We start from the raw sequence: 113,165 nt of genomic DNA on the forward strand, positions 1-113,165 counted from the left end.
ACTATTTTGCTTCGCCTTCAAAGGTCTATAGTTATAATACATAACTATATAACAATATTTATAGAAATTTATATCTACTTTATCTATTACTCTAACACTATGTCTTATCCATGTCTATAGGGTTGATGTATGGGTGGCAGCAGCTGATCTCCTGCGTAATATAGTTATTATTTCCCCCTGTGGAAGTGGTATACCCTTAATGAGTTATTTCTCTGTTGTCAATATCTGCAAAGGTCATGTCCATATTTTGGTATTTTACAAAGTGGTCCGTTAGTGACAGAATAACTATTACAAATACACCAACTAATCTAGATATGGACTTGTTTAATTAAAATAGGATGCGGACAAATCCCTGATTTGAAAGAAGGTTATTAATGATTTAGATGAAATATCTAACTTGGACTAACATTTCTCCGTAGAAGATACTTTGGACGACAGTTGTCCAGACAAGTGAGGCAAAGACGAGTAAACGAAGGAGAAATAATAGATTTTGTTGTCATTTATAATATATTACACTATGTTTTGTCGTAGAAAACACCAATATCATCCGTTATGATATTTCAAAATATCATAAATGATAACACAGGAAAAGCATAACCGATATTTTTTTGTAGCAGGTGGTTCTAAATTTTATACCTTGACATCAATATACGTTGAAATATCCGCTCATTTATTACTCTTTCCGGTCCGAAAGGCCATCCTACCTGATCAAACATTAACGTATAACTTATCGACCTTCTCAAGTCGGTACGGTATTGCTCGTTATAGTCATTAAACCCTGTTAACAGAAAATATATTTACACATGACCCTGTTATTTGCACAGTTAATGGGTTTCACAGCAGTAGGTTATCATCATTTTTAATGTTATGTTCTAGTGATTAGTTCAACAGTATGTTTGATTCTCACTTAAATATGAATCATTACACAATGCGATGCGTAAAAAAGCATTGTCTTTTAATCGATGGACACAAAATCGGTTGCATTTGGTCAGTCGTTACAATCTATGTTTGATTCACGTATTGGTATATCTACAATACTTGTACTTCCAATAAACAAGAATTCCACGGAAGAGCATGTGTCGCCTGCGAAGCAATCTAGGAGATGAATTTAAAAAAAAAATAAAACACTTGGATATTCATTATATTTATTCCAAGTGTAATTTGTATGATTTGCCGGATGGATTCCCATGCAATGAATGAATGAACGAATGATACAGTACATTACTCTTTATATCATGTTGTATTTGTCAGACAGAAACATGCTAATAACATGTGACATTAAGAGAAACAGGGTTTTCTCACTAAGTCTAGTGCATTGCCATCACTATAACTAAAAGTAAGCTATTCAATGTACAAATATGAAGATGTTTCAATCTCCGCAAATCAAAAGAAGTTTCATGCAAAATTTAAGTGGTTTTCATGCAAAAACCAGTAAGCACTATATGAAGTTTTAGGTTGATTGGCCCAAAGGGAACTGGGTAGATTTTCTATTTATTTACATTGACCTTGACCTTCGAACTTAATAGTAACAGTGACATCGACCTTTGACCTTTGCACATCGAACCTGAAAGCATTAATCGCATGCAAGCACTTCCTGTAAGAAAACAATGCATCAAGATTGCATTTGATTGGCCCAAGGGATCTCAGGTTATAGCAAGCAACCCTATTTTCTATTTATTGTAGCAATGACCTATGACCTTCGAACATGAAAAGCAATCTAAGCAAGCGCTTTTGATAAGGAAGCACTGTATGAAGTTGGAGCCTGATTGGCTAAGGAAAACTCGAGTTATCACATGGAAACAAATTTTCTATTTATAGTAAGAGTGACATTGACCTTTGACCTTTAAACCTGAAAAGCAATCCCAAGGAACCAGTTTTAGATAAGGAAGCATTATACAAAGACTTTGACTGGCACAAGGGAACTCGAGTTATTGCATGGAAACCAATTTTCTATAAATAGAAATAGTAACAGTGACCTTGACCTTTGAACATGAAAAGCAATCCCAAGCAAGCACTTTCGGTAGGAAGCACTGTATGAAGTTTCTTTGACTGGCCCATGGGGAAATCAATTTATCGCACGGAAACCATTGTGCGGACGCCGCCGCCCACGCCGACATAGTGATACTGTTGTGAATATATGTGACGAGCCGACAGGACACAGTAAGTTGGCTCATGTCAATTCGCCCCGAAAGAGATGTACAGCGGTGCGTCATGGCACTCGCCAGTCTACAACGCCAAGCTGTTATATACAGAAAATTAGTAGTCTATCTTATAAGCAAAGTTTTTTCAACGGGAAATATCGGGTTAAATATCCCGACTTGCATGTGTTATCAGATTGCAAATGGATCACATGTTATATCATACATTTAATTTACACAGCTCAAACAGACTATATTACATCCTTACATTCCAATCAAGTCCCATTTAATACCCTGTATATATGTGATCTCGAACATATACCTTGTGGCATTAAGACTGTAAATTTCAAATAACAGATTTTACATACTGGGTTAGGCTTCGATAAATCATATCTATAATAAATCATAATGGGATAGCACACACCTCGTGTATAAACAGAGACACTTTCACATCATGAACGAGTAACATAACCTCTTGTCTACGCCGGGACACTGTCACATCATGTACGGGTAACATAACATCGTGTCTACACCGGGAAACTTTCACATCATGTACGGGTAACATAACATCATGTCTACACCGGGAAACTTTCACATCATGTACGGGTAACATAACCTCTTGTCTACACCGGGAAACTTTCACATCATGTACGGGTAACATAACCTCGTGTCTACACCGGGAAACTTTCACATCATGTACGGGTAACATAACCCCGTATGTACACCGAGACACTCTCACATCACGAACGGGTAACATAACCTCATGTCTACACCGGGAAACTTTCACATCACGAACGGGTAACATAACCTCGTGTGTACACCGGGAAACTTTCACATCACGAACGGGTAACATAACCTCGTGTGTACACCGGGAAACTTTCACATCATGAACGGGTAACATAACCTCGTGTGTACACCGGGAAACTTTTACATCATGAACGGGTAACATAACCTCGTGTCTACACCAGGAAACTTTCACATCATGAACGGGTAACATAACCTCATGTCTACACCGAGACACTCTGACATCATGACATCGTGTCTACAACGGGATACATACTCTCACATAATGAACAGGTAACATAACTTCATGTCTACACCGGGACACTGTGATATCAAGAATCTTCAGAATCGCAACTTACTGAAAGACTTTTTGCAAACAGTAGAATATGAGCAACTGCAATGATCAGAAAGCATACTCCTCCCAGAATATAATGACAACAGGACCACGCATTTAATCTGCAGAGTTTCTTCCTCACACCTATCAGCCCGCTGTGTTTTACGGCTGTTTTCCCTTCATCTTCTTCGTCATCGTTAATAGGACATACTGGTGTACGGTTCGCCATGATAATAGCGTCTATGATTACCAAAGCGGAACTGGCCATTATCATCATGAAATACAACCCTGAAACATACATTGAATTGGAAGGTCTGTGTAAGTAACATGTTTAATATTAAATATTAAGCTTCCTAAATAGAGAATACCAACGGATTCGTAATTTTAACGAGTTAGTTAAACGCATCGGTTTTTACTTTGACTTTCTTCCTTGCCGCATGTTTATCAACATTTGAAGTTTATGTCGAAATAAAGCAAATACCAATACGATATGTTAATACCAATATAATATCATAATACCAAAATAATATCATAATACTAATATAATACCATAATTAATCAATTCAGGTTATACAATGTTTTTGAAGTTTTGGTGGAATAGATAAAAAAAAAATCGGAAACAGAGTAGATGCGATAATCTGTATCAATCAATGCTTCAAAATTATGAAACTATATAGGTTAAGAAAAATGCTGTTTACGTTTTATTCTTTTGCAATCATATACAACACTTAAACCTTTGCGATCGTGTGGTCAATAGTTTACTCCTGTTGTGACAGGTTTGTGGTTGAGTTTAGCATACCTTTACATGCCACGCTTAAATTCTGATGTCCTTGGAGGGTTTCGGAATAACCAGATGACACTTAATAGATTGACTCATTCGGAAACGAGACGCCTTTTTGTTTATTCCTGGATTTTTTTCGACCGGTTTTTATTTTCCAAACATATAAGTATTTCCAGACTTGGTCCTCTATGGGGCCATTGACGAGTCTTATCATTCGATATCATTTGTTATTTAACTGTTTTTAGGGGCTAAGAACCATTGAAGTGTTTTACCTACACTCTAGTACCTCAACAACGATTACTGATCAATATAAAACACTTTATATGGACTTCAAGGAGGTCTCTCACATTGAATAAAGTACATTTCGAAACAAAACGGATTATACAAACAGAAACAAAAATATGGAAATAAACGGTACAATCACTGGACCATGGAATGGTACATGAGGTAATTTCCCATAAAAAAAAGTGTTGTGGTGTTAGCAACAACGCTAAATTCAAATAAAACGTACATATTGAGCCTTACCTATAGTGTTCCGTTAGGGCCAAATTCCAATATCGCCTCTTCGCTCCTTCGACCTAAACGCGAAGGAGCGAAGGAGCGAAAACACGATGGCGAAGGAGCGAAGAAGCAAAGGAACGAAAATACGATGGCAAAGGAGCAAAGACACGATGGCGAAGGAGTGATATTGGAAATTTGGCCCTAAAGAAACACCAAACTTACCGATGATTGGCATGGTTTCTGAGTTTCCCGGTAGATGTGCTGCCATCTCACTTAGAAATACAGTAAATGCTAGTAGAATCGTCATCCCGCATCCGATTCTCTCCCCTTCCTCCACCGGGATATAGTATACAGCCAGAGTTACACAAGATAGAAGGATCGAAGGAAACACTATGATGACTAGATAGTAGTTAGGTTTCCGTCGCATTACAATTTCAAAATAAAAAACCGTATCAGCATTACTATCCGGAATTTTCAAGGATGTGGATAGCACACTCCATATTTTACTTTCATGAGTTACATAAGTTTTATCGTGGTAACTAGAGATTTCTAACTTGATGTAATTATCTGAGATTTCACCGTAGTTCATTTGCAGAGTACAAGACTGACAATCGTAGGGGAAGTTTTTAGGATCCATCTGACATACAGCAGATATGACACCAGACGGCGACACAGTCATCGCCCCATCTGAGGAAACCTGATAGACGTAATTCAAAAGATTGTCCAGGAAATGAGGCCCAATCCTATAAATGAAAAATAATTGTATAATATATATATAAATCTTTTTTTTTAAACTTGGAAAATGGTTATATATATATATTGCCTCGAAAATTTAACAAACCTTATTGTTTACACTGTTTGAATTACTTCTTTGTGTGTGTGTGTGTGTGTGTGTGTGTGTGTGTGTGTGTGTGTGTGTGTGTGTGTGTGACTAAATCCAATCAGATGTTTCATAATATTTTATTATGTATAAAGAAAAAAAGAGATGATGGTGCACAACATACGATGAAACATGAGAAGATATAGAGGATATTGAATGCTTGTTTAATATAACATATATTTCAGGAGTATGACAGAATATCGATATTTTCACGAGTGCGAAGCACGTGTGAAAAATATCGAAATATTCTGTCATACGAGTGAAATATATGTTATATTTAACGGGAAACCATTCAATTTTCTTTTTATTGCATTTCATAAACTTAAAAACAAAATTAAAAACATCAAAAATTAATAGTGTCAAAAAGTGCGGGAATCAGTAATGACGTCATCTCTTTGTGGCGTTACTCCACGTTAACTTGACGGCGCCATTTTGAAAGGACTAATCAACGCAATTTAAGCGTTTTCTGCTGCTATAGGAGAATCTGTGCATGAATAGCTAACGTCAAGTGAGTATTTTGTCTAAAACTAGTCTGAAAATTTCATAAATACAGCAAAATAACCAATTTATCTATCTCGGCTTCGATTGGAAAAACTGGCAAGTTTCAACGAGGTGATACAAAGGTCCGCTCTGATTGGTCAAAAACGGAAAACTTATATTTTCACTGCAAAATCTTATATTTACACTGCTCATCGCTGCAGTGAAAATATAAGTTTTATTAGTTTGATAAATTTCTATATTTCACTGGCAAAAATGCAATAAAAAGTAATATTATCAGGTGGATACATGCCAAAGTCTTTGAAAAGTTATATATTTCTTAAAGCTGATTGGGTTGTTTTGGAATTATATACGATGTGTCAGTATTCAGAAATCGTTTTTGAGATATCCTCCCTATGATTACAGAACGTTCTGGTCATCGTATCTAAGGAAATATTTTAGTCTGTGCTCAGGTTGGTTACGCATACCCGGATTCGATCCCTATATAAAGGCCCATGAGTTGTCAAACAAGTATTACTCCTTAAATATATAAGCAAAGCAACACATCACAGGTCCGTTCTCAATCCACCACCCTCCATTCATGTTAGTTTTATAATATATCAATAGCAGAATCAGAAAATTGTTGCAATCGATAACAAATAATTACAATCTAGAATACCTTCAAATTTGAAATGACCAATTGCGAAAAAACAAATCTGAAAATCAAATCAATGTCTCAGTAGTATGTACTTATAAGCACGAATGTTTACAATAGTAATATTGATGTCCAGTCTCATTGTTTATCCATTAGGAAACGAAAACTAGTCAAATATGGCAAAATTTGCACTTTGCACGTTTTATTACCAGGTAAGCGAAAAACGATGCAGATTACGAGGGATAATTGATATGTTGTGGGCCTCGAATTGAAGGAGGAACTCAGGGATGTTCTTTTTAAGTCCTACTATTCTTTGACTATATAATGCCGTGTACCCGAGGACAGGTCTCATTTGGTTAGTTTATATCGACGAGGTAGCACTCTAAAGTAAACAAGACAAGCGGCTTTTGCAAAATGGACAAAATCCGTGAAAGAGCAGTGATCCAATATTTTCATAAAAATGTTTAATACCTAAGGATATCCATAATGATATGGTAGCAACACTAGGGAAAGATGCCCATTCACATGCTACAGTTTAAGGTGGGTGGCCAAATTTAAGCGCGGCCGACAGAGCCTTGAGGATGACACCCCGTCCAGAAAGGCCTGGCAATATTGCAACCCCAGAAATGGTCTATAAAGTTCATGATATTGTTAAGACTGACAGACGAGTCACAGAAAGATATATAGCCAAAATGGATTGGCATTTCATAGGAAAGAGTACATTCCATTCTGACTGAGGATCTTGAAATGAAAAAGCTTTCGGCCCGATGGATACCAAGATTTCTGACAGTTGATCAGAAGCACACCAGGCGCACATTATCGCCTACTAATCTTAACTTTTTTTAGGAAGATCCTGCCAACTTTCTTCAGAGGTTTGTCACTATGGATGGAACATGGGTCCATCATTTTTCCCCAGAGGCCAAACAACAATCGAAACAACGGAAGCACCCTGGCTCTCCACCGCCAAAGAAGGCAAAGCCTGTTCTATCAGCTGAGAAGGTTATGGCCTCGGGTTTCTGGGATACAAATGGTATTCTGCTGATAGATTATCCCCAAAAGGAACAAACAATCAACGGCACATACTATTCTTCATTTCTGAGGCAGTTTCGATAAAATTTTAAACTTAACGCCGCGGAAAGCTCATTAAAGGTGTGTTATTCTAACAGGACAAGGGTACTGTTCACAAGTCTGTCGTTGCCATGGCTGCCATTCACGACTGTGGCTTTAAATTGATTGAGCATCCGCCTTATTCACATGATCTCGCTCCATCAGTCTTTTATCTATTTCCAAAACTGAAAACAATTACTTAAGGTACCCACTTTCATTCTGACGATGACGTCATACATGCAGTGGATGACTTTCTGAACAGCCAAGGAAGGGAATTTCATAGGAGTGACATTGAGGCACTTAAACACCGATGGCAAAAGTGTATAGATACTGAAGGGGATTAAATGTTGAAAAATAATACAATATGTCCAGCAAAACTGAAATCCTTTAATATGAGGCTCACAACATATCAATCAGCCCTCGTATAACAAGCACTCATATTTTATACCACATGGGCTAACAACGATATATATGGGATACGAACAAAAATGATACCAACAAATACGTTAGAGCTCGTAACATAACACGATATATTTTGTGTTCTTACATATTTTTTTTTTTTTTTTCATTCTTGTAACATCCTATATGTATCCTTAGTAAACAGTCATCTCGAGTAAATACAACGACATACGATAGTGACGTCCACTTTGGTTATACTAAATTATTAAAGAGCTTCATGACAACGCGTAGCCACGATGTGCACATACGTGGAAAATTTTGGATCCATACATTATTTGTCACTTATCATATGAGTGCAAATTTTATTTTGAGAGGAATTTGAAGGAGAGCCGAGGTACTGACGATCTTCACTGACACCTCAGGTAAGTACGATATTATTCACGTGATCGATCAGTTCACACACAGTATAATTTTGGTTTAGGATTGATCTGTTACTGAAAGAATGAAAGTTAAGGTTATTATTCATCAGTGCATAATTCAGTATTTACATATTTATCACCGGTCCGTGCTGTTGTGGCTGTGTCAAGACTCTTTACCCTAACTATTATGTATGGCATGCGACGGGTCGACACGTATGTTGTTCAGTGAGGTAGTCACCGACTACTACAAGGGAACCCCGCCTCAAAATTAGCCCGCTTGTTCACGGGGCATTAAACCTAACAAACAAGCAATCATCATGAAAATCTTTCGCCCTTCAATGGGTTTCCTCTGTCGCCTACTGAGAATCAGACATTTCGGGTTTTGGTATTACTGATGAGTCTTAAAACGATGAAATAGTTTATGATTATGGTTAATTCATTTTAGTTCTTTTGTATCGAACTCGCAATCTATATTGATTGTATAATCATTTCCTCGTGTCCTTGCTGTACAGTTACAATCTAAAACAATACACTGGCCCCTCTATAGTGTGTAACGTTTGACCTATCCTCATTTCAAAGTGTTTTTTAGTCAAACACACAAGCGTTGTCCCCATTGTACACTCTTCTGTTATTGGATATGCCGATATTTTATACACGTAAAGATGAAGTGGTTTTATGTCAATTATACAGCTAATGCGATCGACTTCCATAAGTGCGCCAACAATAAGTTACCGATCGCTATAATATATCATTATTCTTTTGATTGATTTGCTTTGTAGAACACTCCATGTGTACACAGTTATATGTCAGTGATAAACGGATCATTAACACATAATACCAGGGCAGCTGTATTCCTTAACCTAAGGAAAAAACTTCTCTTTTGTCCACAGGAGAGTAGAGTGAGTATTATTACAGAATTTCAGGAAATCACATTTAATAAGATTTTCCTTGAAATCCAGTAATGCATTCCTCTGAAAACTTTTTAAGCTAAGGAATTTCCTTGAGTTAAAGAACGTTGACGATGTTGTACAAGATCTTTTCATGATGAAAAACATGACATTACAAGTCTACGTATTACGTAGAGCCTTCATTAACTCTTTTGTATAGATATAAATCAACCTTTGTGAACAATGGATTTTTTTTCTGATATCAATAACTAAAATGAGGGTCATCGGAACACCAATTCGTGTGCGTGTGTGTGTGTGTGTGTGTGTGTGTGTGTGTGTGTGTGTGTGTGTGTGTGTGTGTGTGTGAAGGGCGGGGGGGGGGGGGGGGGGGGGGGACTAACTGATAAATAAACATGTGCAGGTAACATATGAACTAGTATTGCATGTATATTTTTATATAATTACATGTACATACGTATTCGAACCCATCAGTTTCGGCGTCCAGATATGATAGCCCGTTACGTAGGTTTGTTTAAGTCCGCCATAATCATCGGGATTCCAGGTCAAATACTCATCGGTCCAGCTCTAAAAACAATATACACATCTGTCTATCAACAATATACACATCTGTCTATCAACAATATACATTATAGTCATTAAACTGGCTTTTTTTATATGGAATCAGTTTGGGCGTATAAAGGTAAGATATCTAATAGATATTGAAGTAAAACAATACTTGAACGGAAGGAAAACAAGGTGTACAACACACCTGTTCTATGTTATACAAACTGACGAGGTGTTCAACACACCTATTCTATGTTATACAAACTGATGAGGTGTTCAACACACCTGTTCTATGTTATACAAACTGACGAGGTGTTCAACACACCTATTCTATGTTATACAAACTGATGAGGTGTTCAACACACCTGTTCTATGTTATACAAACTGACGAGGTGTTCAACGCACCTGTTCTATGTTATACAAAATGACGAGGTGTTCAACGTACCTGTTCTCTGTTATACAACCTGACGAGGTGTACAACACACCTGTTCTGTGTTATACAAACTGACGAGGTGTTCAGCACACCTGTTCTGTTATACAAACTGACGAGGTGTCCAACACACCTGTTCTGGGTTATACAAACTGACGAGGTGTACAACACACCTGTTCTGTGTTATACAAACTGACGAGGTGTACAACACATCTGTTCTGTGTTATACAAACTGACGAGGTGTACAACACACCTGTTCTATGTTATATAAACTGACGAGGTGTTCAACACACTTGTTATGTGTTATACAAACTGACGAGGTGTACAACACACCTGTTCTATTGCTAAATAACATACGGTATTGCGGTATCTGAGGATTGTACAAAAGCCATACAAGTGAATAGAACCTACTTGGGCTCATCGTTATGGACCATGTGTGAAAATCCAGAGAGGAATTTAGGGTAATCAAAATGTAACGAAAGGTACATAAACCCCATTACTTTAATCAAACTGGTTATTTAGGGAGTTATTATATCGGTTAAATCAGTCGTCGACCTTTTATAAGCTAGGTGATTCTGGGCCTCCTTGATTTTGTTTCTCTTATCGGGTAATTTCATAACTTCTGCTCGATACCACTGTCCATGACATCTAAACCTGACATACAAAGGAACGACAATCAGAACTTACATCTCAATAGCCTCGATAGATCGTACAAATAACACACGTGTTAACGGCACAGTTAACAACTAACTAACTTATAGAAATATTATACCTGCTTTAAATGTCGAGTTCCTCAGATTTATTCATTTCTTTATATGAATTATGCTCCTTATTAAATATAGAATATTCAGCAAAAGATACGAATGTATGGGTTTGGATATATTATGTATACATGTACTTACAATTGTCGCCGAAGCTGCATGAGACAACGTAGAGTCCTTTTCCAACTTTTGTACATTTATGGAAGAAACAAACATTAAATGATCTCCTTTGATTGACTTGTATGTTCTTGGGGGTTACTTTTATTACCTAGACAGTCAAAACTGAATTCAAGATATAGCAAGTTACCTTCAAATTGTCAATTTATATTATCGTCATAATTTTAAGAACCTTTATTAAAGCAGATGGTGTGAATTTTATTTGATAAGTACGTAGATATAAAAGAAACACTAGTTCATCTCTTGAGGTCTTCATATCAGATGGTCAAAGGATTGTACTAAAGACAAGATATTAGCACCCATACGTCCCTGGTTAGAAACAGTGAAGCAACAATTGATCAAACTGCAACATACAGCTGTTTTTCCTTCTAGGACTCATCCGAAACGCGAAACAGAAATACCAAAATCTGGACTGGGAGGTGCAAATGATCCATGATTTTATCAATTTCATAATTGGACTGCAAAAGAACGTAAATTGCATGGCCTATTCTGTACTGTGTTACTATTCAAATTGTACGTGACAACGATAAACCTTGGGTACTGAACAGTCACTGTGGAACAGTTCACCAGCAGTATCTACCACCTGTAATCTCAAGTGATTGTAAAAAACACATACTACATATGAGTATCTTTCTAACATATCTAAGCGCATGATCATTGTCGAAGAGGACAACGTGTGTTCAATCCGACAAGAAATATCTTTAAAAAAGATAAACGGCATAGTTTTAATGCTTGTGGTTATAATGTAAAACTGATGGTGAAATAAATTAACGAACAAAAGCGTTTAGCACGAATAACAAAATCATTTTTGGTAATAATAAGACTGCATTTGAATCAGGAATATGAGTTTATTAATGTGTCATTTAAAAAGATAATCTACTTATTAAGCATGCATTCAATCTTATCTTTGTTTCGTTTTTAACTGCATATCTGTATTTTACATTTACCGCTATATTGACCAATCACATACTTCATCTTGACCAGTAACGCCACCTGTCGCGTCATATCCGGGGCCAAAAGAAAATTATACGGCTATGCCGAAAAATTGTGCCTAAGTCATCTTGCTTACTGATATAATACCAATAGCCTACTATACCGTACAGAGATGACTGACCACATTTATCAGAGTGATGAACTGCCAGGCGATGGAGATGACCAGTGCCTCCGAGTGGTTTCGTTTCGGACGTACTAGAGGGTTGTACCGAGTGGGCGACAATAGATAGTCCTTCAGTCTGTATTCATTATCCAGCGAGGTATCTGGTAATTAAACCAAAATGCTGACATCAAATATAGTATTGATACAAGGTATATGTTTAAAAGTTAATTGCATTCAGTTTGTCCTCTAAAACTTATCATATAACCGGTCCGTTCTGTCACGTCATAAGGCCAAGTGATAACATATTACATGACACAATTGTGATACCACAATAAATATGTGACGTCATAGTGACGTGGATAGACTTAAATGTCCCATCCGACCCGGCTTTCTTCTGTCTTATATAGAAACAAAAATGAAAGTGTTCTGTTTATATTCTCACAGATAGTAGTTATGTAATAAATAGAATCTTAGACTCGTGGCTATGTCATTAGAAATCAAGCTCATTCAATAATTTCCCTATGTCATAGCCACTCATGTAAGATACTCTATATAATACATATAGATATTTTTGAATTCCATATAGAGCCCTCCTCTCCTACAACAGAACTAACAAACATATAATAAATACTAACACAGCTCATTAACGGGAGGCTGTATGTCCTCTGTTGTTCTTTACTTACTGTTCACGGCACTGCTCCTCGTTGTTTGGCTCACCAAAATATAAATTAAACATATAGAAACATAGTTTCCATATTTTCTCATGATTGCAGTATCAATCCCACAATATTTACTCCTGTTAGTGAATTAAAGGTCCTACTAGTGGATGTTCACCTGCCTTTGTCAGCTACAGTATTCTGTCCGATACTGGCTCTTTTATACAAAATTCTATTGGTGTTTGCTGTCCTTCTTTTGTAGATGTTGATAATTAAACAGATCCCGTGCATAATAATGCATCCCGTGGGATATAATCCCACAGATATCTCTTCATAGTCTAGAGCCTTTTGTCGTCATATGACGTACCTGTTGATAGAAACTGGCAATTCAGATATGGAGGAAATATGATTCTATGGCTGACTGGACAAACCATTAGTAATTACAACAGCTCAAATGTATTGAATTGAGTAAATATCCACTATCTTGTAATCACATCATTACCACATGCAATGTTTAGGATAGGCTCCTGATCGCGTAGGAAACTAATTAATTTTCCAAGTATGTCTGTTGATAATTGTGATATTTCTTATTGAGATGTGATCTTCTGTGTCGATTCGTGATTGATAGTCAACAATGATAATGTGCTGTTAGAATATAATTTATATATGTACTTTAATTTGAACTCTTTACACAAGCTTGGAGACTGCATTAAATAATAAATGATATGACACAAATTAAGTCTGTCCGTATTGATTTTCGTGATGCTACAATTGACGTTGGACTTTTTTTTAGCCTTTTAGCACGTTAGATGCTATTAACACTGGTTACATTGCAATGTACTTTTAATATGGCAGTATTATTTAAATCCATTACTGCCAAGCAATGTTTTAATTACAAGCAAGATTCCTATTTTCGGCATACTGATTTTAAATTCCCGCCACCAGAGTACAAGGTCGTCACTTTGTAACATAGGTTTAGTAATTGTACAGGTGTCTACGTCAGAGAATCAGCCACCAGCTAGCTACCCTCGTCGTCAACACAACAAAAAAATATAGTTCCTTTTGATTATTTGAGTTGATACAGCAAAATATGGCATTTTCACAATAAATTCTTATTTACCACAAATATGCATTTCATTCTCATTATGAAAACTTACTCATATCCCAATAAATATGAATTAAGTGCGTAGTGCTAATGGATATAGCGAATGTGTGGTTATGTTATGAGACAGGGGCTCCGTTAAAACACAGGGGCTCGGTTAAAACACAGGGGCTCGGTTAAAAAAAAGAGTAATAATATCAATCATCAGCGGATAACCTCAAAACGAAAGCATCCAGTATTTATACACATTCCTGAAACTATTTAAAACTTGATGTAATAAGGTTTTAGAATGTGTATTAATGTTGGATTTTAGTTTAATGGTTGTTCACAGATGTCCTTGTATACTAAAAACTAGCAAAGGCCTGAAAGGCCGGTTGGTCGGATAGACTAAAATGACATCAGCTATTAATATAACTTCATAAAACTTCCGAACAACTATGACGAGGTTTGTGTTATGGTTTGTTGTTTCTTTGTTGTAATGATACCTGTAAATAATGGTAATGGAGACAGCCTGGTAAGTTTGATGTGGTCTTTATTGTGGTCGCAGCTTCAGGTCATTAATGTACATGTACAAACAATATTACATAGACATTCTTGTTATTGATATACAATATCAATCGCGAATTAAACCACACATTGGATTTAATTACAATACAATGAAAATCTAATGTGGAGACAAATATAATAATTTTATATATAGGAACTTCTTGTTATTGATATACAATATCAATCACGAATTAAACCACACATTGGATTTAATTACAATACAATGAAAATCCTAGAAAAAGGATAAACAAAATTGGGGGAAATTCGCTAAGTTAAAACTGGGGAGAATTAACTGAGTAGAGCTACTCTTGCTTGGCAGTGAGGGGTCGATGACTTAGGAATTACTCGTGCAGCAAGGACACAGCATAAACATGACCGAATATGTTAAGTTTTTCTAAGCATAAAACGTAATTTACCAAAACACATTTTAACAATTAACCGAGCATGACAACATACAAATATAACAAATAAATTTAATCTGACTGAGGTAGGAAGGCTTTTTACATGAATTTGATATAATACTGTTCTGGTGCAAGATAAAAATAAGATATTAAAAACAGTTTCAATCTAGACTAGCTACAAAGAAAAGAGGGAAGATAATACGTGTATTTGTTTAAATGGGAAACGCCCACTTTTTGTTAACATCAACAACTTCCGGTTTTGGAGTGAACTTCCGGTTTATGGAAATTATGTAAATGAAAGTTCCTAGAGGGTCACTTATGAAAGTTTTATCCATTATTTCAACAAAAGTGTCTACTTTTAGATTATGATGAGCATGACAAATTAGAAGTTATTTGAAAGTATAAGATAAATACATTTTGGTCATATAAATATGTTAACAGAATTTCCCGCACAATTCTAAACCGCGGTATTGGAACAATAAGTGATCAGTTATTTACGAGTGTAATAATGTAACATTATACTAATTAGATGCGTAGCATTTACTAACTCTTGATGCAGTATTGCGAGACAGATGAATAGACATTTCAAGATCATGATGGTCTGTTTGGTAAAAAGTCACACAAACATGTGCTTGTTGTCTTTGCGAGGCGGATGTTATGAATTGATAAGGGGGCGCAACTCTATTCTAGTACTTTTAATAATTTGGTCCGAACAAGTGCGGTAACAATACCGAAATTTTTGAAAATTATAAATTTAATGTAGTTAAATAGTTAACTAGTTGTTTTTCGGCATAGCCGTATAATATTCTTTTGGCCCCGGATATGACGCGACAGGTGGCGTTACTGGTCAAGATGAAGTATGTGATTGGTCAATGTAGCGGTAAATGCAAAATGCAGACATGCAGATTAAAACGAAACAAATTGAATGCAAGCTCAATAAGTGGATGTATCTTTTCAAATGACACATTAATATGATTATATTCCAGATTCAAATGAGAGACTATATATGTCTCTGTTCAAATGCAGTCTTATTATCACCAAAAATTATTCAAACTGTGTTATCCGTGCTGAAACGTTAATTTATTTCACTAGCAGTTGATTCAATCTACTAGCCCGGAATGTTATTCGGGGATAGTGTTCCTAATTGAAATCAATGTCTTTTCAATGTGATAAAGCAGATTCACGCACCCTAACAAACCAACAGTGTTAAACTAGCTAGCCTAGTACGTATCGAATCGACCCGCGATGCTTTTCTGTTAAACCTTTAAGTTATATTATTCATTCATTCATTCATTTACTTTTAGCATCTGTACACCACCAAAGATGTTTCCTTATTAATCATTTAAAACGAATTAAGCGAATTAAGTATCGGCCGAGGGGGATCATTTTTACAACATTACGATATTTTTTGTTGTTTATACCTACTATATTTGTGTAACTGTTCCATGTTCTATGTCTATATGTGATCGTATGTAATTTACCTGTGTCTTGATAAAGGGGCAGATTGCCTCGAAAATTCGACAATTTACTTGTCTGTACTGTCGTTATTACTACTTGACATATATGTGTATACAATCAGAGATATATGTCTCTGATACAGTGTTACAGTTAAGTACATGATAATCTCGCTTCAGACCCATGACATGATTACCAACTCTTAAAACCAATAAACCTTATTAAAAGAATTATCTAATTTTAACTCTACCACAGATCATGTATGACCAATATTATCAACGTCCTACCAAACGCAAAAGTACATGCATAATATACAGAGAGAATAAGACAATTTGTAGCAGACGACACACACTGCTTTATCACATTGTAAGTACAACAAACAAACAATTGCTAATTTACTTAGACTTCAATGTTTCGTGTGACAAGCAAGTATCAAAATTTCGAATATCATTTTACATGGACTATTCTTTAGATCGTAAGTTTTGACAAAGAGTAGTAACCCCTCCAACGGAAACACTGAAACCACGTGACCCTGTCTGCACGACAGCTCACTCGGAACACCTCGGCCGATTCTCTACGGTCATCTAACCAATCGGAACACCTCGCCTCCGTCTGCGAACGTAGGCTCGGAGCAATCGGAACACCTCGCCTCCGTCTGCGAAGAAAATGACGAGGGGTTCCGATTGGTCCGAGTCTAGTTTCGGAGAAAATGACGAGGGTTCCGATTGGGAGGCGAGGTGTTCTGAGTGGGACAAACAGCACGACACCTAGTGTGTTAGTTACGTGACTCCGCCTATTGATTGCTTTCGTCACCTGTCACCGTCTTCCATTGAACACAAGTAGGCGGAGACGCGGGTTAGTGGACAGCTAGACAGGCGCCAAAGTTATATAAACTAATCCAATTAGACTATACACCGCAGGTGGGCGGAGTCACCGATACATGAATTTTCATGTCGGAGATTATTAATGCATTTATTGATCACTTAAAATTGTATGTATGCATTCAAGGTCATGATGAAATGATAAGTTTTACAGAGACCTATATACTAGGGATTCGCAACAACCGCTTTTCTCGCAGAGTCACGACCTCACCTATTGTTCTCATAACCGGAGGTATATTTAGCACGAGATCTAGCGAGACCAAGCGCTGCGGCTGCGCAATAGGTGGATATCGGAGTTGTTTATATTAGTGGCATGTGCCGTGCCAAGAGATGGCGACGACTGTCTGTGCACATGTGTCACCGCGTTTGGCCGAGATAACTTCACACTGGCGATAGTTATACCTATGCACTGTAATGTATATCGGCAGATGTGAGCAACGATATTTAAGTAGTGTCTAACCGAAAAAAAGCACCATTTTCCGTTAAAGATTCATATAGAAACATATGGAAAATGTCGTCCGATTTTCTGCCATTAGACGATGATCTAAATCTAGATGTATAGAGAAATATACTGACGACGATTCTTATATTTTCGATAGTGATACTGACAGTGATACTGACTTCAGTCAGTGCTTCCCTAATTATACCGGACTCTTACAAGGGGAAATATAATCACCTGTGTTATTTTCTTTGTATTTAAATACACTTTATTAATGACAACTGTCCAAGTATTGAATTACAGATGCTTGATCTTTTCTTGCTAATGTATACCGACGACATGGCTTTATTTGTTAACTGCCCAGAAGATTTACAAATTATGTTGGATTCTTTATATGCATATACCATAAAATGGAATCTGGAGGTCAATGTTGATATAACTAAAATCATGGTGTTTAGAAATTGTGGACAAATAAGAAATAATGAGCCATGGAAATATAATAATGAATAATAATGACAATATATAAATTGTTGACAGTTTTAAATACTTGGGTATGCTGTTCAACTACAATGGGAAGTTTTACAAAACACAAAAACATTTTGCAGAACAATGCAGAAAAGCTTTATTTTCTCTGACAACTTCTCTTAGAAATTATTGCTTGAATGTAGAAACTTATTGTTCTATTTTTGATTCGTATGTAAATAGTAGTTTACGTTATGCATCGGAAATATGGGGATATCATAAAGCACCGGATGTCGAAAGCGTACATTAGAAATTCTGTAAAAAAAAAACTTAACTTAATAAGGTGCCTAAATCAACTTGCAATGACTTCGTTTACTGTGAATTGGGTAGATTACCATTAACTATTATGAGAAAATTAAGAGTGTTCAAATATTGGTGAAACAGTCGGATAATCTGGTATTGAAAACATGTCTTGATGAAATGGTAAATGAGAATGACGTGTGGATATGCGACATTAAGAACGAATTAGCCGCTTTAGGTATTGAGTACATGTTTTATTCTAATTCACCAGTAGACTATGATTTTAAAAGCATTGAGCAGAGATTGACCGATGTTACAAAACAAAACATGTTAACAGATATCTAGTTCGTCGAAAGGTAGATTATAAATCGATATCTGATAGATAGCCACTGTGTACAGTTTTAAACCTATAGAAACTAAATATAAATGTATGTGGAGCATCCTCACACAAATTAAATATAGAAATAGGTAGACATAATAATATTACCCAAAGAAATAGAACCTGTAACAATTGTGATTTGGGTGACATCGAGGATGAGTTTCATTTTATTTTGATATGTCCATTATATACAGGTCTGAGGGTAAAATGTATAAAACAATATTACTACAAAAGACATTCTGTTTTTAAATTAATCCAACTATTATCTGTTAATAATGTTAGAGAGTTGTCAAATTTAGGTTAATATTTATACTTGGCTTGCAAAAGTGTAGATAATTTTATATTGAACAGTTTTCATGTACATGTATGTAACACTCTCCTGTACACATCTGTAGTTGTTTAATGTTATATACATGTATCTTATAGGCCTTAGAGCTCATCTGCACCCACCACTAGACCAGTGATTCATTGATTTATTTCACCAGCAGTTTTACAGTATAAAAACCAGCATTAAAACTATGCCTTTTATCTTTTTTTAGAGATATTTCTTGTTTATTAGACAAATGCTATAGCAAAAGTCTTAAGTAAAATGAAAAAAAAAAAAAAAACACTGTCATGTTTGATGATTGATAATATTTTATTATTTAGTATTGAAAACTTTGATAGTGCTTATGTCATGTACCAATGGTAGATCTTTTCTTCTTTGGCTTTCTGAAAAAAAAAATCAAGTTTAATAAGTATTGATACATTATGGTATAGAATAGGCAGAGAAGCCTCTATAAGATTTAAATTTGAAACATTCAAATTTCAAATACCCTGCAGTAAATTCATATACCCCAAATGTTGATTAAACAGATTCGTAAATTCAAAATTAACCTAAAAACATATATATCTAAATATGAATGGACCCATTTAAGTTTAATTAGGGAATGGGGACACACCTGAGGGATTTTTGTCTTCCAGAGTACAGGTAAATATTTAGATTGTATACTGCACAGCATGCCTTTAGTGAACTCTAGTATTTTGGGGAGATGGACATGGCCAGCCTCAGGACAGGTGTTGACAATGAGACACACCTGTTGATTCATGTATATCTCAAAGGTAATAAAGGTGTGGTCAATGTCCCTATGGTTTGGATGGAGTGGGGGTGCCCAGGTGATCACCATGACAATATTTTTTTCTGTAGACCCAGAAGTACAGGTACATACAGGTATATACTCTACATATATTCTGAATGGACCCCCCTTTGAGTTTATTAGGAGATGCCCCATGACCAGGTGTTAATGTTTTTATCAAAGGTGAGGTGTGATCAATGCCCCAAAGGTTGGGGGGGGGGGGGGGGGGGGGGGGGTGGTATATATCTGTCATAATGGGGAAAAAAATATATAACCTTTTGATTTTATTAATTTCCCACACAATACAATAAAATATATACCGCAGTATTTAATGTTTTGCTATGTGCAAAAGATATCATAGCTATTATATTCCAACACACTCATTCCTCGATCAATCCCTGCAATTCTGTATCAAATATCTGTTTTGAAACACTAAATAATTTACAAAAAGTACAATATTTAATTTAATTTACACTGATTTATGCTTTTTTCAATTAGTTTCAATTAATGCATTTCTTTCAATAATGGCTTTATTATTCATGAGATCAATGTTAACAGAAGTCATGATTATACTATATAAAATTCTACAGATTATAGCTATCAAATTACTAATCTAATTATAAATATGATATTAAAGTTGAATTGAATATAATTAATGGATAGTTTAAATTATATACACCTTCCAGTTAAAAACAAAATAGACGATAGTATACCAGCCATCTTTTTCTCTTGTTTTGTTTACTAATTTTCACCGGGCAATAACTAAATATTCACAATGAATTACACAACAAATTTGACTAAACGCGATACAGTAACTATCGAGCAACAATTATTTGAAAACCATTTTGAAATTGGTCAATAAATAAAAAAAGGAGTTAATTATATACTGAAACCATGTAGCACTGTCCTTAACACCAGCCATTCATAGTATAACCATAATTTGTTTTGTTTACTTATTTTCACTGGGCAATAACTAAATATTCACAATGAATTACACAACAAATTTCGACTAATCGCGATACAGTAACTATCGAGCAACAATTATTTGAAAACCATTTTGAAATTGGTCAATAAATAAAAAAAAGGAGTTTAATAAGTAAACTAAAACCATGTAGCATCGTCTTTAACACCAGACATAAGCTAACCAGCGTGGTAATCGCCGTGAAAAGAACGGTCACATGTGCAGTCTTCCGAACATAAAGTACGACGGAATACGTTTGAAACACCAGTTTACATAAAAATAATTACACTTACGTTTGATTCCCGTGATTTGTTATCGGACAATAGTCTTCTATGAGCTGTCATAAAGCTGACCGTGTTTCAGGCGTACCTTCAATATGGCGTCTAAACAGTAGGAGCAGCAATGCACTATGGGATAAATTACCCGAACTTCCGCTCGGCGGTGACATTTGGTAAGCCAAAGAGCTTGTTGCGAATCCCTAGTATATAGGTATATAGGTCTCTGGTTTTTATAAGTATTTCAGGTTTCAGATTTGAAATTCCACAATTAACATATTAGATACGTGTACATAGGAAACAGTCCGAAACACATATAATGTCTTTATTCTTCTCTATCTCAAATGGGATAGATCTAAATTTTCTTTGTGACATCATGCCAGAAAGTGTAGGGGAAGTCCGTAATATTTTAGATTTCAATCATCTGAGATAACCTAACTTTCAGTTAGAAAATATGCGTAATTCCTCCTTTCTGTCGTCCATTAAACTGTGGAATGATTCAGATATTACTATAAAGGATTCGTCTACTTAGAAGTTCATTAAAAGAAATATACAGTACCAATAATATATGTATGGTAATCGTTGAAAGCCTCCTATCATTTCCCCTGCGTATGACCCTTATAGACCCTTATTTGTTTTCTATTTGTCATGTATAATGGTTCAGTTATAAACAAGTACTACTTGTGCATAGTACCATTCGTATGATTCACATGCAAGCTTGATTATATTATATCATCAATGTATATGTCAAACGTTTGATTGATCTTGATTAAACAGAACTACTTGAGAGCCGCCATGCGTTAGAGTTGGTAATACATAACATGGTGTCAGAATCGGAAAGAATCCGCCCAACTACAAGACATCGGTCTTGAGAAACACTGAACAAAGGTTCAAGAAGTAATATTGCATCCAACATGGAAGCTTTAGTGGGCTCAACACCGATGATGGACTGGCAAAGCCAGGATTTGGAATTTGCATGGAAAACTTTCAAGCAACATGTGACATGTATGTTCTCGGGACCGCTGCTGGGGAAAACAGAACCAGAAAAATGTGCCTACCTGATGATCTGGGCAGGAGAAAAGGGAAGAAACATGTTCACAACATGGAACCTCACAGAGGATCAACAGAAAGAACTTAAGTATTATTATGAACATTTTGAACAATATGTCAAGCCACGGTCAAATGTAATATACAACAGATATAAGTTTCACAGTAAAACACAAGGTGAAAATGAAACATTTGAACAGTTCACAACACAATTACAGATTTCAGTAAGAGATTGTAATTATGAAAACTCTGATGAAATGGTCCGGGATCGGATAGTTATTGGTGTGAGAAATTCGAAAATCAGAGAAAAGCTGATCAATATTGGAAATGAACTTACACTGAACAAAGCTTTAGACATAGCCAGGACACATGAACTGTCGCATGCACAAGCAAAATCTATGTCTGGTGAAGATGCAAGAGTTCATTCAATCACCAAAGCCAAGTCAACTAGCAACTATAAATCCAAACGTGCACCCACAGTAGCTAAAGTAAAGGAAAACACGTGTACAAGATGTGGATATAGTTACACCGGAAGTAGTAGGCATGAAAATTGTCCAGCTTTTGGAAAGACATGTTTGAAGTGTCAAGGAAAAAATCACTTCGCAAAACTATGCAAAACAAAGAACTTCAAAATCAAAAAGAAAATAGTTCATGCATTAGACCAAGAAAGTTCGGAGGACGAGTTCTACGTCGGATACCTGGAGACAGAAATAAACTCTCTTCAAATGGAATGGATTGAAAACATCACAGTAGAAGACAAATCGCTACTGTTCCAGTTAGACACAGGAGCTATGTGCAACGTTATCAGTCTTCAGACGTTAACAGAGATCAACGCTCTCCACAAGCTGACATCACAATCGGTGATACCACTCCGTTCATATTCAGGACACGTAATCAAACCTGAAGGGAAGGCAACATTGAAGTGTAAATACAAGGAACATGTCAAGAACTTAACATTTCATGTTGTTAATAGAGATGTTAAACCTATCCTAGGAGCTCAGTCATGCAAGGAAATGGAGCTGGTACAGCGTGTAAACAACCTGAGTAAGTCTGTCTTACCTGCTGATCTTGAACAATTTGTTGATGTATTTGAGGGTTTAGGGTGTCTACCAGGAATACACAAAATACAAGTTAATCATACTGTACAACCAGTCGTTCATGCCCCCAGGAAAATTCCCATAGCCATTAAAGACAAAGTAAAGGCAGAGCTAGATCGTATGGAGAAAGAAGGGGTAATTGTAAAACAGTCTGAACCAACACTTTGGGTAAACTCCATGGTAACGGTAAGCAAACCCAACGGAAAAATACGCGTCTGTGTGGACCCACGGGATCTCAACAAAGCAATTTTGAGGGAACATTACCCAATGAAGACGGTAGAAGATATAATTCTGGAAATCCCAGAGGCAAAGATATTCTCAAAATTGGACGCAACTTCCGGATTTTGGCAAGTTTGCCTGGACGAGGAGAGTTCCAAATTATGTACATTTAACAGCCCATTTGGGAGATATCGATTCACCCGACTCCCATTTGGAATCAAATCAGCACCTGAGGTGTATCAGAGAATCATTTCTGAAATGGTACAGGATATCGAGGGCAGTGACGCAATAGTGGACGATATACTTGTCTGGGGAGCCAACATGAAGGAGCACGACGAGAGGCTGAAACGAGTTCTCGGACGCGTGCGAGAGTACAACCTTACACTGAGCAAGGATAAATGTCAGTTCAGGAAGGACCGCGTAACTTACGTTGGACATGAACTCTCAGATAAAGGTGTAAAACCTGACCCAGAGAAAGTACGAGCAGTCCAGGAAATGGACCCACCGAGAAATAAAGAAGAACTCATGACTTTCCTCGGATTTCTGCAGTACTTGGGAAAGTTTCTTCCCAGTATGTCGGAAAAATCTGCACCTCTACGCCAACTACTGCAAAAGGACATAGCATGGCACTGGGAAGAGGAACACATGAAGTGTTTTGAAACACTGAAGGATCTTGTTATCAAAGCGCCAGTTCTGCGTTACTATGATAAAAATAAAGAACTTGTACTGACAGTAGACGCTAGCTCAAAGGGACTTGGTGCAGCATTAGTCCAGGAAGGACAACCCATAGCATTTGCCTCGAGGGCATTAACCACATGTCAGCAGAACTATGCGCAAATTGAGAAGGAGACATTGGCTATCGCCTTTGGTTGCACAAAATTTCATCAGTACGTGTTTGGCAGACATGTCCTAGTAGAGAGTGACCACAAACCATTGCAGTCAATATTCACGAAGCCACTCTTCCAGGCCCCGCCTCGTCTTCAAAGGATACTGCTGACGTTGCAGAAATATGACCTGAAAGTGTCTTATAAACCAGGAAAGGAAATGTTCCTAGCGGATACATTAAGCCGTGCATTTCTGAAGGAGTCCAACGAGGACTTAGTTCCGGATATTGCGGTGAATGAGGTACACCTATTATTGTACTTGCCTGTGTCACCAGAGAAGTTACAGGAATTCCGCAAAGCTACAGCTGAAGATGTAGAGTTACAACAACTTCAGAAAGTTGTTTTGGACGGTTGGCCGGACAGGAGGGATCAAATATCATTAAATATTAGACAATATTGGGATAGTCAGGATGAGATATCTTGTGTGGACGGCTTACTGTTTAAAGGACACAAACTTGTAGTTCCCAGAACCCTACGTCCGGAGATGTTGAAAATCATTCACAGCTCGCATCTTGGAATTGTCAAATGTAAGTCACGAGCAAGGGATACATTATTCTGGCCAGGCATGTCTTCAGAAGTAGAAGATGTCGTCTCAAAATGTTCAGTTTGTGCACAGCACATCAACCGGAACCCGAAAGAACCCCTGGTGGAAACAGAAATTCCTAATAGGCCCTGGTCAATAGTGTCAGCAGACATATTCGAGTACAAGGGACAAAACTACCTGTTATCCGTTGACCATTACTCGAAATGGCCGGAAGTAGCAAAACTTGACAACATGAGTAGTAACAATACCATTCAGTATATCAAGAGTCAGTGTTCCAGATATGGAATAATGGACAAATTAATTACGGACAATGGCCCGCAATTTGCAAGTGCAGAATTCAACGAGTTCACAAAACAGTATGGAATTCAACATGAAACCTCCAGCCCTCACTATGCACAGTCTAATGGACAGGCTGAACGTTGTGTACAAACCGTGAAGAATCTTCTTCGTAAAGCTGACAATGGTGATCCATACAAAGCCTTGTTAGTATACAGAAACACAGCTATTGAGGACATAAAACTTTCTCCTGCGCAAATGTTTCTGGGCAGACGCTTAAAGTCTTACTTACCAACGACTGCACCTCTTTTAAGTCCAGGTGTGATACAGCCAAATGACTTGAAATCGCATATGAAGGCAAGACGAGTAAAACAGAAGTTTTACTATGACCGACATAGTGGTCCAGCTCTTAAACCACTAAACCCAGGTGACAATGTTATCATGCAGAAAACACAACACAAGCAATGGATTCCAGCAACAGTTTCACAAAAACACCACAACCCAAGATCCTATATTGTGGAAACAAGCACCGGAAGTAAATACCGGAGAAACCGGAAATACCTTCGACTTACAAAGGCGGAGTTCCCCAATATGAATTGCGATGATGAGCCATTTATTCCAACAGTGAATCCGCCACAACAAGGAACAGTTGTAAAGCCTGATAATCAACAACCAAGCACCAGTGACAATAATCAGGAAAACGCGAATCCACCTATGTCACAATTTGGACAATCAACCCCACAGAAAACCAGATCGGGACGAATTGTTGTGCCAAACAGAAAATATCGTGATTATGTGACATAACGCGTCGCGAATAAACTTTCGAACTATTGTGCTAGGAAAAGAACTAAAATGCACAGCGAAAGATTATGATTTGAATGATTTTGTGTTTATTTTTCATTTACACTGTGCCAACTAGATAAAACGACAAAACGCGTTCGATATATCCTATCGCGCCAGTGATTTATTACAAAAGTAGTGTTATTTGACTGTTAAAGTTTATTTTAAATTGCTCATAAAGTACTCAAGAAATGCAGAACAGTTAAGGTTATAAATTGTGTTTTGGACACTTGAAAATAATTGGACTTGGAGAAAGTAAGAATTTTCTGTTATTATATCTGTGCTTATTACAAGTTTACTAGATATAATTTCTCTTGTATGTATATTGGTAAATAATAATTCCATATTTTTCTTAAGGAGAGGGATGTCATGTATAATGGTTCAGTTATAAACAAGTACTACTTGTGCATAGTACCATTCGTATGATTCACATGCAAGCTTGATTATATTATATCATCAATGTATATGTCAAACGTTTGATTGATCTTGATTAAACAGAACTACTTGAGAGCCGCCATGCGTTAGAGTTGGTAATACATAACACTATTTACAATAAACATTGTTATAACCTTTACGCAAAAATCAAACCTCTGACTTTCTCCTATTTGGCGAACCAGAATACAGCAATGCAGATATTACAATTTAAGTATGTATTTCAATTGTTACACAAGTCCGTAGCCGATTTCGCTAGATTTTTAACAGATTTAGCAACGACGTTATTACGTAAGAATCAATTCTGTGATAATGCTTTTTATTCTATTTGATTTGCAGGGGATTAATAATTAATTGATATATTCATAATATTTTAAGTCGTTAATATTGTAGGTCTCTGATTTTACCTTATCTAACGAGTGTCCAGCTAAGGGCTTCCCTGGTCACTCATCAAAACTATTTATCTTGGAATATATATAATTTTCGTATTCATTTTAGAATACAGATTTTCCGATATTACCTCACGTTCTTATTACTGGGTAACTGAAGAAATAATCGTAATTGATAAAATAATATGTTTTTTCATTTGTATTTTATTTCGGGTTTCAATGTGTTACAATTGTGGGAAGGGACGCGAGTTAATGATCAATTAATAGGGACATGCCAAATTGTTATCTAAACCAATACAATTACCGGTCACACCGCAGGTGGGCGGTGCTACGATCTCAGGGATGGTAGACGTGCCAACAGCAGCTGGAATACAGGGCAACTTCATCGTAACTTCGTAAGATTTGAATGGTAAACTTTAGTAGATTTATGTACTCGTCCGATCGAAGTGAAATTTTGCATGGTGTTAGATAGGTCTCTGGATAAAGGTATATGTATGTTACAGAAAAAATAATTTAAAAATATAAATTAACGACTTCATGGGCGTGTAAAATACGCCCTGTACACTCAAATGCACGCTGCACTGCAACTTCAGTGGTGCATTTTCGTATTATAAAATCATTTGATCGAAGTGAAACTTTGCATGGTGTTGGATAATGATGTCATTAATATGTTACAGAAAAAAATATCAAAAAATCTTCAGTAACGAATTCCTGGGCGTGCAAAATGTCCCTGGACACTCCCTGGTCACTCATTAGGTACACCGACACAGCAAACCAACACTGGTAAAACGCGAACACAATACTGCAGTATTCATCTCAAACCTGTTTCTCCACCATGTGATGATCAAGTAAATGTGATAATAAATTATTATCAGATAAATGTTGTAGATCGAACACATCTGTATTTCGCCATTTTTTCATTGTTTGTTTTTTTTATTTTGGTAATGTATTCCTGACTTGTATACAAACTAATAAAATAAATTCCTGATTTAAGAGTTACTTCCCTTTAACTATAAATGATAAACAACATGCACATGTTCTCCATGCCTAGTATTAATACATAACCACGACATCACCCAGCTGGTTCTCACTAGAGTGATATGTTTGGTGCTTCTATCCTGGTTCTCACTAGAGTGATATGTGTGGTGTTTCTATCCTGGTTCTCATTCGAGTGATATGTGTGGTGTTTCTATCCTGGTTCTCACTAGAGTGATATGTGTGGTGTTTCTATCCTGGTTCTCACTAGAGTGATATGTGTGGTGTTTCTATGGTGTTTCTATCCTGGTTCTCACTAGAGTGATATGTGTGGTGTTTCTACCCTGGTTCTCACTAGAGTGATATGTGTGGTGTTTCTACCCTGGTTCTCATTAGAGTGACATGTGTGGTGTTTCTATGGTGTTTCTACCCTGGTTCTCACTAGAGTGATATGTGTGGTGTTTCTACCCTGGTTCTCACTAGAGTGATATGTGTGGTGTTTCTATCCTGGTTCTCACTAGAGTGATATGTGTGGTGTTTCTACCCTGGTTCTCATTAGAGTGACATGTGTGGTGTTTCTATCCTGGTTCTCACTAGAGTGATATGTGTGGTGTTTCTACCCTGGTTCTCACTAGAGTGATATGTGTGGTGTTTCTATCCTGGTTCTCACTAGAGTGATATGTGTAGTGTTTCTACCCTGGTTCTCACTAGAGTGATATGTGTGGTGTTTCTATCCTGGTTCTCACTAGAGTGATATTTGTGGTGTTTCTACCCTGGTTCTCACTAGAGTGATATGTGTGGTGTTTCTATCCTGGTTCTCACTAGAGTGATATGTGTGGTGTTTCTACCCTGGTTCTCACTAGAGTGATATGTGTGGTGTTTCTACCCTGGTTCTCACTAGAGTGACATGTGTGGTGTTTCTACTGGTGTTCGTTGATATGCCTATGGTTTCCAAGCTGGTTCTCTACGATCGATACGCCTCATGTTTCCTCCCTGGTTCTTACTCGGTTGGTGTAGCTCAGTTTTCATTGACCCAAACCAACTTGATTCACATGACGGGTGTCGTCGATGAAGACGAATGACCTGGGCTATCGGGGTTTGTATTTTATCGACTGATAATTCCGTTTATATTTCATGTCTGTGTTTTGGGTATTAACGGGAGTGCAGTGATCGTTATGAATTTATTCTGCAGTTTGGAATTTTTTTAATCCATGTTTTTAATTTGATAGCCATATTTCTTTACGTATTTCATCATTTATATGACAGTGTTTAGAAGCAAGCACACCTATGTTAGTTTTAAGGGGTTTAATGTGCTCGCAGGGTACATTAAATGTGCTTAAACCTAAATATACATGTAAAGTCATAGTTTATCATTTCCAAGTTGGTTATCCTATTTCACTAATCTATAACTCGATGGTAACTAATTAGATACCCCGTGATTTTATAGGCTGGGGCCAAAACATAGAAAATAATATTACAATGCCATTAATCAGCCGCATTTTGAACGAGTGACCTTCCTTGTTATTAGCAGCACGACATCCAGCATCCAATAATCTCACCAACGAACCTGTAAATTGAACAAATCCTTTAGGGTTTAGATTATCTTTTTGAGTGTTGGTATTTTTATATTTTTGTATCATGTTCACTTTATTGACAACTTGATGGCTTGTATTACCTTTATCGTATTCATTTTGTTTCGTGAGTTTTTTATTTATAACTTGCAAATTTGATACGATTTTTTGGGGGATTGAATGCTGAACATTAGTTTTTGACAGCGCCTAGCAACTCGTGGTAGCTTTGTAAATTTTGTACGGGTCCAACGTGATGATTCCCCGACAGTTTTGTTCTTTGGCATAGAAGTGTGTAGCTCATTCTAGTCTATATACTAGTATACAAAGATGATAACTATACTGACAATCGGGACACATTTGTTCTTGGAATAATAAAAGTTAAGAATCCAAGCCACGAAAAGTACATCTACCTGTATCTTGTATAATAAGTTAAAATCTAAATGTTTTTATCATCTGGTAAAGTTTGGGTACCGGTATCAAAAACGCCGTTCTTGGCCCTATCTTCTGCTACTCAGATTAGATCACAAGAGGTCCAGTTTCATAACGCTCAACATTTATAACAGGCATTTATCAGCGTTTCATTTGAAGAGAGTATAATCCTAGATATGCATTATAATCATTGAATGTCTCCTACAGCTATGGACGAGACCTTAGCTAGACATAAAGGGTAGGAAAGCTTCGTGTCCATACCTGTCTATTCAGTACAAATACTGTACCACTTCTGCAACCAGTCGTCTTACGTTACAAACGTGCATGAAATAATTCTGCCTTACGTGTGCATGTTCTGTACCGCCATCAGTATAGTAAAGTGGAGATAATCATTCTGAAGACTAAAAACTTTATAAGCTGTTTTTCATTAAAAAAAATAGCCATATCTGTACCAAATTTTAGCCACTAGACTTCCAATTTTAAAAAACAAGTCATTTTTTTTTAAATAATGTGCATAATATTACTTTTTGGATATAATTCGTCTATGAAAGCTAATACAATTTGAGTTTTGTTAACTTAACAAATGAACAACAAATTCATGAACAATTCTAAGATTGAAACAATTTTATATCAATTGTTGGCATTTTTTAAAACAAATTTTCGAAAGAAAACGAGAAATGCTGTCATATTCATTTAAGTTATGCGTCAATAAGTGAAGTTAAGCTAAAATATCCTTAAGACTTGAAACCTGGATGCTTTATGTTTCATGTAGTATAAATGACCGAATGGTTTGGGGCATTTCGCTTTGATTGCCAAGAGAAAAGAAAATCACAACCTTGGCAACGTGACTTAACATTGAGATTCAATTGATTTATGTAAATCACGCCAACCACAATTGAAATATATGTTCATACATGTATAAAATAATTTATCACGAAATATTAAAAACTCGAAAACAAAAATTTGAAATAATTTGAGGAAAAATATCCCAAACCATTAATAAGTTTGTTAATTGTATCAAAGGCAATAACGAAACACAATAACCATTAAGTGAAGCTGTTTTTAATTTGTCGTAAAATCAAAGACATATGTCATCAGAACATGTGCGTAAATGTACATTAACAAAGTGCTTTGTAACATGTAAACAGACAACAAATGGTTATAAAATTATCTCCCGCCAAAACATAACCATTAAAATTATGAAAAAACAAGTTGACTACCATTAAATACCGATCTCCCTGCCATTAATTTAGGCCTCATTGACCTCACTGCCAAAATTATAAACAAATGGTTGAAAAATAAGCTACTTTCTTATTTGCAAAATAGTATCAAAGCAAAGGAAATTTTAATCAAATCTATGGATTTCATAGTTTTAAAAATGCGTAATCTTTTCAAACTTATTTTGGAACATTTTCATAAATTACAATTTAACCCCAAAACATTTTATTTTTTCGTTAAGTCTCAATTTCGTTTAACCGCAATGCCTTTTTTTTCTTCATATTTCTAGGTTTCGGGAGATACTTAGTAAATTCAAGGACAATATAGTTTACTACAGTAGAAATGACTTAAATTCCAGCGAATTTTGCCATAAATATAAATATCTGTTTTATGTTTTTAGATAAAGTACAAGCATCGATTCAGGGAATAGGAACAATACATGTAACATAATGCAGAACTAAATAAGACAGACATGATTGATTAAGAAATTTTTATGAATATATCCAGCACTAAACGTTTGGCAGTATATATTGATTGTGAAAAGCACTATCTAAAGGAACAAATATACTAGTAATATGAATGCTTGAATTACACTACAATAATATTTGATCACATTTCACAATGTCAAGCTACAATCATACTTATATTTACAGAGCATCTTTAATTGAATTTGAAGCTGTATGCAAAATTTATAGGAAAATATCTCAAAAATATATTCAATATCACAACAGATAACATAGATTCATAAAACATCATGATTATGAAAACAGTTTCGTAAATGTATATAAAAATATAGTTCATGTAAAGATTACAGAAAATAGCATTCGGATGATAAAAAGTTACCACACATGTTGATAACTATATACAGACACAATTAGTAAAACATAGTTTACAAAACATTAAATGACAGGTTCTGTCATGGTACCGACATTCACTTCTCTGTAGCAGCCTATATGAATATCAAATTATTACTAAGAATTTTCAGAATGTATTTATAATGTTATATACACAATACAGGAAAAGAATGTCCGCATTATGTTTGTGGTCAATAGTGGTGTTGCTGACAAATCGGTACCAATTACAAGATAAAATGACATTTCTGTTACTTTTTAGGAAAGGGATTTACAGAAAATCTTCCCATGTTGGTTGGTTCGGGTCCGCTGAGAAAATGACTCGGGCGTCTGTCCATTGGACCCTCTGGTTCGGACTCGTCATCGGAATAATCTACTTCGGGTTCCTTAGGAGGAGAAATCAGTGGTGATTTCGGGTCTTCACTTGGTTTCGCAGAAGACTTACTTGGTTTAGGAGCTGATGGAGCTTCTGAGCTACCGAAAAAGCCCGCTGGGAATGCCGATGTGTTCGCAACCATCGGTTTAGATGTTGGTGAATTCACGCTAGATTTAGGGGCTGCTTCAGTTTTTGCAGTAGCTTCACTTTTCGGTGCTGCTTCACTTTTGGGCGTTACTTCATTTTTTGCGGCGGCTTGAGTTTTTGGGGCTGCTCCAGTTTTTGGTTTAGGCGCTTCCTTTTTACTTGAGTTACTGACATTACTAACAGATTTATTATAAGTTGGTTTTGGAGCATTTGCTTTCGGATTGCGATTAACAGGTAGCTTGGGTTTCTTAGAAAATAAAGTTGATATAGCTGGCGCGTTCTTATCATCATCCAGGAATTTCTGTTGTTGCATAACTAGCAATGGATTATCAGGAAGACTCTTAAATGGATCATTTTCTGCACTCATCATAAATTCACCAGGAGGCCCTCTTACAAATGGTGTTGGAGTCTCTATGCCATCATCCGGGAAGGACATAAGATCGGGTGTTTCTGGGATAGGCGGTGGGCTGCCTGGAGAAGCCATACTTTCCAGTAGATCCTCTGGTAGAATTTTCGGATCTGGTGTTTTTGCTGTTGAGCTTGGACGACTAGTAGTAGGTGTTTTACTACTTCTGTTGGTTCTATCGGGACGAATTGCTGAGGATTTCTTTGGTGGCTTTGGTAAAATGAAAGAACTTGTTTGCGTCCCAGAAGAGCTTGCAACAGTAATGGAGGAGCCACGTCTCCCATCGGATGATGGAGTCGGAGAGAAACTGTTTCGAGGATCTGGATGGAATAGGTCGCTAAGTCCTGATGGCTGTCTACCATCATAGTCTAACTGACCAAACTGTTCTCCAAACATGATGGACGAAGCAGACGCTGCAGTTGAAATGGAGGTCATGGACTGTTGTCGACTGAAACGTCGTTCAGTGTGTGCGGGTGCCCGGCCAGGAAAGAAGTTCGCGGTACTGGAAATGCCTCCTATTCCTATGTAATCTGACGTACTGTCAAATCCTTCATTTTCACAATCTTCCTCCGAATCTTTTACAGACTTCTTCTTTTTCTTCTTGATACAGCATATCAGTATAATTATAAAGAGGATTAGACAAAATCCGCCAGCTCCTGCAATGATGATGATCATCATACCAGCAGCATCCTCTACAGTAGTTTCCTCTTCCGTGCAGTAATCAAAGTAGCCTTCCAGATCACACTCGGTGATATCAAACGTTCCCTGGCAATAAAAGATCAGGTTGTACAAAATGGTTTCATTCGTTGTTAAATTACCTAGTCTGTCATATTCATTGATACAAACTTCTATCAAGAAGTCCTTCAGGTTATCAACTCCAGAGCAATGTTTTGATATAAGAGGATCAGATAACGCTGAAATACAGCTGTCCAATGTGTCGTTTGCTTGTATGTTCGACTGAATGTCCACGGCGGGATAAAAACTAGGGATTGGAGCAGATGACGGCATCCATACTGTACTTGAGCCGCCCGATATGGATCCAGAAACAACGGTTGATGTCCCTGTAGAAGGATAATACGACATAGCCGTGTTGGTTCCAGTACCTTCATCAAACTGTGCAAGAACCAACAAACCATTCATATCCAGGTCGGAGCTCTGGTACTTCTCCATGTCGAATATTAGTTCTTGAATTGTTTTGACCCTATTCCACATTTTCAGATTCTCGACGTCTACAAACGTTAAAGAATTTCCGATGATGGATACGCTGTTCATGTTCACACTATTTCCCAACTGAACGTTACTGAATGCTTTATATTCCAAGGCACTGTTGCAAATTGAGTACACCAAGAGACTTCCGTCTGAGGATTGCCAGACCAAAGCAACATATGTCCATGTGTTTACGGTTAATGTGATGGAGTCGGCGATGGATGTATTCTGCCATATCACCCGTAGATTACCATTCAATAGAACTATTTCAAGGTCATGAGTTCCAGTACCACAAACTATCACGCTATGGCTGCTGGATGAATGTGATTCTACACGAATCCAGAAGCTAATTGTAAGTGTTGTAATATCTGCTATTGTGTGAACTGAAGTAAACGCTATTGTCTGATCAGTGACATGGATTACATATCCTGCTGTTGTGATGTTAGGCTCATACGCTGAATCCTGAACGGTCGGAGAGAATGTGGTTTCCCCTGCTTTTGTTTGAAATACTGTTCCAACATATGTTTTGGTCATGAGGTATTCCGCTTCAGTGATGTTTGTTATAGAACTGTCAGTGCCGGATAGGAAATCTTTCCACCACGAACCATCACTGTTGCCCAACAATCCTGTATTTGTAGTTGCGTCTGACGCACTAACTTTGAACCTACTTATAAGACCCATGCTGCTATAGGAGACAACAGCACTACTGCTTCCGACAGATATTCTGATGTAAGGCTCCTTAACCCATTTCAGTGTAACGCTTCCTTGATCGGTTGTTACAGGGAATGCTTTCAAAACTCCTCCTACCATTGGTGACATTGTACCATTGCTGCTAATCGTGATGCTCACCGAGCTTCCAAATGCTATCTCTGTAACTTTTCTACACGTGATGTCTCCTGGACAGGGAGTAAACAGAATCTGCACGTCTACTCCGGACAATGTCAGTGCCTTGTAAACCCCTACTGAATTGATGTGGTACGACGCCCCGTCCAGTGTAGTTACATATGGTCCATAGATAAATCCAATGCGGTTCGAAGCAGTTGCACTGGCGGCTTCTATAGCTAGTGTACACTCTTTACCTGCCCATCCACTGGAACATTGTGAGCAAGATGATGAGGTGCCTGACACTGGAGTATTGCTATTTTGTCCGTCCCAGAAAGCGGATGTCCTGACAGTGCTACCGAGGAAGCGGTAAGTGCATGTACAGCTTCCGCTTGAACCACAAGTACCCTGCCCATTGCAAGCTCCAGAATTCCCAAGAGGACATGTATTAGCGCAGCTGGTGCCATAATGGCTTGCGTCACATACACATGATCCGCTGCTGGTGGATCCAAAGATACATTGTGAGGAACATCCAGCTCCGTATGACAACAAGTAGTTGGTATTACTGCTGAATGAAGAACATAGTGTTTCCAGAGGAGATGTAGTCAAATTGTTCGTTGCCTGACATAACTCGGCTGTATTAAGAGCAACTGTTTCAGCAGCAGTCTGGTCTCCAGTTGCCGTTACAAGTGCTTGGCACTGATCAAGGGCAGACGTTAGTAAATCGGCGAGTCCTGTGCATGCGTTTGTCATTTCCGTACTTTGTAATAGCGTATTACAGATAGTCGTTGATACAGGTGTCTGCGGTGAAGTTGTTGTGTAATCAGGGAGCAGAATAGCAGGATCCTCGGTTAAGTCCAGATCTGACTCAACCCAAACTGGTGGGTTTGCAATATCTAGAGCATATATGTGTTGGTTCTGTTTCAGTTCAGATGCTTTAATACCTGTTCCGTCATTGAATGACCATGCATGCGAGAGGTCTGGTGATTTTGTTGAAACTGTCAGTTTAGGGTTATTGGCTACCACCGTAGGATTGTGAACTCGTTCCCATATCCTCACTTCGTCAATGTATCCAGTAAATGACCCAGTGAGTGTAGTAGACATTCCAGTGCCTAACTGGCCAAATGTCAGTGTTCCTCCGGATGCCAGAACAGCTGAGTCAACAGGCACAGCTTTCACATTGGAAACACCTGCATTGTCAATCACGTAGACTTCCAAAAGTCCTACATTTGACCTGTACGCCAGACTGATTTGGTTCCAGACATTTAGTTCCAAATTCAGGGTCGTGGTATACAATGTACTCTGAACTTGAATCTTCAGTCCAGCACTGGTGTCTGCCAAGAGGAATGTGTTTCCGTTGACTCCATAGGCAAGTATGATACCACCAACTGTTGTAGGCTTTACATACAATTCCAGTGTCATGTACGTTGTTGGTAATAAAAGACCCTCTACACTGTTACCGCTTCCACTGTAAAGTAGACAATTAGAGTCGGTGGGAATAGAAGTACTGCTCATTATACTGACTATATTGGTGTCATTGGTAGTAAACGTCTTGGCAAATGTGGATAAAGCTGCCATGGTGAGCGAAGAGGCACATCCAGAGGCTGATGTAAAACCGGCAGTGCCACTGCATATCTGTGATCTGGTTACCCCGCACGCATTCAATATGATAGACTCTGTGGTATTGCATGATGACAAAAGTCCACTCAGGTCGTTAGAATGCATTATCCAAGTATGTTGCTCAACAGATATTGTTGCCAAAAGGCGGCCGCTCACAAGGGACACTTTCACACTGAATTCAAGATCTGTGAATTCGATTTCAACTCGTGTAGAAGTAATAAATGTTATAGTCATCGTGCCGATTTTCTGGGATGTGTACACGTTGATCGGTAGACTATTAGTGTACACAACCAGTTGGGTGGTCTGGAAACTGTCCGTCTTGATACCATAATATACTGAAGCATGTTCAATAACCATTCCATTCATACAAAGATAACCATCGCCAGAAACTGACGAATCACACTGTGCGAAATAACCGTAAAATGCTTTTCCAACTGCAGCATCAGTGAGAAGATTGTAGATTCCCATGCTGGTGATATCAAATGCTGTCCCATCTAATGTGACAACCTGGCCAACAGTAGTTCCTTGCGCTACTAGCGTTGCCTGGCTGGTGGTCTGTCCAGTAGACAGTAGGATACATTCTTCTCCATTCCATCCTGCTGCACAACTATCGCAAGTTGCTCCAGTAAAATGCCCTCCACACTGACATGTTCCGCTAGTGTCACAAGAACCATAACCGCTACATGGATTGATAAAACCATTGGGACACGTGTTGTCACACTGGGATCCATAGAAACCGTAGTTACAATTGCACGTCCCATTAGTATAGACGCCAAAGTAGCATGTCCGATACTCGTTTGTTATCCATCTTGGAATATTTACGTTCGTTAATGAGTCAATGACACTGTACAGGTTGGTAGCAGATCCACCAGTTGCGGTGCATGTAGCTATGCAACTTGTCATAGGGACGATACCTAAACTGAAGTTTCCAGTATTGGTAACGATTTCAATACACTTCTGTTTGAACCACCATAGACTCTGTGAAGACATCCCAGCGCAGTTGGAGGTGACTGTACCAGATCCAAAGAACTGAGCACAGAAAGGCTCTGCAGTTGCTAGTGTAGTTGATGCAGTCTTTGTATCCTCTGATGTTATAGTTCTTAGGTAAAGATCGGAAATGGTCCAAGCGGGAGACTGCCATGGCGATCTCGGCAAATCAATGGTGTTACCATGTATGCTATCGTATACATTATAACCAACTCCTGCCGAGAACATGTATAAAGATGACACTTTACCGGCAAAACCAGACACTTTAATGTTCAAACTCTGAGCTTGGAAGATGAGTTCGGTAGGAATGACATCTTCCCAGATTGATACTTCGTCTATATATCCAATATATGAGGCGTTCACTGTATGTTTAACATCGTCGACAGAAGGAGTCCAGGCGCCCAGAGAGATTGTTCCATTAGCGGAAAAGACGTTTGAGCAGCTGAAGGACAGCGTTTCGTAGATGATGCTTGTACTGGTACTGTAGTGGTATAGATTTACTGTGCTGGATATTGTGTCAAACGATAACACAAGTTGGTTCCATGAACCAAAGGTAGACGATGCTGAACTTTCAACAATAGTCGCACCACACTGAAGGGACACTGGGTTTGTATTGAGTACAGCAAATGTTGTATTTCTGCCATAAGACATGATGACACCGCCCTCTGCATTTGGTTTGTAGTATGCACTGACACTAAAATTTCTGCCACTCAAAGAGTAACTGGAACCATATTGAAGCTCAGAGGTTGTGGCTGCTGTTCTGTTGAAGCCAAGAGAAAATCCTGCATCTCCAATTATACCAGACCCCAGTGTGTTGACAATAGGCCCCGAGGTTGCTCTGTAATTGTTGTTAATATACGTCTCGATGTCGGTCTTGTTCATACTGGTGTACACACTTGCAGCCCCACAAGCTTCAATGACCCCAGTGCTACCCGTGCAGAGAGAAGACACTGTTTTAATAGTCATATCAATGGAATAGTCCTGCATCAGAAGTGTTATTGTAGTTGTTTCTGGTGTCTTTACTGTCAGCTCTACGGTCCTTAGAGACTTCAACTCCACTTTGAAAGTGGCACTCAGATCTGTTGAAAGCGTTGTAAGTGTTACAAGTGTACTGTTGTCATAAACCAGAGGCATGGAATCAGCCCCTCCGGATACGATAACAACTTCATCATCAGATGTTGAAATGCCAATTGCCGCAATACATGAACCAACGTGGCAGCTGACCTTGTATACTTGAATGTCGATCTTTCCAGCTTTAGTAAAGGCTGCGAAAAGGCCGTTGAAATCTGCCAGAGATATCTGTTTACCATTGAATCCCATGAACGCTCCTGATCCACTGACATACGCTACGGGACTGCCACCTGAAGTAAGGGCTGAAGTGACCAGCACCTGACAGTCAAGGCCATCCATTCCGGTACTACAGGAGGTGCAGGAGGTTGTACCGCCCCAGTTCCATTCGCACGTACACGTTCCGAGAGAGTCACATACTCCCTTGCTATTACATGGGTTAGACGAACTTACAGGGCACTGATTTGAGCATGTAGATCCATAATAACCAGATGTGCAGATGCAAGATCCATTCAGAAGAGGAGTTCCAAATGAGCAGGACTGACTTGTATCACAGAGAGTGTTTATCTTAGAGTTGTGGTCCAACTGGCTACAGATTGCTGTTTTAGCGGTTGTTATGTTAAGTGACTGGTCACAAATTTCAGCAAAGGATACGACGACGTCATATGCAGGTATGCTATCTCTACTTCCGGTAAGTGCATGAAGACATTGTAGATAAAACACTTGTTTTGTGGATTCCGTCATAGCGCTACACAATCCTCCAAGTTGAGATGAAGAATTGGTAATTTCTGTACAGATCTCTTCTCCCAGCAATATCTGAGCGTTACTTGTATAAAACACATCAGTAATGCTCGGGTATGACAGCCTTACATAAACCAAGTCAGAGGGCACCCACTTCGGTATTGACCAGGTGCACTGAAGGCAAACTGAATGCCTTACCCTGTAATCCATCATATGATGTAGAGCCGTAACCTTCATCAAACGTCCACATAAGAAGCAGCAGATGACTGACATCAAGTGGGTGCATCCTCCAAACGTCTACAATTACATTAGGTTCGATCTTGATTCTCCATACAAGGAAATCATCCAATTCGCCTGAAAGACTCTCTGGTTGTGTTTGCAGTGTTGTCAGTTTTGCAGGAATCCATTGTCCCAAAGACAGAGTACCAGCATTTGTAAATACTCCAAGTGGAAGTATGTCTGTATATCTATAAACAAATCCTGTGCTGTTGAATTGGTAGATATCAAATTGTCCACTGGCTCCTTGATACACAACCACCATCTTAATCCATACATCTTTTTCAAGAGTTAGGTTAGAGGTGTAGGTTGTACTGTCATAAATTATTTCAACTGTATCTCTGCTCTGAACAACAAGTGACTTTTCATTGACAAAGGAGAACAAAACTCCGCCGTAAGTACTTGTTGAATCCAGTTTGACCACAAACTCAAATGTTATGTCTGATCCGGCAAGGGCATTAAAGTCAATAACCTCTGCTACGGCAATTGATGTATCATATTTCAGACTGAATCCACCATTTTTCTGTGCTTCATACGAAGAATCGGGATAGTAGATGATCTTATCACATGTCTGGACTTCGTACCTGCTAATGTCTGTGAAGGTGTTAGAAGAAGCCGTTCGATTGATAGATACACTAGACCAAGTGATGGATCCTCCTATCAGTGTAGTTGAGTAGGCCTGTGTACTGGCCACAGAGTTACATACACCTAGCTGTGTACTTTGGGACTGTTGTAGGTGCTGTAACTTGTCACTGCTCATGGTAGATCCAGAACCACTCAACAACCCTTGTGTGATGGGAAGCAGGCTGGAAGGCATGGTAACTTGAAGGGTCAAGAACCGACTTTGAACTCGTACCAACAAAACAACGTCATTGTTTATTGTGAACTGTATACTATTGACAGTTACTCTCTCCATGGAAAAACCTTGGTAATAGATGGGAATATCCAATGAATAGAGGGCATTGTTCAAGTAAACAGTTGGGTTAGTAAACGGCTTGGTTGGAGTTTGAATGGTAGCTACCATGTAACCATTGGAGTTGTCACCGATCCTGAAGGAAATGAAGGTGGTACAGGTGAAGTTATGGTAACAACTCACCATCTTAGCTTCTACAAGAACATTGTCACTGATCATCAGTAAAACATACTCTCCAATGGTTCTGACAAGGAAACCAAGTCCATCTAAGTTGTACATGTAACCAAGTTGATTTGACGAGGCAAGTCGGGTATTTGTTATCATGGCAAGGTTTTCAGAAATTTCACAATCAGATCCGATCCATCCAGATGAACATAACGAGCAGTCTGAAGCTCCCTGCCAGTTCACAGGACAAGTGCAAAGACCGCTCACACTATCACAGGTGCCATGTCCCGAGCAAGGATTAGAGGACCCACCAGGGCATTCAGTGTCACATGTTGTGTTCCAGTAGCCATAGAGACAAACACAATCTGTGCCAGACTTGGTACCGAAGAAGCACTCTGGATTACAGTAGCCTCCAAACATGGTGTTGAAGTCCGTGTCGTTACAAAGTGTGTAGCCAGGCCAGGTGCTCAGAGACAGGATGTTCTCACAGTAGGTAGAGTAATCCAGTATAACATCTTCCAGCTCATCATCATCATTGGAACTGGAACATTGGCTCTTATAGTAGGTCTGAACAGAGGTTCCAGCAGGGGCACAGAGACTGAAGAAAAATGAAAACAAGGACAATATTAATGGACTGTTCTCAGAAATTATAACAGTATTGCAAATATGGAAATAACTTAATGACTAAACTAATGCCACACCTGACTGATGCTTAATTTAATCCATGACCTTTGATCCACCTAACTTGTCTAATGACTTATGACCCACCTGGCTGTTGTCTAATTTTCCTAATGACTTAAGACCCATCTGATTGGTGCCTAATTAATCCATGACCTATGACCCACCTGACCGATGACTAACTTGCCTAATCACTTATGACCCACCTGACTGGTGTCTAACTTGTCTAATGACTTAAGACCCACCTGACTGGTGACTAACTTGTCTAATGACTTGAGACCCACCTGACTGGTGCCTAACTTGTCTAATGACTTGAGACCTACCTGACTGGTGCCTAACTTGTCTAATGACTTGAGACCCACCTGACTGGTGCCTAAGTTGTCTAATGACTTGAAACCCACCTGACTGGTGCCTAACTTGTCTAATGACTTAAGACCTACCTGACTGGTGACTAACTTGTCTAATGACTTGAGACCCACCTGACTGGTGTCTAAGTTGTCTAATGACTTGAGACCCACCTGACTGGTGCCTAAGTTGTCTAATGACTTAAAACCCACCTGACTGGTGCCTAACTTGTCTAATGACTTAAGACCCACCTGACCGATGACTAACTTGTCTAATGACTTAAGACCCACCTGACTGGTGTCTAAGTTGTCTTATGACTTGAGACCCACCTGACTGGTGTCTAAGTTGTCTAATGACTTAAGACCCACCTGACTAGTGTCTAAGTTGTCTAATGACTTATGACCCACCTGACTGGTGACTAACTTGTCTAATGACTTAAGACCCACCTGACTGGTGTCTAACTTGTCTTATGACTTAAGACCCACCTGACTGGTGACTAACTTGTCTAATGACATAAGACCCACCTGACCGATGACTAACTTGCCTAATCACTTATGACCAACCTGACTGGTGCCTAACTTACAATGTATCAAATGAATCAGTAACTTATACAATGATTCTATCAACTAATAACTGATATAATAAATAACTTACCTGAAGACTCATCTTACAATCCAAAGGACCATATTTTCTGCCAACTAAACCCATTACTCCTCTAGTGACTTTGGTAATTAATGTTTCACTTAAAGACTCATTTTCCTAATTCATCCAAATTGTAATGTATTTAAAAAATCACTAAGTGACCCATTGACATATCTAGATACATATGTATTGATCATCCTAATGTGATCTAGACATCAAAATTCAGTATAGTATTTTCTACCACAATACCCTGTGCTATTCCACTCTCAAGCCATTGTATAAATGTGCCAACTGTTTGATATACAGTGGAACTTCGTTAACTCGAAGTCGACGGGACCACGAAAAAACTTCGAGTTATCCGAGTGTTCGAATTAAGCGAGTTATCGTTTTTGGTGAAAAGTTTGGTCAATATTTGTCAACATTATATAATCATTATAACTTCGCTCTATCGCTCATCAGTTTAGTGTGAAGACTGGTCAATACATGTAAATATATATGTAATGTTTCGTTATGTCACTTGTAATTTGGTGTAGTTTTGCCGATATACAGTCACGATAAAGTTTCTTTCACTTAGTCACTTCAATAACGATCTGATGTGCAAGTCATGTTTGCAAAAGGTAAACGATAAAACGGAATTCGATAAAATGACAAGTTATTAATGTCAAAACAAATAACCCGTTTAAGTTTAACACAGATTGCATACAAAACGTAACAGAACCATTACCTTTTATTGGACATATATAAAATACTGTTTGATCGGCCTACTTACTTTTTATTGATAACCACGCCATTTCCATGTGTATTAGCACCGGAAGTTGGGCTGTGCATGTGCGTATAAAATGTTACTGTAACTGAGTTGGCGTTTTATCCGATTTAATAGACAGCACTGACTGTTACAGTTGTACTCTGAACACCTCGGCAGTAATTACGCTATTGTTTCAGCAGTTTAAAGATTTAATAGGCGCCAGTGACTGTGTCATTTCTACACCTGTAAAAACATCAGCCGGGTAGATCTACCGGTGTGTCAGAGATTAGTTCCGCTTGAGCGAACGGGTAGATGAGTTGTTGGCTATCGTGTGTACTGATATCGGCGACCGCCTTGGGAAATTACCTGATGTAAGTAAAGCAGTACTTTTTATCACCAAGACTTGTTGTTATAAGATTCAACCGACAATTTCTTTTATGAATTTATGAAACACTTATAATAGCATGTAGGTTAGTAGTGCCGATATGTTCAGTATTACAAACGGAATTTAGCTCTTAAAAAATGTCGGCATTTGCCACCGATCGACGAAAATTATACTTGAGTTATTCAAACATTTCAAGTAGGATTTTTATTGTTTGGACCAAATTTTTACTTCGTATTATCCAAGTTTTTCGAGTTATCCGAATTCGAATTTTCCGAGTTTTTTTTAATAAGATAAAGAGAGAATTCGGCCGGGACGGACGAGGTACTTCGAGTTAAGCGGGGTATTCGAGTTATCCGAGTTCGAGTTAACGAAGTTCCACTGTATATATATATATATATATATATGTTATATTCCACTAGTGGAATATGACCTTCCGGTCTTTTGATTGGTCAAGAATGCAAACTTCGACCCGAGCTGCAATTGTTATTGACGTCATCAATAATTGAATGACATAACATCACCGGGTCCCGGCTGTCACCTGTTCACCTTATTTGTATGCGGAAATAAGACTTGGCCGCGTGTTCCTTTGATTCAAGCCAATAATATTTTGGTCGAAACAGGTCACACAACTCGTAATTTTTGGATATGGAATTTATTTCACACTTGGAAGTTATTTGTATCCTTATATACGTTATCATTGTATGAATTCTTTGGTGAATCTTTCATCTTTTCATTAGAAAACTCATTTAACGTATCAATTCATTAAGTAACTATAACTACTGTTTTGGGAAAGTAAATAATACAGATTTGAGTTGAAGATTTTGATGAATTTTCAATTTGATCCTCTAACTTAAACCTGTTATAGCTTTATGGAGCGTTACCTGGAGAATGCAGTGGTGGTGAAAACACGGTCACAGAATGTGTTGTAATTGACAGACACAGCTCGTCGCCTCCTTCGGCGGCGCTGAGTTCCAACAACATCATAGGAGGACTCATAGAATGGTATTGGGGCTGTTGACTCTGAAAGAACCCCTCCCTGGAACGGGTTAGGTAAGGTTTCAAAATAGTAGGTGTCACTCTCATCATAGGTCTTCAGCTCTGTAGGAAGAAAATTGTTTTAATATTAAAAGAATGATAATAAAAAAAACTGGAAGTTCTTTTTCTTCTCAAAGTTAGTATGACATAGTGATGTATTCCCTCTCTTTATAATAACCATAGTCCATATAAGTGAACTCTCAGGGCATACATAATTTACTTTTACATTTTACACTTGAACAATAGAGCAGCATTGCCCTGAAATGCACTGCTTAGAAAATATACCAATACAACTAAACATGTGTCTTTGATATACCAATACAACTAAACACATGTCTTTGGTATACCAATACCACTAAACATACCACTAAACACATGTCTTTGATATACCAATACCACTAAACATACAACTAAACATGTGTCTTTGGTATACCAATACAACTAAACACATGTCTTTGGTATACCAATACCACTAAACATACCACTAACACATATCTTTGGTATACCAATACCACTAAACATACCACTATGATGTTGTACAATGTAGTTGAATATGATTTTTTTAGCTGGAAAAGGTCATTTCTTTCTTAAATTATATTTACTTAAAAACACTTTATAAAATGGATATCTTAATATATAAAGCATTTATAAAGAATTTTCCCTATTTTTAAAAGCAGATACAAATTTCAAATCAGCAAGAGAAATCTTGGTGCCCACCAATGAATGATCTTTATTTGTTCTATGTATGATATTTTCCCTACTTTAATGATCTGATAAAAACAAACCGCTAATATGAAATCAAGACACATCTTTGAGAAAAAATTTCTGTGAATTAGAAATAGCAATGCTATACTTGAAATGTCACCAATTTTGCTTTCCAGGCACAAAATCAAATGGGCACAACTAGAGAACATGGGAAACCTACATATGAGGCTTGAAATTAGGAAACCTATATATAAAATCTAAGAGCTATGTAAGAAGAACTTTTTTGTGAATTAGAAATGGTAAAACAAAACTTTAACTGTCAGCCATTTTGTTTTCTGGATCAAACTATAATCAAAGCTAGAGCACTAATAGGTCGGCAAGGGTCACATCATGCGGCAAGTCATTAAAACATGCTTGTACACATCTACCTCTGTATTTGTTGGGATTACAGAAATGGAACTACCTGTACAAAACTCTTTTGTTTCAATTTCATCCTAAATATGCTGTATACCAAAAACCAGGGTCATATTCAGAGATCCATATCATCCCTGACCTTTTCAAACAAATATCCTTTACCTCTAACCAAGTGACCTTGATCTATGGACTGTTGATTCCTTGTTTCATTCCAACCAACTTTGCTTCATAAGATCTTAATAAAATGTTCATTAGTAAAAAGATACAAAATTTGACCTAGAAAATTGACACCATTGACCTTGACCTTTAGTCAGTTGACTCCTTGTCCAATTCTGAACAATTTTGCTTAATAAAATATTCATCTGTGAAAAGATACCAAATTTTACCTTGACCTTTGACACCATGACCCTGACCTGCAGCAAGCTGACTCCTGGTTCAAGTCTGCACAATTTTGCTTCATCATGTCTTTAGAAAATGTTAATCAGTGAAAAGATACAAAATTTGACCTTGACCTTGACCTTTGGTAAGCTGACTCCTTGTTTCATTCTGAACAACTAAGCTTGATATTGTGATTTTCAAGAAATATCAAAGACAGTTTTCAATTCTCAAAATCCAACATGGCTGCCTTCTGGCCATTTTGTTTCCAGATCAGACTCAACATCAAATGAGCACAACTACGGACAATAGGGGAACCTGCCAGTGAAGTTTGATAAAAATCCCCCAAGTACTTCTAAAGAAAAAGTAATAACAAATTTCAATTATCAAAATCCTAGATGGCCGCCTGGTGTCCATTTTGTTTTTTGGATGAGACTCAAAATCAAATAGGCAAAACTACGAGCCAGAGGAACCCTACCTTTGAAGTTTGAGAGAAATTCTCCCTATACTTCTAAAGAAATAGTGATAAGAAACTTAAACTGTCAAAATTAAAGATGGCCTCCTTGTGGCCATTCTGTTTTCTGGAATCAAAATCGAATTGGCACAACTAAGGACCAAGGGGAACCCACATGAAGTTTGAGAAAAATAATTCCAGTTCTTCTCAAGAAACAGCGATAACAAGAAATGTTTATGGATGAAATGACTGACTAACACTACAGACCATGGATGCAGGGTGACTTGAATAACCCAATATCTGATGATGGTGGGCTAAAAAGGTCTAACAATTCAAATATATCTTTTTATCATGATACTGTATTTATGTATGTTTTGAACTCTTATTATCAATAATTCTGAACAATTAGTATAGATATATGTAAATAGCAACAAATTAATGTAAATAAATGTCGGAACAAAGTACAGATACAGGTAGTAAAAGAACAAAGAACAGATGTATATAAATAGTAACAAAGTAAAGATGTGTCTAATAGAAAACAAAGAACAGAATTATATCAATACAAAAAAGTACAGATGTATGTAATAGGAACAAAGTACAGAATTTGATGTTTGTAATAGGAACAAAGTACAGAATTTGATGTTTGTAATAGGAACAAAGTACAGATGTTTGTAATAGGAACAAAGTACAGAATTTGATGTTTGTAATAGGAACAAAGTACAGATGTTTGTAATAGGAACAAAGTACAGATGTTTGTAATAGGAACAAAGTACAGATGTTTGTAATAGGAACAAAGTACAGATGTATGTAATAGGAACAAAGTACAGATGTATGTAATAGGAACAAAGTCAGAGGTTAATTTAGACCATTTTTACTACCGAAATTGGGTAGTATTCCCCACTGATGGTGTTTTCCCCTTTGAATAAAAACAAATTCCCCATCAAGAAAAAATGCCATAAAACAGGGGAAAATTCTCCAAAACACAGGAAATCACCCTAATTTTGATGAAATATGTAAAATTTGTAGCAAATAATAGCTGTCAAATGTTAAAATATAAAGAATAATTCAAGACACTGCCGTCCCTTCATTTCCCCTAAATTTCATAATGGGTAGTATTCCCCAAATCCTAGATTAGCCCCTGAAAGTACAGATGTATGTAATAGGAACAAAGTACAGATGTATGTAATAGGAACAAAGTACAGAATCTGATGTATATAGATAGAACAATGGGCACACATACATGTAAGTATTACGGTTTATATTTATATTACTGACTAGTCTCTAAAGAAACAATATTATTTTAATACATACATATCAAAATTACTATTTCAAAAAGCTGATTGTCATTACTTAAGCAAACTGTTAAAGCCATAACTTATCTGTAATGAAATAAAAAAAAAAAAAGCTGCAAACATCAGTCCTCCAAAAAATAAAAGTGCATTTTGCATGTTGTTATGATACAGTAAAAAAAGGTCCAGCTATTCAGAGAATGCAACAATTTCAATTATTTTCTAAATTACAATTTCAAAAGAATTGAATACATGACACATGAACCTGTAGATCCTACCCAATATTTATAATCTAAAAAAAGACAGTAAGATTACAGATCTGAACAATGATTTGATCAACAGGACCTTGTTGTGAGTTAATACAAGCTTTTGTATTCATCGGACCACGTACGTTTTATCTAGAAATGATATCATGTTGGTAATATAGCAGCTACATATTTCAATCACTCAGCAAGACCCATACCCTAATGTGGGTTTATATACAACATAAAGTTACATGTAGGAGTCAGATCCTAATGTAGATTTATGTAGTTATAGAATTACAATGTAAGTCAAAACCAGAGATACAATCCACAAGTAGAAGATTTATATAGAAATAGGTCTTATACAGGATTCAGATCTTCATGTAATTATAGAAATATGTCACATGTATGAGATGTAGGTCTCAGAAGAATTAGGTTACATTTACTTCTACAAATGGATATACCAGGTAATGTAATCTTTTTTGTAACAAGCATTTTCATTGGCTTAAAAAATGATGTTATCATTCCATAATGTTAAAAAAATGATGTTGTCGTTTATAATGTCGCTTTTGATTGGTGAATGGAGCAGCGTAATGATTTGTAAGAGAAAAGAGTCCATGCATCAATAAAGTGAATTTCGCAGGGTATAGATTAAACTATAATCCAGGAATACTTGAATATATTCTTATGTTATATTGGAGTTAAAACACAAAAAAATGGTGTGTACTTCGCAATTTATGATGAGAGTACGATATACACTCCAGTTTAATAACTCCACAACATAGAAAACATATTCAAGTTAATCCTTAAAAAGATGAGGAAATACATTGTTGGTCACATGTAGAAGTAAGATCATTTTGTGGATAGTTATACACAGTTAAAGAATTATAAAATCACATGTTAGATCCTATGTGGATTTTGATTTAGGAAAGGTGATATATACAGGTCAGTCAGATCTGTCAAAAGTATGCGATGTAAGTCACATGAGATATTTATACACATTTAAGAATTAGGTTACATGTTTGATCCTATATAGATTCAGATTTATAGATAAGATAGAATAAGATATAAGATAGAATTATGTCAAAAATGTATGAGATGTACCGGTAGGTCTCATGAGATTTAGGTCAAATATACATATAGGAGTCACCTGTAGGTCTGGAGGAATATCCTCTATGGATTTATGCTGTTAAAGACTAAGGTCCAATGTTAGATCATATGTGTATTTGATTTATGAAAGGTCACATAAAGGAGACAGATCCTTATGAGAATGTGTTAGATATATAGGCTGAGATCGTATTTAGTGGTTAGTAAAGCTCATAGCAAGCTTATATATAAAACATACTTTGTCCTGCAGCTGAAATGAACAAGATGATTGTTTTAAATCACAAGAACAAAAATATGGTTACAACTTTCAACAAAAATGATATTGACTTGTGATGGTAGGAATGAAGATTGTGAAGCATTCTGTGCAAATACGTGGCAATGCAGATACTTTTTTTAATGTCATTCTGGTGATTTTACAACTACTACAAACTGTAACATTTACTGTTACAATACTTTTGTATAAAACACAACATAGAAATATTCATTTCTGATATCATATTGACTGGATGGTAATTTTACTGTTAACATAATTATATGTCCTTACTGTATATTGTGAAGTTGCATCATAGAAATGTTTAATGCAGGAATATTTTTTCTATAAGCCATCATCTTACATCCTGAACTTATACATTGAAAGCTGACAAACTTTAAACACACTAAATACTTCACAGATTTTTTTTCTTCCACCCCCTACTTTCAAAATGTTAAAAACGAGAATAAACAGAAGCAAGGACATTGTGGATACTCTGCACCCAGCCTATGAGAAAAAAATACCAAAAGAGCTTCAATTGTTATCACTTCAAAATTATAACGCCAAGGTAAAAGACAAAACAGACATAAATTCATTCATTCATACAGATATAACAACAAAAGTTTGGGCAAGACATGGACAACATCTATTCATATTATATTCATGCAACGTTTTAAAAATGTCAGTGTCAACAAAACAGTGTTTATAAACCAAAGGTGACAATTAGGGGACTTAAGAAAAAAGTGAATTATAAAAAACAAGAGTTCCCTTAAAAAGTATCAAATAATTTGAAGACGGGTTTATATGGAATTTACCTGCTTCATTGTCAAATCGCCAGAGAACTTGAAGACTGTTCTCGGTGAGTGGGTCATAAGCTCTGTTCCAGTGAGTTAAGATGCTTAGGGTAGAGAAATACCTGTTGAGCAGGAATAAGAAAACATCAATTGTTTCAATAGCATCAAGATATTTATGATCATACAGTAAAAAAGAATATTGAACAAAATACACATTTATACAAAGTTTTAAATTTGTTTTTTTTCTCTAAGAATATTCAAGTGGGTGAGATACTTCTAGATTCCTTCATAATTGATTTTGTTGTTATTCTAATTTAAACAACCCTAGTATTATGTGGCTATATAGACTTGACTAAGTGTAATCTGTCAATTGTTTAAACAGAAAATAAAGATTACTTACGAATTCCAGATTCTCATTTCATCTATACACCCAACAAAGTGTTCTCCGAATGGCTGCTCACTTCCTCCTTCTGAAGACGGCTGCCAGCGTCCGAGTACCATCGTACCATCATTGATAAGGGGAGTAACTCCTCTGTAAATCATCCTGTCATACTTGATCATGCCAGCCGAGTTAAAGACATAGATAAACAACCTCTTCCATATCTTCCTATTGTCTATAACCAGAGAAATCTGGTTCCATTCATCATTCTCCAGTTCGAGCCCCGTATCGTAAACATTGCTGCCGTATCCCAGGACTATAGTGCCAAGGTGTTTTATTGTAAATGTTTCGTATTTGGTGAAAGACACAATTGTCCCGTAGCACTCTGGAGAAGCACATGTCTTGACCAGGAACTCAAGAGTGATAAAACTTGTATTGAACACATCCAAGCCTTTGGAAATAACTGAGGAATCGTTGAAACAAACCGTATTTCCTCCACCTTGATTTTCTCCCTTGGAACATGTAGCTGCATCAGAAACTTCAAACACACAGTCGGTGGCAGTACCCGAGGAGCTACTTATTGGATTGGCAGTAGTAGTGGTGGTGGATGCCAACACTGCGGTTGTATTGCCTATACCACAGGTTGTTGATTCCTTACAACCATTACAGTCCCCACAAATACCTCGCTCTATGGCATTACAGCAGTAGTCCTCCTCAAACTTAATTGTTGTGAGAATATTATTTTTGCGTGGCTGTACAATCATTTTGAAGCCAATGTCATTCATTTTAAGTACATATTTTCGATTTCTTGGATTTGTTATCTTTAGTTTGCAGTTTCCGTTGTTGACAAATATGTTCTTTTTATTTTTTTTTGATATGTTTGCTTTTTCTTGATTGATGTATACAGTATTCCAAAGTTTCTTGTTAGTTTCCGTGACAACTGCTGTCGTGTTAATGAGAAATACTACTGTTGTGTTATGCACTTCCAAGGCAACTTTCTCTGTCCTAATTCGCATTTTTCCTCTGGGATTTCTAAACACTGAATAGTAGGCCTGAAAAAAAGGTATGGTCATCATCAGAAGATTTTTTATATACAGAATGACAAGCAATCCTATATATTGATTAAACACTATAATTTGAATCATGAAAAAGTCATATACTATGAAAATTAGCAGCTTAATTAGTCTCTAAGAACCCTACAAACTATTTGATGCTGAAATATAATTGTTTGTTTTCACCAATGTAATTAATCTATGTAAAATATTGAAAATTAGAAAAGCATGTTTACCTAGGGTATATACTTACAGTAATTCTTAAGTTGTCCATCACATATATGTCCCTGTATCCCTGTCTGGGAAACCTTGTTACTGTAACCAGTAAAATTGAGGTAAGATCCAGCTCCTCGGAGGGTGCACAAAGGATCCCCAGGAGGTACTGAAGGAACAAACGAGTCACAGTTTTCTCCAGTGAGCCCTGCAGTACAGGAAGAACAATCACTACTACCACTCCAGTTTTCTTCACAGACACAACTTCCTGTCGTCTTGTCACAGATGCCATGTTTGTTACAGGGTGTTGAAAATCCACCAGTGCATTCCTTGTCGCAGGCATCCCCGTAGGCACCTGGAGAGCACACGCACAGGTCAGTAGTATCATTGACATAGCCAAACTTACACATTGTCGTACAAGATTGGCCCTTGCCTAGAGGGAATTCTGCATCTGTATTGGAATAGACACTACACAATTGTTGTGCAGGAGCTGTTGGGAGATTTTCCTTTGTCTGGCACAATTCTGACATGTCCAGCGTGCTATCAAGTGTAGCGGTAATGTCAGCAGACAAATGGTAATCATCTACACATGACAGGAAATGTGACTGTAAACTATTAGTCATAGATGAACATTCCTGGGCCATGGAACTTGACAGTATTAGATCTTTACACATATCTACGATCTCATCCGGCACATTTGATGTACTCGCTACCTCCAGAGTTTTAGGAACAGAAGTAGCCAATGTTATATTTGAGTCAACCCAATTGGCTCCTGTATGACTGAATTCAATGCCAGCACCTTGGACGAAGTCAATAGAACTTTTTCCAGATCCTTCAGGGAACTCAAATCCAAGAACAAGTCCTTCTTTGGATCTGTCGACTGGTGTCTGGAAGTCGATATACACTTCTGTTGGTGTTAGTTCTTCATCAAACAAATACAAACTATCAATAACTCCTGAAAACATTCCAGTTGGTAGAGTTCCAGCATCGCCCATTGTTGGCATCCAAGCACCAACTGCTAGGGAACCTTCTTTTGTGAAAACCCCTGGTGGTATGTCCAGGAAAACTTGCTTTGAAACACTCTCTTTTCTCTCTTTGGGTGGATCAATATACACATAGTTAAATAAAAGTTTGCCTGTTGCATTATTGTAAACCACTGCCACTTGACTTGAGACATCTTCCTGAACTCTAATAGAAGTGTTGAATGATAGTTTGCCATACCGAATAATGAAAAAGCCTTGGACTATGGTAATAGCAAAGGTTTCATCTTCTCCATAAGATATCAGAGTGCCATTACTCCCAGTCATGTCAACGTTTGAGAGAGTTGTTTGAATCTCCATGCTGACATGATTTGATGTTTCACTCTTTGTCCAGAAGTCATTAGCAAGAGGTGCTGTAGCTAGAAAGCCGTTGTTGCTAATCTCCACACCAAAGCCAGTGCTTGCCATCTTGTCAGCAAATAGAGAATCAGCAGAGTCCAGTTTAAACTGTTCGAAATATTTAATAATTGCTTCAGATTTCAAATCTGTCACAGTTTTACTTGCTTTTGCTATGCCGATGTCCTTTACAATACAGTAATGGTCTGTAGGTGAACAGGCATGGTTCTTGGTCTGACAGAATCCTACATAGCCAACACTGGACTGGCAATTAGAGGTTTCTACTTCCAAATCCATGTTGATGTAACCGTTGTTTGTTGTCACGCCAAGGTTAAAGTCCCCAGATGCTGATCGGATTTTGACTTTGTTTCTGGCATCTCTCACAAGTGTGTAACCTGTGGAACCAATCGGTTGAGATGTCACAACCTCTAATGCGTTACCATTGAGAGTTATGTTGTTGATCTCTATTGGATTTATTTCTACAACATCAGAACCGATTTTGATTGCAGTTTTACCGACACAGGTTGAGAAATCCTTGCAAGGTCCTGTGAGAGTTTGGACATTAATGGTGGAATCTTTGTAAAACGTGTGGGGACCACCCATGTGGAATGGAACACTAGCTCCATCTAGTGCTATTAAATGTCCATTTCCTGAAAAACTAGCATAATTCTTGGAACCCGAAAAGGTAGTGTCTTGAACATTGACTGCACAACTGTCACCATAAAACCCAGCTTTACAACTGGTACATCCGGTTCCGTCCCAGTTGAATTGACAGGTACAGGCTCCGGTTGTCTGATTACACACTCCTCTGTTGTTACATGCACTACTGATTCCTCCTGGACATATTTTGTCACAGCTAGCTCCATAGTAACCTTTTCTACAGATACAATCTCCATTGCTATCAACACCAGTCGCACTCTTACACATGACATCACAATTTGGTCCATACCACCTCGGGAAACCTTCTCCTGGGTAATCATTACACAAAGATTTTGCTGGCCAGGAACCAACAGTCGTCTCACAGATGTCTGCCATGTATATTACAGTGTCCAGTATTGTGGTATTCTTACCTGTTGAGGCCATGTCACTTCTACAGATAAAGTAGGCATAATCCAAAAAGCCTGGGAGGGCATTTTCACAGGCAGTGAATGCTGAAACATACACAGCACCATGACAAGCTAAGTCTATTTCAGCCTGAATTGTACTGTTGGAATTGATATGGGTTGACTTGACAGCAATACCTGGCAGTACTAGACTTGATATCTTTCTCACAGGAGCATCTGTTATTATAGCAGAATCTACCAAGAAGAAGTCTGTGTTTCCAATGTTGTCATTTATGTATTTCCCTTCTACCTCATTGAAGTCTACATGGGTTACCAAAGTAGGAGCAGGGTCAGGCACGCGAGACAGTCCAGTAGCCAAGATCTCATTATAAGACAGTGGTTTGTTGTTAATCTTCAGCTCATCAAGTTCTCCAGAATAATGTTCGTTCTCACTGTGTGACATTGTCAAATCTACCGACGTAGCTTGACCTAAGCTTATGTAACCACCTGGCTCAAAGACATCCTCGTTTGTATTGAAGAATGATTTTTGTTCCACATTTGTATCTGTAGCTTTATAAAAGTCAACCTTTCTGGATGATGCTTCAAATGCAATAGAAATACTTTGCCATTCATCAATGGAAACAGGAATACCAGTATCATATACGTCGTTACCCATCCGTACTTTGTACATCTCATTATCCAAGAACACAGAAACTGGAGCCTTGTTTTCCATCACAATCACAGTTCCATTACCATCATTAGGACGAATTGATACTCCAACTGTAAAATCCTTTTTACGATCAATGACATCTTGCAAAAATCTGCTTCTTATCACAGAGTTGTTGAAATACAAGCTGTTTCCTGCTGTGGGTGTTGTCTGTTGGTATACCGAGGAGTTAGAAGAGGATGAAGAGATACTGGTGGGCAAGACATCAAAAGCACTCTCTGATGCATTAACAGCCCAAGCTGCACTGTAAGTTTGGGTTATGTGTCCAGTAGAGATTCCTCCTGCCATATAAGTCTGAGTGTCACAAAGTGTATCGTCCATGGTAACAATCACACTTAGAGTTTGATCAACTTGTCTCACATGAATGCTGGTGTAATTTCCACTGGTGCTCTCAATTACAAACTCATTGTGAGATACTTCGGTGATGCTGACATCTGTTTGTACACTAGTATCATTCAAATCAAATGAATGCTCCTGTCCGTCAATCCATACTTTGATTTTATCTGTGGATGTAGTTCCAGCTTGTAACACTACTTCAGTGTTGGCAAATTTTGAAGAAACAGCATCAACACATACCGCCTCCTCTTGACAATAAACTGTGCGAACAGCAATATCAGGAGTATCTGTGTTTACACCCTTTGTAATGTAGGTTTCCCCTATTTTATCAAAATTATACTTGATGTTTTGGAATGTTTTTACATGACACTGATCAGATATTCCAAATGTGGACCTTGAAGGAGTGTTTGTAGGTAGCTGGGTGGTAGCTCCAGGTACAGTAGTTGTCAGGGTACCTGGAGTAGTGGTTGGAGCAGGGGGATTCACCATGATGTCACAATTTGTGCCTGTCCATTCAGGTAGACAAGTGGCACAGTCAGTGGCACTGTCACGACTAGGATTACATGTACAGGTACCAGTCAGTCTCTCACAGTTACCGTTGTTAGAACATGGGGTCTCTACTCCTCCAGGACAAACATTTTCACAATATTCGCCCCAGGATCCTTCACATACACATTCTCTGGTCAGTGGGTTGAAGTATCCAATCTTACACTGGTACAAACACAGATGCAAGTAGTGGTCTGAGGTCTTGTCCTCACAAATTTCTTCCAAAGACGACTTCACAGGATTCAACGCATTGTCACAATAATCTGCATATGCTTGTACTACTGATATGTAACCTTCAGAATCTCCACTTTCAAGTATGTCATTTACACAAATGGAATAATAATGATCTTGCATTTGTGTACCTAGGTTGGCACAGGTCTTTGCTATTGAGGTTGTCATATTTGCACAGGTTTCTTCTGCAGTTACCTTGAATGTTGTTGGAAGGTCAGGCGAGGAATTGTCGTCATCCTTGTCATTATTGGGGAAATACACTGTGTTACCAAGGAGGAATATTTTATGTCCATGTATGCTATCAATAGCTAAATTTCCATCTCCTTCTGCCATTGTAAATTTAGAGCTTAAGCTTTTAAAACTGCTGTCCAGGTCATGACTTATAGAGTAAAGTGTCTCATTAATCCTGAGTGATGTGTTAAACGTCTTCAAATCATCCATTTCCCCAATAAATGGCTCTCTCTCCATAGAGGTTGGAGGATTGTCACTCCAGCTCCCAATCCTTACTAATCCATCATTACTAAATACGTTGGCTGTGCAGTTCTGGACAGTTTCAGTATAATCCAATTTACCTCCTGTTATTATATCCGTACGAAGTGAATCAGTGTCATCATCATATGACAATGAGATGTCATATGACTGATTAATATTAACACTGTAGTTCGTGTCAATGATTTTGTCACCCCAACGTACAATGACCATGGAACTGTTAAGGTTTACAGACATTGAAGATGAAGTTCCTTTGTAACCTAATACCATGCCTTTGTCAGTTTCCGTCTTGAATCTTAATTGTACACAACCACTACCATCGCTGCTGAAAGTGTCAGTCATGGGGAGTGTAATTGCACCAGATCCATTTACCAGCAACCCAAAACCTTTAGGTGAGGTGGGTAAAGTGAAATCCCCATAATGGTCAGAAAAGGCTGTGTCAGATGTAGATGATATGGTATTAATAGCCCGGAATTCATCCAATCCTTCTTGGGTAATATCAGTAAGACTTACAATGCCACTTGATGTTACAAAATCATTGCCAGTGCTGCCATCAAAGTTACCACACAACCCTGATGTCTGAGAGGCATAGGAGGACTTCTTCAAAGATACAGTAGTAGAAATGAAATCAGCATCTTCTCTGAGATAGATTGTTCCATCAGAGACATCCAATCGGAAAGTGTTTTTGTCATGCTTAACTATCTTTATAGATCCAGTCAAGTCATACTCCTGGTCAAATCTGATTTTTGTTCCGTTGTGGTAGAGGTTGAAGGTACCTCCATCCTCCAGAGGAGACTGCATTGTAAAGTTCTCATTCTGTGACTCAATCCAGGTCTGTTTTACACAGTATACGTTATTGCCTCCACACAAAGCGAGCTTTATGTACACATTAAAACTGGCAGTCAGCATAAATTTCAGCATTCCAGCTTCTTTCAGTGTGTATGATTGTCCATCAAACATGATGAAGTTTGCCCTTCCAAAAGCACTACATACTCCTTCGGTGTTGCCCCCTGATATAGTGGCAGACATTACAGAACAGTCTGCGCCCTCAAAGCCAGAAACGCATCTCTGACAGTTGTGAGCTGGATCCAGGAATGGTGGACATGTACACACTCCATTGGTAACATTACATGTACCCCCTCCACATGTCTTTTGTAAGAAGGAAGGACATACACCATCACAATGTTCTCCCCAGAACCCATCCTTACACTGGCAGGTGTTCATCACACTGTCCCAAGTTCCTGATTCACACTGCATGCTACATGATGAGCCTCTCCATATGGGGAACTTATCAATAGGAAAGGAGTTACAAAGTGTCCTTCCAGGCCAGCTGACATCATTTACTGGTGTGTCACATAGAGTGCTCAGTGACTCCAGATGTCTTAGTGGAGCTTCATTGTCTGACAATGAAGTGAACAAGCAATTTTCTAGAAGACTTTCATAAGCAGCATTTCCAATTTTGCTTTCACACACAGACACAAATTTGCTGGTAATTTCTTGACAGAGGCTGGTAAGAACTGGATCTACTGTGTTGGTTTCAAGTCGTTCATACACTTCTTCATTAACAGTTGTACATGAGGACATTGTGTAATTAACAAGGACCCACTGAGGTGGATCAAATGGATTAAAATGCATGTACATGTTACCAATCTCATCAACAGCTTCCATCCCCTGGCCTTCGTCAAATGTCCATCGGTTTGATAACATGGTTACTGTGGAACACTCAAGTACAGTGAAAGCAGTACTCCTGATTTCTATGGAAGACAGTTGCTTTTTATAGAGCCGGATGTCATCTATCTTTCCTCGCATAGCCCATCCCGCATATTCAACATCTGACTGAGTAAATCCTAAAGACAGTGTGCCACCAGGTTCCATCGGGGTCGGATATGACTGGTCATATACAGTGAAGTCTGTAGTTTGACTCAAATCTTCCTTTGTCAGATAAAGACTCAGTCGTTTGGATGCATGGTTCCACACTAAAGTCAAATGGTACCATGTATTGGCCTCCACGATAAGAGATGGGAAGGTACGGAAATCTGTATTGTGATATGTGTACAGATGGATGACATCATCTTTTACAAGTGTACAGAAAACGTTGATACCATCATAAGACCTGTATGAGAAAATTGTCTGGTAAGAACTGGTCACATCATTTAGAGTGAATTTCATTTCCAGGGATACGTCTTCCGCAAAAGAGTTCAAGGACTCAATTTCAACATTTCTGCCATTAATTTCAAGACCGTTTCCTCCCCGGCTGGGAATAGGGGCCACGTCAGCTATATCCGAGCTGCTTGATTGAACCTTGTATGAATATGCAAACTCCTCCTCTAAGGCAGTCTGGGTTACTGCTGCTCCTGTTAAGGATACTCCAGATGCAGTTTTGAAATCATTGGTGGAGTTTCCGTCACATTGACCAGAGAGACCTTTGTTGTTACTACAGGTACTGGGATCAAGTTCCACTATCACAACAGGCAGCGAAGACGGAGAAATATCAATTGTGATGTTGACCTCTGTATTATCAGAACAGCCAATCTTGGTAGTGGAGCTTCTTACACAAGTAACTGAGCCCATAGGCAATCCTGATCCGATGCTCGTCTCCTTGCCATTGAAGTAAGTTTTGGTATCATCAACGTTTCCATCACCTGCGACGACCACTAGTGTGTCTGTTCCCACGGATACACTTGCCATCAATGTGGATGTTATATCTAATGTGCCAGGTGATGTTACAACGTGTAACTTCGAGATTTTCGCCTGTCCCAGTTAATGTTCCTTGAGCTAGTATATACTCTCCAGGAGATTGTACTGTTATAAGGGATCCATCAAAAGTCTTTACACCACCGCTTTCATAAAATATGCTGATATTCGATGAAGTTGTTGATCCTGCAAAGACAGCGATGCTGCAATCATCCCCTGTCCAGCCCGTGTGACACACAGAGCAGTTGGTACTAGCCTGGGCTCCTATCACACAGGTACACTCTCCAGTTGTTGCATTACACTGCCCTTTACCAAAGCAACTGTAGGATCCTCCACCTGGACATTCATACTCACAGGAAGGTCCCCAATAGCCCTCAACACATTTACAGTATCCAGTGGTATCGGTAAATATCGGCTGAAAAAAGAATATTCAGAACTTAGTTTCCAAGTAAAAATCATTTATAACAGAAATTAAAATACATCAAGTCCCAGAGCTTCTTGGTTACCGAGAAGAAGTTGTTCAAATATTTCCACCTATTTGACCTCTGTGACCTTGAATGTAGGTCAAGGTCATTCATTTGAACAAATATTGTAGCCCTTTACCCCAGCATGCTACAGACCTACTATCAAGTTTCTTGGCCTCTTTGTTACTGAGAAAAGGTCTTTTAAAGCTTTTAGCCTACTTGACCCCTGTGACCTTGAACAATCTGGGTAGCCTTTATCACAGCATGCTACTGACCCAAATATTAGGTCTCTATGCCTGCTTGGTTATTGAGATAAATTTGTTTAAATGGAAAAGTTGACGCCAGACGGATGACATTGGAATCATTTATCTAATTTTTGCCTAAGCTGAATAACATCCACACCAAGTGATAATAGTATACAAATTGCTGTGGTTGATATAGTACCTGTGAAGGTGTAAAAGGACACACTGCTGCTGCCGAGAGAGGAACATTCAAACTAGCACCAGTATTTGCCTGGGTTGTCCTTAAGTTCCAAGTGAGAACATCAGAGGCATTGAATGGTCTGTTGGAAGAAAGCAACGTTTTAGCATCAATAAATGTGGCATTTGAATACAAACTAAAACTCATGGTAGAGCTTGAAATATTTCTCATTTAAATGTTGTTACTAAAAAGATAATCAGATCAATGTGAACCTTTTGATCTTGCACTTTGAATTGGAAATATTTAAGGATTTTTTTTCCTTTTTATTCTTTTGTATCTAATCAGTCCACCATTGTTAGTTTTATCAATTAAATAATACATTGAAAAAGGCAGGAAAAACAAATAACAAATTACCCTTCAGAATAGATATAATCTGCAACAGTATTGGCTTTGAACATCGTCAGTGGTTGGTATTTGGTCATGTCTGATTTCATTAGGTAGTTTTCAGTGTCAGATGTGATGTACACATTGTGCATATTAGGGTTAATGTAGCCAAACCAGGCTGTCTTCTGTCCGTTATTCTCCAATGTGTAACAGTTAAAGACTGGCTGAACTCCAGTTGTGATATTGGTGCCGTCATACTTGTCAGCGTAGACACCCTGGCCTGTGACACATGTTATACTGCAGTGGCCAGGCCCCACGTAGTCTGTAAGAAAACAGGAGACACATTCACTCTGTACTGTAATGTATCTAGTCACAAGAATTCTGTAGGATTATGTCTCTCTTTAATTCTTCTTACTTAAATCCCCATAAAATAAAACTGAATCTACACAGTGTTCAACATTGTCTAATATCATACATATTCTGAAAAAAATATCTTTATCAAACCTGTTCTGTATAATGAAAAAATAAAATACATTGTTTCATCAAATTTATGAGTACAAGTTAGAAGTCAATGGAAAAATCATTAAAGAAGTAATCATCAATTTTCAAATCCACTGTTTTTCACTAAAAAAAAAAAAGTATTGTTGCATACTACAATACCTGGTAAATATAACTCTGCCGAATGTAATACCTATCTTAATAATACATAAAGGTCGTCATAAACTCATCTAAATGCAATTTTGTGTGGATGCTGATGATAAAAATAAGATGATTAAAACACTTTAATTTCTCATTAGCTCCTCTGTTGCTGCAAAACAATACCTAATATATAATTAGATTTTCCATACTAATTTGTTATACAAATATGATAGGACACCTATCGGTTTACATAGCTAGGACACTCACTGAGAGAACAACTGGTACAGGAGGGAAGGGCCCAGCCATCCTGACAGACATCACAGGCTTGACCAGTCCAATGACCATTCACATCATCATCATAGCATTGGCACACATCTCCGCCTAAAAGGTCAAAACAATTGATATGATCAAATGTTACAAGATTATAGCCTAAAGGAGATATCCCCAAATTAACTATTCAATACTGCTATAAAAATACACATATATTTCAATATACACATAGTACTAAACTGTGCATTGCATAATTTTTAGGGAAACTTGTTTTATCAAAAAGCTTATGTAGTGACTGTTTAGTGGAACTTAGTAATGTTATTCATTATTATATACAAGTGCAATAAATGATAAACTATTTATGCTGAGCCCATAAGTGGGATCTCAGCATGTGGTCAATTCTGCAGATTTACAAATACACAAGATCTATAAACAAGTGCAATCAATGATTGCGAAAACTCACAGGCGGCAGCAATCACACTATGCATTCATTTTTTATGTAGGTATAAGCATGTCATTTTGAAATTGTATACCACATAATATCGCTCCTAGACCTCTAATGGATGTATAAACCAAATAAGAAGGGTGTGGACTTACAAGCTTTTCAAAACTAACCCCCAAAATCTTTAAAGTGAGTTTTTGTGTCAAAAAAAGTAAGTCCACTAAATGGTAAAATGCCAATTTTTTTCTGCATGATTTTCACAGCATCACTCCTGGATCTCTAATGAATGTATAAACCAAATTAGAAGGGTGATAGGTGTATACTTTTGGACTCACCCCCAAAACTTTAAAGTGAATTTTGGTTCCAAAAAAGTCAAGTCCACAAAATGGTAAAATGCGAAAAAAACACAATTTTTTTCTGCATGATTTTGCCATAACATCGCTAATAGACCTCTAATGAATGTATAAACCAAATTAGAAGGGCATGAGGTGTATACTTTTGGACTTACAAGCTTTCCAAAAACTTACACCAAAAACTTTAAAGTGGGTTTTGGTGCCAAAAAAGTTAAGTCCACAAAATGGTAAAATGCAAAAAAAAAACACAATTTTTTTCTGCATGATTTTGCCATAACATCACTCCTAGACCTCTAATGAATGTATAAACCAATTTAGAAGGGCACGAGGTGTATACATTTGGACTTATAAGCTTTCCAAAAACTTACCCCAAAAACTTAAAAGTTTTGGGGTGGTACGCCGACGCCGGGGTGACAGCATTAGCTCTCGGTTACTCGTAACCGGTGAGCTAATAATAACTACATCATCAAAACAGAAAGAAAAATAATATGACACCTTTTCAGTTGACCAAAGTTCTCATTTTGTCCCCACTATTTTCACTGTATCATGATGTTCAGTTTAAGTTTTTGGGATGAAAACTGAATATTAATCAGCATTCTTGATATGATGCAAGGTTTTGAATCAATTTGAAATAACTTAAAAAAAGAATAACTTTATCACATAACTGGCCTTGTTACAGCCATGTCATGAAGACACATGACTGTGTAATAACACTATTATTAAATCTCAAATACTTTATGAAGTCATAATAACTCTATGACGTAATGTTACATGATTGTCTCTGCAGAGTAAAACATACTGTCCTGAGTCAAAAATCGCTTGTCTTACATATAGAAATAAGTATGAAAGTTTTTATTTATGTTCTCATCAATACAAGTTATGTGATCAACAGAATCCTTACACTTACGGCTTTTTAATATTAAATTTATTAAACTTGTTAAATAATTTGATACGCCATTTGCCTTAAGGCTCATGGCAAATCATATAATTGAAATTGTTTAATAAATTCTATTTAAGCATTGCTGTAAAAAAAAATTTTTTGTTTCAGAGGGGTATATAAAAAAATGTTTGCAAATTGTGTGAATCCGCATAGCGGATTCTTACAAAAGTTTGCAAAGTCACCAACCTGTCACAGTGGCATAGCCATGTTTACACAGTGTTCCACATGTGGTATTGTAGCCAATGTAGTCTGCCTCACATTTGTCACAGTTTGGTGATGCAAAATGTTGCAGACAAGAGGAGCAGTCCAGACTGCCAAATCCATGGTTACAGGCACAGGATGGGGCCACAGATCCTGTGGCCAAGATACAGGCACCTGGTCAAGAAAATTATGAAAGTTAGAAATTAAACAGTTGTAATTTAAAGCAAGAACAAGTAAAATCAAAGCAATGAATTCATTTTGGAAATGTATTTATTAAAGCAGATGGACCCAAATATTGACGTCATTTCGAATCTTAACACATGTGTCATTTAGAACTGTCATCTAGAGGATAATTAATCCTACTGATGAAAGAAAAGATGACTTACCATTTCCACTACAAGTAGGTGTTCCAGGGCAGATGAAGTCAGAGCAGTCAGCTCCTGTAAATCCAGCATTACAGGAACAGATGGACTCATTGTTACTTCTCATACATGTTCCATAGTTACTGCAGTCAGGTTCACCTGTTAATATAGATCAGTAAGCTATGAAGCTCCCAATATATCTATTTACATTACTATTGCCTACAAACATTGTTTTTATACAATTTTGATCAATTAATGTTAAATCAATTCTGGGATTTTCTCATGACTGAAGTGATATTACCGGTATACATTTCTTACATCAAATCTGAAGTTGTTGTTGTTTTTTATTTGTTTGGTGTTGAGCAGCTAGGTTATAGGAAAAACAACATAGAAAAACACTTGCATGATGCCAATTTAGACTTCAGCAGTAATGGCCCAGAAAGAAATTTGTGCTTAAATGCTATAAATTTGAGTGAGCTAGAGCATTCTAGTAATGAGACCTGTCATACTGAGGACATTTGAGGTCTGGTCTTACCTGGACAATCCAGGTCAGCACAGATGCTGCCCTTGAAGCCAGTTTCACAATCACAACTATTGGAGGTGGAGTTACACAATCCTTGATTGGAACACTGAATGGAACAGTCAAATCCACTGTAGCAGTCGTCACACACACATACTGTGCTGAAGGGAGACAACTCTGTCCCATGGATACAGTCTTTCTCACATTTAGGTCCAATGGAGTCATTGCAGTTTATACATTTTGGAGGCCAATAGTTGTTATAGTCACAGGTACCTGCACAATTAAAGTTCAAATTTAAATCAAATGCTTTCATGATTTTTTCCTGTATAACTCACATTGTTGCTATATACTTATGGTTAATTGCTAACTTTTAATTACATGATAAAGTGAAAATTATTTTGATCAAAATTATCAATGTTGAAAATTTGCTATGTTAAGAAGTCCTGAATGGCATTCTATGAATATTTTTTAAATTATGCTAATATCAATATGACCTTGTTTGCCCTTCAACGTAAGGTCAAGCTTGCAATCAAAACAGATATATCATGTGAAAATACAGTTCATAATAAGAAAAAGTGCAACCACTAGAATTTTTGCACTTAATTGCCTGCTAGATTATCTTTTTATTATGGAATAAAATAAAAAGATTCAAAATAAGCTACAAATAACAAAACTGCAATAACAATAACATATCACTGCAAATTATTAAGGAGTCATGATCACACTTCTATCATTTCCCAAAACTGAAACCTCAAAGTATTACCTACATTTTCATATTATAAGAGACACAATATACCAGGTACAATGTAACCACTGATCACTGTCAATCATTTATGTCGTTGTGACCTTGACCTATTCCTATTTCTCCTACCAGGCCATTTCTTACCTCTGTTGTTGCAGTCATCTGTACAGTAAACCTCTTCACAACCTGCTCCCTTGTAGTACTGGTCACATGAACATGAGCCAGCAAGACAGTTACCATGTCCAGAGCAGCTGGACCCAACTCCAGGGCATCCTGGGTCTGTACATAAGGCTCCTGTATATAACAATATATCATCAATTAATTTTACTGGCATCAAGTGACATGACATCTTTTAAATCATTAATTCAAAAAAGGAAAATTAATACAACTAAAAGGTGCTAAGAAAGTCTGTTCAACAAATTAAAATGGTGTAACTTAAAAAATAATAAAAGGCATTTGTATAATTCTTTCTGTTTTAATAACCTGAAGCACCACCTTTGTCTCTGATTACATCTTTTATTATATAAGGCATTGGCTTAAATAAGAAAGACGTGTTTCTTTGGTATATCCCTCCATGCAAATCTTAAACAACGTTGTAATAGGTCCATTGGTCTCTATACACCTACGTATCAAGAATACTCCATAGATTTTCAATTGGATTTAAATCAGGAGAATTGCCAAGCTGATCCTCTTTAGATATAAAGTTTGGCAAATTATTTCTACACCATTCCTGTGTAGCATAAGCCGTATGGGTGTGGCACCCTTCTGCTGGAAAGCTGCCCACCCGGGGTAGGGTACCTATTTCCTTTCGTCAATGGCACTGGTTATTTTCTGTCGAAATAAAGCTGGTTTCAGGTGTTTTTTAAGTGTGTTATCCCAGTAATATTGTCCATCAACAGTTTTTCCAGTAGCTAGTAGAACATTGAGTTTACTAACTTAAAGTCAATTCCACACTTCTTCTGGTCCTTGGAGCACTTTCTCTTCGCCTTCCCTCATTGGTAATTCATTTTAGCTATCTCCTGTTTTACCCTACCAAAATCCACTTTCATAGGGCGTCCTGTCCTGGCACCAGTTTTAGTCTGATACTTTCCTGTCTCCTCCACCTCCACTTCCTTACCCATCTTCAGTTTTTCGCAGAACGTTAGCCACATATTTAACATATCTGGAGTCTTAACAAAGTCATGGCCTGCATTCTTTCCTGCTCTGGAGAGAAGCATTCTGAGGAGGAACTTTTCAACAGTATAGCTGGCATTTCTAGTCTGCTACTTCCGTATTTACACGTTTCCATAGCAACCAAAGAGAGTCACACTCAAGGGAGGTAATATAGTACATAGGATGTACACTTAGTCTACTTATTTAATGGCGATTAAAATTTGGAGGCGATACATGACTTCACACCCAAATTATAAGCAAATTATAAACAAATTCATTCGCGGAACAGACTTTCATAACACCCTCTAAAAAATATAAACCTTTCCATAATAAAGTTAAATTGCCTTTAAATCTAGACAAAGTGTATTAAAAGAGCAGAATTGTATATGTCCTTTAAACCTGGCTAAAAAAAGTATCATTGAAATCTGTCAATCCCTTCTCTAGGAATAGTTTTTAAATAATTTAACAGATCTTTGTTTATCCCCTCAATTAATCATAGCTCCTAGACCACATTCTTCATTTGTAGAAACTTTATTCCTTTCGTCAAAATAAGTAAATAAAGGGAACTTACCCCACCATGCTGAATCACAGATACATGTGCCTGTTCCATTACAAGTTCCATGGCCATTACAAACACTGTCACATCCCGTTCCTGATATACAGTCATCACATTCACAGCTGAACATGTTACCACTCTGAGCAGCAGTGCCCATCTCACAGGGCAGCTCACATTGTAAGCCCATGGTCATATTGTTACAAAGACAGGTGGCATCGCTCTGACATACACCCTGATTACTACAGTCTGGCTGGCCAGGGCAGTCAACATTCTGGCAGCCCAGACCAAAAAATCCAGCCTTGCAGATGCACATAGGTGTAGGCAGAGTTTTAATACAGAACAGTTCATTGCCACTGCAGGGCATATGTCGTCCAGGACAGTCAACTTCCTCACAGTAAGTACCCCAGGCTCCTGTACTGTAGCCTGTGGAGTCTGTACAAACACAGGTCTCATTGACACAGCTTCCAACATTGCTGCAAGTGAGCTCACAGCTTGTCCCATGTTGACAGTTGCTATCACACACACAGGTGCCACTATCCATTGGAGACTGTGTGCCATTACAAGGTATATCACAGGCACTTCCCATCCAGCCCTTCTCACAGTCTGTACACACAGGCACAGTGTATGTTGTATTACAATGACCACGGTTGTTACAATTTGATGGACAATCTGGAGTTGCACAATCAGTGCCAATCCAACCTGTATTACAAGTGCAGGAACTTGTAGCTGTGTTACATGACCCGTGACCTGAACAATCCAAATTGTACAGACCTGGACAGCCATTAGTCTCACAGTATGTGCCTCGACTACTCACACACTCACAGATACCATTTGTACATGTGCCTCGATTGGAGCATTCTGTTTCACACTCAAGTCCATCAAAGCAGGGGTCACAGACACAGGTACCATTGGCCATTGAACCATTTGTACATATATACTCACAAGCAGATCCAAAGTAATTGGCATCACAGGAACAGTATGGGGTTGTTAGGGTAAGGGTATCAATACAGGTTCCCTGCCCAGTACAATTGTTGGAACATGCCCCTTTATGACAACCTATTCCAGTCCATCCTGCATCACAAATACAGCTGTGAGACCCACCACAGTTTCCATGTCCACTACAGTCTACATCATAACCTGGGCAACCATGTGTATCACACAGACTTCCCCTGTACCCATTGAATCCACAGTCACATGTTCCGTTTCCTGTACAGGAACCCTGGCCATTACATAACAAGTTGCAGGTGGTGCCACTATAGCAGGAGTCACATTCACATTCCCAGTTACCATTGGCATCCCTTACACCTACACCATGGAAGCAGTCATATTCACAGGCATCTCCCATTTTGTTGGAGGAACAGTTGAAGCATCGAGGTATTCCACCACCAGGCGGTTCCAGACACTGGGCGTCAGGGTCATTATTACAGTCATTGGGACACTCGGGTATGGCACAGGCAGGTTGTTTCCAGTTGGAGTCACACTGGCATTCTCCAGTCACCTCATTACACGATCCATGTCCCATGCAATTCTCGGGCCACCCTGGACAGCCAGGCTTGTCACATTTATCTCCCTTGAAGCCATCATTGAAGTCACAGACACATTCACCGTTGGTGTCACACAGCCCATTTCCTGAGCATTCCAGGTGACAGAATGGACCAGTGATACAAGTCTTGTTACACACACATTCTCCATTGATGTTTGTGCCATTGTAACAGGGAAGCTGACAATAGTCACCTATTCGGTCTGAATCACACATACAAGTTCCAGCAACACAGGTACCTTTATCTGTAATGATAAAAAAAACATACACAAATAAGTTTATTTCTATAACAGTCACCTAATTTACAAGGTTTACCATCTTATTAAAATTAGTCTTGTGATTTCCGCTCCTCTACCATACTATAAGATACACTGCAATATAATTGCAGTAAGATACACTGAAATTATTGCAGTGTAACATAGAGAAGCCATAATTACTAGTCTAATTTTAATAAGATTGCAAGGTTTAAGAATTATTACTTAAATTTACCTGTAATCAGTGATGTCAGATATCTATTTTAATGAGTATATAACAAAGAATCTGAAAAGAATGTGTTACCTGAACATTCTGGGGTCCCTGGACAGCTGGGTTCTGAACAGTCATATCCCTTAAAGCCTGGGAAACAGGTGCACTCTTGGAGAACAGAATTACAGCTGCCCTGTTGGTTACAGGCTCCATCAGCACCAGGACAGCCCTTCTCCTCACACAAGCTACCCACATAGGCATTCCCTTGAATCATTGGAAATAATTAATCATTGTGCTAGAAAATCAGTAAAACTTGGTAGCTATTTTTGAAAAGTCTTTACAAGTAGAATGTATGAACACGAAGACTGCAAGGCAGAATAATATGTGCTTGTCGAATGCCATATTTTGTTATTGTGCCAACAAGAAAATCACAAAAATAATGTGCGATGATCTCTGAAAAGTCTTCGCAACTAGCAAAAGAAGAGATATGCCATTTCCTTCTGAATGCTAAAAGAGGTATCAATGTCTTAGCACTAAATGTTAATTCATAAGGCAAACAGATTTCATAGTTGCATGCTTGAACAATATGTTAAATTCTACATGGTAAAAAAGTACTGTAACTTGCAGGAACCCATCAATCTGTGACATAATAACAGTACATTGTGACATTACCATTTCTGTGATTGTTTATTGGCCTGAATGAAATTACCATTACAGACATAAACAATATTTAGTGTCAACAAATGATCATTAAGCTTTTCCCCTTTAATTAACATAACACTCATCAGGTGTAAACTTACCTGGTAGTCTGGTGCAATTGCAAACTCCATTGTCACAGACTCCTTTGCCAGAACACTCCAGGTCACAACCTGCCCCAGTATAGCAGGGATCACACGTACAACGAATATTGTCAGTTTTGTTGCCATGGACACATGGCTTACTACAATCAAATGTCATCCAATCCTACAGGGGAAAAAAATGATTATTAGTTATTTAATCAAGTTACAGTCCAACTGTGCAACAATATACTTAAAAAAATCATAGCAATTTGTTTCAAGTTCTTCACACATTTGAAATCCATGACAAAGAGTCACCATAGCAATTTAAACAAATATTCATCATTGATCCCAGAAAGGAGAATGACAAGTATTGTTAGTGAAAATCTAATTATTGTTTAAGTTATTTTACCATATTTAACTAACGGTATGTGATCTTGAAAGTCTGTCAAGGTCTGCTTATCATTATAATGTAATTATATTAAAACTTTTATCCAAGCCTCAGAAAATTACTTTGTTAACAGAACCATTTCAAATAAACACTTAATCATAATTTATCTGGTAGGATATTGCAGCAAAACAAAAGTTGTCAAAAGACAACATAGCTTGCGGATTTATAGGTAAGTCAAAGGTCATGGTCAAAGTCAGCAAGTACACAAATGTAGTACCAACAGAATGGTCTTGTTACAAGGAACACATGTCCAATATGAAAGCCGTGTCTCGTACGGTTAATATACTGTGTCAAAGGTTTAAGTTTTTTTTAATGGTCAAAGGCCAAGGTCAAGGTCAACAGGTCAACAAATGTAGTACCAATTGAAAGGTCCATAATTAAGCTGTATTCTCAATAGTATTGACACAACACTGTATCATAAAAACTTTAACCTAGTTCCCTACGGACAAAGACAACGGGTTATAGCAATAGCTCCACTTGACCTCTTCCCAGAGAGTTAAAAACTATAAAGGATTTCAGGAACTTACCTCGTAGCAGACACACTCCGGCACTACTACATCTGTGGTGTTACAGATTCCATTCTGTGTACAGTTATTCGGACAGTCAGCCTCATCACATGCAGCGCCAGTCCACCCTATATTTTAAGAAAATTTGATTAAACTAGAACTGTCGCCAGGATGGCTGACTAATACCCCCGCAATCTGCATGAGTCAATGGTGAATTGGAACTGTTAATTAGAGGCTAACTAAGATAACTCGTGCATGCCGATATTTCTGAAATTTGTTTAAATCAGTCAACAGGTTTTGGAAGAGTTGTCTGGACATTAAAACCCTGTTTACAGTGACCAGTTACCATAGCAACCATAATTTTGAGAAAAATAAAGTGAGATGCACATCTATACTTAATCATTAGTATTTGTGTGAAGTTCATTGAAATTCGTCCTTCGGTTTAGGAGGAATTGTCCGGACAAACTTAAAGTTATGGTTCTTATCAGAAAACCTGTTCTTAAGTGACCAGTTGCAATAGCAACCATAATTTTGAGAAAAAGAAAGTGGCATGCACATCTACACATGGTCCTCTATATTTGTGTGAAGTTTCATTGAAATCGGCCCTTCGGTTTAGGAGGAGTTGTCCGGGCAATCTTAAAATTATGGTTCTTATCTGAAAATCTGTTTATACTATAGTGACCAGCTGCCATAGCAACCTGATTCAAGCATACCTCCCTAACTTCGTTGTGGGGGGTTTAAAAAGTGTTACGTTTGTAATGATAGCAGCTTTCTTTTTATGAAGCTCTCCATGTGCAGGAAAATTTTCTGAATACAGGCTAGTCAAAATGGTATTTTTTGACTGAGTTTTGAAATATTTAAGTTAATCTAATGGAACCTTTTTGGCCCCACCCACCAGCCCAGGGGGTCAGTCAGGGCTAGCATGTGCATACTGTCGAGCTGTCATCCTATGCTGATAATGTTAACAAAGTTAGAATGAATTTCGATAGAAATCAAACAAATGATAGTCAAAATTGTGATTTCCTAAATATAAACTATAGCTAAATTTACCCCCTCCCCAAGGACAAATGCAAGACACCAGGGTCATGAACTTCACAATTTTGGTAAAGCACCTTAAGACCCTTCCAGATATGAAGGGTATTTGATTCTACCTTATTTGAGGTTTTAGAAGATTTTTTTTTAAATTAAAGTTAATTTGACCCTTTTTGGCCCCGCCCATAAGCCCCTGGGGGTCAGTCAGTGCCATTTTACATGTAGTTTACAACAGGCATCCCATACTGATAATTCTTAACAAGTTTGTATTATTTCCAATGGCAATGGGAACAAATGATGCTCAAAAATGTGATTTCCCTATATAAACTAGAGTAAACTTTACCACCTCCCTAGGGGGAAACATGAGACCCCAGGGTCATGAAATTCACAAATTTTGGTAAAGGACCTTACTACCTTTCTATCTGTAGCCCCTAGGGGTTCCGGACCATATAAACCTTCCTGCCAATTTCATTGAGTTTGGTCCAGCGGTTTTGGAGAAGTCGAAAATAGAAATTGTTTACGGACAGATGACGCACAACGAAGGACAAAAGGCGGTTTGAAAAGGTCATTTGAGACTTCATCTCAGGTGACCTTCAAATGGATAAGGGGAGTTTTTACACTTGATGAAACTGATTAACTTAGATAAATTTTGTTAAAATGCATAAATGCAAATTGCTACAAAACCATATTTTTTCAGTTGTGATAGATGGTGACAAACCTGGGAAGCAGGTACACTCATGATTGGCACTGTTGCACTCTCCATGTTGTGAGCAGTCATACTTTGTTCCTGGACAGCCTGGGACTTCACACAATGAGCCTCTCCAGCTTGTGTCACATTCACATACATCTGCCACACACTGTCCGTTTCCTGCACATTCGCTGTTGCAGCCTTTGCCAAAGTAACAAGGGTCACACTCACAAAAACCACTATTAGGTGGATTCTGTGTACCATTGACACAAGGGTCATCACACGCTGGTCCCATCCATCCCACTTCACAATTCATACACTTAGGTGGGTCAAAGTTTGTGTCACAGGTTCCACGGCCCATACAGTCTGGACTTCCAGGACAGTCAGGGACCTCACACCCTGATCCTGTCCAGCCTGCGTTACAGGTACATATATGTGTGGCAGTGTTACAGTCACCGTGTCCAGTACAGTCCTCACCAATTCCTGGACATCCAGGCATCTCACAGACAACTCCACGCCAGTTTACATCACAGTTACACATGGTGCCATTGAAGGACCCATGCAGGGAGCACTCAGCATCACACTCAATTCCTACCCAGCCTGGATCACATGTACAGTTATCACTGAATGTTGGGAAGATGGTCCCGTGGTCACACACCAGACCGCAGTCAGCACCAAAGTACGGACTTGTACACCTGATAACATATACATAGTTTCTTAAAGTTACAGGTTTAATAATTCACATCACACTTATATAACAATTAAGTCTGTCATACAAATGAACAGTTGAAATTCCAGTGAATGGTTTCTTGAAAAGGGAAGAGATCAAGATTGATCTATCGAAGATTATGTCATGGAATTATAAGTAAGAAGTACGGATGTCATAATCACATTTGACTTCATACAGAAATAGTTTTTTGACACCGGACAATCATTATTAAATGATAATTTCCTAAACAAGTATATAAGAAGACCTAATGTGCCTGAATCATTTGTATGTCCTTCAAAATAGATGAAGGTATTCTGCTCATTAGCACAATATCCTATGAAAGCAGAATATCAACAAGACTCAGATTTATAGAAACAAGATACACAGAGACTCAAAGATATATGTGACTATTTGACTATATACTTACATGCACTCGGGAGGGTCGAGAGTAGAATTACAGGAGCCATGTCTGTTACAGTCAGGTGTCCCCGGACAGTCAGCATCCTCACAACCGATGTTCATCCAGCCAGGTTTACAGTCACAAAGGTGCAAAGCATTGTTACAAGTTCCTAGAATAAATGCATCATAACATATGTAATGGAAATTGTGATTTTTATCGTAATATAATCCTGACAGGCCAACACATGACAAAGCATGTGGCTTATATCTTAATAATACATCTATCCTTTAATAAATTCCTAAAACCAAAACATGACTCAAAACACGCTTTCCACATAAGATGTCAGTATAAGAACTGTTTTGATCCTATGATAATCTTTTATACTACAGGACTTTAAGAGGTCAGTCATGACTTACTACAGGACAATGAAGTGGATGGACAAATTCCAGGCATAATTATGGTACATCAGGTCACATACATTTCAGATTCACCTCCTTACCAACATGTTCCCTTCCTTGATAGTATTTCTAGGTCAAGTGGTATTGTAAATTCTGTATATTTTTCAAAGCCAAAAAAAAGTTTCCATGAAAAATCATTTCAATAATCTAGTTCAGCAGAAATATTTCTGTAATCTTTTGAATTTTGAAAAAAGCTGCATACCTCTGTTGGAACAGTCAAGGTTGAAAAGTCCAGGACAACCTGGAATGTCACACAGGGGTCCCTTCCAACCAGTGACATAGTCACACACACAGGCTCCACCTGTAATTACTCCGTTGCCAGAGCACTCAGAGTCACACCCAACACCTGCAAATCCAGTATCGCAAACACATGTTCCTGCATTCATGGGGGTCTCAGTGCCGTTGACACATGGCTCGTCACAACCTACGCCCATCCAGGGACCTGTGCAGTTGATACATCTTGGAGTGTTCAGTGTGTCATCACAATGGCCCCGACCTTGGCAATCAGGCTCTCCCTGGCAGTCTGCTATGTGACATGCAGCACCTTTCCATGCAGCATCACATTCACAAATGTGGTCGAAGCTGTTACATGTACCATGATTGCTGCACTCCTCCAGGGTGACGGGATGTCTTGGACAGCCTGGTATTTCACACAGGGTGCCAGCCCAGCCACTGAATGGATCACAGTAGCAGTCATAGTTGACATCACACGTGCCATGCTCTGAACACTGGATGTTACAACCTAAGCCATGGTAACAGGTGCTGTTGCAGGTACAGTTAGTGTTGTCAGCATTGGGTGTACCGTGAACACAGGGATCGTCACATGCCGGTCCCATCCATCCAACATCACAGTCAGTACAGCGTGGAGGCTCATATGCTGTGTTACAGGTACCCCTACCATTACAGTTGATGTCACCAGGGCAGTCAGGGTTCTCACATTCTGAACCTAAAACATTACAAAACAAATTCCTTTAATAACTATACTGTTGGAAACAGCCCTTTTCTCTAAATCAATGGTCAAAAGTTCAGGTGTTACATTTAAAAAATGTGTCAATTATAATACTGCATGTATGTAGTGTGAATTGATCTTAAAATTATTTGAAATTATGATAAAGAAGTGAAATGTACTTTCTGATTTTCGGTTTATTAAAAATAAACAAAATAAACATTTTCTTGCAAATGAAGGTAAAATAATCATTATTTTAAAACCCAAATGGTGCCTTTTAGTGATCACAATATAATTGGTTAAATGCACATATTGTAATAAGCAAAATTAATTAATTTTAAACATGATAATGATTTTTTTAAGAAAAAAATAATACCTTCCCATCCAGGATCACAGAAGCATGTCTGACTGGCTGCATGACAAGTCCCATGTCCAGAACAGGGTATGTTGTTGAGGCCACCACACGATTTGATGGTACATTTAGCACCATACCATCCTGACTGACAGATACAGGCAGTGCCGTTACAACTTCCGTGTCCATTACATTCTGATTCACAGTACTCTCCCAGGTGGCAGGCATCACATAGACAGGCATCTGCATCACAGGTGCCATGACCACTGCAAAGGGACGAACAGTCACTTCCATGGTAACAGGCATTACAGAGGCAGGATCCACAGGTGGTACAATGTCCTTGTCCACTACAAGTGGTATTGTCATCACATGTACTCTCACAGTGAAAGCCTATATAGCCATGATCACACACACAGATACCATCACTGTTACATGTGCCATGTGATCCACACTCGCAGCTGTATTGGCAGTCATTACCATAGTAGCCTGAATCGCATGTGCAGATTCCAGCTGAGCCATTTCCGTGACCACTACATTGGTCGTCATGGTGATCACAGAGGGAACCAACACCACCAGAGCCTCCGCCTCCAGAGTCACGGTTATAGTAGAGCACCTTTTGGGTATAATTGCCTGTGACAGTTCTGATTCGTCCACCAGCTCCACCACCTCCTCCGTGGTAACAACAGCATCCACCATGCCAGCAACTTGACTGACAGTATGATCCTGTGGACCCGCCATCAGCATCGATAGACCCCCAGCCTTCTATGATATTGCTGTCAATCCAGATAGACCCTCCACTGCCTCCACCAGCTGCATTGGTCCCCGACCCACCATTGCTGGACATAGCACCTTCAATGAAAGCGGCATGACTAGCAATGACACGTATAGCAGAGCCACCAGTACCACCAGTTCCTGACACAGAGTTACCACCTCCACTTCCTGCAAGCCATGGCGTACAAGCATTACTATATGCTGCTCCCCCCACACAGGAACCACTACAGGAACAGCCACATGAAGCACTGCCTCCTATGCCACCATGACCAGCACCTGTACCAGGGCCACATGTCCTGCCATATCCAGTTCCACTGCCAGCCTCATATCCAAACTCATTGCCATTCAATGTTGAGTCTTTTTCCATATCAAACACACCAGCGATGAATTCTACACCTCCCTCAACTTCCACCTTAGCAGAGTCTTCAAGATGAATATGATAAGCCCGGAATGACAATCCAGAGGCTGTTGTCTTGTCATCATCAGTTAACTTAAGAAGTCCACCATCCATAACCGTGACAGTGTAGAAATTGAACTCGGAGTTTAGCGTGATACTGGTTGAGCAGATGCTGTATCCAGTTTTGATAATGTTGGACACTCCTCTAGTGTACAAGTGCTCCACTCCAATGAGTCCACCCTCTGCAGTCAATGTTTCCTCAACAAACAGGGTCGGAGGCATGATAGCTTTGGACCCAGCAACAACATGTAAATTGGCTTTCAAGTGGGCACGCTCTTCTTGATTCATTTCAACCTCGTTTTCCAAGTAAAGTAAACCGGATCCACCATGCAAGTAGCTGACCAAAACATTGGACTGAAAGAAACATAAGATATTACCTATATAGCTAAATTATTAAATACACTTCAATACTTCTTATATGAGTTTATGCTAAATAATTACACTGAACAACTTTTCATAATTCATCAAGAAGTCCATTTCTGTTCAGCATTATTCTCAACATTCAAAATTTGACAATTTAAAAAAAGGTCAAATAACTTATCACAAAACAGCTAATTGTCAAATGCATCCCCCAAACATCAACATCAATTTTTTTCCTGGAAATAACATCTTAATTGGCAGCTCCAGCCCATTATAAGCACAATGGGAAGATAATCAATGGAAATGCTGAGTCAATTATCAGGTTTATCTCTTTGAAGATTTACAGTAAAATTGTAATTCAAGCTGACAGATACGTTATGATGTCTTTGAGATATAATGACTGAAAAATAGCAGTTTTTATGGACAAAATCTTTCATGTATATAGGAGATTACAATTACCTGTGACAGTCGTACACAAGCTCTGTTCTGTAAGTACAATGTATGTAGGACTGTTGAGTTGACGTAGGTTGGGAAGGAACAGGACAGGAGCGTTCCTCGGTTCTGGTTGTCTATCCACAGATACCGGGATACCGTGTCTCCAATGGTAGATTTGATAAACACTGTTCCAGGTCCACCATGCTGATTGGTTGAGCCACCATTGCTTGCAAGGCCGCCTTGTGCTACCAATGATCCGCGGAAATTTGGCAGTTCATTCAGGTTAACAGCTATCCTTCCACCAGATCCAGCACCATTTTCTGAATAACATTAAAGTTTTCAATTAATCAAGGTATATATTCTATTATAGACACCTAGAAATTAAGTAGAACTTTTGTTTTTAGAAAGTCTTGTCCAAAATAATATAAGAAAAACATGTACAGTTAATCACAGAATTTTTTTACTTGAATTTTTTTAAGTTACTTACGATAGTAGCTGTGATTACCGGAGTAGTAACCCTCGTAGGATTTGCCTCCATTGACAGAGATGGTGCCATAGCCCTGAAGCTTGTTGGAAGTTATAAGGATGCTACCTCCTGCTCCTGATCCAGCATACATTGTACTTGTACCATCTAATCCATTACTCTCAATGGTCCCTTCAATGCTGAAGGCCTGCAAGTGAAAATAAAATAACAATGTTTTTATAAATATAATCAAAAGTCATGTTCCTCATTTGCTTCAAAAGACATCATTGACATCCTTCAATATTGCTTGTACAAAAACAATACTTAGATCCTTCAATGCTGATTACTGAGTGATAAAACTGACATCTGTCAATGTTCATCTAACATCAATCAAATGTAAATTACACACAGACGATGAGAGATATTGTAAGTTACCTGTCCAACATTGATGGATATGTGACTGCCACCAGCAGTTCCAGAACTACCACCACCTCCACTTCCAGGATCAGTAGTCATCATCTCTTCACCATAGTAAGCACCACCTGCTGCATTGGATTCACTGGTGCCACCTAGTGTCAACATAGGAAAGTAATTATAGGAACCATATACAGTATTTGACCTAATAAGGGCGCGGGTAATTGACAGTGGGGGCGCTCTTATTAAGATTAGTTATTCTGAAGTTTTATGAAACAGACTATACCTTATAGCAGAATACCCAAGGCTGTGGAAACGGTAAAATATTCAGTCATAAAAATATTGCAGATGAAGATATCTATTCATTATCATATATGAAGCTTAAACATCACTTGAATATTCCTGTAAACTTGTAAACCATGCCAGCTGATTGTTAGACCAGAGAACGTGTGTTCCACCATTTATGTTCAAATAGAACTCTTTTGTGTTCTATTTATAGACACAGGTGATTTCCCAGATCATATCAGACATCGTTTTCTTTGACCTAATAATTGATTTACAATGTCTTTTACTAGCTTTCTGTTCTTAACAAAAGTTATTTATCAACAAGAATGAAGTCTTTTACTTTATCTTCAAATAAATGTGGTAAGTCATTATTTGTATGTGTGTTAGTTTCGGGTGCTCACTGACATGTCATCTGTAGGAATAGACAAAATGTGGTGAAAACTTGTGTTCCAGTTACTTAATTTGCTGAAGAAAATTGAAAACATAAAGTAGCAAAACATTTCACATGAATTATTACTTTTGAACACCATTTTGACACTCAGTCAAAGATTAATTTCCTTAAGAAAGGTAGGAGCGTCCTTATTAGGGCAGGCGCCCTTATTAGGTCAAATACGGTATATATAATTCCTTGTGCCAAATTTTAATGAAATTCAGGGCACCACATAGTGGTTATTTTTAAAGAAATACCAGTACTTAGATTACTTATAATTATTGATTATTTCTGAAATATAATAAATTTTAGGTAACTCACTATAGATTGCAGCTTGTTTTTAAGTTAACTGTATTTTTGATAACTAAAACTAAAATATTTAAATTATTACTTGTGGGGTATAGTATTTCACAAAACCTCACTATTTAGATTTTAACTTGCTGAACACTGTATTTGACGAAAACTTCACTGACATAATTATAGTTTCGTATTTAATTGCAAGTGCTAATCATTTGAGAATTCAATCACACATTTGCTATAACAATTGTAGAATCTTGAATTTAATTGCTTCTGTCGTGATATGTGAAGCTGTTACCTCTGCTGGCGTGACCTCCTCCAGATCCATCATAGCTGCCCTGTGTTCCAGCTCCTGTTCCTGTATTTTTAGTAAATCCGAAACCACTTCCTGTTATCAGACCATTGTTCTCTACTATGAGGTTTGTGCTGTTCAACATGACTTGTAGGGTCTCCAAAGATACAGTTCCTCCATTTTTGATGGTTAGGTCTCCTGTAGCAATCTCTGGAAACAAAGGATCCAAGGACACTGTCAGTTTACCTAGATTGTTGACACTAAGTGTGCCAATTGAGATGTCGCCTGGAGTGTAGGAAGAACTACCCCGAGTGTTAAGGTAGGACAGTTGCAGAGACCGAATATCCCTTGTATGGGCATCGTCTTGTAGAATCAATTCAGCATTTCTTTCAATTGTAAGGGTTTCTACACCTATCAAGGTTCCCCCTAAAATGACTTTGTCTGTTGTCACATAAACTTCTGTGGGTAAGACAAGTTCGCCATAAGTATCTACATGAAAGCCGCAAGGAGCATCCAAATAGGTGTGAGTGGAAGCCACAAAGTCAACTATAACTTGTTGTTTACTCTGCACCCTGACAAAGCCCTGTTTGTTACCAGTCAACTCCTTAATGATCACTGTGACGTTGTCTGCATTAGATGGATGGTAAAAATGAACATAAGAGTGCCCCTCCACCTGAACTTCATCAAACTCATAATATACTGTAGCGTTTTCCATCACCATTGCCGGTTGTTCTGTCAGCAGATCTGCGTTATCTACAGTAAGTTTGGAATGTTCTGGCTTCAGAGTTGTGACATTAAGGCGTGGGTTATACTTAAGCTCCCTGTACGTAGGACCACGGCTTGACTCATACTTGTAGATAGTACCTGGCCCTCCATCACAAGCTACATTTGAGGAACTTGTACCACGACTTCCACCTTTGGCACTGTATGCACCACCATAGAGATTGACAGCATCAACAAGCATAGCTATACGTCCACCACCTCCACCACATCCTGAAGCATATCCATCCCCACCACTGGCATCAAACAAGCCATGACCAGACACATTGAAGGCTTCTACCATTATAGAACCTCCACTTCCTCCACCAGAGTGACCTGAAGTGGGTGTGGCACCGTTGGCTTTCACATCCCCATCAACATGGAGAAGACTTCCGATCTTGAAGTTGATAAATCCACCACCTGATCCTCCATATGATCCTCCACCTCCACTTCCCAGTTCCTTGGGAGTAAAGACAGATCCATATGTATTTCCAGATTGTCCACCGCCGACACCACCGTGACTGCCACCATAAGTGGAGGATGGTACAGCACCATTTCCTGTTTGTGCTGGATGACCTCTTCCTCTTAGATCAAACAGACTCTCAGACTCAATATCTGCATTTCCTGCTACCAATGTACCATAGTTCATCAAAAGCTCACCCTTATATTTCAGGTCCACCCTTCCAAAATCCAAATTGAACAGATCGTTTGCTATATGTCTAAATTCTATACTGCCATAGGAGTTGATCTTCATGGAGGGGAGAGAGAAATTTCCTGGTGTTGTAATGTCGGTTCTAATTCCGCTGGATAGTTGGGCTGTCTGAGCTGTGGCAAACACAGACACTGCTCCATTGTCTTCAATGTACAGATGATGTACACCAACCAACAAACCCAACAGATTTGTACGAACACCATGCATATGTACCTCTGTTGGCATGATAATTGTTGCTCCATGGTCGATGTAGTAACTGACAGGAGCTTCTGTAACATTAGACTCAGACTCCACATACTCCATCAACACAGTCTGGTTTTCTCTCATGTGGATCTGCCCAGTCTTGTCCCCAAGGCCTTTGTGAATGGTCACAGTGACTTCAGAGTCTAATGGATGGTAGATCTGTACTATGGATGCCCCGGTCACTTCTACCTCATCAAACTCATAAGTAATTGTTTCATTTTCCATGACAAGAGTGGCACCAGGAACAAGATTACCAATGTTGTCCATGTGCAGGTACCTGTGATCTACCTGGAAGTATGTGGTATTTGTACCAGGCATGTACTTCAGTATTCTGTACTCTAGTGGACGCATGTTGTTCTCAACAAATGTGGTTCCAGCTGGTGCCCCAGAGGCAGAACTTGCACCAGTACCTCCATGGTTGGTGTACTTTCCTCCATAAGTGTATCTATATTGACAATGGATTCCCACTCGACCTCCTGCGGCTCCAGCACCAGAACCAACCCCATTGCCACCTGCTACATTGATCTCACCATGGCCAGTAAAGTTGGTTGTCTTTACAAGAAGACTACCACCTGATCCACCACCAGCGTTTGATCCCTGACCATCATTTCCTTGTAAAGCAAGCATCCCATTGAGTTCAAAGTGAACAGCAACGTCCCACAACAACCGACCTCCTCCATTTCCTCCTGTACCTTGACCATTGCCTCCACCACTACCAAGCTCATTCGGAGAGTAAACAGAACCATAAGGATGTGTAGCCTGCGACTGGTCAGAACAACCTCCATAGCCACCATGACTAGCACCACAGCCAACAGAACCAACAGTTCGTCCTGCCCCTGGCCCATTCTCCGGTGTATTTCCATGTCCATTCAGGTGGAATGTTCCTTGACTTTCTATCTCTGCAAATCCTGATTCTAATTCTGCATCATTCATATACAATTCACCTTGGTAGCGCACTTCAACCTTTCCTGCCTCTAGATGCATAATGTCAGAGATTTTTGAGAAACCCACCAAACCACCTTGTTTAACAGTAACTGTTCCGAACGAGAAGTAGCTGGGCTCTTGTATATTAACTTTGGCTCCATTCTTTAGATTGGCAGTGTTAGCAGTTGACATGAATTCTACAAAAGCATCCCTTTCAATATTCAGATCTAGAACACCAGTCACCTCTCCTGCTATTGTGCTGTTTGTACCTTGTACATGAACCTCCTCAGGGAAGATGATTTCACTATACTGTTCAATGATAAAGCTACACACAGCCTCAGTTCTGTTCAAAATTGATTCAACATATTCCACATATACATGCTGATTAGATCGGGTGTGGAGCTGGCCTGTTTTGTCACCAAGGAACTTGTGTCCGATTACAGTGACATTTCTGTCGGTAGTGTTTGGGATGATAGATCATCATTCTTGAACTTCCTGTCAGGTCAATTTCATTAAACTCATAGTCATAAGTGTCATTAGCCATGAGAAGAGTTGGTGCGGGACTATATTTGAGCAAGTTATCAGAGTGGACGTACTTGTGATCTACTTCCATAAAAGTAGTATTGTGTACCTTGTCATATTTCTTTAACCTGTACTCCAGCTCACGGAGGTTCTCCTCCCTATAAGACGTTCCTGCTGCACCTGTGTGTGCCTGTTTTTGTGAAGCTCCACCATCACCCCCATAGTTGTCGAATGCTCCTCCATATTGATATCTCCACTGACAGTGAATGCCAATTCGTCCACCAGATCCTCCGCCTCCTGAACCAACACCATTGCCACCCTTTACAGATATGGCTCCATGTCCAGACATATTCATCGTTTTTATCAATACGCTCCCACCACTGCCACCACCAGCGTTCCCACCTACTCCATCGGCTCCATTGAGAGACAACACACCGTTCAGCTCCAGAAGGTCACCAATCTCCCACAGAAGGAATCCTCCACCCGAGCCTCCTTGACCGCCGCCATTACCACCACCACTTCCTGAAAATTCTTCAGTCGCCAACAAAACACCATTTCCAGGTGAAAAGACAGAGTTGAAAGGCTCACCACCATAGTCTGGTGCAGGGCAGCCACCCCAACCTCCATGGCCAGCACCACAACCAATACCACTCTTTGTGGTCCCTTTACCATAACCCTTCTCAGGTCCATTCCCTCTCTCATCCATGGAAAGTATGGCCTCGCTCTCAACATGAGCATAGCTGGAGAAAATATTGGCAAAGTTCATATAAAATAGACCTTGATGCTTGACTAGGAATTCAGCACTTGTCAAAGTCATTGAAGTTGTGATATGTTGGAATTCTGCTACAGACAATCTGCCTACATGGAATATAGGGAACTCGTAGTTACCAGGGTCAGTCATGGTGATGTATTGACCATTCTCAATCTTGGCAGTGTGACCAGTGGAGTAGAAAAGAACATCAGCTCCTCTACGTACCATGAACTTCTCAATCCCGGTCACAAGTCCAGCAAAGAATGATCTTGACCCAAACATGTTAGTCCATTCTGGGAACAAAGTTTCAGATCCACTGTCACATTTGAAGCTGCATGGGGCATACGTTTCATTAGTGAGAGATTCCACAACTTCCACATACAGTGTCTGGTTTTCACGAATATTAATGAGGCCTGTGTTGTCTCCATAAAGTCGGTGAACAATTACAGTGACATTTGGCGACACCAGACGGATCTGCATACCCAATCTGTAAATTAGAGTGACCTCGCAATTCAAGTTCATCATAAGTGTATGCAGCTTGTTGCTTTTCCTCAATAACTGTGTAGATCCATGGAATTCCATGATTTGCATAGAGCTCTTTATCAGTATCAAAGTTATCAACTAGCACACGTTTGTGTGTCGCAGTTTTGATGTATGTATTAGTAGCTGCATCATACTTAATCTCTGCATACTGCGGCCCTCGGTTGTTTTCCTGGATATAAACTGTGCCCGAGGCTCCTGCCGGATATGTTCCTGATCCGAAGCCACCTCCAGTAGTTATCAAACCTGTAAACTTATTGGCAAAGTCAATGTGAATGGAAACTCTCCCACCCTGCACCACCCCCGCCATTACCAGTGCCAGATGCACTTCCACCAGCTGCATTGACTAAACCATATCCAGTAAAATTCAGTGTTTTATGAAAAGTCCACCTCCACTTCCTCCTCCTGCACCGTTCCCAGATCCAGACTGGCCTGCGATGGATAGCTCACCATCAATCCACAAGTTTTTACCATTATTCCACACCATGTATCCTCCCCCTCTGCCTCCAGTACCTAAACCATTTCCTCCACCACTTCCTGGCTCCAGTGCTTGCATTGTTGAATCATATGGTTCTCCACCAGTTTCTGGGTAGGGGGCGCCACCATGGCCGCCATGGGCAGCCCCAGAACCAGAGTTACTCACAGTGGTGCCCTTACCAGGTCCTAATTCTGCTTTATACCCTTCATATGCCAGACTGAGTTTAGCCAGACTTTCTATCACGCCTATATCTGATACAATCATTCCTGTGTTCATCCACATCAAGCCCTCATACTGTATCAGCAGTTTCGTGATGGTGATGACCAGATTTGTTTGAGTTTCTTGTAGGAAAGCCTGTGAGCCTCTCTGTATCTTGAACTCTGTTAGACTGATGTTGCCAGGCGTAGTGACATGCGTGAACTTTCCAGCTTCGATCAGTGCTGTTCTGGCTGTAGAATAAAACACTGTATTTGCTCCATCAGCAATGGTGAGATTCTGGACATTGGTCATGAGTCCTTTCATTTCTGATCGTGTTCCTAACATGATGACTGTGGATGGCAGACGTATCTCGGCATTGGGTTCCACATTGAAACTCACTGGAGCAACAGTATAGCCTGCTGTGGACTCCACATATTCCACATGAACTTTCTGTTGTGATTTCAAATACATGAGGCCTGTTTGATCGCCTTCAAAGTCATGGACGATGAGTTCTGATGTATCTCCATGTATCTCAAGCACTGCATGGTTATTGGCTTCCAACTGATCAAACTCAAATTCTGCAGAAACCCCTCCTTCCGCCATGATGACAGATGACAGCAGATGGTTCCTATTATCATTGTCAATAATAAGCTTTCGGAACCCATCCTTGTATACTATTGTCCCATTAGTGCTGTTGAGCACCTCTCTACCTGTCAAACCTTGATCAGATCCTGTGAAGTAAACAGTGCCTGAAGCACCATTAGCACTTTCATCAGACCGTTGAGAGCCTCCATAGCCTCCATATGTCAAATAGTTTCCATTAAATTCTCGATTCCAGAAGACATGGGCACAAGTACGGCCTCCTGATCCGCCAAAGCCCCAATCGTTACCGTTCCCTCCTTCTACGCTGACTTTGCCATGCCCAGAGAAGTTGACAGCTCGCATGTAGACACTACCACCACTTCCACCACCACTACTGTCTACTGTGGCATTACCACCCTGACTGGTGATAATACCATCAAGATGGATGGACCTGGTGATCTCTAGGTCAATGACTCCTCCTCCTTGGCCACCATTGTTTCCTCCACCCTTACTACCGTGATGTACTGGAGCCTTGTAAGACCCGTATGCTGCACCTGCAAGATTTAACAAGCATAATGAGGATTGCTGAATCCAGACATCTGTGCCTACAAGTTCAAAGGGCCATAACTCTGTCAAAAAAGGAAAATGACAGACTGAAAATTCATCCTGATTAGATTCTGTTGTATGCTATTAAAATTTATTATTACAGGAAAATATCAGGTGGAGCAGACAGGAAACCTATAGACCCTCTGCAACTGTATAGAAATAATAGTGTTACTGATATGCATGTAAAAATGAGAGCTATTTGAAAACTGATAATTCAAAGTTTCATAGTTTTGATGCAATTTTATTCTTACTTCATGACCCATGATCTAAAAAAAAAATCAAAATCAAAAGACCAAATTTACTTTCTTAATAAACTAAACTATAACTCTTCTATATTTTAGAAATATAATTGTCATCCACTAGTAATGTCAGTCTGTTACCTCCATTTGTATAGTTGACAGTGTTAGCGCCGCCTCCGTACCCTCCATACCCGCCACCTAAGCCTGCTCCTGAGGAGTCTATACCACCATCACCTGTGCTTGTCCAAACAAGGCCACGACCTCCAGTGTCCAAACGTGCCTCACCCTCTAAGTGCATGTTACCAGCTGTTATGGTGATGGAGTCTCCATAGATCCCGGAGCTGTACCTCATCATCACATCAGACACTTCCAGTTTGATGTCCTTACTGTGGGAGATTTCTGCCTGGGCTTGCAGAGAAAGGTAGTCAAATGCCAGAGTACCTGTAATGAAAAATACAAAGGATTTTTTCACATTGAATCAATAGATAGCCACTCTATGTACCCTGCAAAATGGTGCCAGCTCCCTGTTTTATTACTGTAGCATTTGAAAAGCATTGATATCTAAAACCTCATGGTTACCATTCACTACTCACCCTTCTATTGATATGCCTGAAAAGTAATAAATGCGTAAACGTTCACCTATTACTACCGTGAGGAATTCTGAATCCATCTTTTGTAGCGTTATATATAATACAGAAGTTTTCACTTTATTTAATTAATCACGCCACCACAGACAGTTACTCACTCCAACTGTCATGCAGTAAACTCAATAGAATTTCAAAACATATAATAATACTAATATTACATTATTGCAATAGGTCATAGGACCGGATGAATACTAAATATTCATGATCAAAACAATGTAATCTTGAAACTTTTTTATGTTTTAAAGAATATTTTTGAAACACATGCCTCTCCACAATCTAACAACAGTTCAAAGCATGTCTGAAATTTTGATATGTTTTTCATGATTAAGTGCCAAAAGTCATCCTGAAACTATCACCGAGTGAGAGATGGACAGAAAAGTCTTAAAAATTGTTACTGACGGATATAAGGACCAAGCAATGATGTGTCTCCAGCAATGTGAGAAGAGGAACAAAAATGTTAAGAACTGCATTAATATTTTGGAGGATTTACCATTAGGCAGTGCAACATAAGCCCCATTGATGAATCTGCTGTTTTTGGCTGTTATGGCTACAGTCATGCTACGACTGTATTCTAGTGTTAGATTCATAACTCCCACTAGATGTCCACGCAAATCGAGGGTCGGGCGCGCTGTACCAATCAAACGGAAGTCAGTCGAGGCATACAAGTTGCCCTTCTCATCCACAATGAAGTTAGCAGGAGGAATAGAGCGAATGATGCTGTACTTATCATACTCTACATAGAAGTGTTGGTTATTCCGCATGTGTATAAATCCAGACATGTCTCCAAGGACCAGGCCGATGTTGATAGAGTCTATACCTGAGCCTCCAGGGTCAGCTATCTGAATCATTGCCTGTTTGAATAATGTTAAAGATGACATATAGAAATAGATAATAATAGAAATAGATAAATTTAACAACAAATGGTCCTCTCAATCACTTGTCCCCATGAAGTCAGCCCAACTATTTGTCAAAATGAATATAATGTCATCTGAATGGTATTTGAGCAACCACTTTTTAAGATGTTCTTAATATAAAAGTTTCACAAAAATGTTGTTGGGATATTTTGGTGAAATATAAATAATATACTAACAGAGGTGCTTGCTAATAACCAGGCAAGAGCTTAAAGGTTAAACCGGTTTTACTTGAAATGAAAATTACAAACTGTAAATTACTTACATTTCATAAATAATTTATTTTCGAAACTTCTCTCTTCACACATATTCGTGAACAAATGAGTTTGCAAATGCCAATCTAGAAATGACTTTTTAAGTCATGAACTCTGCAAGACTCCTAAATCCTCAACTAATAACTTTGCCACTATCCAAAAGTATTAATTTCATATAAATAATCGTGAAGGATTTAAATTTGCAATTGACCCTCTAGGCATGTTAATTTATATAAATAATAAAAAATAATAAATGCTACACCAAATAATTTACATTACTCCACAATGACAAAATGGATAGATTCAAACCTTTCTATTCAACACGAGATGATCAAAGTTGAGGTCTGCGTTGTTGTCTATGGTGTCGTTGGTACTGACAACTCTAGGGTTATGTTCCCAAACCACCAGAGGTTTTGGTGTAGGTAGGTCATTGCCATCCACATAGAGTCGACTTTCATAGGTGTAGGCTGTCACCTTGTCCTCAATAAACACAGACCCTGGTCCACCCATGTCCCCAGTGGTGGTTCCACCTCGTCCCACAGCCAGTAGTTGACCACGATATTGGTTGTACTCCACTGTATGGGCAGCAATACGACCACCAGCACCTCCTCCAGCGCTCTCGTGTCCTAATCCTCCAGATGTGCTAATGGCTCCATGACCTCTGAATTGTCCTTAAAAAATGTAATTCTATAATGAATTGTCATATTTTAACAAGAGGCCCAGATGGCCTGTATCACTCACCTGGTTTCATGAGATATGAAACAAGAATGATGCTTAAGTATATTTGTCGCTGGTATTGCTATGTCAATATATCATAAGCATTTTATATTGGTACATGTACATTGGTTTTATTGTAATTCTAAAAATGTAAATTTAGCCAAATTGAACCCTTTTGGCCCCATCCCTTAGCCCCCCGGGGTGTTAACCCCAACATTTGTACAAATTTGAACACCCACCCCATAACCATGCTACCATACAAATGTAGTTTATATGTCAAAAAGTACAATTAATCCATGAAATGAAATTGACTTTGAGCGCATTCCCATAGGGATTGCTACCACACAAATGTGAGTGATATCCAAAATATTGCTTAGTTTCAGAGAAACCAATTAATTGACCCCTTTAACCCTACCCTCTACCCCCTGGAGGGTCAGCTCCTTCCTTTATACAATTTTGAATCCCTATCCCAAAAGGATGCCACCAGTCAAATATGAGCTATATCCATTGCTTAGTTTCAGAGAAGTTGTTTAAACAAATTGACCACTTTTGGCCCTGCCCCTCAGGACCCCGCGGGGTCAGCCCCACCATTTGAACAATTTTGAATCCCTTCCCCAAGGGGATGCTACCAGTCAAATATGAGATATCCATTGCTTAGTTTCAGAGGAGAAGTCGTTAATATCAATTCTGCCAAACTGACCACTTTTGGCACCACCCCCTCAGCCCCCTGGGGGTCAGTCCTGTCATTTGTACAATTTTGAATCCCTACCCCAAGGGGGTGCTACCAGGCAAATATGAGCGATATCCATTGCTTAGTTTCAGAGAAGAAGTTGTTTATATCAATTTAGCCAAACTGACCCCTTTTGGCCCTGCCCCTCAGCCCCCATGGGGGTCAGCCCCTTTATTTGTACAATTTTGAATTCCTACCCCAAGGGGGTGCTACCATACAAATATGAGAGATATCCATAGCTTAGTTTCAGAGAAGAAGTCGTTTATATCAATTCTGCCAAACTGACCACTTTAGGCCCCTCCCTCAACCCCCAGGGGGTCAGCCCCGTCATTTGTACAATTTTGAATTCCTACCCCAAGGGTGTACTACCAGGCAAATATGAGCGATATCCATTGCTTAGTTGCAGAGAAGAAGTCATTTATATTAATTTAGCAAAATTGACCCCTTTTGGCCCCGCCCCTACGACCCCCCAGGGGTCAGCCCCACCATTTGTACAATTTTGAGTCCCCACCCCATAGGGATGCTTTTGACCAAATTTGGTCAAATTCTGATCTGCGGTTATGAAGAAGAAGTCAATTGTTGACGGACGGACGGACGGATGACAGACGACGGACGACACGGTATGAACCAGGTGAGCTAAAAATAATTCCTAAATTGTTGGCACCATCTCCTCAGCCCCCAGGGGGGTCAGCCTCCTTCGGACCAGGTGAGCTAAAAATAATTCCTAAATTGATTTCAATAATCGCTGTTTCATCAGTTTACTCCCCTAACACAAGTCATACACAAACAATAACCTAGACAGACCCACCATTGCCACTGTTAACTGTTCTTTCATTACACCCCAATCCCACGTCGACAGTTATTTATCAGCAATAGACCCAGCCACCACTGTCAGTTTTTAAATCAAGTTGATCCTAATCCTCCACCACTAGTTACTTATCAGCAATGACAAAAACAGACCCACCTCTGCCACTGTTGACTGTTCTGTTAGTTCATCTTACTCCCCCACCACCAACTACTTACCAGCAATAACCCAGACAGATCCCCCACTGCCACCGTTGGCTGTTTCATCAGTTCATCTTACTCTCCCACCACAAGTTACTTACCAGCAATAACCCAGACAGATCCGCCACTGCCATTGTTGACTGTTCCATCAGTTCATCTTACTCCCCCACCACCAACTACTTACCAGCAATAACCAAGACAGATCCGCCACTGCCATTGACTGTTTCATCAGTTCATCTTACTCCCCCACCACCAACTACTTACCAGCAATAACCCAGACAGACCCACCACTGCCACTGTTGACTGTTCCATCAGTTCATTTTACTCCCCCACCACCAACTTCTTACCAGCAATAACCCAGACAGACCCAACAATGCCATTGTTGACTGTTCCATCAGTTCATCTTACTCCCCCACCACCAACTACTTACCAGCAATAACCCAGACAGACCCACCACTGCCACTGTTGACTGTTCCATCAGTTCATTTTACTCCCCCACCACCAACTTCTTACCAGCAATAACCCAGACAGACCCACCACTGCCATTGTTGACTGTTCCATTAGTTCATCTTACTCCCCCACCACAAGTTACTTACCAGCAATAACCCAAACAGATCCTCCACTGCCACCACCACTGTTGGCTGTTCCATTAGTTCATGTTACTCCCCCACTACAAGTTACTTACCAGCAATAACCCAGACAGATCCTCCACTGCCACCACCACTGTTAGCTGTTCCATTAGTTCATGTTACTCCCCCACTACAAGTTACTTACCAGCAATAACCCAGACAGATCCTCCACTGCCACCACCACTGTTGGCTGTTCCATCAGCGCCATTTGCTTCTATTGAACCATCCAAAAGGAACTGAGTGCCAACTGAAATCTTAGCCTTGCCACCTCCTCGGCCACCGGAGACTCCAGCTGTACTGGCACCACCACTGCTGCCTGTTTCAACTGGCTCATACAGAGATCCATAAGCTATACCTCCAGTTGCAGAGGCAACATCTGTAAATATATATGTGTGATAATTTGAAATCTATTTAAGTCTGAAATTTCTTTTAATTACATTGATGACTATTCATCTCTTGTGGCATTTCCTAATACATACAATATAAGCAGCAATTTAATTTTCCAGTGACAAATTAATACAGCCTTGAGACAGTTAACCTAGAATCTGTATGGCCCTAACCTGGAAAGCTTTCCTTTCCTATTAAAGCTTTCCTCCCTACATGTAAGTACATCAACAATGTCTGCCAAAGAAAACATAAAGAAATCACCATTATGACTTCAAAAAAACAACAGTGCTATGCACAGACTGAACAAATTTAGTCTTTCAGAATATTATCCACAATGGACTACTACTGATTTATGTACCAATTTTAATATATTTTGTATTTTGATTTAATTTGATTGATTCAAAGTGAACCTTGGGTTTGAATTGTCTATGCTTCACCTAGGGAAGGATTATGTTATTTTGTTAATGAAATAAACTTACTGTTGCCACCACTTGATGCATGCCCACCACCTGTGGAAGAATTTGCTGGATGCCCAGTGCCACCCACTACAGCTGTACCACTACACAGGAAGATGGCTAATGGCTCCAACATGAAGTCAGAAGCTTCAATCTCAAAAGTATCAGCTTTGAACAGGGCTTCATATTTCACGTCCTGTGAAAAATATATATATTGATACAAGGGCACCTAGATTTTTTCCCCCCCCCATAAGTTCAATTTTAGTTATTCTTTAAAACTATCTGCTAATTTAAAATATAATATTAAAGCCAAAATATACTGGTTGCCATGGTTGTCAATATTGTAACCCCATGGCCAGGAACAAGTAACTTTGAAATTCACTTAAGCATTCTGATTATATCATAAATATGTAAAGAATTTTTCATAGGGAAATGGCTTCATACTTATATATATAGTGAAAATATGTTGGAAGAATATGATACATATATGTTGTAAGATAATTGATATATAAATTTAGGTCCCTTGACAACCCTTCACACCAGCATGCTAGCTACAGATCAAGAATGATTATTTAGAAGTCATAGGAAGGTTTTCAGATTTTTGTATCCCTGTGACCTACAGAAAGATCATTACAAAATTTTAACTTACCAAGTAACCCACTGTCAGTTTGAGACCCATGGGAGGTGGTAGTTCCATTATAGATCCTGATCCCTGCTCTAGACTGCCAAACACAAACCATCCTGGGACACCAGCTGTGTACACTCCACCGGCGAAAGAGCTTGTCTGGGCCCCTGGTCCTATGTTGATGACACGGCCAGGAACTATTCTCATGTGCTGGACACCTATAATCTCACCATTCCACTTAAAGGCAATCTCACCCTTACCCAGCATGTAGACAAGCTGGGATAGGAACACCCTAGCACCACTGTCAACCCAAAGGTTGACTGGTGTCTTGGTAAGTGACTGGCTTTCCTCAAGGTAACCAGTTTGGTTTGCCTTCATATGAATTCTAGCCGTTTTGTCACCATGGATTTTGACAATCCTTAGTGTTTTTGTGACATTTGTATCCTCTTTCATTGATAAGGTGGCATTTCCATACATGTGAACATCATTGAATTCATATAAGGTTACATTTTCCTCATCCAATTCGAGATAATGGTCCCAATGTCTCTCATGATTGTCCAAAAACAGTTGTTTGTAAGGTCGTTTGAAGCGTGTGTCTTGTATGAACGTTGTCCCAGGACCACCTTCATCCAAGTGTGCTCCTTGCCCGGAACCTCCAGTGCTGTTGAATTTGCCAAAGAAGTAGATCTCAGAGTCAAGGTAAAATGCCATTCTGCCACCAGCACCACCTGTATAACCTGTTCCGCCTCTGTTTGAAAATAAGCCATGACCTTCAAGATTGGGTGATTCTATATAAATTGTCCCGCCGCTGCCACCACCAGCATTGGAAGAATCTCCATCACTGCCATCTGATGTGACAGATCCATCGACCAAGAGACTTCTGGAGACTTTAAGATTGACGATGCCACCACCCATGCCAGGTGAACTTGTGGTGGTACTGCCACCAGCACTGCCTCTTCTGTTGGGAGTGTAAAGACTACCATAGTAAGCTCCGCCTTCCATGAGTGGTTGTTTGGTGGATTGGTCATATATTCCACCACCTCGACTAGCAAAACCACCACCAGTGCCATAACTACCATACAATCTGCCAGTTCCCAACACTTCATCTAGTGAGTCTAGTGGTCTATCTGTAGATGAAGTGGTCATTGTGGCACCAGCTTCAATATTCAGTGTTGAGACAACCAAAAAGATACTTTCTGCAGAGACTACAGACTTATACCTCGAATCCAGCTGACCAAAGGTGGCATTCATTGGAACATCAGGAGCATATTTCATAGTTGACAAAGCACGGAGGTCAACTGTTCCAAAACGAGCATTACCGCTGATATCTTTATATAAATAGGCACCATTTGCAAGCATAGCTGTGTTGGCATTAGGACCAAGGTACATCAATGTTTCAAATCCCAAGATAAGATCTAGAACTCCTGTTAGTGTACCAAATATCTGAATAGACCGAGCCTCTGGGTAGGCATTCCACATGTTGATACCTGTACCATAAATATAAACAATGCCTGGCAAATGTAGCTCCCCAGTTTCATCAATAATGAAGTTAACACCTGAAGTAAATGCCTTTCTCTTGGCTTCCTCAAACTCGAGAACAAATTTCTGGTCCCCATGTACATGGAGAAGGCCACTTCTGTCACCCACCATTTTCCTAACATCAAGATTAACTCTAACTCCATTTCCAATTATCTGTAGTGCAGCATTATTCATGAGGTGAAGCTCATCAAAGTTGAAGTCATTCATGCTGGCCTCCTTTATAGTGGCATATTTGTCAATAGGTCGCTTCTTGTTATCGATGAGAAGACGCCTGTATGGTTTAAAGTTTCGTATATCCTCTAGATACACAGTTCCTGCTCCACCAGCATCCTCATCTGTAAATCCTGACCCACCATTGGCTAAATATTCACCTTCAAATGCTATTTCTTTTGAGCAGTTGATAGCTATTCTGCCTGCTGAGCCACCACCGACATCCTGAGCAATTCCATTTCCTCCAACAGCAGAGAATGTGCCATATCCATCAATATCTACAGTCTCAATCCATATACTGCCTGCACTACCTCCACCTTCTGTACTGTCACTGCCGCTCACTGTCACCTCTCCGTCATTGTACAGCTGGCTACCAGCTTTCAGGTATATCTTTCCACCACCCTTACCGCCTGCTGGTCTAGCCCTACTGCCTGGTTCAATGGGATTGTACAATGAGCCATAGTAACCACCAGAAATAGCCAATGGGCCACCACCATTGCCAGCATGACCAGCACCACCCTTCTTGCCATTTGCTTCGGTAGCGTTTCCAGTGTCCGTGTCAATAGTTGTAGATAGTGTTCTATCAAAGCTAGCAGCAGAGAGGCAAGCTTCTTGTTCAATAAGGATGTAGGATGATGAGATGTTGAAGTAATCAGCTCTCAGGCATGCCTGGTATTTGATATCAAGAATGCTCACTAACATATCAGCTCCAGTGTTTTTGTCATAATCCAAAGCACTGGCGGGGTCCATCTGAAATGTTCCAAAGGTCACCCTGGCCAGAGTAGACAGGGATGTAGCCTGGAAGGGCACAATCATTGCATTTTCACCCATTCTCATGTGTCTACCTGGTCCTAGGATTAAATTCACTACACCTCTTAGTATACCATCCAAATCAAGGGCAATTGATGCTTTGCCAAGAATTGTTGAAGTTTCAGATAATACAAATTCACCTCCATCGTGAAGCTCCAGGTTGATCTCAAGCTTTGAAACAGTTGATGTTGCTGTTCTTTCAAGAGTACCTTTCTGATTGGCACGGAGTCGCAATATTCCTGTCCCGTCACCATTAACCTTGAGGATGTTAATGGTTTTATTAACAGTTGTGTCTACTGCAATTTGTAGTTTAGCATAATTGTACATGTTGACAAAATCAAATTCAAGATCTAAGTTATTTTCAGCTAAAGTCATGTAGTAATCCTGCTGCCCATTAGTATTGTCTATGGTCAAGGTCTCAACAATTGTGTTGCCAGTTGAACTTCCAATTTTCTGATAAATAGAGCCAGGTCCTCCTTTTCCGTTTGCAGCTGGAGAGTTGCCTCCCTTGGCACTGTATGTTCCTGTTTGAGAGAAGGTTTCAGCAAGAGATTCAACAGCTATACGTCCAGCACTTCCACCTCCACTATCCAACCCTGTTGCATCTCCTCCATTAACTGACATTTTACCAAAGCCAGTTAGACTCTCAAGACAAACTACATATATACTGCCTCCACTGCCTCCGCCCCCTGTGCTAGAACCATCACCATTGGCCGACAGTAAACCGTTCAGAGTAAAAGTCACAGCTGAAATTTGTATCACACTTCCACCAAAGCCGCCATCCCCACCCTGAGTTCCGACAGTTAGAGGTTCATAAATGGTACCAAAAGCCTCTGGTATATCGCTTGTTGTAAAGTTAGCCCCTACACCACCAGAACTTGCATAGGCCCCTCCTGATTTATTCTTGCCTTGTGAACTCGCTGGAGCATCTGCAACTTCACCCTTTCCATCCACATTTAGTTCTGCTTCTCTTTCAATGGTCAAAGAGCCTACTGTTAACTTTATTTCGTTAGCGTACAACTTCACAAAACGCTTCATATCCAGAGTAGCCACTGTAAGATCAAGCTTGACCACTGGTATAAAATATGAATTTTTCTTCAAAATGAGGAGGGCAAGATTGTAACTCCCTGGGGAACTTGTGGCCTTGTATACACCTTGCTCAAAGTTGGCTGTGTAGGATGTGTTGTGTAAGTAAATTTTACCATTCTCTTCCACAATGATATTCTTACAAGTAACCTGGCCTCTCAATACTGCCGTCGTGCCAGCAACAGTCATGTTAATTGGTGCATGAAGTGTGGCATTTTCCCCGATGTCCATATTAACAACCAGTACTAAACTACTCGCTACTCCTTCCACATATTCAGCCTTAAGTATCTGCTCGTCTTCTACAAACAGCCAGCTGGTCTTATCTCCATAAAATTTTTTCACACTGAGGACAGTAGTTGTTGATCCAAATTGAGCATTGGCATAGCCTGAAAGTAAAATTACAGTTAAGTTACTCTTTCTCTGAAACCAACATGATATAGGTCAACCGACACAACATTATGTTAGAAGGTGATGAGATAAAAAAAAAGTCTCCCTCAAAACAATTCAAATCAACAAAAAGACAACTAAGGAACTGATCTACTAAATTTTATATTACATTTAGGTAAATTATGCATGCAGCAGCTGCACAAATTTTGAATTTAATATCAAAATCATCATTATTCCAAGAAAGTTATAAACACATTGAATTTGTTCTAATTTATAAAAGTCTTAAACATACCACTCAAAGTCATTTCATCAAATATGTAGTGGTCTGATGAAGTGCCTTGAATTTGAGTTTTTGTCTGTTCTTGTAGTGGGTCTGTTGTATCACCAGTCACATACAATCGCCGATTAGGACTTGAGAGGGTGGTCGTTCCATCATAGATGAATACTGTACCAGGACCAGCCTTTACCGTGTTAAAGTTGTCATCATTTCCTGCTCCGTAAGCCATCAATGTGCCATCAAAGGTGTACCTATAATGGTGAAATAAACAAATAGGATGTATAAAGTTCTCTTACAGATGTCATCACCCTGCTATCAACCTGATTTTAATGCATTGTACAGATCACCATATAATGTATTCTGATATGCTATAAGTTATTGTCAGCTTCAACACTTTTAAATTAATTGCATCATATATGTATATGATAAATTATCTCAATACCTTTTAATTTGTCAGTTTGCTTTTCCCGATATACAGTCAAACTTCGATGTTTCGAAGTTCAAGGGACTAACAATACACTTCGAAACAGGGGGAATTTGAATTATTCATGGTTGACAATAGATCAATGTTTTCTTGATAATGACCATAGCTGTTAATGTTACATTTGCTCGGTGTCTTCGTGTTGATCGTCGCCTGTAAGGCTCACATCGAAACGTTTAGTTAATTTACCCCAAACCCATAAAAATAGTTTTCATCAATTATCCCTAATTAATCAAACAAACTATGTATCTGTTACAAAACACATATCCCGTCTAATAGATAAAGCAAAAGTACAATGCACACTTCCGTTAACGTTTTTCTGCTAATGTTATGTGCATATAAAATACGGAATGCCGATCAGTTGGAGAATGCATGATTGAATGACAAATAACCGATTTACATGGATATTTATGTATAAGTTTGAAACGTGACACTTTGAATATGAGTGAAGACATCGCTAATTGTTTTTGTTTAAAATTGATCCGCTTGTTTTACTGTTCCGTAAAATTTACTCACCAACCGCTGATTTCAAATAAATACACCATTTATCTATCAATTTAGTCTGATTATTAATTAACCCCATGATCGGGAGTGACAACGCAAGCTATCGTTATCCCTATTGTCAGTCAGGGCATTTGTGGGAGGGGTGTGAAATCTTGCAGCGGGGGTCACGACAAACACCTGTCCAGTGGTCAGTACAGGTAAATTTTTTGTTCGAATCATGAGATGTCAGTTACCTATAATATCCTAGCTAACGGGCCATGAAAAAAGTTCAATAAACCGAAAACTTCGATTTATAAAAATTTGAATCATACATAGGTTCGTTAGTAGAGTTATATAGTGAGGAAATTCGGGACCAAGCAAAAAGTTTGATACAGCGAGAAATTCGAATCAACGAAGTTCGAATCATCGAGGTTTGACTGTATGCTACTACACATTGAATTATTTCAATATGGTCTAGACTTTTCCATAACATTATAATGTAATTGTTTGACGTATATTGGTTTCTCATTACTATACAAAAATGGTGATTATTATGAATCACCAAAAAAAAAAAAAAAAAATCTATAATGGATTTGAAACCCTTGATAAGTACTCACTCCTGTGTGAGAGTGATGACTATCCTGCCTCCTGCACCGCCTCCTCCCTGTCCAGTGCCAGCACCTCCATTAGCTGTCAGAGTACCATGACCTGTCAGGTATTTGGACTGGATATAGAGGGTCCCACCACTACCTCCACCGGCATCTGTACCATTTCCAGAGTTTCCATTTGTACAAATTGATCCTGAAAGCGCAGATTTAAAAATTTGTTTTTAATCTATTCAAAGTTAACTTAAAGTGCTTTAAAATGTATTGTACAGAGAGAATACAGCCATTCTTGACATAGACTCTGGTAAAACACTTACCTTCATTAATGAGTGTGTTCTGTACAAGAAGTGTAAGTAGACCGCCACCGTTTCCACCTATTCCACCGAGCATGTTACTACCTCCTCCACTGCCTGTTTCATTGGTGGAACGCACTAAGCCATAGGCAGCACCTCCTGGAATAGCAGACGATGCTGATCCTCCTTCTGCACCATGACCTCCACCAGTACCCTGTAAGTAATGAAACAAAAGACTGTGCTTTACTCAACAAGCAAAAATAAACAATCATTTATTTCATTTCAACAAAGGAATATTCCTCAGATTGGGTTTATCAGAATGAACAGACATTTTTCGGACATTAATCTACACAATCTATAAGTATGGTCTTGAAGACTTCCTGGATAGCTTTATGAACTGAGTTCAGCTACTAATCTAATACATATATATTATCACAAAATAGTATCTATTTAATCAATTCACATAGTATTACGTTCTTATTTTCATATTTTCAATATTTGTTGAATTGATCTTCACATGTTGGAGAAAATTAAGATATTCAATTCCTTATCCTACACAACAATTACACTACCATGTTTACCCTGATCCTTCACCATACCAATTATGAGACTTACACCTGATCCTTTACTTACATCTGATCCTATACCACACATACACTGTCAGACTTACATCTGATCCTATACCAAACTTACACTGTCAGACTTACACCTGATCCTATACCAAACCTAAACTGTCAGACTTACATCTGATCCTATACCACACCTACACTGTCAGACTTACACCTGATCCTATACCAAACCTACACTGTTAGACATTCACCTGATCCTATACCACACCTACACTGTCAGACTTACATCTGATCCTATACCAAACCTACACTGTTAGACTTACACCTGATCCTATACCACACCTACACTGTCAGACTTACACCTGATCCTATACCAAACCTACACTGTTAGATTTACACCTGATCCTATACCACACCTACACTGTCAGACTTACACCTGATCCTATACCATACCTACACTGTCAGACTTACATCTGATCCTTTACTTACATCTGATCCTATACCACACCTACACTGTCAGACTTACATCTGATCCTATACCACACCTACACTGTCAGACTTACATCTGATCCTATACCACACCTACACTGTCAGACTTACACCTGATCCTATACCAAACCTACACTGTCAGACTTACACCTGATCCTATACTAAACCTACACTGTCAGACTTACACCTGATCCTATACCACACCTACATTGTCAGACTTACACCTGATCCTATACCACGCCCCACACTGTTAGACATTCACCTGATACTATACCACTCCTACACTGTCAGATTTACACCTGATCCTATACCACACCTACACTGTCAGACTTACACCTGATCCTATACCACACATACACTGTTAGACTTACACCTGATCCTATACCACACCAACACTGTTAGTCTTACATCTGATCCTATACCACACCTACACTGTCAGACTTACACCTGATCCTATACCACACCTACACTGTCAGACTTACACCTGATCCTATACCACACATACACTGTTAGACTTACATCTGACACTATACCAAACTTACACTGTCAGACTTACACCTGATCCTATACCACGCCCACACTGTCAGACATATATCTGATCCTATACCAAACCTACACTGTTAGACTTACACCTGATCCTATACCACATCACTCTGTTAGACTTACACCTGATCCTATACCAAACCTACACTGTTAGACTTACACCTGATCCTATACTAAACCTACACTGTCAGACTTACACCTGATCCTATACCACACCTACACTGTCAGACTTACACCTGATCCTATACCAAACCTACACTGTCAGACTTACACCTGATCCTATACCATACCTACACTGTCAGACTTACATCTGATCCTATACTATACCTACACTGTCAGACTTACACCTGATCCTATACCACACCTACGCTGTCAGACTTACATCTGATCCTATACCAAACCTACACTGTCAGACTTACACCTGATCCTATACCACACCAACACTGTTAGACTTACATCTGATCCTATACCACACCTACACTGTTAGACATACACCTGATCCTATACCACACATACACTGTTAGACTTACACCTGATCCTATACCACACCAACACTGTCAGACTTACATCTGATCCTTTACTTACATCTGATCCTATACCACACCTACACTGTCAGACTTACATCTGATCCTATACCACACATACACTGTCAGACTTACATCTGATCCTATACCAAACCTACACTGTCAGACTTACACCTGATCCTATACCAAACATTCACTGTCAGGCTTACATCTGATCCTATACCACGCCCCACACTGTTAGACTTACACCTGATCCTATACCACACCTACACTGTCAGACTTACATCTGATCCTATACCACACATACACTGTCAGACTTACACCTGATCCTATACCACACCTACACTGTCAGACTTACATCTGATCCTATACCACACCTACACTGTCAGATTTACACCTGATCCTATACCACACCTACACTGTCAGGCTTACATCTGATCCTATACCACACCCACACTGTCAGACTTACACCTGATCCTATACCACACATACACTGTCAGACTTACACCTGATCCTATACCACACCTACACTGTCAGACTTACACCTAATCCTATACCACACCTACACTGTCAGACTTACACCTGATCCTATACCACACCTACACTGTCAGACTTACATCTGATCCTATACCACACCTACACTGTAAGATTTACACCTGATCCTATACCACACCTACACTGTCAGACTTACACCTGATCCTATACCACACCTACACTGTCAGACTTACACCTGATCCTATACCACACCTACACTGTCAGACTTACATCTGATCCTATACCACACATACACTGTCAGACTTACACCTGATCTTTTACTTACATCTGATCCTATATCAAACCTACACATTTAGACTTTCATCTGATTTAACACCTACATTAATGTTAGACAGATACCTGATCCTTTACTTACATCTGATCCAGCTCCAGAACCTTGACCTGCCCCTTTGCCGCCACCACTCAAATCAATCTTTGATCCTGGAGTGAGGTTGATGTTGTTGCTCTCCATATCAAGAGTTTCAGCATAAAGTATGCCTGCATAGTGTATTTCCAAATCACTAATCAACAATTTCTTTCCAGTCTTGGGGAGGATGCCTTTGCCATAGCTCTTGATGATCAGGGAGCTGAACCGATAGGCCCCAGCATCAGTTATAAACACATGAGCTCCGCTGGAATAACTGGCTGTCCTTGTCTTTGCTGAGAAACTGGCGGTTTGATGAGAAGCAATGATCATGTTGTTGATGTTTGTTAGTGTACCTGAAATTTTTTTAAAAGTTTTTTCAATTATTTATCATTTTATTCTATGTGTTTAGCAAAGTATAACACACTAAAACTTTTTACTACGACTGCGGTATTAAAGAGAATTAAATATCACATCACCCACTATGGTTATGTGTTTCATCAATATCAGCTTCCTTCCACATACAGATCCTTGTATTCATTATTGGAACCAACGAAGGATAAATACAAGTTGAGAAATGCAAGCTAATCTGAGGCATTGCTACACCTAACAGGCTTAGAAATAGTTCAAATTTGAAGATGTTGATGACATTATGATGACAATTTTGTTGTGGAGAAAAAAAATTATTTTTGATTTTCATCTAAAGTACACTCCGAAAAAAACAAGTTTTATTTTTCAGTTTAAGGAGCATCAATTGTATTCCTAACACTGGTTTTCTAAATGTACGAGAACACTGACATTGAAATGCAAAAATCTTACCTTTCATTCAAGATAGAAATGAAAGCAGACCTCATCCTATCATTTGCAGCATGATATTTACTATGCCCATGGGTGAAGCATAGTTGAACAATTTGATAACTACTTACCATCAAATACATTGCCTGCTCCATTGAATTCTGTTGTGGAAGGTAGCCTGGCTTCCCCATTCTCTGTCAGAACAAGGCTGCACTTAAGTTGGGTATAGGTCTTATCCTCATCTGCCGTGAATATGACATTGTCATCAATTTTTAGTGTACTTCTTGTTCCACAATCAAGTTCCTTGGCTTTGAAATGAAGGTTTGGTGTGGTCACATGGAGAAGAACATCATCTCCTACTGTCAGTTGGTCAACCCTAACCTCTGTACTTCCAGATATATCAATGATAGTTCCTGACAATTCATCTCCTGTCACATAGGAGTTGTCAGCCATTAGATGTAAAAACTGCAGACTACTCTTTATAGATTTAATGTAAGCTGTACCAGCACCTCCGCCGTGACCTCCAGAGGAGGCGTTACCTCCCTGAAGCTTATACTCTCCAGTGAAATTGTAGTCTCCAGTGATGTCCAAGAACACTCTGCCTCCACCACCTCCACCTCCTCCTGAGGAATTGGAGCTGCCTCCTTGTACAGACAAAACACCACCTCCAATCAGATCAGAGGATGTTACCACGATAGAACCACCACTGCCGCCTCCTCCACCATCTACACCTTCTAGTGCGTTGGCAGAAACATTTCCATTTAGAGTAAACTGGTCTGTGACTGTAATAGAGAGCTTACCACCTCCTGCACCACCTACACCCCCTGTACTGGTGCTACCACCACCAGACCCTATGTCTCCAGCAGTGAACACATTTCCATAGTACTCTACAGAAGGTGTAGCTAGCGAGCTCGAGTTTCCACCTGTACCTCCATAGCTTGCCCCTGAACCGTCAGAACCTGCTCCCGTCCCTGATCCTGCTGATGAGCCTTGTCCATTTGTACTGATTTCCCCTTCAAAAGCCACTTGCAGGTTACGGGCTTCTACTGATAGGTATTTCCCTCGTAACGTGCCACCATATTTGATGTTAAGGTCATTGAGAACAGATAGTGTGAATACAGTTGTAGAATCAGTACCAAGGATAAGTTCACCATCAGTAGTTACATCCAGTGTTGTCAGGGAGAGCTTCGAAGCTACACCAATGTTGGACGAAGACAGCCCACTGCGACTGGTCGAACTAAAGCTTGCCTTCCCTCCTGATGCCACAATCAGGTTCCGCATATTAAGGACTGTACCTTGGACATTGAAATTTACAACATCATCTACTGGGTCATCATTCTTTAACAACAACTTCGCTGGAAGTTTGGCAGTTCCTTCAACCATAAGTTTGCACTCCAGAGCGAATGGATACTGTGTACCATAGGATGTGGCAATGTCAAAGTCCTGACTGGAATCGATATACAAGGTACCGGTGTAGTCGCCCACTACAAGCTCAATAGTGGCAGTTGTGATAGTTGAGACAAAGGAAGCTAAAGCCTTTCCCTTAAGGATCAGTTCTGAGAGTGTTGTTGTGATGCTACTAATCCATGTTTGTCTGACCGTGTCAAGGCCATTGTTATCAATACTGATTGATTTCTTCAGGGCACTACCGGACTTAGTGTACTGTTGGTACACAGTGCCACTTGCACCATGTTCAGTATCCCCTTCTCCGCCATAGCTCACGGCTTTACCGTGGAAGTCTGAAATGGAATTTGCAATGATGGCTATCCTGCCACCACCACCTCCACCCTGGGTGTCACTTTTGCCACCATTGGTGCTGATGACTCCATGACCTTCAAGCGAGTTGCCATTGATGTATATGCTACCACCACTGGCTCCACCTTCTGTTGTACCTGAGTCACCATCTGCTTCCAATGATCCATCAATGGTTACAGTGCCAGAAGAAGCTTCTATCTTTATAATACCACCACCTCTATTGGTAGTACAGCCACTTCCTGCATCTGCTGGCAGTACAGAGCTTCCATACTGAACATTGGGGTTGCTTCCACCTTCACCGCCATGACCGGCACCTTTAGTCGCGCTACCAGCACCTTGACCTGTAGTTGACCCTCCTCCTGAAACCGATACACTTGCACCGTCCTCCAATTTGAAATTATTACCCTGAAATATAAATTCTTTAGTGTCCTTTGCTAAGTACAGTCTGGATTCTGGATACATTTCTAAATCATTTGCTTTGATTGTTACCGAGTTCTCATTGTATGTCATTGAGGAATTGTAGCCAAATCTTAGTAGAGTCAGAGCGGTTCCACTCGGGTTTAGACTTCCTCCTGTTTTGATCTCTCCTGTAGCATACTCCTTGAGAACAAGGGAGGATAACTCCATTGCACCAGTGTCATACAGAGTAAAGACAGAGTTTTTCCCCATAGTTAATGTTGACGATGAGACACTTCCTCTCACAACCAACTCAGGACTGTCACCAGTCACAAACAAGTCAGCCGTCGCACTCAGTGTACCTGTTGCGTCGACGATAAAGCCACACTGACTTCCTGTCAGGTCATCAAGGAACTTAGTGACGGTGAATGTCTTCCCAGCAGTAATGTGTATCGTGGCAGATCCATCTCCAAGGAGTTCTGTGGCTGTTACAGTTGTCTCCACCTTCATAGTGTTACCATTGTCTATGGTCAGCTTGGTAAATGTAGTACTGGTTATACCATTAGTGTTTAACAGTCGCGTTGTCCCAGCACCACTAATTACCAACTCCTTCGCTGTCTGACCACCGGTTTGGGGTTTCTGCAAATGCACTGTGCCTAAAATAGAAAACATGTTATTGATAAATGCTCACTACAAAATGAGATGTATACTGCATTATCATGGCTAATGTAAATAAGTGAACATCAATAAATATAAAGCTTATAGTGTCAAAAGCCAAATTGAATCTATCATTAAATTCTTTGTAGTTTAGTATTAATCAAAAGGAAAAGTTGACAATTTATAGATGAATGAATAAAGGGATTTTCATTTATTATACACCTTATAATTAAATAATAAGAAATTATCCTATATGGGTGTAAAATTTAACAAGAGGCCAATGGACCTTAATGATCACCTGACTTTTGAAAATTCAGTTAATTTGACAATTTTTGGCCCCGTGCATAAACCCAGGGGCTCAGTCAGGGCCAAATTGTGCATACCATCAAGCTGTTATCCAATGCTGATAATGGTAACCAAGTTAGAATGAATTCCATTAGAAATCAAACCAATGATAGTCAAAAATGTGATTTCCCTATATAAACTATAGTGAAGTGTACCCCCTTACAAGGGGCAAACGCAAGACCCGAGGGTCATGAAATTCACAATTTTGGACTAGCACCTTAAGACCCTTTCATCTATAGAGAGTATTTGATGCTATAATATTTGGGCCTTGAGAAGAAATTTTTTGAAATTTCAGTTAATTTAACCCTTTTTGGCCAGCCCATAAGCCACTAGGGGTTAGTCAGGGCCAACAAGTGCATATCATCAATCTTTATCCAATGCTAATAATGTTAACTAAGTTAGAAAGAATATCAATCTAAATCAAACAAATGATAGTCAAAAATGATTTCCCTTATATAAACCAGGGGGTCAGTTTAGTGCCAGTATGCACGTACTATTCAACAGACAATTCTAACCAAGTTTGTATTATTCTTTTAATAGCAATTGGAACAAATAATGCTCAAAAATGTGTTTCCCTATAGAAACTATAGTAAAGTTTGAGACCCTGGAGTCATAAAATTCAATTTTGGTAAATGGCCTTAAGACTATTCCATCTATGAACAAGAGGCCCAGACTGGTTTCATGAGATACGAAACAAGAACTATGCTTAAGTATATTTATCACTGGTATTGCTATCTCAATATATCATAACCATTTTATATGGGTACATGAACATTGGTTTTATTGTAATTCTAAAAATGTCAATTTAGCCAAATTGATCTCTTTTGGCCCCGCCCGGGGGGTCAGCTGCACCATTTGTACAATTTTGGATCTCTACCCCAAGGGGATGCTACCAGGCGAATATGAGCGATATCCATTGCTTAGTTTCAGTGGAGAAGTTGTTTATATCAATTCAGGCAAATTGACCCCCTCTGGCCCGCCCCTCAGCCCCATCATTTGTACAATTTTGAATCCCTACTCCCAAGGGGATGCTACCAGTCAAATATGAGAGATATCCATTGCTTAGTTTCAGAGAAGTTGTTTATAACAATTTAGCCAAACTGGCCCCTTTTGGCCCCGCCCCTCAGCCCCAGGGGGGTCAGCCCCACCATTTGTACAATTTTGAATTCCTTCCCCAAGTAGCTGCTACCAGGCAAATATGAGCGATATCCATTGCTCGGTTTCAGAGAAGTCGTTTATATCAATATAGCTCAATTTACCACATTTGGCCCTGCCCCTCAGGCCCCTGGGGGGTCAGCCCCATCATTTGTACAATTTGGAATCCCCACTCAATAGTGATGCTACCACACAAATATGAGCGATATCCATTGCTCCGTTTCAGAGAAGAAGTTGTTTATATCAATATAGCTCAATTGACCACATTTGGCCCCATCCCTCAGGCCCCTGGGGGGTCAGCCCAATCATTTATACAATTTTGAATCCCCACCACATAGTGATGCTACCAGGCAAATATAAGCAATATCCATTGTTTGGTTTCAGAGGAGAAGTCGTTTATATCAATCTAGCCAAACTGGCCCTTTTTGGCCAGCCCCTAAGACTCCCAGGGGGTCAGCCGCACCATTTGTACAATTTTGAATTCCTACCCCAAGTAGGTGCTACCAGGCAAATATGAGAGGTATCCATCGCTCGGTTTCAGAGAAGAAGTCATTTATATCAATATAGCCCAATTGACCACATTTGGCCCCGCGTCTCAGGCCCCTGGGGGGTCAGCCCCATCATTTGTACAATTTTGAATCCCCACCCCATAGTGATGCTACCAAGCAAAGATGAGTGATATCCATTGCTTCGTTTCAGAGGAGAAGTTGTTTATAACAATTTAGCCAAACTGGCCCCTTTTGGCCCCGCCCCTCAGCCCCAGGGGGGTCAGCCCCACCATTTGTACAATTTTGAATTCCTACCCCAAGTAGCTGCTACCAGGCAAATATGAGCGATATCCATTGCTCGGTTTCGAGAAGAAGTCGTTTATATCAATATAGTCCAATTGACCACATTTGGCCCTGCCCCTCAGGCCCCTGGGGGGTCAGCCCAATCATTTGTACAATTTTGAATCCCCACTCAATAGTGATGCTACCAGACAAATATGAGCGATATCCATTGCTCCGTTTTAGAGAAGAAGTTGTTTATATCAATATAGCTCAATTGACCACATTTGGCCCCATCCCTCAGGCCCCTGGGGGGTCAGCCCAATCATTTATACAATTTTGAATCCCCACCACATAGTGATGCTACCAGGCAAATATAAGCAATATCCTTTGTTTGGTTTCAGAGGAGAAGTCATTTATATCAATATAGCTAATTGACCCCTTTTGGCCCCACCCCAGAGGCCACCAGGGGGTCAGCCCCATCATTTGTACAATTTTGAATTCCCTACCCATAGGGATACTTCTGACCAAATTTGGTGAAATTCCGATCAGCGGTTATGAAGAAGTAGTCAAATAAGTCAATTGTTGACGGACGGACGACGGACAGACGACGGACGCCACGTTATGGCATAAGCTCACCTTGGTCCTTCGGACCAGGTGAGCTAAAAAGTATTTGATTCTCCCTATGAGACTTTGAGACCTTGTCGAAGGTGACCTAAAAATACCTGGACTAGCATCTGAATCTCCTCCTGAAGCTGTGATTGTCCCCTCAAAGGTGTAGGTGTTGGATGTGATAATTGCTACTCTGCCACCACCACCTCGAACTCCTCCATTGGCCTGGATGACACCATTCCCAGACAGAGACTGTCCATCCAGGATAATACTTCCTCCACTGGCACCATCCTGACCGTCCATCTTTATATCACCGTTTACAACCATGCCACCTGTAACGACAATTTCTACCTGTCCGCCGCCTCGCTTGGTCGAAGCTGTGGCACCATTTCCATTACTTCCATGAGTTCTAGGTTCAATAACACTTCCATAAGGATCTGCTGTGCTGTCCTTTCCTGTACCACCATGTGTAGCTCCAGTTGAAGAGGATGATGCTGCTCCTGGACCATTTGTCTGGTAACCTGCTCCAATTCCATTGATCTCACCTCCAAATTTGATTTCCAATGAACCAGTGTTAATGGTTGTCTTGTTGACACCATCAGGATCACCAAGAATATTTAATTTTCCTCCAGCCTCAATTACAATGGATGTGAATGTGTGAGATACGGCAGCCAGATTACATTCCTGGGTCCGTGGAATATACACATCACCAGTGCAGGTGAGATTGGTTGTCTGGCTCAGGTATGTTGTCGTATATCCCGCCTGGAGAGTGTATGATGATGTAGGGATACTGAAGGTAGAAACAATCTGATAGTCTGTAATTTGTACAGTGGTTTTCTTACTCCCAGAGGATCCCTCACATTTGGTGGATCGTTGTATATCTCCTTCATAGTCCACAGCCAGTGTATCTAACAACAATACACTCTGTGACGGGGCCAAATTTGTTCCAGATGTACCAGGGAATGCCATCTTTAGTTTACCGCCGTCTCTGATGGTGAGGTGTTTAGTATTGAGAAGCAAGGCACCACACAAATCCAGAGTGACATCTCTTTCCAGTACAGTGGTCTCTGGTAATTCTATCTTTGCTCTCTCCTTCACGTTGATGTCATTGGGTAAAACAACATTATTTCTATTAACAGAAGATTTGGTAGCATAGTAAAATTCAGTGTATTCTTCAACTACAAATGTTGAGCCAGTTACACTGATAATGTTGGCTACCCTGGCTTTTAAGGCATCTGAAGCTGATGCTCTGGCCTGTAAGCCAAAGATGCATTTCGATTTTACCTCAATGGTATCCACCTCTAAAACGAGAACATTATCTGGTACAACTAGCTGTGATACAGCTTCAGTCTCCCCACTGTTTTTGATGATGACCTGCAAAAAAAAAAAAATTATCATGTATTTCAATGTTCTATACATTTATCAATGTTAAGTAGTATTAACAGACAAATATCATCAAATGAGATTTGTATAAACAGAAAATAGATTTGATAAAGACCTAGTACCAACATGCTACTGCTGTATTGGAATGGATATAAATAGTTACAGAAGTTTAAATCAAATTATTCAAGGAAAATATGCCATAACTTCACAAAATTTGAGGGGTGTGTGCTAAAATCTAATTTCAGAATAGCTCTTACAGATGTGGTAGGAGATATGGCATTGTTGGAGGAAAGGAAGATAATTCCAGCAGCTCCCCGCTGATTTCCATCTCCACCATAGACAGTAGCTCCATCTCCGAGGTACACTGTGGTAGTGTATGTTATAGCAATAAGACCACCACCTCCTCCACCAGCCGATCCACTGCCGGACTGTCCACCATTGGCTCGGATGATACCTGAAAAAAAAAATATTTTGTAATTATTCACTATTATAACAATAATAGTTTGTGTAACTATCTGTGCTGAAGTTATAAGAAAAACAGGCAGAACAATATATGCCCAATGAATGCCATATATTGTTATATGCTATCTTGTATCAAAATAAGATTTGAATCGCCCTAAGAGTGGCTATCTGGCAAAATATAATTGTACTTTTTACTACAAAATAAATATTCAATTTTCAGACACTTTGAGGAAACAAATTGCAGGCACTCAAGTCTTCAACATAAAAAATTAACAGCAATAAATCTGGACAAAAAAACGAATACTGAAATACACAAAGGGGAATAACTTTACAACAAGAGCGGTTGGAGAACAGCATAGCTCGTCTCGCATATGTTTGTCAATAAATTTTTAAAATGTATTAATTGGAATGGTTTCGTAAATTGCATTAATAATATTTATATTGTTTACTTGATCAGATTATGTTTTGTGAATTCATGCAATTTTCAAAACCATACCGATTTATATATATATAAATTATTTATTGACAAACATTCGGGAGACAAGCTATGCTGTTGTAGATTAAATGAATATATATTAAATACAAATGTAATTGCTTTTGGACATATTTCTTCAATTTTTTGATAAAATATTATCCTTATGAGAGTTGTCTCCCTTGAAAAATGTGGACTGGTATAAATTGTCTAATGTGAGCATTTTCACATTGTTTTATTTTCAGTTTAACCCCAAGAAGTGATAGTGTAACTCCATAGGGACTCTTTTACCAAATATCAGCACCCTAGTACAATCATAAAGTGATGTGTTAATAGCTTTCAACATTTGCACAAAAATTTTAAAAATGTGTTTTTTCCCCAAAAAAATCTTTCAGTTTAACTCCGGCAAGGGATAGTTTATTCCCCACAGGGAACCTAATACCATGTATTACTATGCCTTTCAACACTCACAACATAAACTTGTGATGTATTAAAACCTCTTAACACTTGCACCAAAAACTTAACACAGAAATATTCTAAGTCCAAAAATTTGAAAATTCTGGTTTTTTCCAAAAAAAAATCTTTTAGTTAAATTAACTCCGGCAGGGGATAGTTTAACTCCAGAGGGACTCTATTGCCAATTATCAGCACCCTAGTACAATTATAAAGTGATGTATTAATACCTTTCAACACTTGCACTAAAAACAGCACCCTAGTACAATTATAAAGTGATGTATTAATACCTTTCAACACTTGCACTAAAAACTTAACGCAGAAATATTCTAAGGACAAATGAAAGTTTTACGCCAGATGGATCGATGGACAATGCCATACATATAAAAAGACTGCAGAGCTTCAGGTGATTTTGCATTTACATGGGTCATTGGGCCCATCTAGACCAGAAAGTAGGGGTCATTTTACTAAACCATCATTTTTATGGCCGCTTACTAGTGTACCATACTTTATTATGGACAACAGACTGAATTTAACTAAAGTGGCATTCATAGGATTGCCTCATAACTCAACTGTCTACTTTAATTTCTGACTGAATGTTGTTAAAACAAACATTTAAGCATCGGGCGATAGCTGCAGGTACCCCATAGGGATCCCAAAACATATAGCCGCCAAGCCAATATTGGCAAATTATCACAACTTTGAAACAAAATATTTGTGATTCTGATAATCCAAACATTAATTATGATACTGTAATATAAGTAAGATATATTTTCCTTTGTTTTCACAAACTGGTTTTATTCAAAACTTGACATAATTGATCGTTTAATTCTTCACTATAAACACCAAACTTGCTGACCCAAAACATGACGACCAAGTCAATTCGCTATCGGCGAAAAAACAAATATATTTTAATGCAAATAACCAAATCCAGTTTATGTCTACATATCTGACTGCAATATGCACATTATAAAATTTCGTTCTTTTGTGACGACTCAAATCGTCGGAAAACGACGTGAAACACGTTGATATTACTCGCTGGTTCAGCCTAGTCATACGTAGGAATTGACACTGAAGATACGTTTTTAAGAAATAATAAGCATTGTAAAATATTGTATTGATGAATTATTAAATGTACCATCACTCAAATATTTTGTGATTCTTCCTCTCGATTTCGCCATATTTCCAAGGAAATATTCGGTATTAAGAGTTTCAACTCGTTTCATACAAAAAACTTCATTTGATATGAAGCTTCACACAGCAGCCACAGATTGTTTTATCAGTAAAAGATTTTTTTTTATCGACGTCTGATGAGATAGCCATGTTCTCCAACACCAAAGGACTACCCAGCGTTCACTTCCGGTACGGACCGCAAAGTTTGAATGAGTATGTAAAGAGTTAAATTCGAAGAATATACTTCTCTTTTTTATGTGCTTATGGTTGTGTGATCTAACGGAATGGTGAAATAACTTACGAACCTAATTACTTTCGTTTTAGTATATATTTGCACTGTGCCGGCAGGCCCATGTACAAATAAAGTTGTGCGTCATTTAAAAAATTCATGCGGGATTGGCGCGGGCGCATCGTTCATCTGAAACACTGAAACTGCATGGATTTTCCAAACATATGGTTGCCACCCCTGTGACCTGTAGAGATGTGCTTGTCACACCTCGTAACAGTGTGTAGCAGACCTACCTCCATTCTGCATGGATGTACAACTGATCTCGATACTGCCACCAGCTGCACCTCCATAGCCTGTAGTGTTAGCATCTTGTCCACTGCACAAATAAAGCAAAATAACTTTAAATTCTAATTATTGTAGCAGCAAAATATGTTTCTACATTATATATTTAAAACATCCGACACAAATTATTTCTACATCAAGAAAGTGGCACTACATTCACTTCAATAAACTACAGATATATATTTATGTTACAAATGTATATAATGAATGAAGTAATAACGACAGTACGGACCAGTAAATTGTAAAATTTTCGAAGCAATGTGTCCCTTTATCAAGAGAAAACAAAAATTACCAACAATCACATACAAAGAACATTGTGTTAATGATACCTTCGGTCGTTAACTAGTGAAGACACTGTTATCTTTAGGTGGTATTCAGATGGATATTATCAAATAGCCTAATAGAAGGTTTGATTAGTAACAGTGCAAGTTAATACAATGTGCACGTGGTTACAGCCATTTAAGTGCTTCTTTTAATATAATAATGTATATTTAAACACATAATACTACATTTATTAACAATATTGTAACAGTAAAGAATGGAACGTAACTTACTTAGCAGAGATGACACCATCATTAGTGAAGGTTGCGGTGGTGATTTTGATGACTCCGCCACCTGCGGCCCTGGTATTACCTGTACCAGGCATAGAGGGGTTACGCATGTCATCATTAGTTGGGTCATTT

The 113,165-nt window shown here is 38.9% G+C and overlaps 4 protein-coding genes across 4 annotated transcripts in view; 1 reads left to right on the plus strand and 3 right to left on the minus strand.

The window, feature by feature from the left end:
* Positions 1 to 1,007: 1,007 nt before the first annotated feature.
* LOC117331813 (acetylcholine receptor subunit beta-type unc-29-like) lies at positions 1,008 to 10,230 on the minus strand. Its single transcript, XM_033890712.1, has 3 exons — positions 9,837 to 10,230; positions 4,760 to 5,280; positions 1,008 to 3,543 (listed from the first exon to the last, which is right to left on the minus strand). The coding sequence occupies exons 1-3, from the start codon at positions 9,848 to 9,850 to the stop codon at positions 3,254 to 3,256; spliced, it is 825 nt and encodes a 274-aa protein (XP_033746603.1). The 5' UTR covers positions 9,851 to 10,230; the 3' UTR covers positions 1,008 to 3,253.
* Positions 10,231 to 22,275: 12,045 nt separating this feature from the next.
* Positions 22,276 to 26,232, plus strand: LOC117331102 (uncharacterized protein K02A2.6-like). Its single transcript, XM_033889697.1, has one exon. The coding sequence runs from the start codon at positions 22,276 to 22,278 to the stop codon at positions 26,230 to 26,232; it is 3,957 nt and encodes a 1,318-aa protein (XP_033745588.1).
* A 32,994-nt stretch (positions 26,233 to 59,226) lies between these two features.
* Positions 59,227 to 84,172, minus strand: LOC117331103. Its single transcript, XM_033889698.1, has 22 exons — positions 83,772 to 84,172; positions 82,613 to 83,620; positions 79,385 to 82,467; positions 78,096 to 78,229; positions 77,685 to 77,868; positions 77,222 to 77,517; positions 75,199 to 76,756; positions 74,079 to 74,822; positions 73,446 to 73,587; positions 72,340 to 73,004; positions 70,611 to 70,717; positions 69,657 to 69,819; positions 68,950 to 69,120; positions 66,867 to 68,636; positions 65,288 to 65,437; positions 64,417 to 64,674; positions 63,906 to 64,040; positions 63,505 to 63,693; positions 61,581 to 61,694; positions 60,705 to 60,996; positions 60,315 to 60,432; positions 59,227 to 59,821 (listed from the first exon to the last, which is right to left on the minus strand). The coding sequence occupies exons 1-22, from the start codon at positions 84,170 to 84,172 to the stop codon at positions 59,351 to 59,353; spliced, it is 12,153 nt and encodes a 4,050-aa protein (XP_033745589.1). The 3' UTR covers positions 59,227 to 59,350.
* Positions 84,173 to 109,730: 25,558 nt separating this feature from the next.
* The window catches only part of LOC117331104, a 5,963-nt gene continuing 2,528 nt past the window's right edge, over positions 109,731 to 113,165 (minus strand). The window contains exons 4-6 of the mRNA XM_033889699.1: positions 113,037 to 113,165; positions 112,408 to 112,516; positions 109,731 to 109,805 (exon numbers count right to left, since the gene is read on the minus strand). The exon at positions 113,037 to 113,165 is cut by the window's right edge and continues 61 nt beyond it. Coding sequence (XP_033745590.1) covers positions 109,731 to 109,805; positions 112,408 to 112,516; positions 113,037 to 113,165 — 313 coding nt within the window. The remainder of the gene's footprint in view (positions 109,806 to 112,407; positions 112,517 to 113,036) is intronic.

This window comes from Pecten maximus, chromosome 7 (genome assembly GCF_902652985.1).
Source record: "Pecten maximus chromosome 7, xPecMax1.1, whole genome shotgun sequence".
NCBI classification, from domain to species: domain Eukaryota; kingdom Metazoa; phylum Mollusca; class Bivalvia; order Pectinida; family Pectinidae; genus Pecten; species Pecten maximus.

Excerpts from the sequence above, each read along its gene's own strand:
- LOC117331813 (XM_033890712.1), bottom strand. Across the intron at positions 3,544-4,759 it reads AGAAACCATGCCAATCATCG|GGTTGTATTTCATGATGATA; the intron begins GTAAGTTTGGTG and ends TGTATGTTTCAG.
- LOC117331102 (XM_033889697.1), top strand. The coding sequence starts at position 22,276 with ATGGAAGCTTTAGTGGGCTCAACACCGATGATGGACTGGCAAAGCCAG.
- LOC117331103 (XM_033889698.1), bottom strand. The coding sequence starts at position 84,172 with ATGCAGCTGGTGGAAGTGCATCTGGCACTGGTAATGGCGGGGGTGGTG. Across the intron at positions 77,518-77,684 it reads CGGTAATCACAGCTACTATC|AAAATGGTGCTGGATCTGGT; the intron begins GTAAGTAACTTA and ends AATGTTATTCAG. Across the intron at positions 69,121-69,656 it reads CAATTGCACCAGACTACCAG|GGAATGCCTATGTGGGTAGC; the intron begins GTAAGTTTACAC and ends CAATGATTCAAG.